The following is a 144,179-nucleotide window of genomic DNA, read 5'->3' on the forward strand; positions in this document are numbered from 1 at the left end:
GATTATTTGCCATTGTTGAGGAATGGCTCAAAACGTTCAGGGGGAACGAATTTGGTTGTTTGTCATTAATGTTGGTATCTTCGTTAGTTTTGCTCTCCTTTGTCACTTCTGAAAGCTCTTTTTCCAGTGAGTTCTGAATTGTGTGAGCTCTGAGTTTAATAACTTCACTTCTAGAAATAGCTGTGTAACCAGTCACAAAATGTCTCCACTGGCCCAAGCTCTCTCCTTAGCACTCCAAAAAGCAGTTACGGGTTATCTGCAATCTCAGGAATTTGGATTTTGAAAGAGAGGAAAATTTTACCTGCTTGCAATGAAGCAACCGTGTAAATTCAAAATTTATCCGCGTAAAATAAAACTGAATATGTCAATCAAAAAAATCAAATATGCGTAAAACAAACCCGCGTAAAACAAAGGCTTATTGTATTCTAAAATAAAACACTTTCTAACCACATTTATAAAGTACTACTAACAAAAACGTCTAAACTAGATGGAAAAGGTTTTAACCCAATTTTTTACTTTCTTCTATTATATATCTATTATATAGAAAAAAAGTATTAGATTCGTGTAAATTTTCGAATTTCGAAGGATTCGAACGTTTTGAGGTGCGCTAAGTCCATTTCGGCCATTTTTGCAAAATGTCTGTCTGTCTGTGCGTGTCCGTATGTGTGTGACCGTTTTTTTGTGGCCACTCTACAGCAAAAACTACCGCATGAAATTGAAAGAAAATTTGGTACACGTGTGTCCCGATGTGAACTTGTGCCCATTGGTTTTTGGCGCGAATTCGTCCAAGGCGGGGAGAGCAATCAAAAGTTTCTTGAGTTATACGTGCCTGCTATTCCCCAGGAAGTAACTGGCGGAAAGAATCAAAATTTGGTCCATATGTGTCCCCTAACAGGTACAGGTGCTAATTCAATTTTGGTGTGAATAGCTCAAGCGGGGGCTGAGCTATAGAACGTTTTTTCTCGTCACTTGTGACGGCTATATCTCCAAAAATAATGATCGGAAACGAACTAAAATTTATCGACAAGTAGCCTATAGAGGGTACAAGTGTTGATTCTATTTTGGTGTCAATAGCTTAAAAAGGGGGTGGTGGTGCAATCAAACGCTCTTTCTTTTTCATTGTGAGTGCTATATCTCAAGAAGTAATACTATTTTCTGAATGAAATTTGGAATAAGTTTGAACCTATATGTAAATAGGCGTTGGTTCAATTTTATTGCCAATCGCTCCAAGAGGAGCTGATTTTTTTTTTTTTTTTTTGTGCGAATAAAAATAGCTTTATTAATCCTTACTAATATCATAAATGTGAAAGTGACTTTGTTTGTTACCTTTTCACGCCTTAACTATCCAACCGATCATCACGAAATTTTGTTTTCACGTTGTCATGGGTGCCGGGTGAACATAGGGTATCTTTCATTTTGAAAAAAAAAAATAAATAAAATCTATGGTTTTTATTTCAGTTTTAAAGAAAATCATAAATTTGCGAATATCTCATCGAAAAAAAGTCATATTTGTTCGATTTGTTGTTAAAGCCCTCAAAAAAACTACAAGAGGTAATCGTCACCCGAAGTTTAAAAGATAATTGTAACACCCCCTAATTTGTAATTTTAACTTGATCTCATAATCCAAAACGAGTCTTATCTTGATTTTTGGGCTTATATTGTAAAGCGGTTTCGCCAAGATAGGAAGAAGTATTTTCATAGTACGAGTATAAAACGAAGCTTTTCTTGAGTTTTTGCATTGCAACGTGTTTTCGCCAAGACACGTGGTCATTTTCACAACAAAATGAAATGTTTTGCTTAAAATAAGTGCATGAATAATTTTTTTAGAATTAAATTCAAGAGTCCTTCTCAAACTATTTTCGGCTCCAACTCCTTAATCTGTGTGCATTAGATGTAATATAATTTAGTATTGAATCACAATCATCCTGAAAATAAAAAATGCCCCCCCCCCCAAAAACAAAAAACCAGCTGCATAGGTTTATCTTGCTCCATATGAATAATTATGGACTGGAGTTTCTTCAATTGACCAGAACAGCCCTTCCGTTTCAACGTTTTAAAGAAGGGAAGCTGTTGACTTGATGTTTATGGTATATCAACATCTTTTGCTTCTTGGTCCTAACGTATTGCTCGGCTAACTCTGAACTTTGTGGAACTTGCGGAAAGATTTCAAAAACAATTTTCCTCTTGGCAATTTTTCCAATTGCCTCCAAAGAATACTAATGTTTCACGGTCTTGTTGATGCATGAAAAAATGATCATTTTCCAAAATTTGCCAACTATAGTCTCAATCAACCAAATTAAATTCCCAGAAATGCAAGAAAAAAATTCAAAACTTTTGATTGGTTTCAAATGGACAAGCTTAACATTTTCGATATAATGTAAAGTAATCCGGTTAATAAATAAAGCAAGCTAGTAAATATATCCTCCCCCCCGGCCTCTGCCACTGTCAGAAAAAAAGTTCATTTTTGTCAATAACCTTAATAAGAGTAGACATCCCCCTTTTTTAAAAAAATTATACCAGAATATATGCAAATATTCTACGCATTATCATTAACTTGGCAAGTTTCCGTTGAATGTGTGGTATTATCAAATAACAGTAGGTTTGAAGGATTATTTTCCTTTTTAACGCAGCGTTAAATCATATTTAATTGCAAAAACGGACCTAAAATGGCATTTTTTATTTATTTAGTGTCAGTCAGAGTTACGATAACGAGGTCTTGACGAAAAATTCGAATGTCTTGACGCTCCAGCCTTTTCAAAGGTTGCATTAAAATGGTAAAAAAACTGCCAAACCAATTAAGGTAAAAATATTATTAAATTCGATATTAAAGTGAAAGATAATCTGTCAAATAAATAAAACAAGACGTTCAAAACCCATAAAAAATCAATTAAAATGTACATTACTTGGCGGATGCCAAGTCCATTTTATATCTCCAGTCTCGCCAAGTGAGCACTTTAATGTATTGTTGAATTATTTTAAATTTTTATGAAACGCTTAATGATCATCTGCGATTTTGAGGGTTAATGATGCTAATTGGAATTTGAATCGATTGACAAAATCTACATCAACGCGATCGAAGCCGCGGGTAAAAGCTAATACAACAATAAGAAAGATAAATCGCAATAGACTGCTGTCTGCGTATTTCGCGTGATTTTAATTATTGGGAAGTAATCGGAAATTATATCTCATTGATTTAAAATTTTTAACTGTTGCCATCTTATGTTTGTTAACAAATAAAATATCTAATGAATTCAAGCAAGGCTTTAAAAATAACCTTAAATTTTCGCTCTTTGCTTTGCTTTTGCGAAAATTTGGAAATTGGGACGGTCGTCAAGATTTTGTATGCGTATTTTTTTTTCCAGCGAATATTTATTTTTCTTCAAGCATAGGGAGGGATCAGAATTCATAAGAAAGTTATAGAAGAAAGTTTTGTGATGACCACTACATACTAGTTATATGAGGGTGGGCAGAAAGTAAAAAAAAAAAAAAAAACTTTAACACGTTTGAAAATCGAAAAAGTAAACAACTAAATCTTGCTGGAAAAATACTTCGAACATTTTATGTTTAGCCCTGCTCCTCTTCTTATTTTGGTTTTTTAAATACAAGTTAGCATCGCAATGCTGAGAAAATTTGTTTTTTGACTCAAAAACTACCGATGGGTGATGCTTGCACGAGAAATTACGATGGAAATTTGCAAATGAGAATAACATGCGCTTCTAACAAATGCACAACCATAGTAATAAAACTATAAAACGATTGTCTTAGTAATACAAGTTTACATTTAAAATTTCACCCAAAGGCGCTCGTTCTATGGAACTAATCGGCAACTGTTTTCTTTCCCCATGTTAAAAGAATTTTCGTAACTTTTGCGATGGTTAGGCAGATGATACAAGATTACATCTGAATTAAGCAGTAAGTTACCGCGCCTAAGCCGGGGTGAACGCGCCTAAGCCGGGGTGAAGGCAGAACTACATGCAATATACCGACAGCCCGGTTATCACATTCAGAGACTACAGTTTCGTCGTTGTTTGGACTTATCAGTCTGGAACATCGAATGACCGAGCTGGAGGCAGATGTCATCTCACTGAAACTGAGAGTGTACAAGTAAAATTTATCTCACCAGCCAGAGTCCGCAGACATGATGCGGTTCAACTCGTAAATTGAAGGCAAAGCTGAAAACTTTGCCTTCAATGACGCTTCCTTTCTTACTTGATTTGTTAGTCAAGATTTTCGACATCTACATAATTGGAAGATCCAAATGTCACGGATGCTTTCATCGCTATCGAGACTGCTTCTAGAGAAATGGGCCTTAGCATTAATGCTGACAAAACCAAATATATGGAAATAAACCATAAATCATTTACATGAAACACACCGTCAGCTCAGTCAATTCCAGTCGAGGACTGCAGTTTCGTGCTTATTAGCACTCATCAGCCCGGCATAGGATTAACTGAGCTGGAGGTGGAAAACCTCTTAAGGAAGCCAAGAGTGCCCAACAAACTGGTAGCTATTATAGAATTAGCACTGACCAGACGAGTGACCAAAACAATGGTTCGGTTCAACTCGAATATTGCAGACAAGGCAGGTATATTCATTCAATGAATATTCGTCAAATGAACATAAATCATTTGATTCTACCCCATTCTTTGTTAATGGCTACTCATTTGAATCCGTTGAGGAGTTTAAATATCTTGGAAGTGTCATCTCTATAAACAATGATATTAGCGTTGAAATCAATTGCCGCCTGGCTATGGTAAACAAATGACACTTGTGTTTGAAAAGCCAATTAAAAAGTAAACTTCTTCGCCAAAGTACACAAATAAAAGTATACAAGACCCTTTTAAGACCAGTTAAACTGGTCCTTACTTATGGAAGTGAGTGTTCGGCTTTAACTAAAGCAGAAGAAGATAGATTGATGGTTTTTGAGAGGAAAACTTTGAGAATTTTTGGTGCTGTCCAGAAAAACAACAGATGACGCACTCTCTATAATTTTGAGATATTTAAAAAATTCTACAAATAGCCATATATTATCCTGTTTATTAAAGCCAATCGCATCAGATGACTGGGGCACCTCTTAAGACTAGGTAGTAGGGACCCAACCCATAAAGTCACTTTCACAATTCCAGATGGTGCAACGCAAAAGGGGCCTCCCACCAACCAGACTTGCCGAAAAAGACTTAAAAACTGTTGGCCTCAGTAGATGGAGGTACTCTGTTTCTAATAGGGTGGGATGGAGGAAACTGATTGAGACGGTATTGGCCTGCCCTAGGCTGTGGTACCGAAAAAGAAGAAGTCAAGATTTTCTGAGCATTCATAATTACAAACTTTTGAGTTGTGTCACTACCCTTCTTGAGATGCGTTTAGTTCCAAACATTAATTCAAAAACAAGTGGGAAAACATAAGAAACTGTTTGAAACATTGAGAAGAGATAAAATGGAGGGATGGAAGACTTTCATCCATGAAACCAAGACCCCAAATCACGTGATAGATTTTAAAGTAAAGCATTGGAAGAAATCAGGTTTCTTTCGTTTGTTTCACGCAAAATGTGCCAACCATTCGTCGTTGTTGAGTCACGCGACTTGGGGTCTATAGGTCAGCTTTTGCTTTGCTAATAATTGGACTTGCTCTCTCCATTTTAATTTCTGCTCTAAGGTTTGAAGCAAATAAAGAACACATTATTTTGTATTCAAATAGAAATTTTATTAATAAGATTTGTTTCAATAACAAAGAATGTAGCAGCAGGTTAATATTTTATAGCTATTTTCAAATCTATTAAGTCTACAGCACTTTTTAGTGTATGATACATACTGATCTTAAAATCCTGATGTGTAAATTTAATTAATGCTATGGAGTTAAGGAAAGACACTGGCATAAAAATAACTTGGAATCAAAACAAAGAAGAATAAATCAATTTACAAAGATAGTTTCCTAATCATGTAGTTAAATTTAAAAAAAGAAATCTTATTCTTAGAAGGAGGTTGAAAAAGATATTTTAACACAGTTAGTTGAAATCAAATTAACAGCACGTTTCATTAAAAATGCGTGATACATACGTATGCTGTGTTTTTGTTCCAACCGAAAAAAAATAATTTGAAAGCAGAATCACAATTGCACTCATTTTTCAACATCAAGTTTTTTTCAAATCTTGGAAAATCAAATTACGTTCTTTTGAAGCATAATTAAAAAAAAAAGGGGGGGGGGATAATTTTTAGCTTCGAGATTAATGTGTGGCTGAAACCATAAAAACGTTTAGTTTTTATTATTATGCATATTAGTTTGCATCATCATAGAAGACAAGTCAACCTAAGATGGTCTAAGACCTTCATCAGTGCCTTTCTCCTTTTTGTACTCTTACTGACTTTGGTTTGCCATTTTTTGAGTACTTTAAATCTTCTTCCATATCATTAAAGCATTTAGGACTCTTTATACTGCGAAGTATAAAAGAAGGGATTTGGCTTTACATTAACTTTTCTTTGCATGACAAATCTATATTTGAACAATCAAAGTTCTGCTTTCAATTTACAGAAATAAATTTATTCTTTTCATCAACAAGTCAACTCTTGGCGTGATTTTTTTATTTTAAACAGACAATGGTCATGAAACTATAGTCATGTTCAGTTGTGATGAAAATAAATATAACGAAAACATCAGTTTTCCATACAACTGTTTAGAATATGTTTAGTTAAGAGAGGAAAAAAAAAAACTTTCGCAGAGATCAGATTTTTTTTTTCATTTTGTCCACGTACGAATCGTTTAATTTAATTTCAATTTTATATCTATTTTATTGGAAAATATGTGCTTTCTTTTTCATTGTGTCCATATTCGAATATCGGCTATTCTTTTAAAGAAAAGTAAATTAGTTTCTTAAATATACTTAATGATTTAAAAGAAAAAGTAAAGTATGAAAACTACATTTTTGTAATATATTGAAATAATGTTCTTTACGAATGACTGAAAAATTACGAAAATGCCTAGCAGCTAGAAAAGATAAGAATTATATTTTATGTTTAATACTATTTTTTACATCGCATGCTGAGGAAAAAGGCAGCTCATCAGGTGAAATACCTCTTCATGGTTTCGAAAAGAAAATACTTTCGATATTATTAGAGTTATAGTGAGGGCTTCGATAAAAAATGAATCATGTACTTTTCAATAATTATGCTGCCTAATACCGAAGCATGTTAGTGCGTATGAATGCAATTATCCACTAATAGACAATTTGTATACATATAGTTTGTTACAATTACAAATTAATCAACACTCTTAATAGTCACCATAATGTAATTGAAGATTATCACAGTTTTCTGTTAGACCGCATAAGCACAAAATATTTTCTTCTTTATTGCTCATTTGATCACGCCAAGAACAACTTTTGTCTCATTTTTGGAAAACATTAAAATATTGAAAATAAAAGTATCATAACAACGACAAAATGTTGAATAATGTGTAAAAGTGTTTTTTTTTTATTTTGCCCCGGGTCTTTAGACTATGTTTTTATTTATTTCTTGCACTATAAAAGAAAGATCACGTAAACATATAAAAACAGAGATAAAATGCACGGAAAAGTTTTAGCCAATTAAATAGTTAATTTCACAAATGTTCTAAATAAACGCTTTTCCTAGGGTGGTTAAAAAAAAAAAAACTTATTCTCAGTTAGAGTCCACGACACCCCCTTTTTTTTAGACTTAGTAATACTTTTATGCTGTAAAAGTTTTAGCGTCTTACTCAAATTTTAAGAGGGTGCTCAATGATTCCTCAATTTAACATTAGCTGCAGCACAGAAAATGTCACAAATTCAGAAACATTTAATTCCCCCAGCTGCTTTTTTTGTAAATATTTTATTGCAATGTATATATGCATATTACTCGTATATATTACAATATGTAGCTTTGTTTTTTCAGTTCAATATATTTTTTAAGCTCCCTCCCCATACTTATGAAATTTGGGGGAGGGGGTTGAACACCCTCTTTCAGTTGAAGTACGGAGCTAAAATTCTTCCAGTATATTACTATCCACAAGTCTAAAAATATTAAGAGGTGTCCTGTTATCTTGGAGAAACTTTTTTTACGTGTATTTTTGAACCACCCTAGGCTTTTTCTCCCTTAAGTCACCACATTTGATTAAACCCTTACCAGGGTATGTACGCTGGTGACATGTAGGGTCTAAATAAATAAATAAAATCAAGACTCGATAAATTTTTAGTCATCTACATCTGTTTGAACCCTCTCGGGCATAAGTAAGATATGTAACCTGGAGAACTAAATAAATAAGGTCTTAATACTTTTTAAATCATTCACTGCTAAAATATAGGTACTTTTTAGCTTGTCCAAAAATGTTCAAAGAGTTTCGAACTATTTTTAGTTAATTACTTAACTCTTCACCATATTTTGTGAACGGAATCCTAACACTTGCCACACGTCGCAAGTCATTGCAGAGCATTAAACTTTAGCTGTGACTCTGCTCAAACTCTGGCTGACCCTTTACAGAACTTTGAAAATCAGCAAATAAATTTGAACATGATTTCAACATAGTTTACATTATTTTCAAGTATCAGAAAAAAATGCTGTAATGAAAGAAAATAAATGAGAACATTTTCAAAAACTTTTATCACTCTCTTTTTACATTTCAGTAAGAGATAGCGCGCATTTATCACCAACAAAAATGGACAACACGAACTATAAGATCATTTCTATGTACATACATTTATTTACAAAAGGAAAGAAGAAGAAATGAGTTATATAATAATGTGCTATTTATAAGTGTACTGAATGGTATTAACAGTGAAGTAGTAGTGAACAATACATTTTCAGCTCTTTAAAAATATAACTGAATATACGGTTTAATTAACGAGATACGTAGATAGAGTATTGATTTAATACAAGGAAACCATGTGTGTGCTGACAAAAAGCATACTGAAATGACATTTTATTGCAAGAAAATAAGTAATGTCTGTACTATTGAAATTTGAAGTTATGTCTGTATCTATTTCCGTTGAATAGTCACCTTAAAATGGGTTCTTTGTAGGTGACGTCATCACCGTAACGTGAGGGTGTTAAACTTTACAATATGTAAAGTACCACAGCCGCTAGTTTAGGGGTTCTATTCCAGAAAAAATCGGTAGCATTCCGCTATCGATAGACGTCTTAACTCCTCCCCCCTCCTCCTCGCCTCCGTTTGCGGATTTTTTACCCAGCGACGACGGTTTGAGGAAGGAGTTATGACGTCACCTCGAAGTGGAATGATTTCGTGCTGGTACCAGAATAAGCCTATTGATTTGAAAAAAAATTATTCATTTGAGGCGATTAATTTTTTAACAAAATATTATAAATCAATAAAGTTCAGCGATTCAAGAAAAATTCACATTCATTGTAACGATTTGCCAACAATCACATGATCTTCTTAATCTAAGTTTATAATTATCATTTCGAACTCTATTTACTTTTCTCGTTAGGTGTTATGCGTCGCTGAGCATACAATAGTCATACAAAATTGCCAAAAATTAATGCAACTACTGAGCAGCTATTTTACGACTATTTTATTTGTTTGTGTAAAGCTAGTTTCTACTAAGGAACTAATTTATAATGTAAACGAGGAAGACTTCGGAAGATTCTGAAATTTTAATATATTTTTTTTTCATTTACGATAGATTTCGAGAGAGACAGAGAGATAATTAAACCATGACAACAACATTTGAAATTTCAAGTCAATAAAGTGTCATACTGACCATAACGATCCTGGAAAATCCCGTAATACTAAATGCCTTTCGCATTTGCCTCAAAAAGTGATTTCCAGTACAGAGGATAGTGCTACTTAGCGGCAATGCAACGATGGTGTTGCTATGACGATGGGTTCGAACAATTCAAATCGTTTTAATCTCTAAGTTTAAATTTATAAACTAACCAATTGTTAAATTCTCTTGAGTTCATTTTTGATCTATGTTAAAGCGAGAAAGCGATAGGCATTTAGTATTACGGGTGCGTTGACCCGGTTCCAATCACTATATTGTATCCAAATACTTCAAGAACGCAACTGCTAATTATTTCCTTCCACTATTTTAGCATACTCTATGACACGTGCTGCTATTTGTAAAATTTGTATTTACAGAAACACAACGATTGAAATATAGAATTGTGTTTGATCAAACATCTGTAATTTACATATCACTTTCAGAAAATATCAGAGTGTATCAATCGATTTTAGTTACACTTTCTGAGCATTGTTCATCTCTTCCCTTTAATTTCATTTTCAACCTTAAATTCTCTGAGACACACATACACACAATGCTTACTTACAATACTTAATTACAATATTTATAACTATATAATATATACAATTTTGTTGCAAAGAGAAGGGTTACATTTCTGTACTCGTCCGTTGTAGGGTATGTTCGAATAGAGTAACTGGTTATCCGATGACTATTAGAGCTACTGGATCATGAACACATCCTATGGACATTCACCATGACCTCATCAAATCAACCGCTTGGTGCTACAGGATGCTCTATTGAAACATTCCCATAGTTACTAATAGTGCATTTTTTAAAAAAATCTTTGCGAATATTTTTTCATTTTATTTATTAATACCATATCTGTTCACTAGTATAAAAATGGCTTCTTAGGTGACACTGTACGCTAATTTGACTGCATAATGAGCTTTTAAATGAAACAAGCTATTGTACAAGGTAAAAACTTCATTTAATGAAGATTTCAGTAAAATAATTCGTCAACTAAAAACAAAAGAACTTTACTGCACAAAATAGTAAATATTCTGACAGATAAATTATTATAAAGTCATTAAAAAACAATAAAAGATACATTATAACGTGAAATTAAAGTATGAGGAGCAAATTAGATAGCGGCGACTTAAAGAATATTCTTTTTTACCAAGTTTGAAAGTAAATACGTCGCCCAGCGTTGTTAAAACGATTATTGTATCTATAACGGGAAAAGGACTATTTTTGATCGCTCATTTTCTGCAGTTGAGCAAGTTTAGTTTCTGATTCCGTGATTCCTCTTCTTAATTAGGAGTATTTTCTTACTACTTGCTTGTTTTTATGTAATAAGCAATTATGGTTTTAACTCTTGAGTGTTGTTTTTGTTTCAATTATGTACATGATTTTTCTTTATGCTGATATCTTTAAACTATTGTTATATAGACGGACTTCTTATTCTTTTTGTCGAAATTGATGACTTAGAGCTATTTTGAACTTTGGGTTTCATGAAATGATGCGCAATTGTTCAATTCAATGCACGGATAGACATTTTTTGGAGAAATGGTTGAAAAAAGTTTGTTTTCGTTTGCCTTAAGCAAACGTACCAAGTTCTTTCGAAAGCAATAAGTTCTCTTTAAGACTCAAGGAAGAGATAAAAAGCAAATGTGCGAAATACCACCAATCGTTCAGGCAATTATTATGTATTCCAGAAAAGAACAATAGAGGTACTAATGAATAGAATATATTAACTGTTCACATATAAAGACGAAGTGTGTAACGAGTGCCGATATAATTTCTAAGGTTTAGCTTTAAAAGTTCATTAAATGGTTGTCATTGTTAAAAATTTTCAAAGTTATTTTATCATCTACACTGTTCAAAATCATCTGCTTAGAAATGAAAACATTTATCGTCTCATATTTTCCAAGCAGTTTTGACTTAGTAGTAAGTAAATGTCAAACTTAAATTCAAGTAAGCAGACCATTTCAAAAATAACGCATGCGCAGAAAGGAAAGCTGGAGTTGAATTTCTCAATGTTTCTTAATACAGACTTCTCAATGTTGTGAAAAATATTTTTAGCTCCCAGTTTGAAGATTAATTGAGTGTATTTATAAAGTGTATCGGCTTCAGTTCGATCACGGTCCGTCCAGACCGTTTAAGCACTCAAAGGGAGCAAGAAAGTCCACGGACTACTTAGCTCTTCAAGAATTACAGGCGAGCAAAATACCATACTCACGAATGGTACAACATGTGCTAATTTTTGAGACATTCGTATTCTCAAACCAATTCGACATGTTCTCATTTTTGAAACTGTCCTATTCCCAAAAATGATGCCGTCTGTGCTTATTTCTGAGTAGAGCGGTGTTTCAAAAATGAGAACATGGGGAATCGATTTTGAGAAGAGGCTATATTATGTATTGGGTGATTTATGTTCCTAACAGCTACACAATAAAACAAAAATTTACTATGAAATTGCAGCTTTCAATGCCGATTTATTGTTTAATCTGTAGCTTTTCCTAAGTTTCCTTTACTTTATTATTTTTTGCTGAAAAAATTCTTATTCTTCTACTCACCATTCACCATGTCAGTAGATCAACGTGATATGTAGATGCTGTTTAGACTCATAAGCAAAATCTTTTTTGAAACCGTCATTTATGTTACATGCTACTCCAATGAAAAAGTATTTTATTGTTTACCAAAGAACTTCAAATACATTCCAGTCAACTAGCACTTTTTTTTATCGTTTTTGATAGTGTATGTAAAGTTGTGATACGAATATGATTTTTAGTTCTTTTTTACTGATGAGTAAAAAAAAATATTTTGGTGTTTTCATTTGTTCATAAAATTATTATGATTTGATCTTAAAAAAAACATGAAGTGGCAATCATGTTAAAATGCATTAAGAAACAAAGAAAACCTTTAAATAATCTAAAAAAAAAGTATCATTTTTATTTGTATCTACTTGTATTTCAAGTTAATAATTTCCTCAATTATGTTTGTTTTTTAATACTAAGATAGAAATTTGAGAATTAAACTTCAAATACATCGAAAATGGCTTAAAACATTGAATACTCTTCTTTATTGCATTCTGTACAAGGAAGATTTGGATATCGGGTGTTTTTTCTCATGCAACAAAAACAAAATGCATGGTTTGAAGAGCGAGTTCTTACACAAGTACAATTGTTCAGTTAAAATTAGCATCCTAGCCAAGGATACTAGCAGCAACTGGAGTCCGAATAATGTTGCTTATATAATACACTGATAATGTATTCTCCTAAGGACTTGCACGCGATAACTGTGCTCAAATATTTACAAGAAATATATAATAATTAGTTTAAGTGGCATTTAGGCAAGAGTTTTATATATCACCAGATAGTAATGAATTTAGCTGAAGTAAGTTAAAGCGTAAAAATGGGGGCGTTGAAAAGTCAACTTGATTGTTACACGAGCTTTCGCTTGTTTAGTTGAACCTGTACAGATGAATGTATGATGTGCGATGTAATAGTGATCAGAACGTTTCCCGTATGCTACTGTAGGAAAAGCAAAATTTCGTTTCTTTTCCTTTCCACTTCCGATGAATTAAATTAAAAAATAATTAAAAATAAAATAAAAAAAGGTTTACGAAGCTTTCTTTTGAAATTTAGCAAAAAAGTATTTCTTATATTTACTAATTAAAACAAATAACCAGTTCAGAATATTTTTCTTATGAACTAAATTTAACAGAGGAATGCTGTGCGTACTGTAACAAGACTTTGTAATGGTAAAAAATGTTAGTGATTTCTGTTAGTAATGTTGAAATCATGGAAGTAAAAGCGTTGTTTTTACCTTTTTTTTTCAGCATTATTTATTTTTGCAAATGAAACGTAAGAAATAAAGTTTTTAAAAATAATAATTTATCTAAAATGTGGGAATGGGGCTTTCATACGACTTGAAGAATGTTCTACACATTTATCACTTACATACAGGATGTTCCCGTTTACCCTACAAATACCTCTATTTTCACAACTGTTAGTCTTAGATGCACACTTCCAATCGAAAAATATTCGAACTCAGATGACGAGACACGATATTGATAGTTGGAAGGAAAAAATAAAATGAGTCAAGCAATACAAAATTTGCCTTTTTATACGGGCTCTAAGTCCTCTAACTTACATTTAGGGAAATCTCCATTGAAAAATATAAGAAAAAAAACTTGACATTTAAGTCACCAAAACTTAAGGAGATATTCGAGTTCAAAGTTTTAAGTTACTATGCAAAATATGAAATTGGAACTTGTCATCCTTTCAAAAGAACGACATGTTGTCGAAGTAAAAATACAAAATATTTATATTTTTCATTGCTATTCAAAATTAAAGCAAGTGTTATGCCTTGATACGTATGTTTTTCGATGGAGATTATTTCCGTAAATATAAGTCAGTCGACCTAGGGCTCATGTAAAAAGCTAAAGTTTGCATTTACTCGTTTTAGTTTTCGATTCAATTTTTCAGTACCTTAATTCCGCATGTGATTTTGAACATTTTTGCATTTGGAAGCATGCATCTAGGACTAACATGGTTGCAAAAATAGAGACTTTCAGGTTAAACAAGAATTCCCCGTATAGTTAATACTTATGAGTAGCATTGGAAAGGAAAACATTGAGTTAATTCTGTTAACACACTTTTATACATGATTTGATTTGAGTAGAAAGTACGAAAAAAGAAAAAAAAAAAAAAACGAAAAGAAGTTATTATTTCTTACTCGTAAGAGTGCCTTGAATACTCGAAACCCAATTTTCACAGTGTAACAATTATTTTCTGCAAGTTGTTGTTTGCGATATTGTCTGTTAAATGATGAATGTTGCACAAATTAAGAAAATAAATTCATTTTTCCGTTCACACTGTTGGGTATTCCGAAAATTTTTAAAAACTATATTTACGATACGACACTGTAATATAATTCGTACTGTACTGTACAGTAACGAATACAACGTGACATTTGCATATTCCACTTTGTTGGATCTCGTTACAAATCTATGATAAATTATTTTTTCAATATGCAACGTACTTTAGAATCCTCAACAAGTTGAATCCGTGTGGTGCGTGCTCTAGTGACTTAATTTTTTATTGAACAGACGATTTTTGCCGTCTTTCATCCCCTAAGTCTAGTTCAATCTAATTGTATAGAATACCGTGGTTTTAACACGACATTATATTCATTTATTCGTTTTCAATTAGCTATACGAATCAACAGCTTCCACCGAACTAAGAATGTTATCCTATTTTTTTTAAGGAAAAAACTGTGCATATGTTTTTGTGTTACTCGCAACTTACATTTCATTCTTACTATCAACAACTCATTCTTAATATTTGAAAATCATCCAGAAAATCTATTGTTATTGGTAATCACGGCATTCATAAGCTAATTCCAAATTCATTCCAATATCACCCGATGAACGTGCATACTTCAACTTGTTCCATGCACAATAACCACAAAATATGATTTATCGGAGCACATTTTTTTTTAAGGCATAGGTTACATTTCTAAAGTCTCACTTTTTACAGAGAAATAAACCCTTCAAAAAAACGAATTTAAATTATTTTGAAACTTTTACAAATGTTAAATCATTGCAATTTTTAGTGTTAGGAAGGGAAGCTTTAAAACTACCATTTTGTTAACTCCGAAACTTACATGTATTAAGTACTTAATAATGTAAAAATGTTACACTTATTGGGCTTTATTTTCAGAAAGATAGTCTTGTGTGTACTAATACTCTTAGAAACAAAACATTTGCTTGACTTGCTGACATAGGCAGGATTAGGGTTTCCAATCCCTCGCCGATTTCAGTCCCGCGGGATTTCGGGATTGTAAGGAGCTAGTCCCGCGAGATCCCGAAATTGACTTTATTCTTCTAAAAATAGAAAAAGTTGTGTTTTTAGGAAGGAATGCTTTTGTTACTTGAATTAGTAGTTTTTTTAAAATCCCGTACACAAGTGAAGAACACAAAGTCAAATTCCAATGAGTAATTATTGATTGGTACGCAAAAGTATGCCCTAAATAGGTTCAATGCATCTTAACAAAACATCGCTACTGCAGGATGAGAAAGGATTTTTGCTCAAAAAATAATGCGCTTGAAGAAAACATGTGCTGTGACTGCACTTTTGCAAAATATCACCATATTCTTCATCATCTTTTGAAATAGATTTTTCTACTCTTATGCTTGTTTTTTTTCCTCAAGAACTGCAAATTCCGGATAAAAACGATGGCGATGTAAATTTTTCTGTATCCAGTTTAAATTGCATTACGAATACCATTGTTGTTTCATAAACGTTGGCCAATGAATCAGTAAATATGGTTCATTACTGCAAGGGGGTGAGTGCTACTTGGTTTCACCAAGTCATAGGCTCAGTAAAAGTTTTTGGATAATTTCGCTAATTTTACCTCTCACTTTAAAGAGACATTCAAAAACTTGAGCAACTTAATTTACTGCACGCTCATGCGAGTCATTCTATGTTTCATACAAGTTTCTGTCGCCTCTTTTGGAGTCATGTCGAATTTGCAAATAATAGCAGGTTTTACATTGCTTTCTTCCTTGTAGAAAAATATTGTGCACTTTAAGTTAAAGGTTTTGAGTGTATACTTTAAGCGTAGAGAAGTTCTCCAATATTGCATTGAGGATACCACATTGCATTTGAGGATTTTTCAATCAATCTATTTTTTCTAAAGCGTAATTTTCTGGAATTAAATTACAGTGATGGGATTTTGAAAATGTTTTTAAATTATACGCATTTTCTCAATAGCTGAAACGTGTGAAAACTAAATCCTCGAATGAGAATACCAATTCAACCTCAGAAAAATTATTTCAATTTTTATTGTGTTCTTAAATGGTAAATCCACCGTTTATCATATGAAACACAAAAGTTTTCATGCTATTCTTGCAGATATAAGAAGAAAGTTTTTCAAGCTTTAGATGAAGCTTGTGAAAATAGTCATTTTATAAGCGGCAAAAGTTGGAAAACGTTTACATGAAAAAAAATTGCGGGATTGAAAATCCCGCGGGATTTGGGATCGGAATTTTGGGATTGGAAACCCTAGGCATGACTTAGCATACAAAAACATTCATTTTAAACTTAAATCATGGAGGAATAAATATTTATGAGTTTAGAGTCTGCATGAAATTAATATCAAATATCAACACATTAGGGCCATATTGACCTTAGAATACTGTCGTATAATCAATCAATTGGTGTAAATTTAGAACTGTGTCGTCAACAGAATGTTTATAAGTGATATAAGGTACAATGACATAGTTCTTGACTTTAAAAAGCCATTTTGGCTCGAGATCGTTTGGCCGCACTGCCCTTACATTGGATTGTGTCTCACTAGACTGAGCGTGGGGGCCCCCAAGGCATGAAGGAAGAGAAGTGAAGTGAAGTAAGCACTTTCATAAGTAACTATCTGCCATTCGTCGCTTCCGTCGACTTATCTTGTGCTTTGAAACATGTGTATTCTAAAAAGTCTTCCATAGTCTGGTGCAGGTGCATTTTTACATTCACTAAAGAGTTCTTTTCGTCAGGATAAATCTAAAAAAACAAAAGATGTCTGGGCTCAAATAATATTTTTGGGCAAAATACAATATTTTACGAGCTAGTATTACTGATACAGAGAGTGTAGAGTTACAAAATGGAAGAATAGTGCTAGTAATTAATATCAGTAGTTTTGAGCTAGTTATAAGATTTGATGAAAAATAATTAGTTAAAAAATTCTATGTTGCTATCAGCTGAAAATAAGTTCGTAACCTATTTTTTAAAAAAATCAATCGTATCGTTTTAAAAGTGATAGATCTCTCTTATAATTAGAATAAAATACTTTTTAAGTGAGAAAATGATAACACAGCACAGTAACACATTTGGTGACCCAATTGTTACATGTATAGTGAGATATTCACCAAAAGGTCTACTACGGTTAAGGGCCATCAATTAATTACGTAAGAGTCCCGAAGGGTAGGGAGATGGAAAATCTCTGCATACCCTTACTTTGCGGGGTGTGGTGTCAAACCTATTATTATGTAATATCTTTCAAGTCGATGTTTATTATAAATCGCACGGTTAAGTGGCAGGGTTCATAACTTCATTTGCGACTGGAAGGTAAAAAACACATTAGAATTAGCTGTTTTTAGCTTGTTTTGCAAAGAATGAATAGAAGAAAATACTATAATAAAAGCATCGCACTATGTATGATGTTTTATTTTAATTAATATCGCATCACAAAAAAAAAAAAAATCAGAAAAAAAATTATTTAGTCCAGATTTTAACTTTCTTAATAAATATTTCTTTAGACGAAAAGGTTTTTAAAAATAATTTAATAATAGTGAGTTTAATAACGGTTGAAGTGATATAAGATACGTTATTTTATTATTTTGAAAAACGAAATAGAATCTTACGTAAGAATAGAGGGGAAGGGTTTAAAAAATGCTACATATCCTTACATGGGAGTAGGTGGAGTCAAAAATTGCCGAAATCATTCTTACGTAATTTATGAACGGCTCCTTATAGAGACGTGAAAGTGGATGGAAAATATTATTGTAGCATGTACAATTATTTAAGTTTTAAATATTTATTGGAAAGTGATTTGTCTAAGAAAATTGGACAGACAAGTTAGAAAAAGAATTAGCACAAGCACAAAAATGTTTCTAAAAAAATTACCATACGTTCACTTTTTTTAAATCATAAGAAACAATTAGAAGATGGAGCACGCTTTAAGAGAACAACCGGGAACAACTCATTAAAGTAACTCAAAGTCAAAAAAAAAAAAAAAAAAAAAAAAAATCTCGACGTAAGGTATTTAATACACATACATTTTTTTTTTTGAAAGATTTCTACGGAGCATTTTCTTGAAAACGATACGCTTTTCTCTACCAAAGTTGAAAAACAGAGAGTAAATAACCATCAAGTATTACTACACACACATAATTACTGCAAAAATAACGTCCTGAAAGAAATGGTTTATTTATCATGCCAATTTTGCTGCGACAATAAAAAAAAAGGAAATTTGTTTAAGATAAAATAACTTTAGAAAATATGGTCTAAACGTAGTATGAATGAAACAAAAAAAGGATTTAGTTTTGACAGATTTAGATTTTTTTTTTTTGTGAATTTATTGCGTTACGACCACAACTCAGTAGAACAATTAAAACTCGATAACAAAAAACAAAGAGGTCACGTAATCCTTTTTTTAAAATTCATTCTTTCATTTTAGTTTTGTACAGTAGTGCAATTAGAGTTAGCTCAGCTGTACAACCAATCCATATTTATAACAATAAATACCGTCAACATCGAAAATTCAAGTTGTGAAGTTTCTGTAAATTTTCTAGTTATCCCTGAACACAATAACATATAAAACGCATAAAAACTGGAAAATTCACAAAATAAATAGAGAATACAATGGTTATTTCTTTTAATCAGAACATTTGGTACCCGCTTTGCTTTGTTTTTACGTATTTTCTTTGAAGACAAGTTGTTTTTTCAAATTTAAATTTTTAATGCATGTTAGAAATTTTTGTGATTTAAAATCTTCTTTCTTGTAAATGGTTTCTCTCGTTATAATATCATTGTGTGTTACTATAAGCTCATTGTGGGGGCATGGTACAACAATACCAGTTATTTCGATTTACTAACCTGTGTTCTGAACAAAACTCCAGCGTTCGTTAGGGCTTTTATTAGCATCATGGAGTGCTGTAGATGAACATCATCTGGAAAAAACGTGAACATATTTATATATTAGCATGTAAGTTACCAATCCAAGCTGGAGCTAACGCAGAACTACAGGCATATACTGAGAACCTATGGGGTTGATTCCTTTAGTCAAAAGTACTACATTAAGACACTAAAGTTAATAGAATGAGCAAAAAAAAAAAAAAAAAAAAAAATAATAATAATAAATAAATAAAATAACATGGAGATCCAGAAAATATTTTCATCTTTCCAACAGTTATTCTTAATTAATTTTTTAAAATGTCACATTTTTCAAACAAGGCGTGGTCTTTATGAAGTTAAAAATGATGTATTTTGGCGCTACTCCACTGGTACTCTGAATGTTTACGCTTGCTGTCTACCGCGTTTCTAGGTTATGATAACTCAGAAGCGAATTAAATATTGCCATCTACGCTTGCTATTAATCATATCGTTGCCACTACATATGAGTAGAGAAGCAAATTAAATATTGTGCTCTGCGCTAATGGCAACAGTGAATGGCAGGCCATTTTTGATGTCATGCGCAGAAGCGTAAAAAGCAAAAGTGAGTCTGCGCACCAATTTAAATAATTTTTTAAACATAGTAAACTTTATCAATTTTTTTAAAAAAGTGGTCAAATCCTTTGTTGATAAGCATGCTCTTTCAGAAAAAAAAAAAAAAAAAAAAAAAAAAAAAAAAAAACCTTTTAAATTTCGGAAACGACCCCATTACGGCCTCCAGATACTACAATCTCATTCTCATAAGTGGTTATGAATTTGGATTGATGTTATCTGCTGGAGACAGATGTTCTTTCATTGAAATCATCAGCTTCATACGTTTACGCATCTTGACCGTTTACTTCAGAAAATCTATGAAATAAGCAAAAGCAATCAAGACTGAGCGCATAAGCGAGCATTTTGACACCATCGAAACAGTTAAGTAACCACTATCCACCCTCCCCCCCAAAAAAAGGAGATACTGGATTTTCTCTCTTCAAACATTAATGATAGAAAAGTGCGTCATCATATTCAAGCTTCTGGCGGGATGTCTCTTCTTCTATATAAAATAAACACCGTATAGTTATCTATTTTACTTTATTTATTGAATAAGATTTATTTAGCCCGAAAGAGTAAACATATCTGAGGATCATTTCAGTTTTAATGAGGACAGGTACCGGTCCTTAGAAGCTCAGGTTTAGAATCCTTGATCTTGTGAACGTAATTTATTTTCATTTTTTTCCCCTAATCATAAAATTTTATTGCTGCGAGTACTCATCGTTTTTATTTTCTTGCAAACAAATACGTTTTTTACAAAAATATTTAGCTTAAATAAATATTTTTTAAACATATTTATTCAATAATTTCCTTTCAAGAACACCTGAAGTAAAGGCACACTCCTAACAGTGCTGTTGATTTTAGGACGAACCGTTTCTATATCTCTCTTTAAGTTAGATATTAGCATATTAATTACTTGTTTGTTCTACATTAAACAAAATACCTTGGTCAAGAAATAAATCAATAAATTTTAGAATTTCAAAATATGTTACCATCAGCAGTTCCGTGTATTAATAGGAACTTTTTCCCTCGAATGTGCTCTGCTTTTATTGAAACATCTGATTTTTCATATCCAATGTAATTGTCCTCGGGTTTTGGACTTTGCATGTATCTTTCTGAATATACTGAATCTGCACAAAAGAAAGGAATTTATACAATAATTAAGGCAAGGAAAAGTTGATCAAAATTTAAAACAGATGAAATCATTAAAACACATATTAAGCACACTTGTATTTTCCTTGTCTTTGCACAGTATTATAAACATGGTTAGATAATTATTTTTAAAAAAGGGTGTTTCTGACGTAAAACTTTGTGAGGTCATTGTACCAGGGAATCAAAAGCAGAAAGTAAAAACAGGTTTACCAGAACAACTACTAGACTACTGAAATTTGTCATTTATTTCTTCCCCGAATGAATTTTATTGCAGCCATGTACCCAAAACAATTTTTTTTCTTAAATCTTTTACACATATTAAGCACATTTATATTTTCCTTGTCTTTGCACGGTATTTTAAACATGGTTAGATAACTGTTTTTTAAAAAGAGTTTTTCTGACGTAAAATTTTGTGAGGCCATTGTACTAGGCAATCAAAAGCAGAAATTAAAAACTGGATTTACCAGAATAACAACTAGACTATTGAAATATGTCATTCATTTCTTTCCCGAATGAATTCTCTTGTAGCCATGTACCATAAAATGTATTTTTTTAATCGTTTACACATATTAAGCACATTTATAATTTTCTTGTCTTTGCACGGTAGTATAAACATGGTTAGATAATTATTTTTTAAAAAGGGTTTTTCTGACGTAAAACTTTGTGAGGTCATTGTACCAAGGAATCAATAGCAGAAAATAAAAACTGGTTTTACCAAAATAACTACTAAACTACTGAAATAACAGGTGGGCTGAGAAGTTCGTAGGCTGACATATGGAGGACGTGAATAGATCCATGATATTTTTAGTTAGTACCAACTTTCAAAAGATATACTTATTAATTTCACAGTTGTTGGACATCTGGTTTGTGAGATACAGCGTTGAAAGTGAAGCAACTTTCGTCATTATGTAAAAAATGAGTAATAAAGAATTTCGTGTGGTAATGAAGCAATGCTTTTTGGCGAAAAAAATACCGTTAAAGCTAAGGTTTGGCTTTATATACATTATTTGGACTCTGAATAAGGTAACTCAACCGTTGAAAACTGGTTTGCTACATTTAAACGGGATGAAATAAACGTCTCAGATGATGCACGCAGTGAACGCCCCAAAGAGGCTGTTACCGACGAAAACATCAAAACAGTCCACAAAATAATTTTAAATGATCGCAAAGTGAAGTTGATTGAGATAGTCAAGACCTTTAAGATATCAAAGAAACGTATTGGGCATGTCTTGCATGAATATTTTGACTTTCGAAAGCTAAGTGTAAAGTGGTTGCCGCGCGTGCTCACGATCGACCAAAAGCCACAACGTTTTGATGATTCGGAACAGTGTTTATCAATATTCAACCGGAATAAATCGAATTTTTTCGTCGATATATTACTATAGATGAAACATGACTCCATCACTACACTCCAGAGTCCAATCGACAGTCGGCCGAATGAACTGAATGCAATGAATCGAATCCAAAGCGTGGAAAGATGCAACAGTCGGGTGGCAAGGTCATGGCATCAGTATTCTGGAATGCACACGGTATTATATTAACCCATTCTTTGCCCCGGCCGATACAGGATCGGCCGTGCAGTTTGTGTTAAAACTGCTCCGGCCGATTCAGGCTCGTCGCAAGAAAGTGCTGCCTTCGACGATCCTGTGTCGTCACGGCGTTTCTAGCAGTTTTTGCCTCTGCCGAATATGTGTCGGCGATCCTTCCAGGGGCAGAACCCTGTTATTGCGCTTCTCTGTTGGGTTCTGGTGCTTTTACGGGAGCGGTAATCAAGCTCTTTTCCTTAGACAAAAGGGATGTAACTTACAGTATTTCACGAAATTTGTTGTAAATTATTTTATTTTACTAAGATATTAACCTTTCAGTTACTCTTAGATTGGACACGTATAATGCTTCAAATAATCAGGCATTATGTTTTTATCTTTTCGTGGAAGCTTTGTTTCTTAGCATTCTGGCATTCGAACTCCTGATGAACAAGTGTGAAAATATTTCCTTACACATTTACCGATATTTCTATGCCTCAATAAAGCAAAGAAACAGAAATATTTTTTTCTTGTTATCAAAAATCCACCTTCTTACCCAAGCAACCTTCGTTAAATTGTTCATAATCCTCAAATTTTATAATTTATTTTACACACTATTATTTTTTTAATTTTCTTACACAACTTAATTTTGTGCGAGTATGTTTTTTATTATTATTATAATGTGTTTACTACGCTTTTTAGTTATTTGTATACTATTATTATTTTTTAATATTTATTCATTTTTAAATCATGATATTTTCAAACTTAAATTATAACGTTTTATATGCGCGGCACCCTTTGATGGATTTTTAGTGATACAGTTTTGAATATTTTTAATTTCACAAACAAAAATTATGACGACCGCATTGATTATACATAATAGTTGACCCCTATGCAAAACATAAAATATATACTACAGTACAAATGAAATGATAATATCTTGAGTTCTTTTCGCTTTACTCATACAAAACGAAACATTCCTTTTCTCCCTTTCTTTTTCAGATTTTATTTATTGTTTTAAAATAGCTCCAATGTTTTAATTGCACCTTCTTTTATGAGATTTAAAAAATAGAAATAAAACATTTGATTTCTTTTCAATAATCAAATTGCCTTAATTAGTAAATAACCCTATGAAACTAACTAAAATGTATCCAAGTATGTTTAAAAAAAACAATCCGACTCGATTTCAAGCAAAATTTTCTTTTTTTTCTTCTGAAGACATGTTCCCAAGTACAAGCAGTAAAGCTTGCTTTGAAATTCCTTTCTGATTCAAACTGTTTTGTTGTACGAAAATAATGCGGAAGGGTTGACCACAAGACACCAAGTGGGGAGGGAATCCGCCCAGGCCGATTCCTCTCTCAGCTGGGGGCTTTTAGTTGCATGCACAAAGGTATCCTTTAGGGAAATAGGGGATTAGCCGCAAGTTTTAATCTTTTGTAAGCATTTATCTTTAAAATACTTCCCACGCTTGAGCAACTGATATCTGGACACTCAGAAGGGATTTAAAAGTCATCGGAATTAGGATAAAAGAACCGACCAGTCTCTGTGTGTATAGGTCGTTTTGAAGGGTCACAATGTATCAAAAGACACCGAAGAATACTTTTTATCCTCTTAGAAAATCATTTCCACAGTTATTAAAGCGTTTTGTCCATTCAACAGGTCCAACTCACAGGTTGTATCGATCAGTCAATTGTTTGAAGAATGCTTTGTTGAGCCGTTTTGAAAGATAGATCATCTTACATTTAACAGTTCTTAAGATTTCTTAAGTGTATAAAAAGAAAAAAAAATGATATACTGAGGTAAAAGCAAATAATAATAATAATAATAATAATAATTGAATAAAATAATTAGTGTTATAAAAAGAATTGCTTTTTGTCCTATCCTCTATTGTTTATTTTCCCGTTATGTACTGTGTAAATTTAAGGAATATTTCAGCACATATTAGCAACCTTGTATTTTATTGCACTATTTAATTCAGGGCCAAAAAAGTAATAAAGCGAAGCGATTTTCGAATGCAAACTGAACAGCAAAAACAACATTAAAATCCCGATAGCAAAATGGGGAAAAAAGTGCTATTGCAACGTAGCAAAAAGCAACTCCGTTCGTTATCTGCGGCATACGCGTTAAGGAGTTTCGGGTTGATTATGGAATGGGTTAATAGATTACCCCGAAAATTGTCATACCATCAACATAATCTATTATATAAGGTTGTTGGAGCGTTTAAACGATGAAATCACGAAACAACGGCCTGATCTGAAGAAGAAAAAGTTCTGTTTCATCAAGGGAAACAAGACAATGCACCATATCACAAATCAATGAAAACTATGGCAAAATTGCATGAATTGGGCTACGAATTGCGTTCCCAACCACTGTATTCTCCAGATCTAGCCCCCAGAGACTTTTTCCTCTTTGCAGACCTCAAAAGTGCTCGCTGGAAAGAAATTAAGCACTTCTGCAGAGGGAATAGCCGAAACTAAGGCTAAAGAGAAATCGTACAGTAATACTGATACTGAAAAACTGCATGAACGCTTTAATCGCTATATCGCCCTCGAAGGCAACTATATTAAATAATATAATAGAATTTTACTAAAAAAATATGTTTTACTATGCTAGCCAACAAACATTTCAACCCAACTCTTATGTCATTCATTTCTTTCTCGAATGAATTCTATTGCAACCATGTACCAGAAAATGTAATTTTTTTTTATCGTTTACGAACCCAAACAAAATGCATTTTTCTCCGATTTCTTTCCAGAAAGAATTCTGTTGAAACAATTTTCTAGAACAGTGCTCTAAAAATTGTCTGTTAATTAGTACGTTTGAAAGAAAAACATTCATTTAACGGAAGAACTAAATAGCTAATCCGTTTTGTTTCGAGGAGAAAAATTTTCAAGTCCCCTGAGGGAAGCTTATTAGTGTGAAAAGTGATAGAGGTCCTTTGAAATCGTCAAAATGGTACCATATATAAGTCATTAAAGAAGATAAGACTTCTTTTTAATAATCGTCATTACTGGACGTGAAGAAGAAGTTTTATTTTGTTACATCCTCCACAATTTTTACATGTAATAACACATACATTAATAGACAGGTTTAACTAAAATATTTGCTCTAACCTACCGACTAAAATATCTAAAAATGTCAATTTTTCTCATTTTGTTTTAAGTAAGAAGGTAACGATACTAATAAGAAAAGACGCTGCAGAGGGTAAGTAAGAGAAAAAAGGAAAATGTTTTGTTTTTCTGAGCCGGAATCCAATCTGGTTGAGTTTGTTTTAGTTAAGATAGGCAAACACCCTAATTAAAAAAAATCGATTTTGAGATTTTAGGAAATTTAGAAAGCCTCAATGTTTTTCTTCCTAAGTTAGCAATTATTTTTTTAAATCGGTGATCTATTAAGGAAACTAGAAGAAATTTACCAAACTGAAATGCACTGTTTATAACTGAAATTTACTCATTCTTTCTTGATTTTCTCATAACCACGTTTTCAAAGTTTTTATTTACGACAACAGCTCCAGCGAAAAAGTTATTTATTCTAAAGATTTGAAACTTTTCAGGAATGGTAGTTGAACATATCACTATGACATAAAACGTCAAAAAGTTAATATTCATGCAATATGTGGTTTTGTAATAATGATCAAGTAAACTTAAAGGGTAAAAAGCACGTTTATGTTGGGAAATTTTCAAACATTTACCCATAAAACCTAATTTTAGTTAATTATTTCCAAACTGGAGGGTCATCTTGGATCGCTTTGGTATCAAACGAAGAGATCGACACAAAGTTTTAAAAATTATGAAAAAGTGAATGCATTGGAAGTGTTAAGGAAATGGTAGTTTTTTGCAAAAAATATGGCATTAAACAAATTATAGGAAATTATTTTCTCAACAAATGAGTAGTTAAAATGTGTTATTTGTGTCGTGTTTAATAATCGTTAAAAGTTTTAGAAAAGTTCAATGAATATTGAATTAAAAAAATATTTAGGGTGTTCGCCTAAATTAAAGGCAGCTTTAAGAACAATTAAAAATTAAATAACAGAAAAAAAAGTGTATTCTTACTTGTAACTGAATAGAAAAGCAAACAGATATGCCTTATTGTTCGACACAAATGTATTTCAAGAAACAACGGAAACCATTTCATTACGACTTTTTTTTTAAAAAAAAAGATTTGAGCGTTTTTAAAAATAAGAATAATGCTAAATCTATTCCTGAACACATAGCACATGGGATGTGTTCTGAAAAAATTTCTGTTGAGTTAAATTTTTAAGTTGTTTAGAGTAAAATAGACATATTGGTTTCAAAACGATAGTTAACATAGTGGTTTCAAAACGATGGTTACAGGGTTCAGCAAAAAAACTCCAACAAGCAATTTTTCATGTAACTTTACTGAACGTAAATAATTATCATAACACAACAAATAATAAGAGTAGATCTTTAGCAATAAATAAACTTAACTGGCTTCAAACGGGCCTCGTTTTGTAGCAATGCAGGCTTATTGAAAATTTCAGCCATGGGCCGCAAGTCTTACCTTCGATGTATCCTATTCATACTGAAGAAATTTCTTTAGAGTCCAAACTCTTGTGTGGTTTAGGGCAGACTTAAGAAACTAAAATAGTCTATGCACTGCCATCTATGGGATAGAGGTCTAGAGAGGAAGGTGTCCACTCTACAGACGATATCATGCCAGGAGAATGCTCCTCACACCTTTCTTGTCGTTTTGGCCATGTGAGTGGTATGGAGTCTCATTGAAACGTCCAGTCTAGGTAGCTAAAGTGCTAATTGGTCCACGGAAGTACAGCAGCTTCTAATATCCCCCGCTGGTACACTTTTTGATTCATTTTAACGCCCTCATCCACAAAAACCAGAAATTTTTCGCCGCTTGCGCAAATTGCGCCACAGACTAAGATCAGCTTCAGATTTTGGCGGTGTTCAACATTTGCTGAAGTACTTGGAGTTTCTACAGACCAAATCCTATCGTTATAGGATTTATGAGCTGGTTTGAGGGTAAAAAAACTGCTCATCAGTGAAAGGAATCTCTGCCATCGCTGACTTGTGGCCCGTCTGAAACGTTTTTGGCGTTTTTAGAGTCACCCTAGTTTGTTTACTGCAATGAAAGGCGGAACTTGTTGGAAGATGTAACGCTTTTTTCCAAACTCTAGTTTTGCCATAAGCCGCCTTGATGGTCACGTATTCCCATTTTATGAGCGACTTACCTCATGTATCCCGCGAATTTCATTGAACTTTCTTTTCGATGGCCTTACGATTAACGCAAGCGTTCACTCTATGTTTTTGTACACTTCCTGAAAGATACTACTTACCGAGGCACATTCAGCAAACAAACCGTCGTTTTTCTTGCTAAAACAACTTTAAAATAGCAGATGTTTTGCTTGACATTGGGGGATAGTCAAAAACAATAAATAACTTAGGAGAAATATTAAAAATTTCATTTCAATAAAAGTGATTACGAAAAAGAAAAAAAAATCATTGGAAAGATATTAGGCTAGTTCTATACAATGATGCAAACTTTGTCAAAAAAAATTTTTCCGCTCCCTGTATGTTTCATCTACCGCATCAGTTTTTTTTCTCTACACCTTATTGAACTGAGACTTTTTTCCACGGTGGAGTGTGCATAACAGGAAACTCTACTGCTCTCCTTGCGGCCGACATAAACATTTTAAAAATGAATTAAAGAGTTCTTCTTCCTAAATAGTTAGTATTACTTACAACAAAATTGAAATTATTTAATTGTTTAAGTAAAAAAATTCGTTTTTCAGTAAGGAATGTAAAATAGTTCTGTGTTCATTAGTAACACAAAAAGGTAATTTTTTTTGTAAGGTGAATACAATCTATGCATTAGTTATTTAGTAAAAAAAAATATGTCTCATATTTTTGTAAAATGTTATGTATTTCGTGGATAGGTCATTTGAGCACTAAGTAGCTTAAAAACGTAACAGAATATACTAAACCTGAGATCAGTTTTAGACTCAACGGCCATAAGTTACTCAAAAACAAGTCACTGGTCTAAGAGAGCTATAAAAAAGAGCAATGACAGTAGGTAACGTTAGTTGAAGCAAATATGCAATCAAAATGCTGTCCATAGTGGATAAAGCCCGTTTAGTTAAACTGTATTATAAGAATTATGGATAAATAAAAAGCTATAGCGTCATCTGTTGGTCGAAAATGGTACTTTTTTCGTTTTGTTGCCATCTTAAACCCGGCTTCTTTTCGATTCGTTCAGTGCAAAACGCCTCTTTTTATTTCCATTCGTTTTAGAATAATTTATTTTTAAAGTTGGTCCTGACTTTTGGATCACCCTGTACACCAAACTCAACGTTAATCTGAAAATTTTTGTCTTCTTTGTGTAGAAATGCTTCAATTTTGAGAAAAAGTAGTGTTACACATTGAATGCTTAACTAAACGATTAATATTTCTTTTAGAAAGAGCGAATTTTAAAAGCAATAAGATCTTAATTTTAATAAAAGATATTGAAATTTTGGATGTACCGTTTTTCCATTCTTTCTCATAATTTCTCTCTTTTTAAAAGAATTCACGCGAGAATATTTTTTACAGCTGAGGCTGGGAATATAACCGAAAACATGCGCAAATACGCGATCATGATTTTTTTAAATTCTCTTTTATCTTTTTCCTTTCAATATATCTAATTATTGTTTAACACTTACCATAATATAGCCAGTTAGTGATGGGTGCAACAGAAATTCCACAAGAAAATGTTTCATCTGGCGTGGCGAGGGCTGAAACTGACATATAGCCTCCATATGACCAACCCCACAGAGCGACCTTTTCTCCGTCAACGTAGAGTTTGTTTAAAACCAAGTAGCTAAAAAATATACATATTTTTATGAAAAGTGCATTCTTTTTTAATGAATAAACGAAAGCATTAAGGAATTCAAGTGAGATATCAGAAATTATAGAAAAGTTGTGTGAAGAAAGATTGAATCTTGGCACTGAAATTACAACCTTTAAACCTTGAGGTGTATCATCAGTTGCGACGTACGCAGCATGTATGTAATGATTCGTTTTTCAGTAAGATGTTCACTGACTCCATTTGCGTATGGTTGACGCAAACCTTTTCAACTTTAATAAACAACGTTGATAAATCACAAATTGATTGCAGATCGATTGCAAATTGATTGCACCTCGGATAACTTTACATTCAGAAGCTCACACTTTGCATTGAGAAACAGATTCTTGAAATCCCGAAATACGTGTTTGCAACTATATTTACTATATTCAGTAAGTTGCCGCCCTATAGCCAAGGCTAAGGCAGAAAATGCCTTAAAATAAGGCAGAATTTTCTGCCTTAGCCCCGGCTATAGGGCGGTAACTTACTGAATATACCTGCCTTGCCTGCAATATTCGAGTTGAACCGAACCATTGTTTCGGTCACTCGTCTGGTCAGTGCTAATTCTATATTAGCTACCAGTTACCTCTTGGCTTCCATAAGAGGTTTTCCACCTCCAGCTCAGTTAGTCCTATGCCGGGCTGATGAGTGCTAATAAGCACGAAACTGCAGTCCTCGGCTGGAACTGACTGAGCTGGCGGTGTATTTCATTTATATATTTACTAATTTGTGCTTTTACGTTGTTTAGTAATTATTTATTTTGTTTTATAAAACTTCCGTACAAAACTTTAGTGTTCACAGTCAGTCAACCTACGACGGCGAAGCAAATCATTAGTACATACAGCAAGCATCGTAATACATGGATACGCAGCAATCTTATAGCATAAAAAAGGAAAAGCGAAGGACTGATCGATTTGGGTTAAACCACTCCGAAGAATCCAAGCTGCTGATACGTATATGAACTGGTTGACCAAACCCTAGGAGAAAATTCTGGCTCCTTACGAGCACTTAGAGAAGAAAATTCTATCTACTCTAGCGGCACTAGGCATTAGAATACCAGGTCACGGCTCTTGGCATGTTTAAAAAAAATCTAATTTGGAATGAAGAGGAAGGGGAATTTTTTCCCCGTGGGCCCGTAGTTGTACCTCAACGGGGTACTACTATGAACCACCTCATTTTAACCTCAGAAATACATCGAAAACTTGATCTGGCCCATTGTTGTCGGAGGCTACAATTTGCCCTCTGCTCGAAAATGCATAAAGAATTTTCTTAGTCTATCATTTATCTTTTTTTTCAATTTTTTAAGGTTTAATCATAACTTGTTGTCTTGAGTGATTAATAAAGTTTATCGTGGTAAATGTAGTTAACGTTCTTTATTATCTGCCTAGGTTTTGACGTAGAAACATTTGAAAACCAAAAAAAAAAAAAATCTGACCAACTAAAGGCTAGGTAACTATACTTAGGTCTCAGAAAATACGTAGGTCTGACAAGTTTTAAACGAGATCAACAAAACCTTTGAAAACTGAAACGTAAAATCATGTTTCACATTCCAAATCTCATCAAAATAGATATTTTTTAAAAATTATCTCAGTTTATATTTGGCCCGGATTTCAGTCAGCACCATCTGCAAAAACTTGTGAATACAGGCAATAGAGCGAGCCCCAAACTCTCTTCTGTCTTTCTTTGACATTATTTACAATAAGAAACACAAAATATGACGAAAGCATCCTTACATAGGATAAAATAAAGCTTCACGCCACTAAAACCGCGAAAAATAGTGGCCCAATGTTGTGCCCCAACATTCCCATTTCCGATAAAGGTTGAGAGTTTGTAAAAACTGTGAAATATTTTAAGTCAACAAGCGGCCTAGTTCATAACTGACCAAATAGTAAAGCAATTCTGAACTTACCAGATCTTGGAAAACAGTATAAGTTGTCTGCAGGAGACTGTTGGCTCTTCCACGAGTGAATCGAATAACGCATTAAGAACGACAAAGTTATCTAAGGTATACAACAACAATGGCAGTCTCTGATATAGGGTCTTTAGCTACCTAAATGTTTATACTACCGGTTAAATTTTTTTGGAGTTCTTAAATTCGAAAAAGGGGCCACTAGAGGGCAAAATCATCACAATGGTAACAGTGGCCCATTGTTGCCCCCTTGGCACAAAGTTGTACCATTTTATGGTAGTCATAGTGGAAATTTCTACCGCTATTGTTCATGTACGGAAATCATTGACAGCTGGACTTAATCGATGAAGTTATGAGACTTATGAATTTAAGATAATCACTTCTTCATTATGAAGTTTGCTCTTTTCATATATCTGACAGCATCGGATATTTCCCAAACCGACTTCTTTTACAGACTTCAAAAAGGTACAACAGTCTTTTAAGTTTTGAGTTTTTGTCACTGCTTCCTACTTCAATTTGTTCTCTGAAATCCTCTTACACCCAGCTTCTTAAACTTGGATGCGTTTTATCGTATCACTAGAAAAGGTTTTAGTTCAAAAGATGTAGCAAAAACATGACGTATTCTCTGTCAAAAAGAGCCATAGTCAACATCTAAAAACAAAAATTTACTACTTTCAAAAAGTTTCGCACTCATACTTAGCGGTAGAATATTTGGCTCAGATTCAGAAAAAGAATTGAGTTATAATACCAGCCATGAAGTCATTTCCTTGAGAAAACAAGAAATGCGACAAGGCACATCCAAGTTCAAGAAGAGTTGGAAAGGACTTCTGAAAGCGAAGCAGAATTAACACTGCCAAAAGTTCAAAGCCTAAAACAACAAATCTACCCCAATAGAGTGACGTAGATGACTTTAAGCTAGTTATTAACTTTAAGAAGTGATTTTTTCTAACTTGCATTAGTTTTATGTTTTCATATTATTCGTGCAACTGTCGATGCTTGACACATAGCATTAAACACTGGGATTCTATCCTGCTGATAGATAGGAAAATTAAGATAAGTGATATCGATCAGATTTTTTTTTAATCTTTTAGTTTATATTGCTACAAAAGCCTATTTTTTTTTCAGTTTTCTAAACTGTTATTTTATTTCTTTATTTGTAAAATACAAGTTTCAAAAAATCTCAATTTTCACGAACCTGGCTACGGCAAGTTGGTCTTCAACTTCGACATTTCCAAGCTGTCGGAACGTTTCATGTATCCTTTTGTCACCTTGGAAACCACTGCCTCTTCCATCTATATGAGCATATATGTAATTTTTGTGACTGGCAAGGTAACTACCCCAATGAATCTGGAACTTTTCTGTCACTAGTTGGGTACCAGGGCTTCCACAACTGCAAGAAAATAACTCATATTGCGACTATAAAGACAATAAAAATATTTTATAGAAGTAGATCCAGTATTTTATACATACCATTTATACTTCTTTGTTGGAATTAGCTTATTTGTATAGACTTAATAGCAAAAATAACTGATTATTGCATACAGCGCAAACAATACACTTGATATGCACTTAAGCAAATGTTTTGAATTCCTACATTTATAGTTCGAAATCGCTTGATGGTTATATTTGTCATTAAATAATTCATTGTTTATTATTATGCTTTAGTAAATAAACTTGCTGCTCTTAAAAAAAGGTATAATTCGTCTAACTATTGTTGGAAAGTTAAAAATGGAGAAGGCAGCGGACGTGAGAGCAAATTAAGACTTACTCTGTTGGGGCTTTAGCGGGCTATTTGGTGCGAGCTTTCAGTTAATTTTTTTTTTGTCTTTTCAGTGATTTGAATGTGCACTAAAATTTGTTTTCCCAAGCTTAATAATAATAACAATCATTGTCTTATTTTCAACCGGTTTCAAGTGGAACCGTCCGAAGACGAATTCAAGCAATCTTGAAGTGAACTTTATCGATTTAGTCAGGCAATTGGGAATTAAGTTAAGCATTAACTTATTCAATACCTACAGTTAAAAAATAACTAAAATAAATAGAAATATAAAAAAACCGCCACTCTCTAAGTTGCTAAGCCCGCCTCCCCCCCTGTCTTGAAACAACATCAAATTAAAACGCATCTATAACACTGTGTTTTGCATTTTTGTTCCTTAAATTGTGACTTTTTTTAAGTCCTAAAAGGTAAACTATAGCTAATGTCACAACTTGGCAGGTTTGGTATATGTTTGTTCTGACTGATAGAGCTGCGCCAGTCAAAAAACTCAACAGTGACCAAACAATTTCATCACTCACGAATTTGATTTGTGCTCTACTCTTAAGATTTCAAAAAGGTATAAAATGTGCACGCAATTCTAAGCAACTGGAATTTGTTTTTCGGTAACTTTGGTCTAAATGCTAAATCACGTTAGCCTTAAACAGCATGAATTTAAATGTGACTTACGTCTTCGTCCTGCCAATGTGCAACTATTTTTAACTGGTATAAGCACACCGCATGCACAATTTATAATTTTTATAATCATTTTGGACGAACGTGGAAATTATGCTTAATTCGACTTAGTGCTTTTCTGGTTTTAGAATACTAACCGGGAATAGTAAAATAACAGTCAAATAACGTAAGCGCACTGTTTTGAATGTTACAAATGCAAAGGAACGTAGTGGCTATAACTGATGACTACAAAATAATAATAAGAAAGAAAAATAAAACAAACAAATGAGTAAACAAAATAAAATGAATAAATATAAGTTTAATCTTCTTTTTTTTTTAAGTGAAAAAAAAAATGTTTTAAATTATTTTTGGAAAACTGTCTTTGAGTCGGAAAAGTTCCAGTTCAAGCTATACTAGATTTTGTGTAGTACTAGTTAAGTTTTAGAGGAAAAAAGTAATGTGATACGGTTTTACTTAAAAAAAGTCTGTTAAGTTTCTGTATGAAATCTGAAAGTATTCGCTACATTACCAGTAAACTATTTGCAAATATTTGCAATTTTAACTTAATAAAATCACTGACTTAACATAATTAAATATTTGAATGAAAAAAGAAACGTCCATAATTTGGTATATTTTTAGTATACTAATATTTAGTATATATAAGTATTTAAATTTATCTTAAGACACTTTTAACAACATGCAAAACGTTTCAAAAACTAAAAAAGAATCACTTTTCAAGGTACATTAACAGTTAGTATTAGGTGTACACTTTAGCATTCTATGTAATAGAATTGATACTCACACATGAACTATTAACGGATATTTAATTATTTCGTTTTCACGTAAAGGCGGAGGCAAGTACAAGCGAACACTGGCTTCTGTAAGAAAAAAAAAAGAAACAATTCATGTATAAGATATCGATAATTATTTTAAAACTAAAACTTACAGAAATATTATTTTGATGAAATGGAAAATGTTGTTGATTAAGAGGACGAAACATCACTTACCATACCCTCCTTTTAAAGGCACTTTGAAAGTCTCGATTTGAGGTAGGGCTCTGTTATCTAAGGCTTCAACTAAATCGCTGTTAGTGTCTAAAACTTCAACTAAATATAATAGAGAAACAATTATTACTTTTAGAAAGTTTGACGATGAAAATGTTTTTTACAAATCATTAGGAAGCAATTTAAATCAGTAACTTATGTTACTTAAAAGAACTCAAGTTATTTATAAAAAAAATACGAGGATGTATTTTTGGCAAAGTAAGAGTTGGGATTGTTTGAAGTTAAAATGTCGCGTCCAAAATGTTGCCGCTTTTTCAACATTCACTCCTTAGCAAGTGGCAATTGCCTAATCTGGTCTGTTTTTGAAACGGCCTTGGAACATTTTTTTTAATTCTACGCCTGTTTGCGGCATTTCTGCCATTAATCGACGAGCAGCCCAATAAAATGAAGTAGTATAAAAATGTGAATACAATTTAGCGTATCTAAAGTTTTTGTTTAATGCCTTTAAAATAACGGCGCTATTCCTAAGTTGATCACCGTCTATGTCACCCTCGCGACACAGAGGCAACAGAGTGAATCCTTTACTCCAATTCTGTGCAGATGTTTTTGAAAATAGTCATGTCCAGTGATTGCACGAAAACAAGCCACTCCAACAAACCGAGGAAATGAGTTGGGGATTTTATTACTTTTGTCAAGCGGGAATTCCACTTTTTACCCAGAGATGCTTCACTATATGAAGAAACGATGTTATTTTTCAGTTTTTTATAATTAATTCGTTTAATATTACGCAGAGGCAGAGGAGAATCTAGTTGGGTCATAGGAGATCTAGCCTTTGTAAGTTGATCTGCCTGCTCATTTCCCAAACTGTTGCAATGATTCTAAATCCATTAGAACACAACGCGCCCTGAAATATGTTCTATATACACTTACACTACCTTGGGCAGGTAAAGGAAAAAAAACTGCAAATTTTTCATGTTTCATTTCGTTTTTCATTCTATCATCTATTGTATGCTAGCTTTCTTGTACAAGCTTGCTTATTTGGTTGCCACTAAAATTAAAAAAAAAAAAATAAATAAATAAACGCGAAAAAATGTCTATAGTTCCAACATTTCCCTATTATTAGTATTAAATTCAAAACGCACTACTTCAAATATCTCGAAAACTTATTTTTGAAGATACTGCCATTTACCTGCCCGCGACAGTATACGATAGATACTTAGCTTCGTTATGGATTAGCGCGATGTTTATAACGACGACGTTTGGAAAAGAGATTTTTCTACAGTGGTCATTTAGAATGATAACTCGGCGTTTTTTAAGGACGCAATGTTTAGACTAAAGACCAAATACGTAAGTAATAATACCCAACCATAGAAAGTTTGGTACAGAATCTAGGATATTGTTAAGATACAGAAAATAAACAAAAAATACTGTAATCGTAATCTTTGTACACTCACTGAGCTGATTGGTGAGAGTTTCTCTTAGTTCTACGCGGGGTACGTTGGGACCTAAGCACTCCAGTACAAAATAGTGCGCGTCGTGGCTGAATAAGGCATTAAAGTACAGGCAGTTCTCGTCCAGATCACAGGTAAGGCATTTTTGTTTTCGTGGCTGTGATGAAGCGAGATCCGTCACTGAATACAAGTGCCTCTCTTCCGGTTTGCCGAGCAGAGTCGTCATGTAATATCTGCAAAGATACAACTTTCATATAATTATAATAAGGGAATTGTATGCTGAATGCAACTTAATGGGAAAAAGTAACAAATTATGAACTTTGAAAGCGCTTGTTTGTCATCCTGATCACACAATTTCTTGCAATTATTGGATTGAAAGAATGACGTCGTTTCCAAAATTTCAAAAACATTTTTTTCTGAAAGAGCATGCTTAAAAACATAGAATCTGACCATATTTTCAATAATTTCTTTAAGTTTAATATTAAAAAAAAAAATACTTAAATCGGAACTCTTTCATCGTTTAACGCTTTTGCTGATGACATCACAAATGATGAAATGCCATTCAGTGTTGCCATTCACGGTCCAAAATATTTAATTCCCATCTTTACTCACGTGTATTGGCAACGATATGGTTGATAGCAAGCGCAGAGCGCAATTGTAATTCGCTTCTTGATTATCATAACGTGGAAATGCGGTAGAAAGATGCACCATAGTGCAGCATTTGTGACGTCATAAAGGTCACGCCTTGTTTGAAGAATCGGACATTTTAAAAAATTAATTAAAAAATAACTGTTGAGAAAATGAAAGTATTTTCTGAGTCCATGTTATTTTGTTGCTTATTCTATCAATTTCGGTGACAAAAAGTACTACTTTTGACTGAAGGAAACAACCCCATTGTTAACTTACAGTGAAATCAGTTCATTAAACATAGTGTGTTTTGAAGGATCTTTTTTGTCTTTACAGTTGACAATTTGTGCATTATTTCAATTTTTTTGTGAACAGCTTAAAGTTATCGAAACACCAGAAGTTTACATTAAATCTTTAAGGTCAATAAGATAGCTGAATAAATTAGCTATAGCTAGCTATAAGAATATTCTAATTAAAACAGACATTGAAATAGCGAGTTCAGAATGAAGTTTTTTTTATTCTTATGATTAATAATTAACATATTAATAATTGTATTAATTATTTTGCAGAATTTGAATAAAAAGTTTTGTAAACTTTAGCGTATTCAGATTAATTCAAGTTAATTCCGAACGATTTATATGTCTTTATACTATTAATTTTCTAAGTTTCAAATGACCAGTAGAATTTTTAAGTCTTAAAAAAATAAGTGCATAATTTAAATTTAACTAAACTATACAAAATAAGAGCAGTTACACAGTATGGAAAAGTAGTGTGGAGTGTTCTGAAGTGTTATTATTATACAAATCTGATGTTGCTATCTCAAATAAACGAAGTTGTCAGAACAGTAGAGAGTCAAGTCCAATACCAGGAATTTAGATTAATTCCTTTTCAAACTCTTGTAAACATTTTTACAATTTTTTGCCTTTTTTACATGATCTTCAATATAAAATTAAAATAAAAGTTCGACTGTGACTATGTACATAATATGCAACTTTGATCTAAACAATAAAAATAACCGACGTTGGGTAAAGATTTCTGATTTGAACTACTATTGTCTTGCTCCTTATACGCTTATGCTTAATAGCAAAGTACATAATTATCTCTGGTTAAGGGAAAAAAAAAACTTACTGAACTCCTCTTTCACGTTTAATTTTAAAAGCAGAATAATAACATAAAAATGCACTAATTACAAAAAGAAATATATAAAAAGGTAAAAATACGCTACTTTTTAGGCTTTGCAGAAATAAAAAAAAAAATGTGCCACAACTTCGCAAGAATGCAAAAGAAAAAAGCATAGAGATGAAACAAAACTTAACAAAATCTATGAAAAAAAAGTAACAACAAACAACTCAAAATAAATAACTTTTGCTTAACCAAGAACAGAAGTATGGGATCGTGGGATAATGGGTAAGTCATGCGAATGATTGCATCAGAGAGCTCACACAGCATGCTCCTCTTCTAGATAGGCCAAGATGGCGGTAGTGTCGTAGCTGCCGTGGGTCAGGAAGTCCTTGCGTGCAGTCTGCGTAAAAAACAATCACATTCTGTAAGCTCCATTATGTAAAAGGCACTCAATAAAAATAAATACATACACAGTCGAACTCCAACTGTCCGAACTCCCATTATCCGAATCGCTTTCCGAATTGCGATTCGCAAAATAATGATTCTTTCTTGACGCTATTCCCTCCACGAAACTAAACAGTTTACTTTGCAATGACTTTTCTTTGAAGAACGGTGTGCGCATGCTGTACAAATATACAGCATTTGTAAGAACACCGAACGGATTAAAAGCTCGCTTTCATTAAAAATAGCTTCCATTTCCAGCTAGCCCATTTAATAGTTAGTTAAAATGAACCCTTTTATTCGGAGAAAATCGAATTATCCGAATAGGATTTGGTCTCAATTGATTCAGATGATTGGAGTTCTACTGTACATCATTATAATCAAGAAATTAAATACTTATTTTATTTCATATTTTTTAGTGCAAATCAAGCTGATGAAAAAGTCTTTAGGATTAAAATTTTTTAAAAATATTTTATAATAGTTGTATGTTAAAAATAAATTTCCTTTCACTCCTTGGCAAAAAGTTGGACTCCCCACAAGAATTGACTTCAAACGATTTGTGATTTTTATATCCGTAGCTCTGTATACAGATGGTTATGAAAATAATGGAAACACAAGTGAATAAAAGTGGCATATCTGGCTGCGTTTCGTAAGCATTAAAAAATTATTTTTTCTCAAAGTTTTTTTTTTTTTAAATTAAGATACTGTTTCAGAGGTATTTAGAAGTTTTTTGTTTCCAAATAATTGAAAACTTTGACTTTTTATTTTACCAAGTTTTTAAGAACTCACTAGGAATAGAATGTTAGGATTACATACACTTAATCTCACCAGTTACGTAACAAAAAATCTCACTAATAAAGCATAAAAAATAAATAAATAAATGAACAAAAATAAAAAAGCTGTATCATTTTTACAACCTTATTTTAATTATTAGATTACTTATTTTTATGATAGTTTTTTGATAGCTTGAGAGACATTGGAAGGAACATTAATGTGAATCATTTCTTTCCCTGAAATCTACTGAGAGTAACCCTCTAGACGTGTTAGAGCTAAAATAACTCTTTTTTCCTTACTTACGTTAAAATCAAATGAAGCAATATGTCGGAATCTTCCCGCTTTTCCGTCGGCTACGGGCAACCGCAGGAAGTAGTAGCGCTTGTTGTTAGAAAACACCGGAGCTTCGTACATGTCGACCCAGCCATAGCTCGTATCCTCTTGCATGTGCTGTGGAGAGAAATGAACAAATGCTATAAAACTGTGCTTCCGGGGCTTGGCCCCCTTCTTGCCACCTACGGCAGGAAAAAACTTGTAAAACTAAGATTTTAGAGTAAAATTGACTTAAATCTCAGAATACACTACGATTAAAAGTTATAAGGCAAGCTTTACTTCACAAAGTAAATAATCAATTGCGAATGCATGCTTATGTGACGCAAAAAAGAAATTTCCGTTTTCTTTTTTTCTTTTTTGTCGTTTTCAAAACCCGATAAAACGACGCATTTGTTTTCAAAATATAATCTGCTACGTTTTAGATTTAATCAACATCTTAAATATTTTAAAATGTTGAAAATTTTTTAATGATGAAAAAGTTTAATAATTTTATTTAACGTTAAATAAAACTAATTTCAGCTACCTTTCAGAATTTTTTTTAAATAACCTAATGGTTTAAAATACCTCATCATTATTTTAGAAATGTATTTTTCGAATCATTTGTCTGTTGAAATTTTATTAAACGTAAAAGACTTAAAAAGAAAAAAAAAAAAAAAAAGGGAAAAAAAACTTACGGAAGAATAGATAGCTGTTATTTCCGAGGAAAATGATTTTAAAATCAAACAAAGAAAGTTTAGATGAAACAAAATAAAAGCATGATTAGTCTGCGGAAAAGGATTCGTCCACTCCCATCATTTTGTGTTTTAAAAAACTGATAAATGATAAGATAATACGAGCAGTGATGCTCGCATCAATTTTTCTGAGGATATACTCCCAGTAATCCATTATGCACAATATGTCTATTAGTCCAGTCAATAGATACATTTTACCTTACAAAAAATGGGGTCAAAGATTTTTTTTTAATTTGTTCATATTGATGCCGACATGGGAAAACCAAGTTATCCAACACGAAAGATCCCGGGAGAACTTTTGGGGACTGAAAAACCTCAAAAATTTATGACTTTTTTTGTTTTTTCCAAAATATCTCCGAAATGGTTCAACTTAGGAAAAAATATCAAATACAAAGTTTAAAGAACATTAAATTTCCTACAACTTTCGTATTTACAACTTTTTTGTAGCACAAATAACAATCTTGCTACAGCTCTTTGGAAATAGCCTCAGCAGTTTTCCTCCACTCCGCAAAAAAAAAAGCATTTTTACCGAAAACAAGGCATCACAATTATTAGAACTCGAATAGAAACTTTAGTTTCAGAGAGTTTATCGACAGTTTGAGTTTCCTGCTCCTTCCCCACTGCTCATGGACTAACATTTCCGGTCTGACAGGGGTAGTCTTCATCAGACTCCAATAACAGGTGATATATTGCAGTTTATAACTGGACTACACATTATATGCATTCATTTGAGGCATATATTTCGTACATTCTTGTCTAATTATTACAAAGATGCGATCTTTAAATATTAATGTGAAGGAATTAATATTAGGCAGCTAATAAGCAAACAATCAACACAATCATGCATCCTATATTGATACAATAATAATAATAAAGCCTCCCCCCACCACTCATGAATTAATATTTCGGATCTGATATAGGTAGTCTTCATCAGACTCCAATATAATTTGATTTATATTTCAATTTTTAATTTAATTACATAATCTACACAGTTATTTAAAGCACATAATTCGTACCATCTTTTCTAACTATTACAAGCGAAAATGCGATAGTTGAATATAAATGTGAATTAATAAATATTAGGGTGCTAATAAGGAAACAATAGACACAATAATGCACAAATGAAGGTACAATAGTAATGCGTAATGAACACTTTGAAAATATTCAGCAGAAACTGACTTTTTAAGGCATGAAAAACCCAAAAGAATTACCTTTCAAAATGAAAATCCAACTGTAGAAGTTTAATACGTACATCTAAAGTACAGGGAAATTCACTCAACCTTAAAGCAAATAGAGAAAAGACAACAAAATACGTTGTTTATCTTCTTCGAAGCCGTTTTGAAGACCCAGGTTCTCCTTGTTCAGAATCTGTAGGAGGTAGAAAGAATCTGTGGTCCTTGAATTTTTCATCTCCTTGTTGCTGTGATTCCAAAAGCTCCTGGAACAAATCATCTTCTGCAGTCACATCCAAAGATGAAATTTGTGCAGCATTTTCATACTTTATGCCACTGCAGTGTTTGCATTTCAAACGCACCTTCCAACAAGAACAGGCTCTAGTACAATTTTTCTTGCAGGTACAATAAGGTACAATCTTCAAAAGAGTCTGAGGAGCTGAATCTCTTTTCAAGCCTACAGGCAATAGACCTTGCATTCTGTGTTCCCAACCCCATTTCCCTATATCAATTATGTTGCCCAACCAACTTAGAATTTGCTGGTAGCCCCAATATGAATGATAACGTCCAGCGTTTTTTCTTTTTTTTGCACTCTGGAGGTAGCCCTGCAAGATTTACTTTGGCTCTGTATACTGGTTTTATAAAAAGATTAAATCGCAAAGTATCCAAAGATAGGTTAAAATACCTTACGTTACTTGTGTACAATATTTTCAAAATATTTTCTCCAGCTGCAGCTACAGCATCATGATGACTGATTGGATCTATAAATACTTCAATAGCTTCCGAAATTTCAGGAATTTTTTTGACTATGTTGCACTACTTAATTTTGCCTTGGCCAAAGATTGCCGATGTCGTATCACACCCGCTAAACGCATAGTTAAAAAGAATACTGCTGGGGTCAAACTTAAAGGATTTAGTGGGGAAAAAAAACAAATCACAAGTATTCCCTCTTCCAGGTTTTAAAAAGAACAAGTTGCTGAAAGGCTATCCTAAAGCTGTCATCAACACCAACAGATCCATATCCTCGCCTGCTGTAACAATCTTTTCAATTTCCTTCACCTTTGAAAGAACAGTAAGTAAGTGGGTATCTTCTTGAGCCTGCCTTGCTTCAATGTCACCCTCTTCGAAATACGTCTTAAGAAGTTGGATAAGACGATTCTTGTTGTTATAATTTGCCAGAAATCTTTCTTGAGGAATTTAGCTCACCAAGTTAGGTTAAACCATTACTTTAAGTGAAGAGATTGATTGCTCATTGATATAGCATTTGTGACAGGCAGTGTGAATTGTCATTTCTTTTAAGTCCTTCAAAAATCACTGATATTCCTCAGTTTGACGTTTTGCACTGCATCTCTGAAGATTTTCTATTCCCTTCTCCTTCACAATCCTTATTTCGCCTTCATTCAAACTGATTTTGCAAATAAAAAAAACATCTTGGTCAGGCGTAATTATTTCTACAAACTAATTTCTGTATTACAAAAAAAAATTGTAATACAGAACACACAGAAAACATTCTCTTGCTCGAACTCTGAAATGACCAATACGCGTAAATATTGAGTCGATATATCGCATTTGGAGGAAAAAAAGGATAGGATGGGGGTTTTGTTTTTGTTAAAGGGAACAGAGGCTGATTTACCTTCAGCTGCGAAAGACAAATCATTTCCAAGGTCAGGCAGCCGGCGTTTCTTTTTTCCTCCGTTATCCGATGCGCCTTTACGCACTTTGCTGTGGGGTTCAGAAAAAGTGTGACTTTCAAGAAGTTGTAACTCGCTTGCTTTTATGCTACAAAAATGTTGTAATGACAAAAGTTGAAGGAAATTTAATCTTCTTCAATATTTATATTCAAAGTTTTTCTCTAATTTTAACCATTTTTGAGATATTTTGGAAATACCACAAAAAGTCACAAATTTTTGGGGGTTTTCGGCCCCCAAAACTTCTCCCGAGTTCTTTCGTGTTGGATAACTTGGTTTTTTCATATTGGCACTAGTATATACAAATTAAAAAAAAAAATCTTTGACCCCATTTTTTGTAAGGCAAGCCCGTTTTTTTCTACCTATTGACTGGACTATATGCGATCACATACATAATGTATCCAGAAATTTTTCAGTGTTTTATTCAGGGGACGAAGGGTGATAAAATTCCGAGTTTTCCAGGGAGAAAAAAAATGGTAAAATTATAGTTTCACATTTTTCTTATGTTTCGAAAATTATTTTTAATTAATCAACCATTGTACTCACTATTCCTTTTGATTGATTAAAAAATGTGGTTAACATAAATGTATTACTTTTGCTTTAGGAAAATTTTAAAATGCGATGATAGAATCTGAATTATAAATAAGAATTTTTGAAGCTTGAGGATATAAAACATATGTCTAAAGAAAAAATAGCTGTTAGCGAAACTCTAGGCAAAATAAGTCGAAAATTAAACATAGAAAGTAAAGATGAAACAAAATAAAAGCATGAATCAGTCTACGGAGTATGATTCTCTTGAGTAATGAGATAATATGTGAACATAGTTTGAAAAAAAAAAAAAAAAACTAAACTTAAAAGTAGAAGCCCTACTTAAAAGGGAAACAAAAATAGCGAAAAAAAAACTTACGAAAAAAATCAATAGCTATTAGCAAAAAATTAATATTTCCGGGGAAAATAATTGTGAAATAAAACAAATAAAGTAAAGATGAAGAAAAATAAAAGCATGAAAATCAGTGTGCGGAGAGTGATTATTTTACTCCACTCGTTATGTGCTTCACAAAACTGATGAATAATAATTTAATACGTGAACATTGTTTGAAAAAAAAATCCTAAATAAGTAACTTATGTTTTTAAATATCCATATTTTCAAATTGTTTCAATATGAAATAGTATTAGAACTTTAATTTACCTTGTGACACATCCATCCACTATCTGCGATGTTACAAATGCTGACGATGGAAGAATTTTGTGCTCTTCGAAGCCACATAGCAAGCAGACGATTTTCATCAATCCACTGTACTTCTGTTAGATAATAATCCCTAAGTTTGACAAGTGAAAAAAAAATCAAATTTAAAAAGTAATCCAGTCACAATAATTATTATTTGCGTCAACACTCAGGTTAAATTCGAAACAATAACAACTACCTGATTAAAGTTAAGAATTATACACCAAAAGTTAGTCAGTAGTCCCCAAAAATCGCAGGTTGATCAAATTAGTTTGCTTATGTGCATTTCGACAATAGTTTCGTTTTGAGAAGAAGAGGAAAATATTTAGAAATATATTTAGTCATTCTGCCTCAAAACCTACTTTTTCCAAGCATCAAAAAAAAAAAAAAAAAAAAAAAGCCGTAGACAAAATGCTTTAGAATTGAATAAATAGTACATTTGCTAAAAATCATAATCCCTTTTTAAAAACACGCAATGACTAAAAGTTTGAGCAAACCACAATGAAATTGTGCAATGTACGTTTTCTATATTAAGGCTTCCAAAGTTTATTTTAAGTTTCGGGGGTTTTTCACAAAGGCAAACATTTTCCATTTCAATTTGTGTTAAAAACATTGCAGCAAATAGTGTAAAATCGCTTTAACATATGATATAATTGATGTCAAAAACCCAGTAAAAATTGTTCTCTGAACTCATCATTAACTTAGAATCTATCCTGACTCTGCAAGTGCTAGTTATTGTTTCGATTAAAAGTCACGACTAAAAACATTGCGAGTAAGATAAAAAAAAATTAGCATATACTCTAAAGAAACTTACTGATCTTTTATTTCTGGAGGTGGCATCACTTCTTCTGTTACTGGTAGTGACTGGCTAAAATCTGCAACCCACAAGCTAGCTTTGGGATTCACAGTTCCTGGCTGTTAATGAAGAAGATACTATTGTTTTTTTATTTCAATAACTGTTTTTGAAATGAACAAAAAGAAAATTTTAATTAATTTCTCGTTTCTTGATTATAGAGAGTTCTGATTATATGGTTTTCTTACGCAAGCTTCGCCTATCCCTCGAGAAAAATTCGCTTTTGTAAAAGGTAGATGATACGATGAGATGCTTGAACCTTTTCAGGAGTTTTATTTTAGCAGCATATTTGTATGATGTTTTTTTTCCGTTGTTGATCAAAGCTTGAGTGAAAAAACGTCGTTAGTTTGCTAAAGCTTGGACAAGGAGAGATGGTCCGTACACTAGCAGTAGAAACAGACCACTTCATTTTTCAATAGAATCAGAGGTAAATCGAGACTTTACTGCTTGCACTTTCTCGTTGATTCTACCCATTACAAAATGAAGTAGTCCGTTTTTGCTTCCAGTTCACACACCATCTCTTCATGGTCAAGCTTTGCTTTTCATAACTAGTTCCCATCTGTTTATTTTACCTTTCATCCCTATCTTGATGAAATCAAAACAAATCTGAGCTATGCACAAAAACTAGTGTGGTTTTTATTAATGAAACTCCATCATCTGCCGGTTTTGTAAAAAAAAAATAAGACTCGTGTTTTTTGAAGATTTCATCGAATCTTGCTAAGTGCTTTAAGAGCCAGTTTACATTCTTAGTTCAATATGTCTACATCTATTTATCAAAAACTTGAACCAGCTCTCTCCTATTTAAAAAGCGCAATTACTGACTTACTAAATGTTTAACCTGAAGTTTTTACTTTAATTACGAGATGGGCTACTAATCACAGTCACCATGAGCCGAAATTTAGTACTAATAGCCTGCAATCTTAAATGAATTAAGAAGAAAGAACACACTTTTCATATGCTTTAGATCAACCTACATTTATAGAGACTACAATTCCATACATTTCAGGAAGTTGTGTAGGAACATAACTCAAATAGAAAATAAAAATTATTGTTCAACCTTCATTGAACACGAAATACATGTTCCCGTCTTGCAGATAAAGTTGAGAATCTAACAAATGTCTGCTATCCAACTTTATCCGAAAACCATTTTTATCCGAGATTCTTTAAGAACGAAATTGCTTTTCAAATTTATCATACATTGGGTTTAAATATCGGTGGAAAAGTATAGATTTGAGATTTCAAAATTATATGCAATTTACTTTGTTTTCGAGATTATTGAAGTTTTTATTGATTATCGCCTTTTTAGAAAAGTCTTTATCAGAGGAAAAGACTGAAAAAGGAAAGAGATATTTTCAAAGAAGATTTCCTTACGAGAAGAAAAAGAAAATAATTTTTGAGCAAATACACTCTGTTGGAGGAAAAAAAACAACCATTCCGGATACGAAAAGTGGTACGATCAGTATTGCGCAAAAAAAGTTTGCTTACCGAAACGTAAGCGAAAGTTGTTTTTTTTTTTTTTTTTTTTAAATTAAAACCTGCTCATTCATCAAGATTTGCAATATAGTTGCATAAAATCACTTTGCGTTATTATTACTTTCAAAATAGACACTAAAGAATTCCGAACTATTTATTGGTTACTAATAAGTGATTCGAGTAAAAATAATCCAAAATAAGTTAACTAAATAAGTAGTAACAACCCTTTTCTTCAAGCGCTGTGACTGGCTTACGTATTTTAAAATAAAGTTATTCATTAAATGGTTGTAAAAGGTTTCTAAAATTACCCATTTAAGTACTTGATTTATATATAAACAGAGACAATATCTACTTAGTGTTCGGAAAATTAGAAACACCCAACTAATAACGTGTTGGTCCACCTTTAGCTTTGATAACAGCCGCTATTCTTCGTGGCATGGACTCCAAAAGTTGCTGATAACACTGCGGAGGAATGTCAGCCCATGCCAACATAATTGCAGCTCTCAGTTTAGTCAGAGTGGATGGTTGCATTTCAAGCTGAGAACTGATCTTTTGACTTCGTCCCACAAATGCTCTATATGATTTAAATCAGGGGACTGAGCAGGTCAGAGAAGCAGATGAAACTTAGATTGATGTTTCAATGATGATGACGGTTTCATGGAATCCTGCTGAAAGTATCCATCTCCATCACAGAACATTTTAGCCATAAATGAGTGCACGTGATCAGCAACTACGAAGAGGTACTCGGTGCTGTTCATAGATGTGTCCACAGATATCAAAAGATCCAGTGTAGACCAGGAAAACATTCCACCGCCATTATTCCACCACCACCAGCGTGAAGAATTTTCATTTGGCAGAGGGGTCCATGAACTCGTGCTTTTTACGCCATACTCTGACCCTGCCATCAGCCTGATGGAGCAGGAAACGGGATTCATGGTTCCAAGTCACTCTTTTCCAGTCTTCAAGTGACCAATTTTGACGTTTCTGGTCCCACAGGAGGCGTCGCTTCCGGTTGGTCTGTGAAACCAAAGGCACTTGTTCAGGGCTCCGGCTTCTAAAGACCATCCTTTGCAACGTACGTCGTGTTATGCGTTGGGATATGTTTTGCGATGCACCTGCATTGAATGTCGTTGTAATTTGCCGTGTTGTTGCTCTTTGGTTGCTGTGGACGATGCGTGCCACTCGTCTTTTATCTCTACGGTTCAGCAGCCTTTTATGAACTGAGCAGCCCTTAAGGGCTGGAAGTTTTTGCGCTTAATTGCCACTCTCGAAACACCCAAGATATTGTTAGACGTAAAAACCCTAAAAGCATGGTCGTTTCCGAAATGCTGGCACCGGCTCTTCTCGCACCGACGATCATGCCTCTCGTTTAAGTATCTGTCTTACCCATTGCCCTTGGAATTTCGAGAGCAATGGGTAAGACAAAAGTTTCGTGCTAACTGCATAGTCTGAACTTTCCATCGTGCCGTCACCCTACGTCACTGGCGGATTGGTTTACTTTCGCACCATTGGTTGTCTCTAATTTTTTGGCCACTGAGTGTAGTTCGTTTTGAAGAGAAATCAGGATTTTCAAACAGTATAAAAGTTTTTTTTTGAAATAGTATTCTTATACGGCGTACCGTCTTGTACAATTCAACCCTGCAAGGGCAGACTTTGCGTAGATGAGGAAAGGGAAAATTAAAAAATGTAGTTACTGCCTACCAGCAAAATAGCGGATGTTAATTTTAGAAGCTATGAAACCAGCTCTAGCAGCTGCACAAGACCATACTTGACGAGGCATGAAGTCATTTAATTTTCTGATGTCTTATTTTTGAAAGCTAATCGGCCAGATTGGTGGCGTTTCAAGACACATGTAATAAAGCTCATTCTAATACTTATCTGATAGAAACAACAGTTGAACGTTTTTTGAATAAAGTTCAAAAAATACGAAATTGTACAATGAAATTAATATAATCTTAAAAAAAAGATAAGGAAGTTTTAAAAAAAAAACCTTCCATTCCGTTTTTTTTTTTTTTTTTGATTAATGTAGCACTAACGCATAAATAATTTAACGTTGAGTATACAATTGCAATTCAATCAAGTTTAAGATGGAAAGCGGTATATATTTTTTAATCGAGCGATATAGTAATATCTTACAAATAATGTTTATATTTGATCAAATGCTATTTAGAAAAATCGAAACTTTGAATGTGAAAGACATTATTCCTTTTTAGATCTGTTGAAATATGCATGGTTTTAAATCTATTGTAATACTTATTATACAATAAGACCTACCTTAGGATACCTGAGCCTGATTGTCTGTGGGTATACATTCGTACTGTCTTCATAAGAACCATACCAAGGATAAGTCATGACATCAACTTGAGTGTCGTTGAACACGGCATACGCAAGCTTTGAACCGTCTGGGCACCACCACAGAGCTTTATTACTGTGGAACACTTCAGCTACAGAAAATAGTGTCCTGAGTATAATAGCACATATGAGAGATAACAAAATAGATAGTAGAACAATGGTAGTTTTTTTTTGCGTATGTGTTTAACGTTTATTAAAATTTCACTGTATGTTTAATACAGTCTGTCTTGAACCATCCTATCAGCAGCACACTGATGAGATAGAAGGGAGGACCTCCCAAAAAGTTTTTAATTTAGTAAACTTTGCTTGACGATTCGGAAGATTTGGAGACAGTTGTGTAATAATGCTATTAATTGTTTGTTTTTAATATTTTATGGTATTTTGAATGATGTCCCAATGTCTCTTTTCATTAGGTGTTGGTATGTGCATTTGGTATGTCGGTATGTGCAGATTGAGAGTCCCCGATTACAAAACATTCAACTCGGAGAGCTCTTGCACTGTTAATGTTCCTGAGATTTTACGGTAAAAAGTACTGCCAACTATGTTGTTCGTATTTTTTAATATCCAATAGTAAATCCAATTCTACTGCAAAATTATCCGGTAAGGAAAAACAAGAACGCTGCGACTAGTTTTCTGAACCAAAAGGAGGAAGTCAAGCCCCGGGAATCGAACCTACATTTCTTTGTTCCGAGTTGACTATCTTAACTACTACACTGAATTACTTCCGTCCGTAAATCATGTGGTATACCAATTGGCACTGCAATTGTTTGCCTTTCACTGTACAATTTACTCTAAAATTTTCTCTGTAACGTAAACTCTCTATTTTATAGTAAAATTTACCTTAAAATCTTCCCGAATTTTAACAGTGTGTTTCTTTTCTTTTTAAAAGCCGAGATGTCTTGAAAAAACGATTAGTCCTAGCATTTTTCATCAATTTTTATACTTTGTGTAGATTTTTTTGAAATTTGTGTGTTTGCGTGTGTGTGTGTGTGTTTTTTTTTTTTTTGATGTATAAAAATATTCGTCTTATAATATACGGTTCGTTTGGTATTTTCTTCTCGACATGAATTGGCAAATTATTGCTTGCTCGAGAGACATCCGCGTGAAATTAACAAATTTCTTCTTGAAAAGTATTGAAGAGGGCACGAGGAGTGCGATAAAAATGAAGACCGGCACAGGGGCAAAATTCAACATCACCTTTCTGTTTTTTTTTTTTTTTCCCAAGAGGTGCATTTTCACGGCATAAACACTGTCTTATCTTTTGTAGCTGTAGAGCAAAATGTGGTCCTCAACATTCTACTTTCTTAATTACTGTAAAAGCAGGGAAGACCGGAGTACGATTACGCAGTGCCTTTTTTCAAAACGAATTATAATTGGAGAGCCAATATTCATAACAGATTGATGCTACTCCTTAGCAAATATCCTCACAAGTTTTTGAGCATCAGTCGATTTTCGGTGCAGGGCGGTAATTCCAAGCTCGTCAGCTTGCGAGATCGAGATTTTCGCTCACGTGATCGGTTGCGACGTAGAAATGTCACAAAGTAGCATTACTCGAACTTAGCTTGTGTAGTTCGAGTAGATTAGAATACTACTTTGTGACATTTCTATGTCACAACCGATCACGTGAGCGAAAATCTCGATCTCGCAAGTTGACGAGCTTGGAATGACCGCCCAGCATGCAGAAAGAATAATCTGTTTTTTACCAAGTCGAGTAAACTTTGAGTTGAAAGTTTTGAAGCTTATTGGGAATCCTCACATAAATAATAGCCGATGTTTGAGTAACCCGCGTGTTTCAACAATGAAACTTGAGCTACGGCAAGATAATTTGATAATTCGCAACTCTAGAGCTCAAATACGCTACCTTGCGGAGATTAACAATACTAAAGAAAAATGCAAAACATTTCATTCCACGTGTTTTCTTTGGGGTAAATTACAGGCTTCAGACAGTTTATGATGTAATGTAATTTCAGAAGAATAGAAAAGAAAGCTTCCCACAAACACGACGAAAAATTACTGTCATTCACTAAGCGTCAAAGCAAGTTATAAGTTGCGGCGTGTGTTTGTTTTACCTTTTTCGTCCGCCATTAGACAGTGGCTGCAGCGCTCCTTATAGTTTATTGGAGTTGCGAATATGATTTGGTAATGTTTAACATGCAGGGAAAGGCTTTATTGTGACAAGGCTGAATTCGATCCGGCAACTTAACTGTTTTACTGGTAAGTCTGTGTCATTTCAGGGGAATGAAGAAACGAAAAAGCGGTCAACTTTGAACGCTATCTACTGGAATTTAAGGTTAATCCACTAGAGTTAGGGTTAAAATTTCAACTTTTAAAAAAACATCAAACAGGCAATTGCTTCGTTGAAATGTAGAAGAAGAGAAGCAATTTTCACCCGTTATACCTTGACGCGCAACTTTCTAGTAAATATTACTTAGTTAAAAAAAGAACAAATGTATAAAAATTAGCAGAATTTTATCTTTTTTTGAGAATTGTATTTGTATGAACTGAAATGTTATTAAATATTTTTGCACGTTAAAAATAAATCCAAACTTGAAGGCGGGGCAAGTTTACGCGTTTACGTCTGAGCATCTTTACGCACGTTCTTACTGTGTTTTACTTCTCAAAGTGAACTGACGGTTTTTTTTTTTGGCTCCGATCTGTCTCAAAACGTTTTAGTATTTTCAGGCTATTTAGTTCTGAAAATCACCATTTAATTTTTAATTGAGTTCCAAACTCGTATCTATAGCTTACAATCATGTAGTGCTGTCTTCATGTCCGTTCAGCTTTTACTTTATACAATATTCCGCCTGGAATAAATTTGCTTTATTTCAACTATGGTAAGTCGTTATTTTCAAAAAACTAACAGAACCACGTTAAGTGTCCAAATAAATATGCGTAAACGTGCCCCGTGTCTGGGGTACGTTTAATGCAACCGACTTGGACTTAACGGTTAAGAACTGAGCAACAACCGAATGTACCAATTTTGACTCCATTAACTGCTTAATAAAATTGCGATGTGAAAAAGTTCCTAAGTTAGAACATGAAATTTAGAAAATTCATTGAAAAAAATCCGCTTAAACGTGCCCCGGTTTACCCTACTTATTTTCGCGATCCGTAGTTTTCGCGAAAATGGAGATAGCGGTTATTTCGCGATCCGAAAAGATCGCGAAGTTTATAAAAACAAAACCAAAGTTGATTGCATACATAGAGTTGGAATATTTCACGAGACTTAAACTCTTACGATTAGAACGGACTAGGAAAAACTAAATCCTGGTGAAAATAAGTGCTTTTACAGTACTTGAAAATAGCTAGCTAAAAGCTTTAATGGTATACGTTCTCTGTTAAAGATAAAATTAAAAGGTTTGGATAAAAATAGGGTAACCAACCAGTAAAGGAACGGCTCATATTAAAAAAAAAAAAAAGGTTTCGAAAGAAAATGAGCAATCTAGAACACAAGAAAAAATAATAATCACTAGAAACAACAATACTGAAAGTAAATGGAATAAGAAAAATGCAAGATTAAAAAACTTCTAAAATAAAATAATCGAAACATGCTATAAATAGGTAACAGCGAAATAACTAATTTCGAATAGCTTATGGAAATGCATAACCTCTTCCACCGCAAAAAGCAGCTGATAGCACGAGATTAGAAAAGAACCTCTATTAAAGATTCCAGTAAGTAAATTCGAGCTTTGCGATTAAGTCTCATCCCATTTACTTAAGTGAGCGAAAATCCCCCTTTGAACAAATTACTAACATTATAGGGAAGAAATTAAGAGTAATAGTAAGGAGTAAAGTCATTACAGATTGCTGTTGGGGCTTCGGGCATTGAATATGTTGCTATTGATTTGAAGTACTCCAAGTTGAGATAATGTCGAATTAAATCAAGTCTATCATTTCAGAGTGAATGAAGGTGATTAGGAGTCTAGGATTCGAATTTCAAACTAATTTAAATTGTGGAAAGTATGGACAGCTAACGATAAAGAAAGTGCTTCAATTAAATTTTAGACGACCTAATCATTTTTTCAAGTTTTTCACTATTCGCAAAGTTGTCGAAACGTCGTGTACACTTTATGCGTAATATAGGGAAATGAAATTTCCAATAGGAAATCCTTAGTTCAAAGTTTTACTATCAGGGTGAGGAAGGATCGCACAATGAAAAAATCAGTCTAGGGACGAAAAAGCATAGAAAGAACAAATTCTTAATTTTTTGAGCAATCATGATTGCTAATTGTTTTTACTTGACCATCCGTGATGTTTGGTTCCTTTTTCAACTCCCCCCCCCCCCCGTCTTCTGCAGGCGCTACTCCTCCCGGTAGCCGCTTCTTCTGGTCGGTGGCGTCCATTCCCACACACACGCACGCTCATTCACATACACACTCACACTCACTCCCGCATCTTTACACACATACACACTCACATACATACACTCCAGCACCTTTACACACATACACACACGCCAACGTGCATACAGACAGGTTTACGCACACACACAACTGTACACGCGTAACCGCCCAAGAAAAGGGACAGGAGCCGTTTCTAGAAACAAGTGAGTTGGGTAGTAACCAATAAGTAGGGTCCTGTCGCAACTCGTAATTGCGAAAAACATTATTTGAATTAGAAATTTCAGAATTCAAATTAATTTTTTTTTTACTTTCATGCTAAATGCACCCAATAAGGAAGCATAGAGATTTACTTAAAACTCTTATTATGTGATCATAGTCATGATAGCTGCTACTAAAGTTGAAAGTTGTTTGAGATGTTAGCTGCGCCTAGTAGTCATAAAAGCATGTAAAATCTTTTGGATAGTGATGCCGTAAAATTCTGGGGAGAAGTTTTAACCTTAGAGCAGGAAATAAAATGGAGGGAGGAAGTTCAATCATTGACTTAGCAAAAGCTCCCAAGCCACGTGACTCAACAACGACGAATGGTTGGCTCGTTTTGAGCTAAACAAGCGAACGAAAACTGATTTCTTCTAATTTTTTGCTTTAAAATCGATCGCGTGACTTGGGGAACTGGTTTCATGAATGAAAGTCTTCACTCCCTCCATTTTATCTCTTCTCAACGATTTTAACTATTCCAAGAACATATTGATGTTTGAAATCAAACAAAAACTTGATTTCAAATTAGAATACTTGAAGCCTTTCAAAATCTATTTTGAAAATATTTTTAATTTTTATTTATTTTTTATTTTTTGCAGTTTAGACAGACCATCAAAGACATCATTTCTGATTAGGTGGTGATTAGTGGTTAGGTTTTGATTAGTGGTGGTAATGACGTGTTAGAACTTATATTGAGCCTGTACATAAATAAACATTATTTAGTACTCTTAAATTCCTGAAATTTTGTTCTTCAGACTGAAAGAAATTAACTGATAATAATAATAAAACTTATGTAATAGATTTTTAAAATTTTGCTAGGAACCTAACACAAGAAATGACACCTTTTTAGAGAATTTTACACATATTAATGTCTCTGTAAATTAACCACTTGTTCAAGTTGGGCACTAAAATTCTGCACTGCAGGTAATAAGCAATAAACTTACGTACGTTTTACTGTAATTACATTGTTTCGATTACAGATTTAATATAAAATGTTTTGGTAGCAATTTCATGTGTAAAAGCTATTAAAACCTTATAAATGCCATACAGTAACACGATATAAAAACCAAACTACTTAAATAAGCGTACCTTCATATACCCAGTCTGGTAGACCGTTGAATATAACCCCTTCTTCCCCAGACTGGGTCAACGCTGTTGGCTTGATTCCGTCCCCATATGATGGCAGAAAATATATATTATTTCTGTACACATAGGCCTAGAGAATAACAAAACAAGTTGAATTAGTTACAAAACGCTGTGGGTATAGAAAAAAAATTGTATGCAGTAAACGAGTCATAGAAGCATTAAAAAAGTTTATCCCGACTTTATTACTACATTAGAAACCCTGTCAGCATAGGTTGAAGAAAGTAAGTCGATCGTGCTTATAACGAGCACCGATTTAAAAAGAGCCAGGATTTAACGAGGTGATCAGAAAATATTTGGTTGTTACAAAAATGTATGAAAGATGCTTAAAACTGTAGATGATGACGGAGTGTACTTTGAATGCTATATTTCTAGAAAACAATGCATTAGGGAAGAGTTTTGTATCTTGGGACACTTTTCATATTTTACTTTTCAACGTCAATGTTTTAAATCAAATTTAAAATCTGAAATAGTCACATTAATAATCACATTAAAATACCCAAATTTATTTATCTGCAAATTTTTATTACTATTTTTTTAAATTCAGACAGTTTGAGAAAAAAATATTGTCAGTCATTTAAAGTGAGAGTTCCAAGCTGTTCCAAGTTACAACATCCTATTGTACCTTGGGACACATCCTGTTGTACCAAGGAAATGATTCATGATTCAGGAAACAGCCATATACTTGAACCAATGTTGCACCAAAAAAAAATCGTAGTAATGAATTAAATTATAAATAATGAATTATAAGTAATAAATTTATGATTTATTATCTAAATTTAAATTTGCTTAAAAGATTACATAAGATTAGAACTTTGTTCCATTTTTCTAAACACATCTTAATTATTAAGAACCATGCATATGTTTTACCTTGGAAGGTGTCCTAAGGCACAATATGTTCGGCTGTCCCGAGGTACAATCACCACGTGGTTTAACAAAAACCAAATTAGTGGTTGATCTAGATGCACTATCATTATTTTCTCTTAATCTAAATATTTAAAGTACTTTTCTTTTATACCAAAAAAAAAAAAAAAAAAAAATCAGTTGATTAATTTTTCAAATACAAAGACAGAAAAGGAAATAAAAATGAAGAAAATATTTACTTTTCTTTCTCTCACAAAATCATCAATTTAACTCTTTTGATGCTGATTGTTACCATGGCACTATTTAGTGGTGAATATTTCTATTAGAGATTTCAAAAAACGTGACTGCTAAAAATAGATTTTTAGAAACTAGCAGTGTTCCAAAGTGCAACACTCTGTTACTAAAGTAATAAAGTAAGAAGTTTATTAAAAAACTTAAGCCAGCCTTGTAGATCGTTGGTTTTTTAAGAAGGGTTCAATGAGTTTAACTATATCATTAACTTAGTAGTGACAATAACTATTTTACTCATTTATCGTTGTTTAAGAATTCGTTCAATAAATTTTGTCGATAAAATGGCCACGCGAACTCATTTCGTTGATATATCGTTGGCATTTTTTAACTTTAATTACACAGAGGAGACATGAAAATAGCATTAAATTACCAATTAACTCATATTTCATTATTTGAAGGATGACGTTTTTTCTTGTTCCCAGTAAATGAAGTCTAATGATTACTCTAATCACTTGTTATATACTAAGACAACGCAATTGTGTTCGACTAATTACATTGTTATGCAACCAACTTTCTTTAGATTAATTACGCTTCTTAATTAATGAATATTTTGCATCATTATGATGCTAATCCCATGTTATAGATAAATTAGTTTTTCTTCTTTATTTTAAGTAATTTCGGTTTAAAAAACGTGTGCGCACATAAAAGAATAGCATTAAATACTTTTTTTTTGTTAGCAATACTGCTTGTTGTTCTTTGTAATTTTTCATCGATTAGAAAAAAAATTGATAATATATTTTAAGCAAGAAACGCGTAACTTCTATCAAAATAAAATTTTTGCATCCAACATTTTAAATCAGAAGCGAACAAATTTGCGGTACCTATTTCAAGGCTTCAATGATACATGGAAGGTTACGGAAGCTCAGTTACAGTTCTTCTTTTCAAATTAAATTAATGTATTGTTAGGTGTGATGTTAAGTTAATGTATTAAATGGGGTTTTATGGCCAATCACGCATGAAAATTTTCTGAAGACTACAGTGCTTTAGTACTCCTTTGATTTGAAATAGATTATAAGTTTAGGCAAGCTACTGAAAAACAGGAAATGAACTAGGAGTAGTTTGAAACATTTCTAAGAAATATATAGGGTGCTCCGTTTTAACCTGCGAGACCTCTATTTTTGCAACCGTTATTCATTGATGCATACTTCCAATTGCAAAAATGTTTAAAATCAGATTCAGAGTTAAGATATTGAAAGTTTGAAGCAAAACTGAAAATGAATCAAAATATACAAAATTAAACACCTTTATGCAGGCCCTAGGTTATATTTAGAGAAATAATCTCTATAGGAAACTATTACTGGCACAAAAAACTTGACATTTGTGCTACCAAAACTCAAACAGTTATTCCAGTTCAAAGTTTTAAGGGACCATACAGAAGACGAGATTGGAACTTATCGCCCTTTCAGAAAAATGACATGTTGTAGAAGTAAAAAATAAAATAAATAATGTATATATATTTTCCATTGCTATTCAAAAACAAAAGCAAGTGTTATGAAATGATACGCAAAAGAACACTACAAAACCTCAATGAATTTGAAAAGCCATTCTATTCACACACATAGTTTAAAACCATTGTTAACTGCTGCATTTCCCCCCAAAAGTTGTTATTTACGGCGAGTATAAAGTGGTGTAAGTCACAAAATGCTGCGTTTCATATCTCAGTGAATATTGGTCGTACTAATTTCAAGCTTTTTGTGCAGGAATGATTTTTAATGGAGATTATTTCCTTTAATATAAGTTAGGGGATCTTGGACCCGTATAAAAAAGCCAAACTTAGTATTTTTTGATTAATTTTTATTTTTGCATCAAACCTTCAATTTCTAAAATTTCAATAACTTTCAAAAGTCTTCAAGCTTTCAATATCTAGATTATCCCTGCATCTGATTTTGAACATTTTTGCAATTGGAAGTATGAATCTAAGACTAGCGGTTGCGAAAATAGAGGTCTTGCAGGTTAAAACGGAACACCCTGTGTACATATTTGTTCTCTGTACAGCTGTTCAAAGGAGTAGTATATGTAGCAGGCTTAAGAATTACCTCATATAACTTTGCTAAGTACTTTTTATAAGGCTGCGTAATTCCTGGTTATACATTTCGCGAAACATCTTCAATGGTCTAAAGATTTCTGCAGATCCTTAGATCAATAACACCGCAAAATAATCCATAACACTGTAAAACATTCTCCTATAGGGCTCTAAATAAATATAAGCAAACCATTTTTTTTTCAGTCGACAAATGTGTTTGTTATGACCCCAAAATACAAGAAATCAATTTTTTTTGTACAGGAGAACACGGGGCAAGTTGATGATATGGAACTTAGGCAACCTCTATTTATTTATTGGCAAGAAAACAAGTGAGAGACCAAATAAAATCGTTAGTTCATCCAATGTTTACTGTTTTATGACCCAGAATTCTAATTGTATAACATGGTCTCATCAGCTTAAAGTAAGTCTCATTTTTTTGTCAATCCTCATACATATAATAGCCAATGATCGAGTAACGCTCCCGACGTCATCAACAATGTAACTCGTGCCGCAGAATGATTATTTGATAGTAATTTTTGGTAATGTTTAGCATGCAGGGAAAGGCTTTGTTTTGACAATGCTGAACTGGATCCGGTAACTTAACTGTTTCACTGCTAAGATTGTGTAATTTCAGGGGAATGAAGAAACGAAAAAGTGGTCAACAATGAACTCTATCTACTGAAGTTTTGGGTTCATCCACTGGAGTTAGGGTTAAAGGTTCAACTATCAAAATATCCTTAAACATGCAATTGCTTCGTTCAAATGTAGAAGTAATTTTCACCCGTTATATAGTGACGGGCTATTTTCTAGTTGTTTTAAATAATGTTCAACTTAGTTTATTCATACAGTGTGGCGTATGGTTGCTTGAAGCTCAATCTAGTTAAGTATAATGCAAGTTTTTTTAAATTTGTGCCGCAAGGGATCAAGATGGCGAACTCGGCATGTTTTGTAAAGAAAATTATACAGCCATGGTAACATTTCCAGAGCACATCAAAGCATGGAAGCTTTCATTTTTTCGGATCACTAAAAACTTTTTCATGTTATGCCCTTGTGTTACATTTAAATGAACCAGTTGTGGAAAACCACATCTCTTAATTCCTTAGTATTGTTTACTGCTATGTTTTTTATTTGATAGTGCGCAAAAATAATAAATATGCATGCTAAATGCTTCATTATTACAAATATATTTTTTCCCAATTTTTTACGTGAAAGCGGTATCTTGCCCAGTATGAGGGGCAAGACAACGAATAATTTCATTAACCAAAAATTATTCTACCTGTCATGAAATTTTAAATCATTTTCAAGTAAATCACATAATTTCATAAAGTGGGATTCGACTCAAGAATTTCAGATAACAAAGCATCAGTTGACTTTATTTTGCGCTTGTGAAAAATGAAAAACTGTTAAAGTCATCATCTAGGTCCGTGTTCCCCTGTTTGTGTTTATAAACGCTAAAAATATAACATAATTTCTTTTCCTTTTGAATTTTACGTCCTAGATACCAAATAATAATTTTAGAGAAGTTATGCATCTTTTGCACGTTTTGCGAATGACAAAGAATTATATTTATGAAAAGAAAAATGAAACCACCTTTGTTTGTGATGTTTCTCTGAAATCAATAAAGTAAATGTATGAGTTCAACATTTAATTAAAGTGAGGAATTCCTGATCCATTTAAAAGGCTACACTGTAACAAAAATCCGAAAATTCACAGATAATTTCCAGGTAACAATCCAGGAGTTCATTGGTTTCTACCAACTCCCTATGAAAAACAAATATATTTGCGAAAATATTTCCTTCATTGATACCAATAGCATGAAAGCAGGATCCTTATATGATTAAAGAAAAAAAAAACAACGTAAATAAAGCACAAATTTTGCAGAAAACACAGCACAAAGCTATTTCAAGGCTACAATGGAACCTCTTCATCAGTCTTGTGACCTGAATTCGTATTGGTTGGCCCTCTTTGGAAAAAAAAATACCGGTGTCTATGGGGTTGTTGTCAGTTCTTTTGCGACTTTCGGTTGTGTTGGTGAGCTTTCTGCGCTAATGAAGAGGCTCTATTGTAGCCTTATATAGCTATATGCTGTATTTTCTTCAAAATTTTTGCTTTATTTACGTTGGTTTTTTTCACTTTAATCATATTGTAGTACAAGGCTTATATAATAATTTTTCATTCAGGATTCTAATAGTTGTAAAAAAATATTTTTAGCTACCAGATGTACTCTTTCTTTTTAATAAGTGTTTCACCGAACAAGTTTGTTAGGTTCCTTCCAAATAGACTAAGCGCTAAATTTCTTACTCATTAGTTGCCTTTCATTCTATCATTTGAACTTGATTTACTTTGGAGGATTTTGATTGATTGATTGCCTTCTCAAGCAGAGTTTGAAAGGAAAGTTGTTGATGCTCTTTGTTGAGGTGTTTGAAATAAAAGATAGCATAGCGGTTCTTTGTTAAGAGATGTGAAAAATTACTCTTAAAAAAAATCTTGCAAACAATGCTACGTATTTTTGTTACAAAACATGTTTCTTTTTTTTTTCAAAAATCCTAATAAACTGAAAGTCGTCTCATAGATGAATTTGTTTTTAGTTTATTACTCATATTACCCGGAACATCCCAAATTTTCGATTTTCCGGATTGTATTTGGTCAAAGTTCGTTCGTGAAAACATGGTAGTATAAAAAAAAATATTTGAAAGGGCACATTTATCGTTGGAGAGGGGTTGTTTTTTTTTACACACATCAGTTTTAACACTAAAATTACGGAAGGAGTAATTTTGACTTAAGCAAACTTTTTTTTTTGCTAACTGCTTTTCTGTATTCTCATAAAAAGCTTAGTCCTTCTGTGACTTTTTCTAAATAATCTTGTTGTGTATAATATAACGTTTTCAAGTAGATTGCATTTTTTTAAACCCAAACTTAAAGGTTGATACCTAAAAGTGTAGGCTGGTGTTATTTTGACCCTTTTGAGACAAAAATAAATAAGAATACATTTACTGATGCTGGAACAGAGAACCAATTCAAAAATACCTCTTAAAAAATAACATTGAAAGAATATGAAGCATTCATAATGTTTTGCACGTAAAAAGGAGCTTTAGCTGCTAGTTCTGAAATGCAACTGAAACAGCTCTGGTTTTTTTGAGGTCATTTTAAGTTTTATTTTAATAATTTATTATACATTCATAAAACATCTACATATTTTAAGTAAACTGCATTTATTTTAAATATGTTTATTTTAAACTATTTTTTTCATATATATACTATTCTGTGGGGAATATCTATATGTGGGGTATTTCTAGGTATACGAAGACAGCCGTTATTCTAGGGTTAAGCATTATTTCAAAGCTAGTCAAATATAAAAATCTATTATTAAATAAAGTTAAATCAAAAGTTCCTTACCATCTGGCTCCCTTTACTTCCCCACGTAACGTATTGAAAAACGGCATTGGGCATATCAGGCAAAAAAGGCTGCATTTGCCTACATAATAAAAGAAGAAAGATTTAAGACTCAAAGGAAAAAACGCAATATATCTTCGACAAACAAAAAGGAAGATGATTTCTTTTTTGCCGTCTCACACATAAAGATGGAATTACGTAGGATAATGGAAAAATTTAGTTTTCTTTCTAAAGAGGAAGGTAAACTTTGGATTTCAGCGAATTTTTCTCTTCTCTGATATTGAATTTCAAGTAATAACTTAATATTTCTTCTTACTTATTAAATATAAATTTGCAAATTTATTAAATTTTTTCTTCGAAGGAAGAAACTGGCAAATACACGTCATAATAAACAAGTCCAAATTAGTATTTTAATTTTCTTGAATAAAGAACTTTGAATTAAATTTATTTTTCTTATATTTCATCATGCTTACAGCACTTCTTCGCCTTAAGGGGGTCCGGGACACAAAAATCCTCAAATTTTGCATTTTTTTTTTATAATTTGAAACATTGCTCCGTTTTTTTCTGCTTAAGAGGACGTTTGAATCTTGTTTCTACCTTAAATAGAACGAAAATTATAGTTATTTTTGTTGCATGCATCTAACGACTGTGTACATAACTTTAAAACTTTAAACGCGTTTTTCTCCATGATGCAATTTTTCCCGATTTCTTGCGTTTAAACTCTTATAAGTCAGGAACCGATAGAGATAAAGCAATGAAACTTGGAGCATATCTTTTTCAAGCAATTTACTTTAATTTTTATTCGGCGAATTTGAAAAAAATGTTTACTGCAAAAATTATGATTTTTTAAAAAAAAAGTATCATCGAAATTTTCGAAATTTTTCTTCAAATATTTTTTATTTTTTATTGAATCAATATTTTTAAAATCGCCGAATAAAAATTAAAGCCTAGATATTTGTGCATACTTTTTTGAAAAAAAATTGAAAATTGACCAACAATATTTTGAGTTATAGCAATTTAAAGCAACCCCATTTTTTTGAAAAAAACTAATTAAATTTAAATAAAAAAATATTTTTTTTTCATATTTATGTTATGATTTTGCTTATTAAATAAATGATGAATCAGTTCAAAAAATTTCAGAACTCTAAAGTACATAATAAAAAAATTTTCAAAATGTGTCCCGGACCCCCTTAATTCAGAAAAAAAAAGAATTATCTTTCTTTTACTGCTCTACGTATATTTAGTGAAAGTCAAAGGAGTATGTGCTAAGCAACACAGATTTCAAGCAGTAACAAGAATGTTGCTCATCTTTATGTGGTGCGAACAAGTTATAAGGCATCCATTTTTTTCCACTGAAGTGTAAATGTGTAGAAAGATTTAAATGCTTTTAAAATTGTTCGTCTTTGGAAACATTTCGTCTTTCGTTAGATCGAAACCAGCACTATGCTATTGACGGCGTGAATGCAATGACTGTTCGATTGCACCACCCCCTTTTGAGCTATTTTTGCCAAAATCGAATCAGCCCTTGTACCCACTAACGTCTACCTGTCGATCAAATTTTGTTTGAATCAAACAAAATTGTTCAATTCTTTTCGAGATACAGCAGTCACAATTATCTAGAAAAAACGTTTGATTGCTCAACCCCCTTCGAGCTATTTATCCTCTAGGGTAAACATATAGACTAAATTTTGTTTGATTCTACCCATTACTTCCTGGGATATTGCGTATGAAGGAGAAAACGTTTGATTGCTTCTCCCCCTTGAAGGAATTTTCGCCAAAAACTATTGGACACCAATTCACATGGTGGTATATATGTGTATCAAAATTCGCTCAATTTCATGCAGTAATTTTTGTTCTAGAACGGTTACAAAAAACTGGTCACACACACATTTTTCAAAAATGGTCAAAATGGACTCAGCCCACTTCAAAACGTGCAAATCCATCAAAATTCAAAAAATTTCATGAATCTATTACTTTTCCTCTGTATATTAGATATAGAAGAGGGAAAAGGTGGTGAAGTTAAGTTTACAAGATCAACATGTATTCATTCGTTTCCCGGAGGTTGTGGTTCGATTTCCAAACGTGGCCTGAGTGTTATTTCCTTCTCTTTGTAGAATAAATTCCACTCCGACGCACAGTGGAGCGAAAACGCCAAAAAGCGCTATAAAAAGTCTTTAATCCTCTCTCGCTTGTTTGTTTACACAGGCATGTTATTATGGAGTTTTTTCGATTTGGTTGGACCCAGGGTCCAAAGTTCGCAGGTTTACGCAGCTAACTCCTTTTCAGGGTCTTTCAGCAGACCATTTAGGAACAACTAATATTAATTTCTAAGAGGATATTTTTTTTGTAGAGTGTTTTCAAAAAAATAACTTTGAATTCCCAAGTTTTCGGTGCTGATCAAAACCGATTTCCGGTTTGAGAATTCGATTACTCATTTTTTTCATCCTATTACTATCGTTGGACATGAAATAAATTAAATATACTCGCCTTTATTAAGAAAAAAAAATATCGACTGCCTTAAAGCAATTTTTGTAAATTCCCACACTCATGGTTCTTCAACTTTCTAAAGGATCCCTTCAACTTTGTAGTGGACGAAGGGCTCTAAAATTCCAGTTCTGATTGCTTAAGAGGTAGGCAGGCCTGTGCAAATTTATTAATCCTCCATTGGTCTAATATAGGAAAAACCCATTTATAAGCGCTTTTTGGCGTTTTCGCTCCACTGTGTAACGTGTGTTACATTTAAGACGTATAGTACTCACTGTCGGGCTCAAAAAACAGCCCGTATTGAAACGAAAAAAAAGTGAGAAATGTAGTGAAAACATAAGGAACGTTAACAATGTTAACAGGACGTTAAAAGAAGGTAGCAGTCGCTGCTTCCGATAGCCTGATTTGTGATCTCGCAGCTTAAATAGCCGTGCGTCCGCCATCTTGGGGTTAAGTGATACTTCGCTCTATGTCTGTTATGATGAAAGACATAGAAGAAAGCATCATTTAGTCGCAAAATGGAGGACGTGTCTCTACTTATTCTACGATTAAGGGCTTTAGTCAAGGCTACTTCTGTTCATCTATGAATTCGCAGTTCTAGAATTTGTGATACCTTTTTCGCATGTCTCAATAAATTGGTGGTGAATTTTGTTCGGTTTTTCACACTGAAGCGGAGAAAAATAATGTTTACACGTTGTTTATGTAAACTAAACTTTGACACTTAAGGTATATGGAACATTGTTCCTGGCAAGGATCAAGATATTATTTACATGATATATGGTATAGTGTCGTATTTTATGTTACTACAAGCGATATTTTTCTTGAAAGTTTTGACAGAATTTGGATCTTTTGAATTTTATTTCAGAAAAAATGGAAACCTTATAACTTGAACGCACCCATTAAGGGGGTCCGGGACACAAAAATCCTCAAATTTTGCAATTTTTTTTTTATAATTTGAAAAATTGCTCCGTTTTTTTCTGCTTAAGAGGACGTTTGAATCTTGTTTCTACCTTAAATAGAACGAAAGTTATAGTTATTTTTGTTGCATGCATCTAACGAATGTGTACATAACTTTGAAACTTTAAACGCGTTTTTTTCCATGATGCAATTTTTCCCGATTTCTTGCATTCAAGCTCTTATAAGTCAGGAACCGATAGAGATAAAGTAATGAAACTTGGAGCATATCTTTTTCAAGCAATTTACTTTAATTTTTATTCGGCGAATTTGAAAAAAACGTTTACTGCAAAAATTATGATTTTTTTAAAAAAAAGTATCTTCGAATTTTTCGAAATTTTTCTTCAAATATTTTTTATTTTTTATTGAATCAATATTTTTAAAATCGCCGAATAAAAATTAAAGCTTAGATATTTGTGCATACTTTTTTGAAAAAAAATTGAAAATTGACCAACAATATTTTGAGTTATAGCAATTTAAAGCAACCCCATTTTTTTGAAAAAAACTAATTAAATTTAAATAAAAAAAATTTTTTTTTCATATTTATGTTATGATTTTGCTTATTAAATAAATGATGAATCAGTTCAAAAAATTTCAAAACTCTAAAGTACATAATAAAAATTTTTTCAAAACGTGTCCCGGACCCCCTTAATATACAAACGCAAATACGTAGTCAATAAAATGCTACTGTGGAATGTCACATCATAATCGCGGGCTGAATGCTATAACTCAATTATTTTTCATATTGCTTTCAGGAAAAATGATAGTCGAGAAATGCTGCAATAGGATGTCACATCAAAATCGCGGAATGAATACTTCAACTAGTTACTACAATTCAGTTACTTTTCACACAGCTTCTAGGAAAACTTAATAAAATAATGTTTTTTCACGACTCTTGGAGAATGTGAATGTTGGTTTTAAATGTTATTAAACTTTCATTTATAAATTTTATATCATTATAAGTGTTATGTCTTCTTTTGAACAAAAAATCAACAAAAATGAAGCATTTTATTTTCCCAAATTAGTCGTCAGCTATAGTTGCGGCAAATATAGCCTGACAGCGTTGTGAAGTCTTTGTAGATCCTAATTACAGCATTATGAAGCTGCCAGGTAAGGTTTGCCTCAACTATAGTTTAAATATTCAGTCCACGATGTGACCTTCCTATTAGCATGTTTTTTGTTCGCAAGTTTGCATTATTATTATGACTATGCAAACTATTTTTACAAAAACATAGAAATTCAACAAATGACGAAATTCAATATTTAGATGACTTTACATTTCTTGAAAAACTAATAAATAAATAAACTTAAGATTTTTTTCTGATTCTAATTTATTGACGAGCTATGAAAGTAATTAGTACATTTAAAAAATATTTTTATCGATATTTAAAAAACTATTTAAAAACATATTTTTTATCGACCAAGCAAAAAAACAGCAAAGTAAGAGATAAGCAAACAGTATGGTCAAATGGCGTCTGAATCAAATAGTTCACTTAAAAACATTTTCGGCCGAACTAATACATCTTTAAAATAGCGGAAAAAGCATGAAGAGAACAAAACGTGTTTCGTAAGTGCACTAGAATCAGAAGCATTACGTACTGAGAACTAAAACAATGCGATACCAATCATAATGCTCTCCATAGAAATACTTACTCGGTTTCAACAATGAAAACTTTGTACTTCGCGGTGAAAGAATGTTTAAATACCTGAAAAAATAAATTAATTTATTCTTGTCAAAATATTTTTTTTCTTTAGTCATAGATATAACTTTCAATCAGTCGGAAATAAAGCAAATAACAATCAACATAAAATAAAATACACATTATAAAGCAAAATAATCAACAATATTACTATTATGATGTGCTTCATTAAAATAAATTTTTATTGTGCATGCCACTTCATGGCTTAAAATTGAGCATCCACATGATTTAACTCGAAATTTAAAAAGAAAATTTAAAGCTAAGCATTAAATAAGGCTGATTTAGTTCAAAATTAACTCATACGCAATTTATTTTACTTGTAAATGGTTAGAAAATACTACTTTAAAAAATGACTAAAATAAAGTTGTACCCCAAACATTTTTCAAAATAAAAACAAAATATATTTTTTGAAAAATTAGTTGAAAAATTGTGTAAAGTTGTTTTTTGTTGCTCCTGTAAAATTAAAAAAAAAAAAGGATTAGGTTGGTTTTAATACCAAATCCTTTGTATCTATATATTGATCTAATCGACTAAGTTGAATTATATTTTGATTTTAGTTAACATTTAACATATTCGCAACATTTAACCCTATCTCGACATTACTGTTTCACCTTGTACTTTTATTAAACCAAAATGTAGTTCCGATGATGGAAACAAATTATAACCACCTATCCTAGAAACAGATACAAACGATCCTCCCTCAGTCATTAATTATCTGATGTTACTTTACTCGCAAAATACATTTTAGTTTTGCCAGCCAAGCATCGTTGATGAAATTAGCAGAGAGAATTAATTTAGAATTCTAATATCTAGAATAAATCTTTGAGGTGAACAATAAGTCAAAAGTTACAACATACACTTCATTAATCTGTTGGTATAGTTAGAATGAATAATGCTGTGTTACTATTTCTGTTAAAAGAAAGTAATGCTGTAAAGTCAAAAGTTTTGTTTTCTTTTATTCTTTTTTAATATTGTAAATTGGAAGCTGACAAAGTCTTCTTAACGAAAAGTGAGTCTCTCTTGTGTGTGTGTTTTGTTTCAAGCGTTCGTAAGTTTATTTTTATGTTTTTAAATACGGGTTATGAACTAACGTGTTATTTTGTACTGGTTTTGCAGTAAGTATCATGACACAATGAAGTTTGTGTCATGTTTTTAAACTAGGTTACTTATTTAAAAACATTTTAGCTTTGTTCTGATCTCATTGTTAAAATTCTTTAATGGCAGGAATCCAAAGTAAATTTAAAAAAAAAATCAATCAGACATGATTGATATTTTCTTAATTTGACAGTTTAAAAGGATTTTTTATTTTTTGCAGGATAAGCATTTCAAAGCGTCATATTCAGAGAAATATCGACTAAAACCATTTTGGTTATATCACGGGTTGGTGACCTGAGGCTAGTAATTTGCTTGTGGCCTAACTGTAACCATGTTTGCGTGTTTTGAAGAGTTTCATACTTCAATACGTAGATGGAGGGGGGGGGGGCGTGGTAGCCCGATCGGTAGAGTGTCGGATTCGGGGCCGGAGAGTCCTGGGTTCGAACCTCGATGATCGAAGACCCACCGTCGTCATTAAAGGGGACTGGGCGACGTTAAATATGCTCGTGGTCTCAATGTCCTCCAAGTGAAACGATACCTCTGGGGGTGCTAGTACTAGGTAGCTATTAGCTCCTGGGCTAGTTCTAAATTCTCATTAACTGTTCGATCCGGTGATGGTGCTGCCATCTATCGGTATATAAAATAATGGAGGCAAGGCACTTAGTATGCAGTCCTCGACATAAATACAGTTGTAGTCAATTGTGACTCTGAATACGTAGATGGGGAAGATCACCAGAAATATCGCCATAGACAAATTTGTTTAATAATCTTACGCATACAGCAAATTGCGCAGCAGTTAGCATACATGTACTTTCAGACCATAAAATCGGGACCCCCGGACATTTCTGCACATGGCTGAAAATAGTTTTTTTTTTTTTTTTTTTAATGAGGTTGAAAATCATTGAGTTTTTTTTTTCTTAGTTTTTGAATTCAAATGAAAATATATTTTGTTAAAATCCAAATTGTACAAGTGGTATTTAAAGGAGCATGCCCATTGCACTGACAAAGCTAGAATGTATTTAAAATACGTCTAGTATAATGAAAAGTTTTGATCTACAACAGTGGCGGCAAGTTAGGAAGCGAGGGGACCGCCCCCGCACTTTTTTCCTCATCAAAGATTGCCTGAACTTTAAGATTTTAATTTGTAAAAAAATTTGGGGAGATCACCCGAGCATCATCAACAACAGATTAAAATTGTAATTTTTAGATTTCGGTTTCGAAAACTTTCCAGGGGACAACAAGCAAAACATGCTTCCTCCTTCTTGTAAATTCAAAGATGGCCTAAGTTTGTGTTATTTAGGTTCCAATTTCGGAGTTTGTTTTTCTAGGAAGAGAACCCAGTTGCTTTACGCTTCTTACATCAGTAAAAATATGTAAAAATGCGTTTTTAAGACTCCAATTACGGAAGAAATTCGGGGATATGCCTCCGAATTTTAATTTGAAGTCACAAAAGAAAGCCTTTATGAGTTCCGAAGGAAAACCTCTGAACTCATTCTATCCTCATTAAGTCATTCAAAGATGTCCTGAAATAGCGGTTTTGAATCGATTCAACTTTGCGAAATTTTCGGGAGCGAACTCCATTAAGACTTGCCCTCAGTTTGTTAAAATGCCCTAAATTGCCTTTTTAGGACACCAGTTTTGGGATTTTTTTCGGGAAGTTACCTTATTTACATCACCAAAGACAGCCTAAACGTTTCTTCTACTACTTCAGCTTCGAAAATTTTTCGGGGGTCGCCGAAATATAGCCACAAGTGAAATCTTCAGCTTCTAAAAATCCCCTCCCCCCTACACCTATAATCTCCAATCGCCGCCATTGACTTACAAACTAACTACTATAGCTATTTAAAAATAAAGTATTTAATTAATTCTCAACCAGTACTTACCTGTTCATGATCATGGGATATAAGAACATATTTGCGATCGGGCGATATGCTAAAGGACTGTATATTGAGCGGTTTCTGAAAAGAAAAAAAAATACAAAAGTGTTACACATCAACGGAATAATTAACGAGTTTGTACATGGTTTAATATTCAAATCAAATTTTTATCTCTCTTACCAGTCAAGGTTGTCCCATTACTGAAATCGGACTCACGTTAGGGTCAAGGAAACTACCCTCATTTGCAATGTGATTTGACATTAAAAAGTACTATTTTATTGGAATTTAAGAGGAGATCTAAGCAAACTTTCTGTTTTTTAGAATGCTTGACTTTTACTTTTTTTTGCCTTTTGACTGCGAAGTGTATTCTAAGTAATGTCGTTACCTCATTCATTTCAATTAATCAAGGGATGAAATCCGTCCCCCTTTTAGAAGGAAAAAACTAGTTTGAAAACTTTTTGAGGTTTATGACCATAATATAAAGCAATAGACAAACTTGGGAAGAGAGAAAGATTTTTAAGCAAAATTATCATTATATACCTTGTAATAGTAATATATTATCAAAATCGTTGTCTTTAACTTTTGGACATATTATTTGTAGTACTGAGTATTAAAGATTGTAATGGTAAACAACTAAATAAAACATCTGTTTTAAAATTGTAAAATGATGAATGTCGAAAAAAATACGTAGAACGTAATTACAACAAAGCAATGATTACAGCTAAAATTGCTATTCCAGATGTGCAAAATAGATAAATAAATTATAGGTAATTATATTTCTTCACAGTGACTCTTATTTTAATCGGAATATATTAGGATTACATTTCTTTCGACCCATAAAAACATTTTTAAAAAGATATCATTAAAATTTTTTTTGATTCCGATTCTATATCAATCATTCTCGAAATGTTTCTTATTGTTGAACTGTGCTACTTGACTGCGTCTGTTTAGCAAGTCGCAGTCATGTCCATAAGTACGACATGACAAGCGCCTTGAGTAACTTGAAAGTCTAAAACGTGAAAACGGGCATTCAAGGTGTATTTTAGCCGGGTACGGAAAAAAATACTTATCTTCTTTAAAATGTGCTCATTTTACGATAAAGGCTTTGCAACCAGGGTTTTTTTTATATTTTTTTTTATTTTTAATGTTGTGTAAATCATTGATTGGGCATGGTATCAATAATGATATTTCTGTTTTGAATATTTTTTCAAACTTCGATGTTTGCTGTAATAAATCGATTTTTCAATGAAAGGCTATTAGCTGGTTACAGTTAGCAGCACTGTTTATAGTAAAACAACTAATAATCGCTAAAAGAACCTAGAAGCATTTCAGTCTCACAAAGTCGACACCAAATAAATTTATAATTTTCTTATAATAAAAACATTAAGCTTTTGGACATTTTGTAACTTTTTTAGGTCTATACGCATATTCTAAAGAATGTAATACCTTTGCAAGCTGCATTTTGTAGAAAACGTGCTTAAAAAAACCTAGTCTACATGAAGGTATCAAAGGTGTTACTACAAGTCTAGGGACTGCAGTACCAGTATAGCGGTATACTGAATACCGGTATTTCGCACAATTTTGCAATTTCGCAATTGCGGTACTTGCTGGGGTAAAATACCGGTATTTTCGGTATAAATTGAAAGTAATAAATAGTTTCAATTAAAGAACTTTCAACTTAAACTATAAGTAGACATTTAATAAGTTAAGTGTACATTTCTTTTTCCATGATACAGGACGAAAATCAATCTTTTGATGTAAAAATTTGGTTTTAAAAGCACTAACTAATAGAATATCATCTTTAGAAGATGGTAAGATGAATTTCATTTTCGTGAGCTTTTGTGCACTATGTTTTCAGGTTTTCCTTTTCCCTGATCACTCACTTTTCCTTTTGTGAAAGTTAATTTCGAGTGGAATTAATTTTGAATGCATTTGTTCTAGTAACATTTTATTCTAACCATCAATTGCAGTAATGCTTTTTTTCTTAATTTTTTGTCTTAACTATACAAAATTGCAAAAAAAAAATTTTCTTGATAGAAAAACAAATGGTAATTTGTTGTCACCGGTATTGGCTTGTTGTCCTGTCTCACTATTTGGCTTTATACTTTCCAAGATAATATTTAGAAATTATATAGTGTCTTAAAAAATTCATAGAGGTAAAGCATAATCAGTTAAAACATATTTTCAGATGTTTTTAATAATTATAATTGTAAATAATTTCTAAAAAAAAAGCTAAAATGAATAAGAGAAACTAACTAGATCAAATTCAGTCAAGTATATCTTAAACTTGAAACCAAAGCAGACACAAATTTCTCTTGCTCAAGAGAAAATGATGTTACTATTTGAAAATATCGTCTCTCGGAAAAAAATTACAACTAGCTATAAATTAAAAAAAAGTAATTATTATAATAATATACACAATAAGGGAGACACGGACACACACCTAAAAGGATTTATCCAAAAATAACACGTAAGAGACCGAATTATTTGAAGGTTAAGGACTTTTAGACAATTGGAGGATGTGTATCGCACATTATTAAAATACCACCGACCTGCATGATTTCAGAAAATTATTTTCAACTGTAGCAAATATGAGCACTAAAATGTGTCCCAGGCTTAGAGACGATCCAATAAATGCATTATGTTGATTATTATCATAAATAATACAATTTTTGTACAAAATCATAAAATGTGACATCAAAACAATATATTTTCATGATTTTTTTGAGAAATTTCAAATACCGCTATTAATACCGGTATTCCGGTATCAGGTCTCAAAAATACCGAATATCGGTATTGAATTTTTGATCCGGTATTGCAATGCCTATACAAAAGTCTAATGATCAATGACATACACTATACAGCATAAGAAAAATGACGGACCGAGTTTAAAAAGTCATACTTTTGAAATTTCTGCATTTATTACGAAAAGTGATACGTTATTGTAAAGAGAAATGTACCAAGTTTCTTTTACAGTTAACAAAGTTCGATGTGTGAGTCTTTTGTTACACGGTAAAAGTGACATCTGAAATTCAATGGGGTTTTTTCCTTCAGTCAAAAGTACTACTTTTAGTCACTGAAATTGATAGAATAAGCAAAAAATAAAAGACCCAGAAAATATTTTTATTTTCCCAACAATTGTTTTTTAATTAATTTTTTTAAATGTCCGATTTTTCAAACAAGGCGTGGTCTTGATGACGTCACAAATAATGCATTTTGGCGCTTCTTTCTACCACGGTTCCACGATATGATAATCAACAAGCGAATTAAAATTGAGCTCTACGCTTGAGATCAACCATATCGTTGCCAATACACGTGAGTAAAGATGCGAATTAAATATTTTGTTCTGTGAATGGCAACACCGAATGCCATTTCATCATTTGTGATGTCATCGGGCTGAAACATAAACAATGAAAGCGCACCGATTTAAGTATTTTTTTAAAAATATTAAACTTAAACAATTATTTAAAAAAATGGCCAGATCCCATGTTTTAAAGCATGCTCTTTCAAAAAAAAAAAAACTTTTAAAATTTCGGAAACGACCCCAGTTGTTTCACAAGTCATGGATTATCTTTTTGCGGTTTTACGTCAAAAACTGTTTATCTATTCCCGATGCCGAAAACACGACAAACTCCAACAACGCATTTTTGTAGCATTATGGAACCATCGAAAATATGATAATCCAAAATTTGTGGAACTAACAGGAGTGCGAGTCGATGTCGAGCAATTAAAGGCTTCAAATTGAGCATTTATAATTGAACCTTTTTCGCAATGTACTCACACATTGCGCATTTGTGTAATTGAACTATGTAGGAAGAAATGCTTGGTGAACTTTTTTTATGCAGGGCAAAGGAGTCTCAGTCGGAAATCGAAGGTTTGAAATTCCTCGAGTCGGAGTAGGTCATTTTCACTCTAAATTTGCAACTCTGCCAGTACTTTTGGAGACGTCGTTGTAGTAATTTTAGGGTAAAGGAATTGGAGTTGAAAGCTCTCAATCTCCTGTACAAACTTCAAGAACTTACCAACCACGATTCTTTCAAACAGAAAAAAAAGTACATTTTTGATAAAGGCTTCATTTTATCTTTTAAATAAATATTTACGTTCTCAAACGTTTTCGTGCTATTTGTATTAATGATGAGATAATTAAAAAGTTTCGGAACGCTCTAATGCCAGCCATATCCACACTCTCACAGTTATTCCTCTCATCAGCATAATGTTATGCGCTCCAGAAGTGAATCAATATTGCAGCTGCCATCTTTTCATTAATCTCAGCGATGCAGAAGCTTATGGCGTCGTAATGCCAATAGTTAAATTTAATGTAACCCCAGTTTTCTCGTTACGAGGAAAAGATTTATCTATTCAGCAATGAGTTGATATTTTTGAGGAAAAAAAATGTTACTTGTTTCATATTTTATTTCCTTTTATTTGTGTATTTATTCTATGATTTTTTCGTTATTCCATCTGTTAAGAAAGAATTTTTCATTAAAAATTTAAAAATCAGAGCTACTAAACTTTGTTAGTGACAAAAACAATACCAAGATTGAAACTTTAAAACCATTTTAGAAGCATGTCTTCTTTACTTATAATAAAGCTCGATGTCTGGATCTCTGTGACGCGCATATTACCTAGAGAGTTTGGCAGATTTTCATGAAATTTGGCACTAAATGTGCATTCCAAACAATTTTTCGAAAACTCGATTTTGTTCTTTTTTTATTCCAGTTTTAAGCCCATTTTTCACATTTATTTGAATGGGGGAGAAATGTTTCATTCACATTCTTAAGTTTTAGATCATTCGAAAGCTTGAAATTTTCTGCATTAGATGCAATTTATTCTAAGTTTCTACGAGCATGCGGAGGGCGGTAGGAATCGTTTAACAAATACAAACTCCAAGGTTTACCTTAAGCACGCAAAACGATTCAAAATGATTTAGCTCGAGAGTAAAATCAAAAATTAAACATAAATGGAATTTATTTTCGAAACGAAAAATAACTTTTGTATATGTTCCTATAGCTCGATGGTAACATACTCCATCGAGTAGTCTCTTCGTTTCAATACTTTTTCTTTATTTTGAACATTTTTAAAAACGCACTTATTCTTTCGATCCAGACCTTTTTATTTTATTCTAAAGGATTTAAATTGAAATATTTTAACTATAGAGAAAAAAATCGACTGCTTTTATTTTTCTTATTTCTATGCAATTACATTCAGTAAATTATTAAAATTCTGCTATTACGACGTTCTTTTTATAGTGTTTATTTTTGGAAAATTATCTTAAGTTGCATTTTAAGCAAAGAAGGGAAACTTCCTTCCCTTTTTAAAATATTTGTAAGACAGGCTTCTGTTCAGCTACATGCTAAGTTTTTAAATCTGCCAAAAATATGAAAAGGTGTTGGGGAAAAAAAACGCATAGTAGACGTTAACTGTAAATATACAGGCGAACCAAGTGACATTTTAATATTCTATTACGGGAAAAGCCGTGCAGAGATACCGCTAGTATATCATACAATGAAATACAATTACTTTACTTGTTCAGAAATCGAAATTGCCAGCAGTTTGAGAGCTTAAATCATTGAGCCTTTTCAATTTGCCTGTCATCCCATTACCAATCACGCGAAAGTTCCCCACAAATTACATCGTCAGCATGAACATGTTTTTTTCAAGTGATAACAATATTTAAAATGTATGTGTAAGTATTCACTGGCAATTTTTTTTAAGAGATATCATCAGCAATTAAAATGCTACAAATATGAGATCTAGCTAGGAACACTTTCGATCAAGTCTCCTTTCGAACAAAATCAGAAGTATCAATATTGGTTCATCCGTGTAAAAACTCCGATGCCACAAACAGACACTGAGTAACGCAAACACGTTAAAACTTATCTCCTTCCTTCCTTCGTCGGAGGTTTGAAATAATAATATTTAGTAGAGTAAAACGGTATAGATTTCGTCATAGTAGGTTACGTTATTAATCTATTGTGAAATAGTATAGGTTTTTGTTTTTAAACTAAGATTCACACAGTACTAAGTCCAAATTTGGGAATAATCGGGAATTCGCCGTGCCAAAGTTTTGCAATTTTCCGAATTTCTGAGCCTAACTATTTTATATTATATTCCTTTTACATTTTCTAAAAAGGTAAAAGAAAGCTAACGACATATTTGGGTGTCAATATTAAATTGGGTTGACTCACTACCTTACTTAAAGAATAAATGTACTATGGCAATAAAATAAAGAGAAAATGCAACACAGTCAAAATAGTAATATGTCCACCTCAAAGTATATCACAATAAAGGAGACTAGTATTTAAAGATCTTTGTGAAAAAAAAAAATATATATAAAATGACAAGTAAGCTAAGCTTTCTCATGCTCTTAGTCTGAGATTGAGAAAAGTAGGGTTTTCACACACAGCAGTTTTAAATAATTCATAAAATAAGTTAATGGTGCAAACTTCCAAGTTTTTTTTATTATCATTTTGTTTCTATAACGGTTTTTAATTTCCGTTTCAACCGTTTAAAAATCGCTTTACATAAAGAGATAGCATCTAAGAATCACTTTCCTTTATTCGAAGAAAACAGCTTTTTTCTTAAACTAAAAAACTCCATTTATATAAAAAAAAAAACCTTACCTAATTCAACAAGTAAACCATTTGTCATCACCCTTCTACTAGTAGTACAAAACTCCAAACAGCTTTCATTTAAATAATAAGAAGTAGTTAATGCATAACCGCATCATAAGATTATACCCTATTTGACCATTCACAACATTCCCCTACTCACGAAATATCTACAAGCAAGCATAACGAAAAGGAAAGTTATCATTATAACATTGGATCGAAATACTCATACATTGCAGCTTAGTTGATAAAACAAAATTGAAAGGGAAGATAAGTGGAAATGCACTGCCCTTCAGAGAGAGTTTTTCAATTTTCCGTTCATGGCGAAAATTGTTATTCATATTTCAAATATCTTCTCCCCCTGCTTTCTACTTGAATTTACATTAAAAGGAAGATGCATGATGGGCTCTAAAAGCATTCTAACAAAATTTGGTAATAAAAGTGTACGTGCAAAAGCTTTTTCTTCTGCGATATTTTTTTTCTTTCGAGTTCTTTTGTGAGGCATTTCGTTCACCATGAGGAATTAAAGGAAACTATATTTAAGTTATTTTTTTGTAGTAAAAACTACAATTCGAAATTTTAACGCAAACTTAATTTTAAGCCATTTACACGTACATTTACTTACAAAATCTTCTACAGAACTATATATGCAGTGAAATTTTCACGGATACACGGTTTGACGCGCAAAAAGTGTTCAAAACTGTAATAGATTTGCTGACCAAAACTCTTTATGATAGAGTGGAACAAAAAAATTTCAGTGCTTCTTAAAGCTAACGCCAGGCATTCTTCATATTATCTTTTGTGCTAGATTTGGCTACAAATGTTAGAACTGGGAAGCTTCAACTAATTCGGCAATGTCGTCAAATGACTAAAGCTTCAATATGAAAACACAGTTGACACCAAGACTTTTTTAACGGTACGCTACCAAAGGATATTAATTCATTCGGGATAACGTTGCAAAAACTATTCAGAAATTGGTTGAGAGTTGTATTTCGGTTAACGAAAACTTAGTTGGACTGATATTCTTGCTTTGCTGAAACGTTTTGTCAACATACTTTGCACTGCAGCTAAGATTGATCAACTCTACTAGTAGGTTAGCATTTAAACTATCACATAACGGCTACATATAGCTCTAAAGGAAATGATCAGCTGGTCAGTATTTCTACTTACTACACGTCTATTAAACACTGTCTCTCTTTCTCACTCCCTCTTTGAATACTGGCTAATTGCTTCAGTCAAATAGAATGTCAGCGACTATGGACGCAGAAAAAAAAACACCCGTTTTTTTTTGGGGGGGGGGGTGATGAAATCACATATTTTAAATTACAATCATCTTAAAATTTTAAGCTCTAAATCCCCTCTGAATTTCCATTTTCTCAAAGCAGTTAATGTGTTCGTTTCTAACCACTGTTACATTCTGCTTTACTTATCACTTGTCCTTTACTGCTGTAGTTCATTTGCATTTTTTGACGCGTTCGTTAATATTATTCCGTGTAACTTGAGTGGGGTAGTAACAAATATTTGGACCTCCTGCCTTCTATCGTACGCTGCTGTTCAAATACGCTGCTTTCTATTGCAAAAACTATCTCGAAAATTGCCTTTTGGCTTTTCTCTCGATATTTTGTCTTTTTTTTTCACTTCTATAACAGCCCTATTAACTACCATCCGTGTAATTTGTTTTTTACAGTTATATGGCAGATGTAGGCAACTTTATATTCACTATCCAAAAAGTTTTTAAAAAAGGATTAATATAGTAGCTGAAATTGAGAGGGCATTATTCCTCTTTTATCTACAGTTCATTAAAATATTTTTTATTGTTTTTCCTAAGGATATTTTGGAATACCATTGACTTACCCCTCTTTAATATTTTGTCGAGTTTTTTAAACAATAAATAAGTTATCCGATGTATTGGATGAAAGATGCATGTGTATATGTAGGCGTTTCAACAAGACGTAGGCGTCAAGTAACAAGAGCTGTAACGGATGTGCAGCTTATTTGTATGAATAAAAATTACGCTGAAGATAGCGAAGATGATCTGAGCTTTCAAACGGTGCCGGTGGTTGTAGCTGGTGTCCACCAGTCCACCAACTGAACAAAATGTCAGTAAGAAGATGGCTGCGTTGACGGAAACATGTCGCGTCAACGAAACAAGAAGTGTGATAAGGTTTATCTGTTGGAAGGTATTGCACCACCCTCCTTACAGTCCCGTCCTCACACCAAGTGATTTGGACCTTAAAAGAATCATTTGGAAGGTAAGCAGTTCATAACCGATGCTGTGTTTCAGCAAGCCATCTTGATGTGGTTTCACATTGTTGAAGTTGACTTCTTCCCCACCGGACCTCCAAGTGTTTTTTTAACGGTCCAAAGAGGTGGAAATCATTTGGTGCGAGGTCGGGACTGCAAGGAGGGTGGTTCAATGTCTTTTTATGCAACATTGGTGGGACATGTTTCCCTAAACGCATCTATCTTCTAACTGATATTTTATACTTTTAGTGGACACCCAGCTCCATCCACTGGCACTGTTTGAAAGCTCTGATCATCATCGCTACCTTCAGCGTGATTTTCAATCATGCCGAATCAGTACATCCATCAAAGCTCGTGTTACCTTACTTTTTGAAACACCCTCGTACAGATCCATATCCATGGATTTTACTAAAATTTGAATTTGCGTATGCTACATAATGCAGTAGATATAAGTATTTATTTTATACGCACAGCTGAAAAAAAAAACTCCTTAAAGTTTGAGACAAATGCACAAGACAGAAAAGTAACAAAGTATTACGGATCTGAGTTTCGACTTTATGAAAGGCATCAGCGAAGAATATGCATGGAAAGAGCTTAATCTGAGGGAAATAAAATATAAAATGTAGAAAAATATCTGCAAAGAAACATGACATCTTCTTGCCTGATCATGACAGCAAAAGTTTTTATTTATATTTCTCGTCTGTGCTAAAGTTATTGTCAGATTCAAATGTCATAAGAATAAGAATAGGGAAGCGTAAGAGTAAAATTTATGACGTTTCTTTTCTCCAGACTTTTGTCACCTTTTCTTAAAGTAAAAATAGAAAGTTTAATCTCTTATGTTGATTTATTTCTGCTTTTCCAGTGTGCAAAATTAAATAAATAGACACATTTTTCACACTACTGGTAAAGTTTTGATTATTAAAGTTTTGTGTAGTTGATTAAGGGAAACAATCAATCAATATGCTGGATCCTCTCTTTTGAAAAAACAGATGACAATATCGAACAGGATAAATGTGACACGTGATCAAGATAATTACAGTTATTATCATTTGAAGATTCGAGATTTAAAATAATTTCCTTATTTATATAAAAGGATTTTAGGTTTAATTTTTCTAAAAAGTTCTCAATGTTTGTAAAAGTTTTTCCCAAACAGATAATTGAAAGTAACTAAAAGGCAAATCATTGTAAGCAATTTATTGAGTTTCTTAAATAAACTAACAAAACTATTAATATTATTGAATTTTTACTAGTAATTTTTTAAAGTATATTTTTATTTCCTTAGAGTGAAATGAACCTAAGTAGCGAATGAAACTGCCTGTTAATAGTTTTGTAAATGCATTTAAGTAAAAGTAATTTTTTTAAATTAAATGTTGCTGTATAACTAAATTTAAAAGTGTGAACCATATTATAGTTTTACGCACATATAATATTTGGAGATTCCTAACTTTTTGCACGTCGCGACCCTTCTTATTTAAATTAAATAGCCCGTAAACAGGGTGCCCGTTCAAGTCCGATGACCCTCCTAATTTTTGAACCGCAAGAGTTATAAAAGTGAGGCCTAAGTATAGTAGTCATGTGCTACATATACAAACTGCTTTCAGCACCACTTGGTGGAAAAACTCCGAATTAGTGTTCTTATTGCAGAAATGATTCTAGATACGTGAAAATTTTTCTTCAAATGAATTTCAAATGTATTCAGCATCATCAAATTTCGAAAGAAAAGACATCTTCTGCACAGTAGTCCTCATATACAGGGATTGCAATACTGGTATACCGAATACCGATATTTTGAACAATTTTGCAATTTCGTAATACCAGTATTTGCTGAGGAAAATATCGGTATTTTCGGTATTAGCTGAAAATAATGAATAGTGTTAATTCAAAAAATTTCAATTTAACTTATTAAATATCTACTTATATTTTAAATGTACATTCATTTTCCCATGTTACAGAACAGAAATCTATCTATTGATGTAAAAATTTAGCTTCAAAAGTATGAACTAGTAGAATATCATTAAACAAAAGTATTTTGTGTAAATTGTATTGATTTTTTACATTTCCCTGATCGCTCATTTTCCCTTTTGGGAAAATTAATTTCGAGTGTAATTTTTAATGCCCCCCACCCCATTTGTCCGATGAACAATTAATTCAAAACCACCAATTGCAGGAATGCTTTATGATTTTGTTTCTTAAATATTTGTCTCAACTGTACTAAATTTTGACAAAAACTGTTTTTGTTAGCATTACACATGGCAATTTGTTGACACCAGTAATGGTTTGTTGTGGAGTCTCACTATTTGGCTTCATACTTGGCAAGATAATATTTAGAAATTATATATTGCCTTGAAAATTTGCGTAGAGGAAAAGCATAAATATGTTCCATGAATTCAAAGATATTTTCAAATATTTAAATAGTTATAATTGAAAAGAATTTTAAAAAGAAAGCTAAAACTAAAACAAATAAGAGAAACCAACAAGATCAAATTTAGTCAAAGTTATCGTAAATTTCAAACCAAAGGACTAATAAAAAGTAAACAAAAACCATCCTGCTCAAGAGAAAATGATGTTAATATTGCTAAAGTATTGTCTCTCGAAAAGAAGCTAAAACGAGCTTTAAGTTTAAAAACAATAAAAATAATAATAATACACACAATTCCAAAGAAACACACACACACACACATAAGTCGTTTATACAAAAATAACATGCAACTGATCAAATTACTTGATGATACAAGAATTCTAAACAATTAGAGGAGGTGTATCACGCATTTTTAACAGTACCACCAACCTGCATGAATTCAGAAAGAGTAGTTTCAACTGTAGGAAAGTTGAGCACTAAAATGAGTTCCGGGGTTAGAGACAATGCAAGAGATGCATTTTGTTTTTTACCGGTATTGATTTTTTATTATGACATTTGTTTCTTCATTTTATATTTGTTCACAATACGTTTTCATAATAATACAATTTTTGTACAAAATTTTGAAATGTGACAACGAAACAATATGTTTTCAAGCAATTTTTGAGAAATTTCAAATACCGGTATTTCGGTATCACGTTTTAAAAATACCGAATACCGGTATTGAATTTTTGGTCTGGTATTACAATATCTGCTCATATATATATATATATATATATATATATATATATATATATAATTGCCAATGATCGAGTAATGCGTGTGTTTCAACAATGAAACACGCGCCACGGCATAACAGTTCGATAAGATGTTTTCGTAATGTTTAACATGCTTGACAGGGAAAAGCTTTATTGTGACAAGGCTGAACTCGACTGTTTTACTGTAACTTAATTGTTTTGCAGTTAATACTCATTTCAGCGGAATGAAGAAACGAAACTGGTATGTTGTGGCCATCACGAAACTTTTTTCTACATCTTTCGTGTAATTATAATCCCTCCCCATGCTTGACAAAGAAGCAATATTCCCAGGGAAAACATAATTACACACGCCAAAACTTAACCACCATCCCAATTCCCGATTTATCTTAAAAGCAAAGCAAAGAATGAAAATTGATAATTATTTTAAAAAGCCTTGCTTAAAATAATTACAATCATTTATTTGTTAACAAACACAAGATGGCAACAGATAAAAAGTTTAAATCATCGCGATTTTCTCATAGACTAATAATAAGAGTAGACCGAGCTTCCCCAGACTTGCTGATGAAACAATTGGTTCATGGATACATCATGTGACTGGTGGGAGGCTTGGCGAAAACTTTGGCAGCATAGTTGCTAGATGGCAACATTATCTATAGTTTGGCACTCGACATGTATTTTAAGACGTGATGTGATTTCATTATAATTTTTTTCCAGGTGCAGAGATTGAACTGTTTTTCTTTTAGCTATGCATAATTTTGATATTAATAATTAGTTTTTGGTCACAGTTTTCAGTAACTTTTTTTTTTCATTTGGAAATGCTACGTCAGCGTTGGCGTGAACGTAATGGCGTAAACGTTTTGCGTTAACGCAAAAATGTAATAATCGGTATCTTAAATTGAAATCGTAGATAAAAATCTTACCGTTTGCCGATTCTCTTTGGGCGCTTGCATCTTTAATTGCTTAGAGGGTTATTGAAATTGACTAAAGAAAATGCACAATACTATCTAAACGAAAAACTCACTATATTAACAAAATATTTACAACTTAGAATAACAAATTTACAAATCAGACTCCATAAAAGATCATTCTTCGTGTATTCCATCAATTCTATTTATTTTATTTCTCGCAGGCGTTAGGATATCCACCAGTCACATGGTTTGGTTTATGAGCATCAAAAGGGTTGCCATAACTCGATCTATTCTTAGCATTATAGACAAATTAAGCTGGTTTCCGACGAGTGCAGTTTTATTTAACGTAAACAAATTAATTTACTAAAAGTAACACATGAAGCAATAAATTATCAATGTAATAGGAACTTAGCGACGTCTTTTTAGACGTAAAGTTTAAAAAGGATGTGCGCGTTTATTAATAAAATTAGCCACAATCATCACCGCCACACAGGTTAGTCAAAATTATTTTATTTTTATTTTTTATGTAATAGTTATAAAACTGCGTAATATTATATATTTTAAAATTGGGACTAAAGTTAAACCTCATAAAAATGTTTCACGACCCCATTTAGGGTCAGGATTCATAGGTTGAGAACCCCTGATTAAGATTTAACACCTGTAAAGCACACTTTATCTTAAAAAAGATGATTCAGTTGTTAATTGAAAAAAAAAAACCCTAAACATATATTATATAATCTGCAAATAAAAAACTTTGTTACTACGTTTCTTATGTATTTAAATTTGCGTAAAATTACAATTATGAACGTAAAACTAATAGCAGTGACAATACATTTTCTAAAACTTTGAAAACAAAAAAATATATGATAGAATTATTATTATTATTATTTTCGAAGACCGCCTGTATGTGCGATCCAGCTTTTTTATATTTGCTACTTTTGCCGAATAATTGAAGCCATAAAAAAGAAGATAGAATCACGAAGTAAATCCTTGTGACTAACTTTGTTAAAAGGTTGTTTGGACATGTCATTAAAGAAGAACTTTTCTCGTCCAATAAGCATTATAAGAGATCGATAATAAGCATCAGTTTCACCTCCAATGCTATTCTCTCCTTCGACTAAGATAAAAATCAAGTGAAATTAGACGTCTGATCCTTTTGTGTAACGTTCTTTTACACTGACTATGCGTTCTTCGTTTTTTCTTCTTCTCTTTCTATCCTTTATTAATTGCACTTGTCTTCACCTTTTACTAGAGTTGTAGTTTCTGTATTCGTTAATAATACAGTGGCTTAACTATTAGTAACTACACTAAGCGTAACGAGCATAAAAATTATTATAGCTAGCGTAAACAAAATCTATTGTTCCTGAATCAGTAAAAAATCTTTTAAAGTATCTGAACAGTTTGATAACTCTTGATAGGGATATATCCATAACCATTTCCATGGCAGGGTAATAAGAGGTTTAAGGCAATATTGCATTACACTTTTTAGCAGGTTTTGTTTTTAAGGCCTCAAAAGATGTGAATGCTTTTGAAAAACGACGAAAAAAAACCCCAATGTTTCTTTTCGCATTCTTGATCGTAAGGGGGTAACGTGTTAGTGATAAAAGCTAAATGGAAACATATTTATAGATATTTTGCACAGCAAGTACTAAAGGTAGTTTGAAATATACTTTCATTATATGTTAGTCAAAAGAAAACTACAAAGATAATGCACCGAGAACCCTGCGATTCAATAATCAGTTTCTTGAAATGGTATTAGTATAAAAAAAGCAGTTTACGAAATTACGTTATTTATTGATACTGCTCGGTTATGTAGAAAGTCGTATAGTAAAGAAAAATATACAAAAATTTTGTCGCTTGGAGGGTTAATTTTTAAAATTAATTTGTTAAAAAAATGTAGCTGATCTACACAAATGTTTTGGATGAGAAAATTAGCAACCTCTGTGTACTTTATGGTTCATTGCTATTTTGCTCAAATTTTTGGATATAAATCCGTAGCGACATCTAAATGGTGAATGAATGCATTGAAATGAAATAGAGGATACTGGTGATCGTCAGTAGTTCTACGGTTAAAAAATGTCAAGCCTTCAATGATTAATCATTTTTAATGTTGCTATAAAAACGAATATCTACCATGGGAAAGATGATGCAAAGGATGTTCAAGATTTATGTTAGTTCGCAAGGATTACTATCTGCACGCGGAAGCCCTGCTTTTTGGGTGGATTCATTTCTTTACGTATGGTTGATTGCTGTTGAGGTAGCCTGTTTTCAAGACAAATGCATAAAACAACTTCTAATTCTGGATGACTAGCAATACGCTTGCCGTTGACATCATATTACGAACGGACTCGTTTACTAAGGAATATGGTTCACATTTAATAGAATTTACAACAATGAATCACGATCTCAGCAAAACAAAGATTCCAGACGAATAAGGATCTGATAAAAGCCAGGAATCTAATACCACGAGGGTAATATTTGCGTAAAGCATAAAGGTACAACAGTGGTTTGATGGTTTCGTAAGACGGGTTTGGATTGTACAGCCAGACGTGTTCTCCAGCGTATTTGTTTTCTAGATGTCTTCTTGTTGCAATGTACATAGTGATGAACTCTTCGGCAGATATACTCGTCTAGTCTTGTGTCTTAATATAATTTTATTACAGGACAATCTATTAGTACATCTATTTTGTGTTGTAGGAAACTGAGTCACAGTTCGAAGAGATTGATATTCAAGATCCTTAAAGCAACCGAATGTTATATGGGTACTACTATAGTAGACGTCTTCTAGTCTCGGTCTGATCTTTCGAAACTTCAATAAGTTAAAAAGTCTTTTTCAAAATTGGAGAACATTTTTCAGAGATATTTTCAATGAAATATCTTGTGAAATATTTATCTTCCCAAAAGGCTTTTCGATCATTGTTGCAGAAACATTGTAGTTAAAAGTTATGATAAATCTTTAACGCTTTATCTTTTTCCCCTTTGCAAATTCATTAAAACTCATTAAAACTTCTTCTAAACTGTATACATTATTTCAAAATTTGTGCATACCGTTTTTAAGATTACTCGTATGCAACGTTTTAAGACACAACTGTGCAACACGAGTCTGCAGACATATGTGTAATGGCTGCAAAATAATAATTTTGAATCTAAAAAGTTGCGATTGAATAAGGTGGTAAATAATCTAAATAGAACCACATTTTTTTCTATGCTTTGAAACATGCAATGTTTCATCCGCTTCAACATGTGTCATTTTTGCACTCTTTTGCTTAGGATTCTAAATAATCTCGCTCTAAAAGCAAAATTAACGCTTTTTACTTAACTAAGATTTTTTTAATTTATAGATTATTTTCTAAATCATTACCTCTTTAAATAGTTTTTAATTAATTCCGTATGTCAGCAGAGCATTCGGCAATAATTACGTCAGCCGTTTGGAATATTTGTTTCATAACCTTATCATTGAAATTTAAAAAAAAAAAAAATGAAAACTACCAGGATTTCGAAAACAAAGGAGTTCCGATGACGAGGAGTTCCCCATTAGCATAAAAATACACCAGCAAAAGGTGACATATTCTGCTTATTGTTTTATCAAAATGGCATTTTTTCCTCATTTCAGATTTTATTGCGGATATTTCCTCGCTTGGCAACTTCACTGCAATAAACACCGCAAAGAATCAATATATTTTTTTTTTTTTTTGCATCAGAAATGGCTGCTAAATTGTTCATGACAGAATGAAATAAAAGCAGAAAAATGGCGCCGCGGGAAACTTTATGAAGAGGAGGTATTATCGAAGAGATGCATACGGACGCTTCATTTATAAAGGAGTAAACGCGGGGAAAAGATGAAGCCGTTGAAGATGTTTCTTTTATACCCCCCACAAAATGTTCACGCTTCTTCGTAATGGTGAAAGTTTTCTTGATGCGTTTCCTCGCGCGGTAGTTTTATCGCTGGCATACGACATCATAAGCACCTCAATGACGAGTGGAAAGTAAAATTTATAGCAAAAATTCTCAACCATTCTCACATTAGGACGTTTCTGAGAAACTGAGACGTGCAAGAAATATCGATTTCGGACATTTTTGTACATGTTTTATCCAAATTCTGTCGAAGTGTTTGAGAAATTAACACCATAAATAAAAACTTTTGTTACCACTACATATATTTCAAAGTATCTTCACCAAAAAATGAAAGGCACTGTTAATTAGCGCCTTAATTGTTGTTTATTGTAAATTTCTTGTGTCAATGGTTGGGAGAGAAATTTATTTTTAATGTGAAACACATATCATTCATCCAAATTTTACAGATTTTGTAGCAATGTTCAGGAAGAAAATGTTTATCTTAAATTAATCTTGGTATTGAATCAAAATGCTGTCAATAATAAAGATACATTGATGGGTGATGTTGAGTAATGATAAGTAATGTATTCATATTTTTTATGAAAATTCCTGTCATTATGATTCTATAGTTCATAAAAGCAACTAGTATGAATAGTTTGAGGCCCACAAAGCACTTTGAGGTGCATTATAACAGTTTTTTTGTTTGTTACTTTGTTTTTTTTTTATGATGAGCTAACACGTAAAATAATTCAACAAACAAAAAAATTTAAAGCTATTTAGACAGTTACTAATATTAAAGGAAAAATTTAAACAAAGATACATTATTGTCTTTTCAACATGTTACTCTTAACTTGTCAATGAACTAATGTAAAGGGGTTCGATCTTTTAAATATATATATATATATATATATATATATATATATATATATATATATATATATATATATATATATATATATATATATATATATATATATTATTTCAAATGGCTGGCAGCAAGAAAAGGTTACAAAGAACAAAATAGCAAAAACAAACACAATACACAGAACAAGGAACAATATAGGAACAATAGAGTGAAATATTTAGCTGCCGATACGCTCTCTTGCTTCCCAATAACGGTCACACAGGCTACGTCTGGAAAGCTGGGTGCAAGTGTGCAGGTGACGAATGTCCATTTCTTCGTTTGAATTGCAAAGGGGACAATTGGGACTATTGACAATCCTCAAGCGGTAAAGGTGTTTTGGTAAACAGTCATGTTCAGTTAAAAGTCGAAACAAAGCTACTGACTCTGCTCTTGGTGCTGAAGGTACAAAATCACGGTTTATAAACCATACTTTGTGATTACTTCTAGCTTTCAGGTCTTGCCAAAATAAAACTCTTCATTTTTTCCTCATATATAACTTTATTGCATTGTATGTGACTGGCTCATTTGGTAGTTGAACAATAGTACATCCCCTCTTGGCCAGAGCATCAGCTATCTCGTTTCCTCTAATCCCACAGTGTGCAGGGATCCACTGCAACACCACTTTTATATTCTGCTTCACCAGATCGTTAATGAAACTGCGACATTCAGAAATTTCCTGCGATTTGCAGCTCTTTATCGATGCTATCGCCTCAATAGCCGCTTGAGAACCCGATAGAACGACACATCCCTTAAGTTTTAAACCACGGTATTTCAACTGATCTAGAGCCAGGTGTATAGCCTTTACCTCTCCATCGAATGCAGAGGCATATTTACCAACAGGAATAGAAAAAGAAAAGTGCTCACTGTAGACGCCAGCACCTGCATTTATATGGTCTGCTACTCTTGACCCATCGGTATATATATGTATCCATTCACTTTCGGGGTATTTAGTGTAGATCGTCTCCAGAGCAATTGTCCTGAGAACTACTTGATCGGTCTCACTCTTTAAAACAGGCTGTATCAAATTTAAATCATAATTCACTGGTTCATATTCGCATGGGTTTGTTGGTAAAGGGAGCGACTGTAGGTTAGAATTGATGTCAATATATATATATATATATATATATATATATATATATATATATATATATATATATATATATATATATATATATATATATATATATATATATATATACGTCGTAATAAATTGAAACTATATGTTCAAAAACAAGTTTGTTCCTGAGATTTTATAATTATTCAAATTTTACTTCTCATTCCTAAAAGAAAACTTAAACCTTTTTGAATTTTAATCAACGAGATTTCTTTTGTGTATATTGTGGATGTGATACTGCAACTATTACCCGCTTAATAGTCAAAATAAGTTAAATAATTGATAATAATAATGTAAAAATAAGAAATTAAAAAAAAGAAAGAAACTCTTGCAATAAAAGTTCAAGTTACGAATTTTTAACACAAAAGCTTTACATAAAAATATTCAATGGTATATTTTTTAATCGTTCATAAACAAGTAAAATAGTGTATCAATTATCAGTTTCAAAAAATAAATCAATTATGTTTCGTAAATGTAGCAGAAGTGGAAAAATAAATAGCCCCGTTTAGTAGGCGTCCGTCTCTAAATCATTACTTTTGCATTAGCACAACTTCTTGAACCTAGAACAAGAGCTTAAAATCACTAGTGACATTTCTCTGCAATTTTTATGCGTTCTGAAATTGCGTAAAAATTATATAGATTTCTGTAAAAATAAAACTTGTTTTTGCATTGTATTCCAAAAGGAAACAACTACTAAGGATAAATGGCCAGATTTAGTGATATGTCGTTCTCTAGTCTTGCAATGCATTCCAATATTCCCGCACTGATACTATTTTTCAAAGTTGAAAAATTGCAAAACAATGAACACATTCAGTAGTCATCCATTTCATAATTGTGTATATATGAGTGTTATTGAATCTTTTTGTATTATGTTACAAAAACAATCGCCGCACTCAATAGCCGCATGAAGAACTTTATCGTGTTTGAAAAGTCTAGGAGTGTTGTCAATTTTCTGCATATTTTTATGTACTGAGATAGTTTTATAAAGAGAAATGCGTTATTTATTAAACACTATCTAACAAAAAACATGGTAGTAAAAAAATAAAGAGGGCTCAAAGCTCACTTAAAATGAACATAAAATGAATAATGCATTACTTTTACTAAGCGTGGACAGATATTGCTTCAATCTGAACTACCTTTTAATAGAGTGTTTTTTTTCTAGTAGTAACATAAAATGCATTGTTTATGATTGTTTTGCAGCTCAGATGAAGCTTTGTTAATAAGAAGAACGTAAAATAAAATGCTTACCAAAGTAACATTATTAACAATGATTGTTTTTTCGTGTGTCTTGGCATTGTAAATCACAATGGCACCATCAGGATCACGGAAGGTCACTTCAACATCTGAAAGTAAAATAAAATATAGAAGTTCATCACGATGGTTATAATAAAAATATTTTATGACTTCGGATGCATAATAAAAATTAACATAAGTTTTTCAAAAAAATAGTTTCTCACTTGCTTTCTTTTTCAGCTTCGTTTTCGCTAAAACTTGTAAAACGTTCCTAGCGTCCGAAGTTGAAAAAAAAGTGCAACAGCAAGTTTTAAGTTAAAGTTCAATGTGCTTCTAAAGTATTGCACAAAAAAGAAAATTTATTAAAAAAAGAGGTTTTAAACAAAAATCTTATATTTTTTATTTTTTATTAAGACCATTTTTCCAATCAAGTTTTTTCCCATTAAAACAATATTAACTAAAGTAATGTAGGTGGCACTAATATCGAAAACAAAAACGACGTCTATGAGAGAAATAAAAACAACTCAGTGCATTTTTTTTATCTGTGGGGTTTTGCCAATGAAAAAGTGTTTTTACTCACTTGTCCTCAATATTACCTCATTAAAGGACATAATACCTGTAATACTAGTTGTGATATAAGCTACAACAAATATATTAGTTATAATACTTGACAACAAGGTAGCGGTGGGAGGGTTTTGAGAGTCAGCCCTCCAGGACTCTTGGTTATAACACATATTGTCAATTCTTTTATGACAGTTCAAACTCATGGAAGAAATGTTATGACCAAACTGTCACTTCTGAGAAGATGAGTTCGGGCTGCGTAACTGCCTGGCGCAAAGTTGAATATCGTCTAAATCTTCTCAGAACTGTGAAAGATGCTCTCATAAAAGTCTCTAAATTGAAAAAGGTGCTCGCATCAAAGTCTCAGTACGACAAAAGTTACGCACGTATAAGTTTAATAAATTTTGACGCTAAACGTGACGTTGCGAAAAAAGTTTTTCAGGTAAGAATTTAAATTTTTTAAAAGTAATTTTTCTAAATCAGTGCAAGACCTTACAATATCTTGTATTCTTTGATGTATTTTATTATTTTCTTCTACACTTAACATACATAAAGTAAAATAAAACATATTCATATCTAAGACTGCGTGTATGCAATTACAACGAAGTTCGATCAAATATGATTTCTACCAATAGAAATAAACCTTGGCCAAACAGCATGCTTTAAAAAGGCACTAAAATGTTTTTTAATTGAAATACAAGAAGCATAAAGTGAGAGCTTAAGTTTCAATCGAAAATGTGCGCAAATGTTATGGAACAATAATGGAGTCGTTTCCAAAATTTTAAAAGTATTTTTTCCTGAAAGAGCATGCTTAAAAATATAGAATCTCTGACCATTTTTAAAATAATTTCTTTAAGTTTAATTTTTTTTTAAATTACTTAAATCGGTGCTCTTTTATCGTTTAAGCTTCTGCCGATGACATCACAAATGATGCAATGTCATTCAGTAAGGCCCCTATATATACGAGCCGACGCATCAGCTTAAAATTAGCCATTTTGAATCGGAGCGCGTGTTTGCGTGGTTGTCTTTCCGTTGAGTAATCGCGTTTGGTGATTGTTCACTGTGAACAATTATTAGCGGCATGTGAATTGTTTGTTAAATAAAATATTATTTTCGGCAAATTTGGTGAAATCCGAAACTTTGCTGTGGTAAACCTAACAGTGCAAAACGATTCAAAATGGCTAAACTTAAGCTGATGCGTCGGCCTATCCAAGGCTTTACTTGATACGCGTCTTATCAGGCTCAGTCATTTCAATAAAAGTTGTTGTATGAAACCAATCAATCAAACAAAAAACCTGGTCAGACTCCAGTGACATCTGGTGGATTTTGTGGCAACTTTTTACTATATAAACAACCATGGCCCCACTGAATACTTAACGGCCGTGGCAATCGCTGAAACTCATGGCAACAAAGAGGGCGCCACTGGCTACCCCTGTTTTTGTTTCCACTTGGCGTGATTGTGAGCGTTGGCGCTTTGGCATCTGTGAATACGTGATTTCTCGACTTATTATCGGGCGTACGTCATTTGACGAAAATTTTAATTTCAAAAGAAGGAATGAAGAGAAAAAGTGCTGAATAAACATTGTATTACAAAGGTGAAGAGCATTTCTTATTGTTATTTTAATATCATATCAAAAATTACGTGTAATAAAAAATTTTAACTAAACACAGAAAACATATGATTTTTTTTAATATTAATGCGTAATTCTTAATATATTTTTAAAACTTTTTTTTTTTTTTTGAAAGCTTTGCAAATAATTTTCAATTTTTTTATTGAAAATCCCCTGGGGTTTCCTTTTTGGATACAACAGTTCTAAGATTGATGATATATGGCAGACAGCCCTCATTTCTAATTTTACATGCTCATTTACATGCGAATTTTTTCTGCTCAATAAATTACATCGAAAAAAAAAAAACACGCTCCGCAATCTGTAAATACATTCATTTTTAAAAACTTGAGAGGATCATTCATTGCCCCTTTTGACCCTGATGGGGATTAGAGGGGGGGGGGGGGGTATAGGAATTTACGTTAACAATTGCCATTCTTTTCACTCGTAATGTAGTGTATATTTTATAACGAATAGAATCTAATTAAAAACGTACGAACAGGCCCGACATTTAAAAATTCGCGGGGGGGGGAGCAAAGGTTTTGTATAGGGGAAAAAACAACAAAATACGAGCAAAATGTCTAATTTTAGTATGTTTGTAAAATTTAGGGGTGTCATAATTGCCTCCTCCCCACCGTGATATCCCCACTTGACAGGCCTGGTTAGGAATATTCTTTTTCAAATGAAGAAGAACAATAGAAAAGTTAAAAATATGATGGCAATTTAAGAAAATGAACCATTAACATAATTTTAAAAACGTTTAAAATCAGAGTGTGACTAATACATGGTTCTACGACGGGTCCGTGGTTCTCGCACCCATATTGTACGGACACCAAAATAATGTCATTTATCTATTTCCCCTTCCATTTTTAGCACATCTCATGTTATAATAACTTTAGTGTAGATTTTAGTAGTATATTAGTGCACAATACGCATAGAGATGCACAAACGCTTAGTGCACAAGAGCTATTTCGAAAAAGTGCAGATTTTTTTTCTTACAAAAGGAAATTCATAGCACAATCAAAAAATAGATAAAAATAACATGGAGCTAGAAAAAACTTTCATTTTCCCGAAGCTTAGTTTTTAATTAATTTTTTTAAATGTCCGATTTTGAAAATAAGGCGTGGTCTTTATGGCGTCACAAATGATGTACTTTGGCGCATCTGTCTACCGCGTTTCTACGTTATGATGATCAAGAAGCGAGTTACATATTGCACTCTACGCTTACTATCAATCATATAGTTGCCAACACTTGTGAGTAAAGAAACTAATTGAATATTGTACTCTGTGAGTGGCATCAGTGAATGGCATTTCATCATTTGTGATGTCATCGGCAGAAGCGTAAACAATAAAAGCGCACCGATTAATGCATTTTTTTTTTTAATATTAAACTTCGTCAAGTTGTTTTAAAAAATGATCAGATCCTATGATTTTAAAAATGTTCTTTCAAAAAAAAAAAAAAAAAAAAAAAAAAAACCCTTAAAATTTCGGAAACGACCCTGTTGCTTCACACGCTTTGAGCATTAAATATATATATATATATATATATATATATATATATATATATATATATATATATATATATATATATATATATATATATATATATATATATATATATATATATATATATATATATATATATATATATATATATATATATATATATATAAACCCAATCCTCTTTTTATGCGGTGAATAGGGAGCGCATAAAAAAATCGTGTAAAAAAAAATGCTTGAAACTTCACCAGTAGCTTTAAAAAGTTTTCGCAACTGAGTTAAAAAATATTTTTTTTATGCAGTGGATAGGGACTGCATAAAAAAAGTCTCACGTAGAAAATACCCAAAATATTATATTTAAACGAAATCAAAATAAACGAAGCGATGATAATTTTGCCGACTCCCGAGAAATTTTTGGAAAGTCACAGTGACTTCCCATCGGATGCCCCTGTCGACCCTTGATGATACTACCAAGCACTCGTTTGATAAATAATTTTCGCTCGTTTTATAAATAATTTTTATAAACTACACAAAAAAAAAGTCCGCACAAAAACAGGTTTGGGTGTACACACACACATCGGAAGGCGCACAGACCGGAGAGCGTTCACTTTAGCTCAGGTTCTATCCCCACCCCCACGCTCCCACCTTACCTATAGCATCCCAGGTGCTATTACTTCAATATATTTTTCAATTGTTATAAAGTGTTCACGCAGTAAATAATTTTTATGATAAAGGTCAGATTCGGCCATAAAATATTTATCTTTCTTACGGCCTCGTATTACCTATTCTAAAAAAACAACAGTCATATTATGACGGGTGCAAATTTCTTGGTCATTTCCATTTCATTCCATTTGTAGAAACAAGAAACCCAACGAGTAGGATCCTATCGCAATTCATGATCGTGAATAACTTAATTCGAACTCATCAAGCAGCCAAAATTCAAATTATTATTATTTTTTAAAATTTATTTTTAACATTTAACAAATACATGCAATAGGGAAAGAGACTCCTCAAATATCTACACATGAATTTGTGAAACTAATTTAAAAAAAAAAAATGGGGAACAGATTATTTTACAAAATATCAACACTGTTGATATTTTGTAAAATCCTAGCAGGGGAGAGTTCCGTACAAAATTTATTTTGTCCGTGCAAAAGCAAAACAATGATATGATTTTTTTTTACTTGCCATTTCTATGATATTTTTAGACATACATTCGATTTGCGATAGCTCGAATGTAAAAAGACCGACGGAAAACTTCGACTTATCGAAAGTTTGACTTAACGATAGTTTTGGTTTTTGATATTTTAATATTAAAAACCATCGAATACTTTAATTAATACGTACATATAACAGACAAAATTACAGAACTTAAGTTTTTTAGCACAATATGAACAAGATAAATAAATACCTTTGTGCTGAATAGTAAAGTCAGACCAAACAACGTAAGTAGAAGCACAAATTTGTAAGTTACAGCAGACACGTGTTTCGGCGTTACAGGGAACGCCTTTTTCATTGCAAAAAATAATGAGCATATGGATGAAAAGACATCCGACAAAAGCCAAAAAAAGCTTTTGTCGGATGTCTTTTCATCCATTGCTCATTATTTTTTGCATTGAAAAAGGCGTTCCCTGTAACGCCGAAACACGTGTCTGCTGTAACTTACAAATTTGTGCTTCTACTTACGTTGTTTGGTCTGACTTTACAATATGAACAGTTTAATCAAATGTATTGATAGAAAAAAATCAAAAGCATGCTGGAATAGCTGATTCTACTTCAGGAAATGTGCACATCTTCATTCGTTTCAAATTCGGATTGCAAGTGAAGGTGAAATAATTATTCTCCCATAGTCACTTCTTTTTTTTTTCTTTTTCTTTTTTTCGTTCTTTCGAAATAATTTCGAGTAATTTTGGAAAAACTTCGAGTTGAAAGAAGTTAACTTCGAGTTATTCAGAATAATTAGAATGGAATTAAAGACTAAGTTGTCAAGACTTGATAAAAATTTCGAGTTATAATAATATTCGATTTATCGGACTTCGAAGTATCGCAAATTTACTGTATACTTTTAAGAAAATTAAAATATTTAGCGATGTAAAATCCTGTAAACATTGAATTCGTCATAAAAAACTATTTTCTACACTTTAAGCATGAATGAGAAAGGAGCTTTGAACTAGAAACTTTGCAGGAAATTTGATCGCCAAGTTTGGCGAAAATTAGGATATGAATTTTCTGTTAGAAAAATAAAATACACACACACAGTAAACCGTCAAGTATCCGCAGGAATCTAAGATCTGCTTACAAATTTTTGTAATCTTGTTCTAATAGTATAGCATTAGGAGCAACTCTAAATATCTAGCATTTCTTAAAATAAAAAAAAAATGGGGGGGGGGGGGAGGGGCGGGTAATTTTCCGTGATAGGTAAATAGCGGAGCATTTTTTTAATCTGGCGATTAGTTTCAATTTTATTTATTGTCGGGGACTATTTCAAGTTACATATGAAGTATTTATTTGGCGATACCATAAACTATTTTGTCTTTTTCAAAGACTTGTAAGCGAAGCGATAAGCCCTAGAAACAAGATCTAAAAGTCCATTAAAATAAAAAATAATCCTCTGAATAATTATGTTTCTCCATTAAGCGTAAAATAATCCATCAAATGATACACAAGCTATAAATGAACATGTAAAATTAAATTAAAAGAAATTGCCTAACCAACTTTAGATCCACCATTTACGCATTAAATAATCAGCTAAATAACTTTACTAATTCGATTCGAATTGGTTTTTACGGTATATTTCTGAGCATCTTGCGAAATATTGATGTTTGTTACATGTTCCATTTATTAATTAAAATAAACAAGCTTTGAAACTTGTCGTTGATTGGTGGATGCAACCGTGGCTTGTGGCGCCTCCTTGCGGTCAGAATGGGCAAATATGAAGTTTTCCATCTAGTGTGGCCATGCTCAAGTGCAGAAATAGTTGCCCCGGTTTAACACAAGAAAGTCAAAAATTGTCAAGGCCTGGTAAGCGCCAGCGCATTCAGTGGGGCCATGAAACAACATATAAGATTATTCTTAAAGAGAATAGTTATTCAAAAATTGAGTTCAAAAGTATTTGAGTTCATTTAAAAGCGGTTTTTTTCTTCCTGAGGAAAAGTGTTTGAAAAGATATTTTAGGCAAAAAGTGAAAAAATATAAAACTTTGTTTTCAAGAAAAATTAAGTTTGGAAACAAAATCAGATGAATATAAGCTGAGGAAGACAAATCAATGTAAATTCCGTGTATGAAAAAATTTTGTGATTAATTATTCCAACTTTTCGCAATAAAAATTTTCAAAATTATTTGAGTAATGTAACTGCAAACCTTCAATAAATATAAATAGGAGTGAGCATTTATTGCAATTTATACATTGAATAACAATTTGAAACGAGCTTAAACAGCAGAATATTTTTTGGCTTTATTATGCAAAAATTAATTACATATGCTTCATCAAGCACAACTGATAAATATATTTATCAGTTAAAACAGAAAACAAATGAAAGTAACGTTTATTACTCATAATTATTACTAACCCAGGCAACGTCGGATATTTTTGTTAGTTGATAAATATGTTTATGGAAACATTCAAAGAGCTTTTAGTATTTTTTTTCTTATACTCTAAAGTTTAATTCATAATTAGTTATTTTTTAAAATCATATTCTGCCAAATGGTGAATGGCTCAATTTGATATCTTTAGTTTTTTTACAACAAGAACTATTAAAATGCACAAAAAATGCATAGAGATACAATTTTTCTAAAGAAAAGTAAGTAGAAAACATATCAAATACAAATTTTGCCATAAAACTGATCGTTAGTATCGATCATTATAAATTACAATTTATATCACAAAAAAGTACGTTGTATGTTAAAAAACAAGAAATTTAAATCATTTAAAAGTACATTGAAACAATAATGAATTCACCCGGAAAAACATGCCAATAAAAATTTCAAAAAAGGAAAACATGGCAGCTTTTCATTCAAAGATTTTTATAAATCTATACATTCCAGCCTTTAAAAAAATAATAATAAAAATTTCTTCCTTTTTTTTTCTTGAACAAAACGTTTGCTTGTTGAAAAAATAAAGAAATAAAAATAATAATAACAGTTAAAAAAGTAAAAACAAGCCTGTTAAAAAGGTAAACTGTATTCCAATGTTTACGCATTTGTAAGGAAATTTAAAGGGGAGAAACTTCGCCACATAAATACATTATCGCACAAAGAAACATAAAAAGTTCCACAAATTTTTAAATTATTTGTTAAAGATCAAATTAAAAAAAAGCCATTAACTAGCATAAAAAGTTACATTAAAATGAAAAAAAAATAAATAAAAAAATGGAAAATTAAATTAAGCTATTTCGTAATCTGCCAAATCAAAACTAAACAGTATTAGGAAGCAACCATGGTACTGTTAAACAATAAAAGTTCCATCAAAGTATCAAAAGAACAAACATTGGCGACAGCAATTTTAGCAATAGAAAAAGTTTTCGCCAATTTCACATGTTCCGCGACTCGATAATTCCCCCATGATTTTAATGTGAATATTAAATGGCAAGAAATATAATGCTATCAAATTTTGTGACGCCAAAGAATTACATATATGTGCATCACGATGCATTTCAACTCTTGGAGATTATTTTTCTTTTTATTTGTTGTCCCCGTATTCGGTTTTTTGGTTTCAATAAAGTGAAGCTTTTATTGTTGTCAAATATAGTTTGTTCAGCGGATTTTTTTTTCTATTTTACTGAAACTTTTAGTGTCGTTTCGTGGGTGGTTTCATTTACTGAGAGGATTATTGAAACTTTTAATAAATATATATGTAATAAAATTATATGTAATAAAACTTTAAATGCTTTCGATTATCGAATTTATTTATTTTTCGAAATAGTATGTTATTTTGTTTTTTTCGCGGATTTTTAATCAAAACAAAGTAAAATAATTTGCTAAATAAAAAACGAAATGTTAAAATAATATGAGAAATCTCGTAAAAATATTTCGCTAAATCAATTTCAAGTCTCCGTTATTATGCGACATAATCAGCAGAATAAATTAACCTTGTCATAAGTAAAAATTGAAAGTGTAAATTTTGTAAAATTAGAAAAAGAAGCAAACATACGACAATGTAAGCCTTATTTTTTAATTTTCGCCGACGATGATGTAAGAGCAATTTTTCTGTTTTCGCCAAATAAAAGTAAAGGGAAAATTCATCAAGCTGAGCGACGTACCTGTAACTAAATAATATCAAAAGAGCAAATATGTATTACAATCTTACCGATATTGTGAAAATAAAACAATTACTGTCGAAATCTTGACGATTGCGCCATTAAATACCACCTTTAAATATGCAGTAAAATACTATATAATTTATAAACAACAAGGTTTCCTTCTCAGACTTTTTTTTTTTTTTTTAAATTTAAAGGAAGAGTAATGTTCGAACCCTTCTCGATATCAACTCACATTAAACGTCTCAAAAAATTTATACGTAATCCCTGGGGCCGACTTACTAAAAGTGAGACCAAGGCTCAAAATGCTTTGGAGTTCCCTGTGCTTCGGGGATGCATTTTACCAGAAGTGAACGCCAATGAGAAATAGTTGAATACTGAGTTGGGACCAGTTTTACCTGAGAAGGGAATTTATTTTACTTGAGAAACAGACCAGGTACGCCGTTCCGGCATCAATTCACCTGTACTACACATCGGATAACCATATCAATGAAATTTTACGTTAAAGATTGAAAAAACATCACTTTTTACAGCAGAAATAATACGTCAACTAATGTAAACAAATGATTTCCCCCGGTTACACTACAGCGCCATCTTACGGGCAAGGCGGCGCCTTTGATCTTTTGAGAAATGTCTGAGCCTGATAAGACACGCATCGAGTGAAGCCTTGGTCTATCTATATAACAGGTCTACCATTCAGTGTTGCAATTCCGGTCCAAAATATTTAATTCGCATCTTTACTTACGTGTATTGGCAATGATATGGTTACTAGCAAGCGTAGAGCGCAATTGTAATTCGCTTCTTGATTATCAAAACGTGGAAATGAGGCAGAAATAAGATGCGCCATAGTGCATCATTTGTGACGTCATAAATGACCTCCCCTTTTTGAAGAATCGGACATTTTAAAAACTTAATTAAAAAATAACTGCTGGGAAAATAAAAGTATTTTCTGAGTCCATGTTATTTTTTTTTTTTTTTGCTTATTCTATCAATTTCAGTGACAAAAAGTACTACTTTTGACTGAAGGAAACAACCCCATTGAACTCAATCAAATTGAACTCATTCCTTCGCATTGACTTCTGTTTCATTGTAAAAGTAGCAAAATTATAGATTTTTTTAATGAAAATATGCCATAAGATCTGATGGATAATGATTTACATTGAACATATTCAAGCGTATCACGCGACGGCCGGCGTCAAGAGTGGCAAACTCAAAATTAAAAAAAGCATTGGTGAAAATCCAATATACTAGATTTAAAGACCATGGTGGCCTGACTAGTACGGTGTTAGACTTTTAACTAGGCTGGGTTTCAATGGCAGGCTGTTTTAGAACCTCCGTTATACCTAATGGTGACTGGGGCGCATTGAACGTGACGTACTTACCAAGTACTCCAAGTTCCTATTCCTAATCAAAGGCTGCAAGGGTGTTGGATCAGAGAAGACTCGACTCCCCGACTAAATCAATAAACACAGCTAACTTCAGAGCCCCAAAGAACCGGTTAAACTACGTGGTAAAAACGAAGAACCGTGCAATATAGTCTGCTACTTCAGGTAGATTTATTTTTCAAGTTCGACAAAAGCGCAAAGTCACTTAGGATGTTATATTTACTGGTAAATTTTTTAAATTGCAAATTTATAGCATAGAGTTGAAATTTAAGAAACTTTCTTTTTAATTATGAAGTGTCATTGATGTCTCACTATTGATTACATCGTTTATATCCCACAATGCAAAAAATGCATAAGCTTTTACGAATTTTGTGACAAGAAAAAGCAGTAAATGTAGAGTTTAATTTAAGAATTACTTTATGTTTTCAAATTTTTAAGAAGAGGTAATATTTTTGCTCTTAAGCGAGTTACTACAGGGTGCAAAATGTCATGACTGTTAAGATTTAAAACAAAATAATGCTTCTGAATGAACTTGAATCGAAGAGAAAAGTAGCATTGTTCATAAAAACAACTTTTTTAACTATATACATACCAGATATCCAAGATCCATTGAATAACCTAGGTTCGTATTCTCCATTAATAATTTCTTCTAACGTAAATCTTGGATTTTTTACTCTTGGCTCTTCAGGACCTAAAAGAGAACGAAAGAGAAATTTTACTCAATACACATTCAAAATTATTTTGCACATAATGAAATATATGGGAAGATATCTTTTGCAAATGTCATAACGTCAAATCATAGCCTCGTGGCATATGCTAGACTTGATTTGGTAGATTAGAACAAAAGTTTCCTAACATATGTTAAATTTTAAGCGGAAACTATGAACCGGCTTCATCGCAAAATAATGCTTTATCTGTAGAAATCTCAAAAAAAGAGAGTAATTTGCATATTGAAGCGAAAAAGTTGTACACTTATTACAAAAGGCAAAATTGTTCTATGAGAGCAAGTGAGTCTAAGAGAAATGAAATCGAAAATTTCTCGGAAATTGAGGTGAATTTCAGTACGTCTCGAAGAACCATTAAAAGTCTGAGAAACGTTCCCTCTCTCTTCGCAATAAGAATATCTTAAAACAGAACTTTAAAATCGAAAGAAGCAGCCATAGAGACTTGTTAATTTCAGTTGATGCAATTGTAAAAAAAATAAAATCATAGTAATTTGCATTAATTATTTTTGAAACCTTTTGGAAGTGAAAAACGAAACAAAATTTTACTAGTTAACTCATTGAACCATAAAATTCTGAAAGTGTAAAGTGGGAAAAAAGTGAGTTCTCTGAAGTTAGGGTTTATTACACGAGTGTTGCCATCCTTTTAAATTAAGCAATTGCGGGAAAAATTTTAGCAACATTAACTAAATAAATAAAGTTTGTGATGAAATAAAAGTATTTCTCTGTGTGGAATAATATGTCTTAGACAAGAATTTGGTGAAATCTATTTAACCCAATATATTTAGTATTAATATGTTTATACGATTAAACTGTGTGACAAAATTTTACCTTTATTCTCTAACATTGAATGAGATAGCTAATTTATGTCAAGTCGGGCCTGCCAAACATGAATATATAAACAAAATTTTTGTTACACGTACCATTTCAAAGTTATGTCAAATTTAATTTCCAGAAATGGCTAAAAACTGAAATATTTAAATCAAATCTAAACATGTTTATTTACTTATATTTTGCATATTGATGCGGACATAGTAATATGATATGCCTATTACATACATACATTGTGAGGAGAGATAGCATAGGTTTTATCATTGAGTACAAAAAAAGCCACATTTTATAAAAGAAAACGAGGAAATATTAACTTTTCCTTTCGCGGATAGTGAAATCCTCTTGAGTTAGAAACCAACAGTAATTTCCGAACATTTTTTCCATTTCATTTTCCTTTAGTCCAGTCAATAGATACATTTTACCTTGCAAAAAATGGGGTCAAAGATTTTATTTTTTTAATTTGTACATATTGATGCCGACATGGAAAAACCAAGTTATCCAACACGAAAGACCCCGGGAGAACTTTTGGGGGCCGAAAAACCACAAAAATTTATGACTTTTTTTGTTTTTTCCAAAATATCTCCGAAATGGTTCAACTTAGAAAAAAGTTTTAAATGTAAAGTTTAAAGAACATAAAATTTCCTACAACTTTTGTATTTACAACTTTTTTGTAGCACAAATAACAAGCTTGCTATAGCTCTTTGAAAATAGGCAGTTTTCCTCCACTCCAAAAAAAAAAGCCTTCACACTGACAGCAAGGCGTCATAATTATTAGAACTTGAATAGAAACTTTAATTTCAGAGAGTTTATCGGCAATTAGATTAGTTTGAGTTTCTTGCTCCCCCCCCCCGCTGGACACAGTAGCAATTCTGGCTGACAGATTAGTTCCCATTAGGCTCCAAAAACAAACGATGTATTATGAAACTGAAATACATATATACGCATTCATTTAAAGCACATACGACGATACAATAATAATTTTTAAAAAAAACCTTCCCCACTGCTCACGAACTAACTTTTCTGATCTGACAGAGGTAGTCTTCATCAGACTCCAATAATAGATGATATATTGTTGTTTTTAACTGAATTACACAATATACACATTCATTTGAGGGATATAATTCGTACATTCTAGATTAATTATTGCAAACAAAGATGCGATTTTTAAATATTAATGTGAAGGAATGAATATTAGGCAGCTAATAAGCAAACAATCAGCACAGTCATGCATCCTATGCTCTGATACAATAATAATAATAAACCCTCCCCCACCGCTCTCGAACTAATGTTTCTAGTCTGACAGAGATAGTCTTCAGTCAGACTCCAATAACATATGATTTATATTGCAGTTTGTAATTGAATTACATAATCTTCTCATTCATTTAAAGCACATAATTCGTACCATCTATTCTGTTACAAGCGAAAATGCAATATTCGAATATAAATGTGAATGAATAAATATTAGGGTGATAATAAGCAAACAATAGACATAAAAATGAATAAATAAAGGTACAATAGTAATACGTAATAAACACTTTGAAAAAATTCTGCAGAAACTGACTTTTTGAGGTATGAAAAACCCAAAAGAATTACCTTACAAATTGAAAATCCAACTGTAGAAGATTAATACATACATCTAAATTACAGAGAGATTCATTCGACCTTAAAGCAAATAGAGAAATGACAACAAAATACACTGTTTATCTTCTTCGAAGCCGTTTTGAAGGTCCAGGTTCTCCCGGTTCAGAATCTGTAGGGGGTAGAAAGAAGCTGTGGTCCTTTAATTGTTCATCTCCTTGTTGCGGTAATTCCAAAAGCTCCTGGAACAAATCATCTTCTTCAGCAGTCTCATCCAAAGATGAAATTTCTGCAACATTTTCACAATTTGTGCCACTGCAGTGTTTGCACGTGCTGGAGCATTTTAAACCTGCCTTGTAACAAGAACAGACTCCAGTACAATTTTTCTTGCAGGTACAAGGTACAATCTTTAAAAGATTCTGAGTAACTGAATCTCTTTTCGCGTCAACATGCCTTAGACCTTGCGTCCTGCGTTCCCAACCCCATTTCTCTGGATCAATTATGTTGCCCAACCAACTTTGAATTTGGTGGTAGAACCGATATGAGTGATAACGTCCAGCATCCCCCTCCCTCCCCGCACGTTAGAGGTAGCCCTGCAAGATTTATCTTAACCCTGTATACTAGTTTTATAAAAAGATTAAATTGCAAAGTATCCAAAGATAGGTTCAAATACTTTACGTCACCTGTGTATAATATTTGCAAAATGTTTTCTCCAGCTGCAGCTAAGGAAGGCATCATGATGACAGATTGGGTCCATAAATTCTTCAATAGCTTCCTTAATTTCAGGAGGTTTTTTTTTTTGACTATTTTGTACAACTTAATTTTGCCTTGGCCAAAGATTGCCGAAGTCGCATCACACCCACTAAACGCATGGATGAAAAGAATATTGCTGGGGTCAAACTCAAAAGATTTAGTGGGGAAAGAAACAAATCACAAGCATTCCCTCTTCCAGGTTTTAAAAAGAACAAGTTGCTGAAAGCATGTCCTAAATCTGTCATTAGTCCTCTTGCCCACTATAACAACCTTTTCAATTTCTTTTGCCTTTGAAAGAGCAGTAAGTGAGTGAGTCGGCATCATCTTGAGTCTGCCTGACTTCAATGCCACATTCTCCGAAATATGTCTCAAGAAGTAGAATAAGACAATTCTTTTTGTTATAATTTGCCAGAAATCTTTCTTGAGGAATTTAGTTAACATGTAAGGTTCAATCATTACTTCAAGGGAAGAGATTGATTGCTCATTGATATAGCATTTGTGACAAGAGAGGGAAACTCGAAGTGATGATTCAAGAAATGTATAGTTCAATGACATTCTGCACCTCATCGTTTCATATTTTTGCAACAAGTTTTGCTCCAAAAACTTAGCGTTTTCAGTTTTATGACTGAGTAAAAATCCTCGAATTATCTCTTTTTGATATGACCAAGTCACTATAGTTCTTTTTGGGTGAGATTTTTGGTCAATGTCATTGTTCCTCTTAAGCTTTCCTATTTGTGCGCCGACGAAAATGCCTTCTTTTAATTTAGTATCACTCAATTTGGGAAAAATTCTTTTCAAACACAAAAATCCTTTGCCACTTTTATGTATAGCTTTGACAAAATTTTTCGTGAAACCAAGTTTTAAATGTTGGGACAGAAGAATCATTTTGTTGCGGAATAAGAGATAAATTTAAAAAATGAGTGTAGCCACTTCAGAAACTAACAGCAGTTCTAATTGAAATAAATATTATGTTAAACAATAACGGTTGCAGATGGTATTTATCACTAAATCCTATACTAACAAGCTGTTTTATACTTCACATTATTGAAATAAATGTGAAATTAAATTATTTTTGTCACATTATAAGCGAGGGTGCACGAAAATGTTGTAGATGCTGTAACAAAAAAAAAAAAAAAAAAAAAAAAAAAAAGAAAAAAGTGTAGTGTTAGACACCCATATCATTTCGCATTTTTGGTTACTATTAAATAAATAATTCTTTAAACGTGATAGTATTCATGTTAGAAAAATCGTATCACACATTGGTATTAAAAAAAGAAAAGCTTTCTTTAATGAACATACTTTTTACTTCCTTTTACAAAAAAGGAAGTATTGTATTCGCGAAAAAAAATTTCACCCAAAAATCGGCCTTAATTTCCATTTTGCTCACCCCCGAATGAATGTTGAGTTTTTTTTTTCAACCCGACCACACGTGGATATGTGCCTAGGAACGTACAGACACCCGAAATACCCATTTTGACGATCCCCGAGTTAATTGCAACGAGTTTTCTCGTGACGTCTGTATGTACGTATGTATGTGCGTATGTGTGTATGTATGTCGCATACCGCAAGAACGGAGTCTCTTAGAAAGTTGAAATTTGATACGTAGACTTCAAGTGGGGTCTAGTTTTGCACCTTCCTTTTTGGTTGCATTCGGATGCTCCAAAGGGGGTCTTTTGCCCTTTTTTTTGGGGGGGGGGGAATCATTGTTAATTTCGATGTAAACTTAAGTGGTGTTATAATTTGGCTGACACTTGGCGATATATAGCTAGTCTTTTGGTCGCCAATTTGGCGAAAAATTTGGTGATTTTTTTTTTTTTAAATCTGGTTTCAATTTGGCCACTGTTAGTGATATTTAGAGAGTAAACTATTGAATCACATTAAAATTACCAGGAAAAGGAATTCATGTAAGTCACACATCAGCTCGTTTTTTTTTTTTTTTTTTTTTTTTTTTCCATTCTAAAAGCTAAAACATTTTAACCAATGTTTTATTTCAATAATCATACATTTTAAAAACCATTTAAAAACAAAGCAATAAAAGAAAGAAAAAGAGCGTCTCGAGATTTGGAGTCAAGATAGAAAAAACTATATTTCTCATTGTTTTGTTGATTTACGTTCAGTGCGACATTGCATAAGAATGCAGTTATAACATGTAAAAGGAAATTATTACGCAAAATTTACATTAAAGCTCATTTGGTGTTTAAAAATTCGAAATGTTATGTATGGTAATACTAACAGATTTGCAGTTTTTAAGTAAAACTAATTTCATTCAAATAAAAATAAAAAAAATATGTTAAAAAAATTTCGATTTTTGTTTTTTTATAAAATGAAAAAAAAAGGGGTGTAACAAATTTTAAATGATGAACCCTCTTGAAACTTTCAAGTGACTTTTCTCTACATACAGTGGCTCCCAAAAGTATTCGTACACTTTGAAATATTTTAGTAAAACCAAAATAACGCGAAACTGAATTCGGATATGAAGTCCAATACATTTTTACATCATTCATCCCTATATAATTCTTAATATACCACAGTAGTTTTTTAAAAATATCTTTTTTTTAAATGGGTCAAAAAACGAAGAGATAGAGAAATATTAAGCCACAAAAAGTCTTCGTACGCTCAAATATTTTCGAAAAAAATTCATGATAAAAATTATCATAGGGCATTTTTTTTTATTAATTTTGCATTGTTTTGCCCTTTAATTCATTGGGAATTTTTTTTGTTTATTTATTCCCTAATATTTTCCTTACTATTTTTAAATGGCTAGTATTCGCAAAAAACAACAAACACCACTTGAAATTTACATTTTTTGCTCACAGTAGCTGTAAATTGGTTTGAAATGTCTCTAAATTAGTTAATTTATTCCATTCTATAGTATAGTGCTTGATAAAATGATTTAAAGAAAATAATAGGACCGAAAACAAGGGAAGAAAAGGTCAACCGGCAAAGTTAAAAAAGCGTGATCGGATATTTACAGTTAAAAAAAATGTGAAAAATGCGCATTTAAATGCTGTAAATGTTTCTGCAAAGTTTAATGAAAAATTGTACATTTAATTTTCACCTAAAATCTTTCGACAAATACTTAGATTAGCTGGATTAAATGGGACCCCTACCCGCAGAAATGTTCGTGTTCGTGCGAAAAGCAGAAAGTTTACGTTTTTCGTTGCAAAATGTATGATAAATAAACTCCAAAACGTTTTGGAATAACGTCTTACTTACAGATGAAAATAAATTCAACATTTTTAGTTAAATTATTGTATAATTGTAAATATGATAAAAAATGAGGAACTTAATCTTAAGAACTTAGTTGGATCAGTTAATCAGGAAGGTAAAGGCGTTCTTGTGCGAGGGTGCATATCGGCATCAGGATTTTGTAGTTTAGAATTTTTTGATGAGCTAATGAATCATGCTGTTCATTTAAATATCTTAAGAAACAATTTTAAACTCTTAACAGAAAATTTCGTTATCGGAAATAACTTTTATTTTTTTATCAAGATAACGATAAGAAGCACTCGGTTTACAACCTATTGCGTTTAGTGCCTTCAAAATTGTCCTTCAGTTTCGAAAATATCCCCTCAACCTCCAGATTTGAACTTCATGTAACAAATTTAGAGATTATGAAAATACGCCTTTGAAACGAAAAGAGAAATAGAAACAGTAAGACTCGAAGGCGGGTTGAACTTACTCAGAAATGACACAGAAAAAAAAACACACACACACACACATTGAAATGTATTACCAGACGTTTAAAAAGTGTTGTTGATATTGCATGATATTCTACTAAATAATAAATAACTTAAAAAAAACTAGATTATTCAATAATATATAGACATTTTTTAAAGTGTACGAAGACTTTTGTGAGATAAAATTTCCGGCACTTTTTGGTTTTTGATTTTTAAAAAAATTATATTTTATTAAAATTTTTCGTACAGTTTTGTTAAAAATTGATCATAGATCTTATAATTAAATACTTATTCCGAAACATTAATTCTAACCAATGGATAGGGGTCTATTTCATTAAAAGTCGTAGGTGTACGAACACTTTTGAGAAGACACTGTAGTATAAAATAAAGTCTCTAAAAAGTGTCTGTGTGTTTGAACTCTCAAAATTCGAGAACTACCCGGCCGATTTCGCTGAAATTTTCAGTTTGTTCTATTAAGTCCTGAAAAGGTTTGCAGACCGGTTCGAAAAAAAATAGATGAATTGTTCTTCTTTTATTCCAATTTAGGTACAATTTTCGCATAAATTTCCGAATTACGCAATTTGTCTCAACGCTCCAACTAAATTACGCAGGAGTTATTTTGCGCATTTCAATCGAACTTTTTTAGGCTTAGTTGAAATTTAGGCACTACTTTCGTCATTAAATCCGTCAATGAAAAGTGAAGGAATCGACCCACAGTTTTTTTTTTTTTTTTTGATACCATTGGAAAGAGCTCTTTTTTTTTTACTTCAGACCTAAAGTCGGAAGTTTAATCCTCTATCTCAATTAGAAAAAAGTTACAAGTGAATTAAATGAAGTTGAAAAATCTGCTCTCTAATCGAGTTTTTAACCATTTTATTTTGTGTTTCCACGGTGACACTTTTTCAATTCATCTTTCTCATTTTATCTTAATTTCTTGAAAGTATTTTAATATCTGTCGTCATTGTTTGGGAAGGGAAGTTTTGCATGATGTTTTTGGTTTTCTTTCATTTAAGCCTAGTTATTGAATATACTTCGCTTGACATAATAGTTATTTTCGAGATATACCGGGCAAAGCCGGGTAACGCAACTAGTTGTTATATAATATACATAACTCCAATTATCCACATACGCGGAAAACAAATGTTTAACAGTCAAGGGATTAGGGGGACTAATTTCTACTTTAAGTAATGATAGCATTCTTAAATAGAATGTAAGCATCATAAAATACAGAAAATTAAGTGAAACTCAAGCAAATATCATAAAAATACTTTGTAAGCAGACGTTATACACAAGAAACATTACATAAAATTCATAAAAAATATGTATACGTCCATCTAACGACTAAGAAAAGTAGGAAGGCTAAATAAAACTCTTTTTGATTGTACGACTGCATAGAAAGTAACAAACATATAGTCCAGCGAAAAGAGTAATAAGCTCATAGTTTGTACAAATGTCTCCAAATAAAGTAAATAGATTTCATTTTTCAAATTCAAATTGTATCAATAAATTCTAAGTGATGCATAGAATTTAATATCTTCTTTTCAATACTTTTTTGCTGCATTCAGCCTCAGAAATCCATATTTTTTTAACTACTGAATGTCAACACATAAAAGGTATTCTATAACAGACACGTGACAGCAGTATTCTTGAGTGCAAACTATAAAAAGATGGATCGCGCACTCGATCACTATAGTCCGAGAGCACTTTGACGTTGAAGGTGATGGATATAGTTCAGTACTATTATACATTTTCCGATATGGAAGGGTCCGGACGAGTTTGGTCCTTATTCGATTGTTGAAAGAGGAGATTTTATTCAAGTAGATAGAATGAAATAAAGAATAAAAAAGTTCTCTCGGATTTTTTTCCTATAGAAAAATGAAGGAAAAAAATTTCTAAATAAAAACTAAATAGAAAGACAATAAGGTAGTTCCACGGGTAACTGACTGATTTTTACAAAGTTAAACAATTCGTATTTTGTAACATTAGCCTCAAAACATTCGTTATTAAAAATATTTTCGTCCTAGTTTATTAGCTTAAGATCGTATTTGAATTTCGTCAATGTATTTTGATGGTTTAAACAGTTAAAAACATGGTAATTGACTGACATCAATGAACTTGATACTTGTCAGTGAGTTACCTCGATTTTACTTTTTTATGTCGCCTAATATTTTGGTAACTTAATTATTCTATTAAATTCATCTTTAAACCAGGATAAAACTTTCAAAAAACGTTTATTTTTTGCTGAATTTTACAAAAACTTGTTGGTTTTGCTTTGTGAAGCAAAAGATCTATTGACCGGAGATTTTCGGAGGGCTGTGTGTGACTTTCGGTTTCTGTGTGTGTGCGTGTGTTTCGGCGGGTTTTAACCGCCTTTCCAAATTTCACCCTAGTAATTTTCACTTGTTCCCTAAGTTAAAGGAACATTTGGGTGACCAACGCTTCCGGAGCAATGACAAAATCAAGGAAGGTATGAAGAGCTTCCTCAGTGGGTTGGCGCTGCAGTTTTACGACATTGACATACAGAAATAGAAGCATCAGATACAAAAGTGAGTACAAAAAAAAATCGGAGTACATAAAAAAGAAAGATCAAAGGTTCTTACTAACGGTGCAAATTTCTATGAGAAGAAACCGGGTTGTTCATTTGTAAAACTGTCGAGAACCATAATTATGGACCCACCCTCGAACATATAAAAATGCTTGCACATGAAACTCAATGGAGTAAACTGAAGTAAAATATCAACTGACAAAAATGTTACAACTTTAGAACTGTATAAAGCTAAGAAGAAAATCTTCTTGAAAAGTGCTGCTTATTTTAGCCATAAAAATATATTAAACAATAACAAAAACGGGTGAAAACATCTGTATAAGATGTTATTTTATTTTGTGAGGCAGTTATACAGACAAAAATAAAATTGAAACACGGAAACCGAACATGACAGAAGAAATAATATTTATCAAGAAAGTGCGAATTCTACTTCACCAAGGAATGTACTCTAAATTGAAGATGAGGCGGAAAGGAGAGTCATAAATAATTCAGCAATCCCGTGACAAACACTAATTTCGTTGCTAAAAATTCAATTCATTTAAGTCTGAAAAGTCAGACCTTTTTTTTCTTTAACTCAGTTTACAAGAAATGAAGTTCAGTATCCAAAAAAAAGAAAAGAAAAGAAAAAAAAAAACACTAAAGCACCCATCTCCCTTATTTTATATTTTTGATGGTCTATCCAGCTGGAAATCTTGGCTAAAATCTGATACCAATTAGTTTTAAAAGCCATTTGAAGTTTTCTATGCTTTGTCAGCCAAATCATGTGATATCTACCGGGGAGAGGTTTGGAGGAATCAAATTTATCATCGGTTCAAAGCGTCTTCTCTGTATCAAAACTAATTGAAAATAACTTTGATCAAATTGATTCTTTTGATGAAATAATTTCAAATTTTAACATTTATTACCAAGAAATGTCATTTGTTTTTTATTTACGTTCAGCGTTGTTGTTTGAGCTCGCAGAGTTATTATGGAAAACAGATTTGATTTTACGCAAAGTTTTTATTTTTAAAATTTAGTTGAATATTTCGACATCAAATTGCGTAAACCATCATATAAGATAGACTTGCGAGAAATATGAAGGTAGCTGGAACGGATTATCTGCTTTTATACCAAAATAAAATATGGAAAGTTCTACTTTATTGGTCTTGTAAATACAGCAGTTTAAAACTCTTGTTTCATTCTAGTTTGCTACATCTACTGGGCAAGCAACAAATAATTTTTCAGATTTTCCGCGGTATAAATGCAACCCCAATCCTCACAACTGTTGTCTATTGATGCATCAAATTATACAATCCAATATTACAGTATGTTTGGAAGATTGCTATTTTCTTACATACGAAAATACGTTCAATCGTGCTAAGTTTTATTGTATTTTTTCTTAAAAGTAATTCGCATTATTAGATCCCTACATGGTTAATTATTTTCTGCTACAAGTCATTATAAACGCTAAATGTTTATTTCTGAAACTTAGTGTCCGTGGAATACTTCAGTTTCAAACCCAAGTGGCCTTTGAATAAAGAAACAAAAGCTTTGTTGTTAATAAATCTAAAGAAAAAGCACATGATCGGCGTTCTTGTAGCTAAGCGTTTGTTTTTGACCACAAAATGTAATTTTGGGCTGAACCTCATTAGTGGTAATTACCACTAATCTGATTAAGTTAAAGATGTTACTAAAGCAATTCCTTTACGTTTGTCAAAACTCATAACGGACACAAAACATAAACATGATCTCATTATATCAGGGACCACTTTTATGATTTATATAAAAACAAAATAAAGGAGAATTAGTAATTTGTATTTCTCAATCAGAGTTTCTCCACCATGAATTAGTGGTCAAAAAGTGTAAATAATACGAATAAAACACGCCGTCTTATATAACATTTCGTTCATCGACAGATTCCTTGTTTGCTGCATGTTCCATGCTAACTAAAAATAAGTGGACAAAAATAAGGAAGGGATATGCTCACCCGGCGAGAGCAGGACCACGGAGGTGATGATGAGGGAACAGACGGTTGCAATGACGAGTAAGGCTATACAAATACCTCTCCAGTTTCGTTGCTCTTCTTCTTCGGAGCCCAAGTCCTGTAACAAAAACAATAAAAATATTTGAAATATTTATAAAGGATTGGAAATAAGAGATGTATTTCAAAAATACCTAATGCAATCTACATTACTAGGACGAGTCCATCAGAGAGGAAGCAAACCTAGGAGAGTTTGCGCATAAATCTTTACTAATAATAAAGCTGAAAGTCTCGCTATCTGGCGGCACAAATTCGGCACAAAGTTAGTTTGTAGCATGGGATTGTGCACCTCGAAGCGATTTTTCGAAAATTCGATGTGGTTCTTTTTCTAAAGCAATTTTAAGAACAAAACTATCATAAGATGAACGAGTAAATTACGAAATTATCATAACGTGGAACCGTAACATGGGCACAAGCCAATTGGCGAGATACGAAATTATCATAACGTGGAACCGTAACTTGGGTACAAGCCAATTGGCGAGAAAATTCACCATACATTATTTGTAAATATAGAGGCGAACCAAAAGACCTTTAAATTTTTCTTTTACGGGCAAAGCCGTGCGGGTACCACTAGTCAACAATATAGTTTAAAACACTCTAGTTATCAATGTTTTTTAAAGCAATTCATGAATAATTCTAACATCATTTGAGGCAGTGAGAAGCAGAAAGCGTGTAAGTGCCAAAACTAAAAATTTGAATGTAACTAGTATACATGGTAGCGGTAGCTGAACCTGTTTTCTGTCTCGGGGCAAGATATAGTACTAATAGCCCTGATAGGTGCAGCTATACAGCATGATTTAAAAAATATTTCAATGAAAGCTTATCTATGCAAGCTATTCAAAACCTGAAAATGTCTACTTACATCACTTTGGTTCTCTCCTAAGCATGAAACCACATCATAAGGTACTAATGACTACAATCGAAAGACTAACGTAAAACATGTATCTAGACGCATAAGTTATTTCCCTTGTGTCCCCTGTTATCGAAATATAAGGTCTTAAAGTCTGCCGGAATTTCACGAAAGGTTGCCAAGTTTAGCCAGTTTTAGTTATTAATAAAGACATCTTCCAAAGGATTTGTAGATAGATGCAGATGGTGGAATTGCGCAATCGGTTTCTCGCAAACTCCTTAATTATGACTCAAGAACTTAGACAAGAACAAGAACTTACCGAAAAATACCGCAGTTTCTTCATTAGTGTTCGTATTATTTAGTCATCTATCTATCTTTCTATCTATCGAAACGAAGCACAATGACGAAAATGCGTCTTTCTATTGAAATTAACTACTTGTACAGCAAATACATACATCATTAAATTCGTACAGGTGCTATGCCGAAGGACGCCTTTCTCTGTTTTATTGTAAACCCTTAACTTTGCATATAGGACGAGAAACGCGATGGGGTCTTCCCAAGCCCTTCTCCTGTTAGTGAGATTCCTCAGAATGACCAGTCTAATGGGAAGTTGAATTATTGGATTATGCTCAATACATCTGTTAACGTATCATCTTTTTTTTTCTTAATTTTGTTTTTCATCTAACGTGAAACTCTTCGTTTACATCTAACTAAAACAATATTCTTAGTGAAATAATCAAAATCTAAGTAAATTAGTATGTTTTTTTGTATTAATATTCAAACTGCTGTTTCCTTATAACAATTGAGTAATAAAAACAGGAATAGACCGGTTATTTTTAACGAAAGATTTTAAAGGTTTTTAATTTATAGCAGTAAATATTTTCTCAGTGTGATTGTTGCTCATATGTTCTTTGTTGTTAACAGTGTCCTACAATCTAGTCTAATTCACATATTTTATAAATAACTTCTCTTTCTATTAAAATTCTGGCATTTTGCATAGCTGCCTATTTTACATTTAAAAAAAAAAGGTGAATTGTTTAAACTACCGTAAAGGTCTGTTGGTTTTACAAATTTAATACTAGCAATGTCAATTGAATCCATCTGAAAAACATTTGCAGAATTCTTTTAGTCATAGTTTAAACATATAATTCATCAGTTTTTCATTTTTTTACCCGTTGCTTTAGTTTATGTGTAGTATTTTGTGCATATATTGTCTTATTGAGCGATAGATTTGAATTACACAATAAAGCTGTTGATTAAATTCAAACAATTAAGAATATTTTGCATTTCCCTTTAACAAAACAGAAGTACAATTAAGCAAAATATATTAGAGAAAAACTTTTATTTTTTATAGCAGGAAGAAAAAGCTTTTAACAATTTAATTCTGAAACAGTTTAGAATAAAGACGAAAGTTTTTTTTTTTCAAAGCTATGTGATTAAAAGCTTTCAGCGCACAAATATTTGTGCAAGGAAATAAGACTTTTTTTTCTTTTAAGTTAATGCCCTCTCGAAAATTCAAGAAACAAAATAAAAATTCACAACTCTCTTTATACAGAGTTAAAGAACACTTTTAAGTTCTTTGTTTGAAACAAAACTTTTCCCTCACCACAGAGAACATTGTTCTCGGCAAATAAATTCGATTAGTGGACGCCATAATGGAACGCAAAAGCAGAGCACGACAAAGGAGAACCGCCATATTTGTTAAAGTAAAGTGATTAGCTTCGGCTCTGGAAAAGCAGTGATATTTAATGTTTCAGCGTTGGCAACGCAGAATTGTTCGTATGAAAGTAGAACAAAGTTTATCAGTCATGAAAATTTCAAGCTTTTGTTAGTGCCTTCGCATTCGTGTCTAGTTGCTTTAACACAAAGAGTGCTTCCACGATCATAGTAGAGGAGCTAATTCTCTTCACTTCGCTTCAGCGATTAAATTTATCCATTGCCTGTTGAATCCATGAGAAGTATTTTGTTTGTTTCAGCTTCCGCTGTAGAAAATATCAAGTTAGAAGATCAGAAACGTTGAAAGCGAGGCTTTCTGAAATCTATTGCTGATGGTTTGCGTGACAAAGAATGAAGATGTTTCGTAAAATATTTGAGAAATTGAAAGTATGATTTGCAGATTTTGTTTAAGAAGCACATGAATGAGAATTCGTACTTCTATATTACAGGTAGTTTTAAATCCTAACAAAGCCTTAAAAAAAAAAAAAAACCCTCTGTATATATGTAAAAGTTAAATTCTGACATTTTGAATTCAAATTATGTTTTTCGCAATCACGAGTTGCGACAGGACTCTACTCATTGAAGGCTATTGTTTCTATAAACAGCTCCTGTCCTCCCAAGCCTGCCCCTCCTTCTGGGCGAATACGTGTGTGCGTGTAGACGTGTGTAAGAAGTGTGCATATGTGTGCATGTAGAACATGGACGCCACCGCCCAAGAGGAGGACAATGCTGCTTAGTGGTGGCCTAGGACCAGAGGAGCAGCTCCTGCATGGGCCGGTGGATGGTGATGCTGCAAAGGCCCCTGGTTCATTTTGAAAAAAGAACCGGACATCAAGGACGTTCAAATAAAAACAATAAGCAATCGTGATTGCTCAAAAAAGTAATCACCTCACCCTCAACTGTAACAAAAAAATTTTTTCATAAAATTTTTATATCCATGTTGTAAATTTTCTATATAAATTTCATTATAAAAAAGACATTGAAGAGCAGTTTTTAAAGCACAACTAAAAAATATGCCTTAATGACGAATTCTGATAAATCGGATTCTATTAAAATGCTCTTTTTTATTTGAAAGGAAAGGTATAATTTGTTTCATAGTTTGACAAATGGAACAAACTTTAAAATTTACTGAAGGAAAATGGGGATGTTTCCATCAGTCAAAAGTGCTACTTTTAGTCACTGATGCAGATAGAATGAGCAAGAAAATAAAACTTGGAGAGAGAAAAACTTTTATTTTCAAAGCGTTTAATTTTTAAACAATTTTTTTAAATGTCCGATTTTTCAAATAAAGCGCGGTCTTTAGCCGTCACAAGAGATGAACTTTGGCGCGATATTCCACTGGTGCAAGCTGTCTACCGCGTTTCCATATTATAATAAGTAAGAAGCGAATTAAATATTACGCTTTACGCTTGCTTATCAGTCATATCGTTGCCAGTACATGTGAGTAAAGAAGCGAATTAAATATTACGCGCTGCACTAATGGCCTCAGTGAATGGCATTTCATCACTTGTGATGTCATGTGCAAAAGCGTAGAACATGAAATTGAGTCTGCGCGTCAATAAAAATAATTAAAAAAAATATTTAACTTTGTCAAATTATTTAAAAAATGGTCAAATACTGTATTCTAAGCATGCGTTTTAAGAACAAAATACTTTTAAAATTTCGAAAACAACCGCATTACGCTTTTTATCATTGTCTTTAAAAATAAATGAATAAATACAAATCGTTGGTTTGGCGTTTATAAAACTAGTTTTAAATGTTGCTTTTTTAAAATGTATCAGACACAATGTAGTTTTCTGTTGCAAAAAACCATTAAATAAAGTAAATAAAAAAAATTAAAAATACTGCCGTGGCGTGAGCTTGTAGAGGGCAGTATCTGCTGAAATTACCTTTTGAGATATTTTAAGAAACGAGTTTTAGATTCCATACTATCAATCGGAAGATGTTTGAATTTGACGTTTTTCTTTTGCTTAACATTCAGCGAAAACAAATAAAAAGCTGGTAAAATAAAGCAAAAGTACAACAGATGACAAAAGTGCAAAAGAAAGAAATAATAATTAAACATTTGCATTTTGTCCTTTACCTTCCTACGGCAGAATAAATGATCAAAAGCCAGGAAAAGTGTTTACTGCAATATTATAGAGATCAGCAGAATGATAAAAGGAAGAAATATAGCCGATGAAGGTTTTGAATTTTGAAATTTTTTTTCTCGTTATATTTTCCTTTTTCTTTTTTCAACTCCAAAAGGAAAGAAAACAGAATATTTCAATTTTCATATCCCAGATTATAAAAAGTTCAAAGATGAAACAAAAGTACATAAAGTATTGATTTCGATAGAAGAAGAACGAGACGAACAACATGGTTGGAATAAAAATGTTTCTAAATGGTCCACGTGTGAGAGAAATATGTTCTGGTAAAATGGCGATAAAGAAATGGGGTAAGTTTCTTCTTTTTTACCGGTACGCCATTTTCCTGATGGAGTTCTCGGCACGATTTCCCGTTTTATGGTTATATCTAAGTAGGTTAAGCAGTCTTATTATTACATGTGCGGAGAAAGAGCTATTGTTGGAATCCTCCGGAACGCCGACATGAGAAATTGTATCGAAAAATTTGTTCGAAGTATAACTGATAAAGCTTTAGGAAGTTTTCTAAGCAAGAACACATTTATCTTCACGCAGTGGTGAATGATATATTTTTATTTTTCAAATACACATAAATAAGCTTATCTGTTTGCAGATGTATAATAAAAAGAATAATTCAATGAATATTCTTTATGCATATAGTTTCTCTCCACGTCTGCAAAGCTTAAAAAAAGCGGACCTGATAGGAATTAGTCTGTCTAGCTCTTCTTAGAAATTATTGTTTGCGTATATATATATTAAGAATATTCGCGATTTATTTGAGTACCGTTTCATTTTGGGTAAATGTTTTGCATAAGTTCCTGCAAACTCTGTACTTACTGCCATGTTGAAAGACATTAACTAGCACGGATACAAAAAGTAATTTCCTTGATGAGGTTAAAGGAAATGCCAAATGCATCTACGTGCAATGGCCGATGGTATGAAAAGGAAAGCATAATTATGACTAATGTCTTACAATAGTTTTACGTAGGCCAATTAGAAAGTTAGTTGCACTTATTCATAAATATGTTTCATATAAGACAATTTTGATGAAACTCTGTGGCAACACTTCAGACATGTACCTTTATCGTGTGACGTAGGCTCCCCCAAGGCAAGTTTAGTTTTTCAAGGTAATCAGTCACAACCATGTCTCGACAGCTGCAAGTAGCGTCCAAATTCGAAATGCGTGCAGTGATTCGATTTTAAGGGAACAAGGTGCAAATGCCTAAACTTTATGGGCATTAGCATGAATTGTATGGTGAAAATGCAATGTCACGTTAAGCTATCGTGAAATAATGCAACATGGTTGAGAATAGACGTACAGATATTGACGACACTGAGCTCAAGGGAAGACCAAGTTTAGGTGGGAAGCGTGGGATCACCCTCCCTGGCCACCTAAACCTTTCACCTCGTGGCTTCGATGTTTTTGGTCCCATGAAACAAGAACTTTCAAAGCGACGATGCTATTCGGATGACGAAATGAAAGCGCTGCAACCCGACGATGGTTATCGGACATTGGACGGGATTGCTTCGCAGAAGGCATTGAAAAAATTGTACCACACCTCGGCAAATGCTTAAATAACGGGATGGCTATGTTAAAAAGTAGATTTTGAATGGAACTTTAACATAATAATAAAGTTATTGTAAAATTTCAATCCTTTTTTTGTTTTCTTGAGCAGTGCAACTAACTTTCTGACTGATCCTCGTATATCATGACGAACGGACAAGAAAATGGTTTTACGGGAAACGTCAGGTGCTTTGTTGTTACCATGGAAAATTCTTTACTAAAAAGATATGCCCGTTTTTTCCCCTAAGTAACTATTGCTTGTTTATATGTTATCTTCCTCTTTTAAGGCTAACTAACTATACCCGAACGGCTTTGCTCGTGCAATAAGGTAAGGAAAAAAAAAACGTTATTTGGACAAATGTAACTTTCCCTTCCCATTCCTAAATAAAAAGAAAGATTTTGTTTCGTTGATTAAAATGTGCACACCTAATTTTACCTAAGCTCCAAGAAGTTATGAAAAAATCCTAATGTATCGATGACAACTGTTTTTTAAAACTCCCTTTTTCAAAAAATAAATCATTTGATTTAAATACGCTTAAAATCATTGAAAACCATCGAAGTCTAGCGTTTAAAGTCGGAAAAAAATAAAATAACTTGTAATTATCTAATCCGAAAGAAACTACCAGTAAAAAAAAATCACACAAAAAGTAAAATATGAAAATAATATTTCCTCGCCCAGATTTTTCAAACAAAAAGTTTGTCAAAATCATACATTTCCCCCCCCCCCCAAAAAAAATCTTAGGGGGAAGGAGTTGTGGAGCAGTCAGACCGACAGACACACATTTTCCCACCTCAAAACCCTACTTTCCAATTTTTATTTTGTCGATATTTGTTTAACCGTTAACTTTATTTGAAATTTATTTTCTTTTTAGCGATATGTTTAAGAGACACTAAGCATTTTTTCATGCTATTTTTTCCTCTCTTTATTTTTACCGAAAAGTAGGTATAACAAATAAAATTATTTTAAACATTTTGTTCACTGGAGTGGTAACGTACATGCGTTTAGTGAACTACGCATAAACGTAAAACTGAACAAAAAGTTTTATAGCAGAAGAAAAATATCTGAATGTAAATAAATATTAGTCCTGATATTAATAACGAAGAACTATAAAAAAAAATCTTGGATAAAAATCAGAGATTTTTGATTGGTGAAGAAAAGCAAATTTCAAAATGATGTAGGGATATGTTATTACAAGATAAAATAGAGCATAACAATTTCAAGGAGGTTGGGCGAGATCTTGACAAAACTCATTTATATATCAGGAAACGACATAATAGCATTCATACCAGATGACATTTGCAGAGATGTCGTTCTTACGATGCAAAATGATTTTGTATTATTGTATCATAATGATTCGACTGACCTAAAAAGAGACAGCTTTGCAATGGAAACAAGAATTAGGGATATATTCATAGATGGAAAATTATTCTCCAGATGTTTCAGATTGTTAACATTTTTGAATACAGCGTCGATTTAACAAAAAGAATCTGGTAGGTCAACTAGTAAGAATTAAAATTTTAGATTTCATCTTCTAGGACTGGAAATAATCGTTCAATAAATGATTTTTGTTGAACAAAATAGATGCATCACGAAACTTTTGAATAACATCAACCTTAAATATTCCATAAGCTTATTTTTTTCTACATTTTCCGCTTATTATTTCTACTTTCTTTACTTTCTGTTTTTTTTTCGAAATTTTTACTCTCCAGTGATGAAACAAAAATTCCAACATTGCGCACGAGAAGTGAAAAGTAAAACAAAAAGGAATAACAAAGTAGTTGGTTATATACAATTAGAAGTTTGGTTTTCCTAATAGTAGGGAACAGAAAATATATAAAGAATTATTTCTCAGAACAGATAACTTTTCGACGATTTTATTAAAAATTAATATTATTATCAATGAAGTACTTGTCCTCGTTTTACAAACTTTTGTTGTCGAGTGCGCTAACAACTAACCCCTGATCAACAAAAATCAATTGGTTTAAAACCAAAATTTTAGATGTCATTTTAGATATGAGTCAAATGTCTTAGAATTTGTCGGAATAAAAGGAAATCAGATGGTGCGCGAGTCTGAAGCAAGATAGTGAAATTCACCACAATATGCAAAACGAAGCCTCGGAAAATTAATGAATTTCGGTGGCTAACGCAATCATTATACTCACCCGACAGTGTATCCACCGATTTTGCTTTATTCCGGCCACTAGCGGCAAAAAGCAGGAAAATGTGACTAATATACAAAATGCAATCGCGAGATTTGTTTCTTCGAAATCAGTTGATTTTTAGCAATCAAGAAATCAAAATGTGTACAAACCATTACAGTGGCGGCGGATGGGCCTTAAAAGTGATGGGGAGGGGGAGGGCAAAAGAAAAAAGACCAACTAAAGACCATGGAAACTTTAGCGTCAGCAAAAAAAAAAAAAAAAAGAATAAATTAGGTTCAAAATTTTGTTGGGGTTCGTTTTGAGAGAAGATAAGTGGAAATTGTTGTAAAGTAACTTAACTCACATTTGTTTTAAGATTTTGATGAATTATGTACACAATGTCTTTCCCCGAAGTAACACTTAGACATGAATTAGACTCACATCATTTACTATGAAGTATTTTGAGACGTCACGAACACTTGAAAATGATTTCATTAAACAAGTATGGCCTGTTTAAGTAAAACAATTAATTTAATAATATGTAAACAATGGATACATAAACTAAAAGTTACCGCTTGTGCTAAAAAATGTTTCATAAACATGAATACAAAGTAAAAAAAAATAATTGTGCTCTAAAAATTTTGACACTTCTGTTTTTTTAATATATATATATATATATATATATATATATATATATATATATATATATATATATATATATATATATATATATATATATATATATATATATATATATATATATATATATATATAAATATAATTTTCGGTTTTGATTTCTGATTTGGAAAATAAAATAAATACACTAACCACAAAAAGGGTTTGTTCAGTCGCTTCCACCACTTGATCGCCGGCACTACTACATTGCTAAAAGTAGTAGATTACAAAGGAAATTACGTCATTGATTTATCCCTTTCCGCTACCTCCCTTCCAAGCCACAGACTGAGCTTTCGCTTCCTTATTTCTCCTGGCCGAGATATTTCCAGGCTAGAGCGAATCAAGTTCAGGGATAAAAATTAAAAATTAAAAAATAAATACGTATGTTGTACAAATACCTTTATTTATATTTTTTTTTGAAAAAAATAGGCGTTTTATGATTATTTAAGAAATATAAAAATATAGGGGCTAAAGAAAAAGCAATATTACTTTCCGGTCACCTGTATGTCTGACATAGAATCATCAGGTCATGAGTTTTAATCTCTAAATAAAGTGTTACAATCAAGACTTGAAATAAGGAAAATGAGGTGAAAAAGGTGATACGCTGTTCAAGTTTTAGTCCCAATGTTACATTTTAAGAAGTCATATTTCTCAGTTATGACGCGATGTAGAACAGTCAACGAGTTGTCGTAGAGAAGTTATCTAGTTTTCTACTGTTTATAATGCTAGGCTGATTCAACCTTTTATTTACTGATTCGTGTGACCAAAAATATTTTTTATAATGGAATAAAAAGTATTTCATTAGAAAAATATTAACTTTTTCCCTTTGCCGCATGAAAAAAGTGAAAATTTTTCACTTTTTTTTGAAACGCAAATTTACTACCAAAAATGCGTCAATGCAAGTTTTATTATAAAATACGTTGTACCTTCTTTATGCACTGTAAGTTTCAAAACAAATTTCTAATTTGAAGAATTTTCCATTTTAAAAAAGCTCAGTCATCTTAACTATATCACTTTGCACCCTTACCCCATTCCCCTACTATGAGGTTACTTTTTTGTGTGATGTGTTGTTTGTTGTTGCATATTTTTTTTTAAATCTTTATTTTTTTAAATAAACTGAAAATTTTCTAATTATTGTTGTTTTTAACTAAATACGAGGTTTAGTTATAATTCAACAACAAAAAAAAATCAGGCATTTTTAAAAAAAGGGAAAAAAAGAACGAAATAGCTGTTTTGAGTGCAAAACGTTGAAATAAAAATTCATACCTAAGACAATGCCCGTCTTCTTTAGACACATTGAAAAATATGTACTTATATTTACAGCGCAACATTTGTTCTGTGGAAAAATTCACTCTACCCTCGAAGCTTCTGCTTCCTAACTATTACTAAACAAAGCAAGGCAACGCGAAAAAAATAGTTAAGTTTTTTTCGTGCTATTAGGTTATAGCCCTGCCTCCAGTGCATTTGCTCTGCTATAATTGATTTCGTGTTCGCTTAAACAGAATACACCTTAGGCTGTAGCAATTGTTAGGTCTTGTACAACATCAGAGCAATAGGAATTGATGTAAACATTAATCTTTTTATTCTTATACGAGTGTTTTAGAAAAAGTCCCAATACATAGAGAAAAATAAAATATCTCCGGCAGAAATAAATCATATAACGTATTTTGTTACTTTGAAAAGAGGTTCGAATAATAAATCAGATTGAATACTTTGGAACATTGTGTGCAATTGTTATTAAACGATATTTATTATTACGAATTAAGTGAAAATTTAGTTAAGTAAACGTTTTGTGCAGATAATAATTAAAAATATTTTGCTCAGTTGGTTAAGAGATGTGAAATAATATGTGATTAAATACATTTGGAGGTAGAACTAGCATTAAATTAATATTAAAAAAAAAATCGACCCTACAACTGACCATATATTAGGATGAATTTCGTAGGTCACAAAAAATATACAATTTTATAAAATTTATTTATTTTTCTATAATTTATATTTTGGTTATAAATTTAAATGTCTTATGATAAAGTTAAATGTCTTGATAAGCTTAGCAACAACATTTGACTCTGCAAGTTGCGTCGCCTGAGATGTTGATAAGTAGTTTTTAAGATGAATGGTTCATTAGTTCAGTTTGGAAAATATTGAGTGTGAGATGCAACCGACTGCATGGGCGTAAGATTTTTAGACATGATAACAGAAGTTGTTGTGCGCTCGCATAATTTTCAAATAAAAATTACCCGTGCATGCGTTGTCTATAGTGTCTATGTGGTAATTAAAAGTTTATTTGTTCATTTATTTATTTGCTTAAACTATGTTCCTCGTTAAAATAATAAAAGTACAGCATTTATAAACTAAGTTCCTTAAAAATAGAATTGAACAGAAAAAAACTTCAGAATGAAAAAGGAAAAAAAAAATACAACAACTAAAATTTACTAGTCGCAAAATCAGAATCAAGAAGGAAAATTGAAATTCCTTTTGAGAAGCTTTTCTTGCATACTAAAATTGGATGCAAGTATTTTGTTTCTTAACAAATAAAAGAAAACAATTTTAAATTAATCTCGTTGCTTTTACCGAATGTCTTTGCATCCAAAAGTTAAAAATTTTGCATTGAAAAAGCGGCTCCATGAAACCCCGAAACATATGTATGCAGTAATCTGTAAATTTGCGCTATAAAACGTTGGTTTTTTTCCTGATCTTTATGGGTACAAAACTATTTAGTTATTTTATTAACTAGAGATTGAAGCTAATTACATCAGATAGATGCAATTTTGTTATTGCTATTAATTTATGAATTCGATTTTTATTTTTTTTATTCATTTTTGATTTTACATAAATTTTTTTTAAAATTACTACTGAAAATGAGTTTTTTCAACATTTCAATACTTTTCTTAAATAAGAGAACTTTAAAGGCTGCAAAATATTTATTTCAATAGTTTTGAGGACTGATTTTGATTATTGCAATCTGCAAATAGTACAGGGAGATTTTAAATACAGGTTTTTGAATACCCCAGTATAGGCTTCTAAAATATGTCTCGCGCAAAAAATAAAGTTGGGGGATATGGGGAAATGAAATAGCTAAGATAACTTACTTTTTTCAAAATGATAAAACTAAATTTGTTCTGAAAATTATGGAACATAATGATAGAGCAATGTATTTTACAATTAAACTTGCATTGTATCATTATTTTTTATTTTTAGCAGTAAGTTTGTGCCCCCCCCCCCCCAAAAAAAAAGGTGGAAAATTTTTTGGGGCAAAGTGATTTTTTTTTTCTATTGATATATTTTCTATTCGATTATTTAAGATATATTGATAAAATAAATAAACAAAGAAAATAATAGATGAATTAATGCAAAAATAAACGACCACATAAATAAATAGATGTGTTAATATATGAGAAAAATAAATGGTTGAATAAAATAGTGAGTGAATGAACAAATAAGGGAATTATTAAACGAAGGAAGGGTTAATAAACTAATTAATAAATGAATACGCAATTTATTTGATAAAAGACTGAACGAGTGACTGAAATGAATTATTTCACTTTTTCCTGCATGCACTTCACTAACTATACAAAGCATTTTAAATACAGATAAGCTTAATACTATGCAACAAAATATTGCATTGAGTATTTGTAGGTCTCAATTAATATTTCAAATATTAATAACAAAATTTTATTCGGTACGGTTAATTTATTTAATATTTTTGTTGTGAGAATTAACTGTGAACCAAAATAATTTGCAACAACGTATGTGGGAGTTGTTCGTAAATAAATGTTTTGAAAAAAGAAGGCTGAGCGGAAGCGCAATAATGCCTTTTAATTTTAGATTAAAAGCCAATGTTGGTTAAGCTGGAACATTATTTCTTGAACAATTAAATAGCTTAAATCACATTATTTACTAATCAGTGTTAAAATAGTAGAAAATAGTTAAAAATTGTGATGAATAACTGAAAAAATTTGTGCAATACATATTTCAATAACAGCGATTTTTTACCAGAATAAAAAAATTAGTATGTACTATTTCTGACATATTTGATAAACAAAACTTAAAGGAGTAAATAAAACAATGACTAAATGCCAAAATAAATTAGTGATGTTTTTATAATAGGAAATCTATTTGAAAATTTTAAGCTTTACTAGCTAATCAAACGTAGTTAACTTATTTTATGCACCAAATAAGATAAATGATATATCATTACAATTACATTTTACTTAAATAGCAATAACAATAATTTTGATGTTGCTGTAACTTTTTTATTTACTCAATAATATCATTCTAAGATACTTAAATTTACTCCAAGCAAAATCACCCTAAATGACTTACCAGAGCCTAGAATTTATTACATTTCGAAAATTTATTTTTTAAAAGTAGTAAAGAAGATAATGGTGCATTCAGATTACAGAGTAAAGTCAAATTTTTAAATGTAAATGATAAGTAGTTTGGAAGTGTTTATGGGAATAATTACTTTTCCCCAATTTGGTTATGAAGTAATTATTTTAGTTTCAAAATATTTTATTATCTCTAAGAATAATTTGTTTAGTAAAACATGTAAAGTTTGAACGCATCTTCTATAGCTAAATAATGCTCCCCACCGTCCCAAAAATAATACTCGTATGTCGCTACATTTAGGTTAAACATTTTGTCACAAAACAATTATTTTATTTGAGAGCTTTGCTCTAAATATTGAAATTGCTAATTCTATGATTTTATTAAAAAAATTTCTTTTAGGTAGTTCAAGGGTGAGCGATTAATAGTATTTGTTACTCATCATTCCTTTCTTAACGCAGTACCAAAGTTGTTAAAAACCAATAATCGGAAAAAAAACATGTATCTTCCAGCTCAGAGCTTCCGAAACTGAAGTTCGCTAATCCTTTATTAGGGGGTCCAAGGCAAACTTCGAAGAAAATTTGTTTGAAAAACATTAAGTGATATTCAAATAATTCTTTTGCGTTTTAAAACCAGAATTTTCACCTTCGAAGTATGGAGTTGTCCTTTGAGCACAAATTCCCGATATCTCGAGTAACAATACTGCAAGATCATGCATAGGTGATCGAGCCATTTTTTGGTTGAACCAACCCCGCAGTCAGTCCTCAGGTGAACATAAATGTTTCATAGACATAACTTCAGACTGCACATTGAATTGTATCTTCTATGATCCTTACACCTATTTCTGACATTGTATGGAAAAAAAACCGCTCTTTGCAAAAGCAACGCGTGTTCTATTTGCCACAACCTACTTATACAAATCCGGATTTATAACCTATGCAGCCACCAAAACTGAAGTGTGAATCCTGAATCTGATATTCGACTCCAGCTATTAAAATTAAACCCAATGTGTTAAAACTGTGACAGCTAAAATAATTCTGTTTTTCCCATTAATTCGAAGTTCCATTTTGAATATTAATCCATGTGATATCTACTGATTTCTGTCTGTCCAATTTGGTTTTTGTACGCATAATTGGTAAATAAAGTTAAGCAATTTAAACTAATTACCTAGTCTTTTAAAAATAGTTTCCCTAAAACTAGTGCTGCTTAATTTAATTAAATTTATTTAACTAGACACTAAACATAAATACACACTCTGTAGAGAGGGGTCCGCCCTGAAAATTGACACATGAAAGCGGCCCGCTCTCTATAAAAGTTGGGAGAACATGATCTAGCTAACAAATTGTGAATTTATTAGAAAACAAACTTAGAGATATTTCTAACACAAGGGTAGTAGAATACTCATAAAAAGGGGCGGATTTAAGAGAGTGAGAAATCCAGATTTTTAAAACTAACTTGTTACTGATTTAAGATAATGATTCTAGGTAAGTAAATGTAGTTAATTGACAGCATAGCACCCTGAAATATCTAAAAATTGTTCAATCAAAATCAAAAAGTCTTTAATTTTAACAACTAGCACAAAAGTTTCAAGTAATTTAGATTAGAGGTACATTGGTCTTGGTGAAAAATAACACCGTGTCACTGCGCCGGAGGTACATTTAAACAATGTTAATGAAGCTCAAATATTGGGAAAAGTTTGCATGCACATATTTTTTTGGTAATAGGAACCTTTTTCAATGCAGAGAAGAAGCGTTAAGGAATGAAGAACAACCAATATTTGTTTGTGCTACATTACCTCTGTTTTTATAAATTTCTGTTGATATCTTTCACTGATGCATGAAAAAATGTGTAGGTTTGTGTGCATGTATGTACACAATAAATTTAGTGCTGGGAAACGAAAAAAAAACAAAAACAAGATAATACATTTCAGAACAAAATGTAATCTAATAACTAACTTTAGACATATTTTATGGATATTCTGAAAAATGATATCCTTAAATAAACCTTTCCCCCCTTCCCTTTTTTTAACCCAAAAGATTGGAGACTCAAAGCAGCGGCGATTTTTATGATACTTTATCGGAAAAATTATTTCTTTCATCTTCCTGTTTTTATGAGCCAAAAGAAATAAATAATATTGGGATTTTCAAAGCGGAATATTAAACTCTGGTTCTCCAGTCATTCAAATAATCATGCTATAAAAATAAATGGGGATAAAATGTTTTTAATTTTTTTTTATTTAGATATAAAATCCTTTCTTGAAGGCAAAGACATTAACTCAAGAAACACTTAATGTTTCATTTTATAGCTTGAAACATTACAATTGGTCTTCATATTCCCGACTGGAAATCGATACCGAAAGTGTTTTTAAACAAATGCCATTAAAATACTCAAGGAATTAAAAAGAATGGCTCGCTATTCTGGAGTTATATTTGCGTAAAACACTCTATCCCCAGGTAATGTTCAGCCATCTGACTTTATTGCCTTTAATATATTAACAATTCGGTGGGCAGAAAAGTTATGAAGAAGGTATGGCTTAAATACGTTTACTTTGTGTGAAACACTTCAGCATAAAAAATTGCACAGATAATAATATATGCTAATTCAGAACAAAAAATATAACAATGGTACAAAACATTCCTGACTTTAATCCAATGCAGCAAAAATTTTGAAGATCTAAAGTGCTCTTTTAAGACAGTTCACATAACAATAGCGCATAAAGAATTTCTGCATTTTTCCAGTATGAAATGAAAATATTAAATAAACAAATGAATTAAATAAATTAAGTTTATTCAGCTTACGCACAGAATCTATTTGAAGCATCATATTTATAACCAGTACCAGATTTAAACTCAAATAAATTCTTTATACTTAAAAGGACAATTGCAAAAAATATACTTCGTCTCAAATTTATTGCCATGCGTGCAGACAAAGTTAAAATTATGCATTAACATGAAGTTTTTTCAGTGGAATAACGGAATTGACGATGTATTTGTACACCTCTGAGTGATACGGGATCCAAGTCGCAGAGAAGCAATGACTAAACAAGAAAACCTATAAATTGGACTAAGGTAAATATACAAACTACTGTACACTGTAAATATTGTATTTTCAATTCAAGAGAATGAAATATAAAACTGCATCAGTCTAAAAATATTAAGTCTAATATGTAACATGCACTATTTTATTTATAATACATATCAGATGAATAAAAAACTTCGAGCGTGATGGTTCAGGTTAATCTTCACCTACCACACTTGATTCACCGGTTGGAAGAAAGTACTGATCTTTTGTTGTCATCGTTCAGTGGTTATTTTTTGAATAATTAGTTGGCGGAGATGTCTCAACTATTCGTACCAGGTACGGCTTTACTTCTGTTGTCTTCATTGTATTTTATCACAGTATGTACATCTAAATGAAAGACCGGATTAAGAGCAAAGTTCGATCTAATAGGATGCGGATTAGTGAGAATATACTGTGCTATCAGTAAGAATTGAGGTGGAATGAGTAACCATATTATACTTTAACTTGTAAGATTTTCAAAGATGCCCTTGCGTAACTTGTTAAGTTTCAGTCATAAACCGTCGCATGCAGAGAAATTGCAAATGTGACGTCAGGTGCACTTCACCCCCCTAATCTTGTAAGCAAATAGCTACGTCTGCATTACTCCATTTGTATATAATAAGTCAAACTAGATTGCTGTTGTAATATGACGCAGAATTGGATGCTCAATAGTGTCCTTTACGCGTTCATCGATCTGTACATCTCGTACAAAGCGTGTTAATACATTGCAGTGTGCATTGGATAGCTTTGGTGTACTACAGAGAGCAGCATTATAATACTGGGCTACAATAAAACATTACATGTTTTTGTAAGTCAGCCAAAGGTAGCCACAATAAAGCTTTAATGCTTTTTTTATAATTTGGCTGTATTTTAATGAAGGGTTTTAGAGCTATCTGTAACACATAAACCACATAACAATCAGAATTGTTTTTTTTTTCTGGTAAGATGGAATTTAACTACGAGAATTTTTATAATACAGCTTCAAAATTATAGCTTTGAAAAGAGGAAAAAAATTTACTCTTCATAAATTTGAAATAAGTCTCCTAATATGTGTAAAATAAACTCTCAAAATGAATACTTTTTGGAATTAGATAAAAGTTAAAACAATTATCATACACATTTAAAGATTTAAAAAAAAAATGAGGAAAAACAAAACGAGTAAAATATTACAACCTGTTTAATTTGTTGACCCAATTCTTCCTTTAAAATTATAAAAAATGTTATAAATATGAAGCTTTTTTTAAAAAAAGCAATGGGAATAAATATTTTACGTGTTAAAGTCGCTTTTTCTTGGCACAGAAGTCGAGGTTGGCAGAAGCAGCTTGGAGACAAAGACTGGCAAAATGCCATGATTTTTAGCTTTCTTCTTACTCGACGAGTTTTCGTTTTCTTCCTCACCACTGCTTTCCAGAGTAGTGTATTTTCCTTCTTTTAGTGTTCAACAAGTTAGCTATCAGTTCTTAGAAAAAAAAAAAAAAAAACTAATTCCTACTATGATTTTTACTGTTTTCTTCCCTTCTAGTCTATATGCCATGATATTTAGAGGTTCCTGTGGTGCACGCTGCTACTTCCTTTCAGAAAAAAATAATCTGTAGGAAAATATTAAAAGATGCATGATGAAAAGAACTTTAGTTTTTCAACAAGTGGTAAATTTCACAATAACTACCCAACATTTTTATTACAGCTTCATTTTTTTTCTCTCCTAACGTATGCGCTTAGGTATGTAGAAATAGTAGTACTGCTGTTCATAAATGTATCAGCAGCGATACTAACATACAGTCGAACTATCAGAACGAGTGCAAAGGGACCGCGATATTTGCTCGTTATAACGAAGTGCTCGCAAAAAACGAGTTCTTGAAATATTCAAAACATTCAGAATAGTTGCTTTTTTTTTTAAAATCTTCGTACAGCACCAAAGAAGTTGGAAACTTTGCGTTGAACTGTCTGAATGTCTCTTACACACACAAACTTACATAATTTTTAAATATTTCTTAATTCTACGAGTTAAAAATAGTGTTGTCATCGCTTGTTTTCAGGATTTATGATTTAGAACTAACTTCGGTTGACTTAAAAATGTTAAATAAAATTTACCAAAAGGGAATGAGCTGAGCTAGAAGTAAAAAGAAATTTTACGAGTCGCAAAAATATTGCTCGCTTTAAGCGGGGTTTGCTCGTTGAAAGCGATTTGTGCTCCCAAAGACTTAACATTGTACCGACCAAGTATTTCAGATTTCCTCGAAATATCTGGGTTCTCATTAAATCAGGGCTTGTAAGAAAATTCTACTGTATTTACTGGAGAAAATTCGGAATCAAGCCTGCGGAAAACTTGTTTGAAATAATTCATTGAAATTACTTTTTTTTTTAAATATAATATTTCCGCCTCAGAGCAGCAGTAAAATATCTAACCCATAGAACAACGATAAGAAATGATATTGTTAATTTCAGGCGTCAGAATGTTGTTACAAAATTTGCAAACGTTAAGTTCTAATCTCATATTTTCAATCTATATACTTCTAATTTTGCGTAAAAGCGCAATACACAGAAACTAATTATAACCTATTACAATTTTATACCATATAATAAATTAAATGTAGAGCATTTAACACAATACATTTATTACATTATCTTTTTGCTGAAATTTGTTATTTATCTATACACGTCCATGTTAAGAAATAATTTGAACTCACATTTTTAAAAAGAAAAATATGTGAGCAAAGATTTGAAAATTACAGAAAAACAAATGTTAGGCGTAACATAGTCACTTCTTTAAAGATATCTTTGTTGGCTGTCCACCGAAATTTGAAGAGTGTTACAAATGTGCTACAATTCATTTATGGAAATTTTGTTCAACTATCTTTTTTAAATACTTTTTAAAGGAAACCAATACTTTATGAGGTTTAGTACAGGCTTTGTTTCCAAAATAGACCATACTTAGAAATCTAAAACGTTCAAGTCAATGGAGTAAGTTGATCATTTTTATATTGCAATAAATTAAGGAGTACCTTTTGCTTTGAAATATATAAATTTTACTTATAACTGCATTTTATAGACATAAATGCAGCTCTCTCTTTTCCTGAAAGTATAATTAACTTCTCACCTGTCGTTTATTTCATTACTTATTTTATTTTTCTTCATCAGTTATGTGTATATCGCATAGTAACTTTTCACTCAACTTTACGTCTACTCTGAGAATCTTTGAGAAAACATTTACACAAGTATCAATAACTTGCTATGAAATGAAGAGCTATTTTTAGTCTTACGGGCAGTAAGTTACAGCTAGAAGGAAATGGAAAGGTTTATTTCTTTCCAGTGTCTTAGTTTGTTTCATTATCCTAACCAAGGACTAAAATCTTGAAAAATGTAACTTGAAGCATTTATCTTTATAGACGTGCTGCTGAAAATTACCAATTTTAGTGGAGTTATTCTATGAGTTTCTAGACTAATAAAAAAAATTTTCAGCAAGCATATACAATGCTAATCGATCTTAATATACTTATAAAAAATGTTCAGAGAACATCTTTGGAACAAAAATTCAAAATCTATCATTTCTAAAAGGAATAAAAACACTTAAAAAAGAAAAACTTTTGAAATGCATTCTAAATGTTATAGTTTTATGCTTTAAAAAAAGTAAATTACAGATGCAGTTTTCTTCATTGCTTTGAAACTAAGAGGATGTATAATGTTTTTCTGATTTTTTCGCTACGTATAAAATTTTAAATTTAGATTCATGATCTGTAATAGAAAGGTTTTAATTATTAATAACAATTATTGAAACTTCTAATTTTTTACCTCAGAATGATTCAGAATACGTTTGAGGGAACTCACATAAAGTATAGTTTGAAAGTATTTCGTAAAAGAAAAGAACCCATAAAAAAAAGGATTAACGAAAATGCCAATTATTTAATTTATTTATTAAATTTATTCGGAGATGTCCGCCTAAATGCTGCAAAAAAAAAAAAAAAAAGCATTCGTAACTCGAAACTAATTCAATTTAACTACTTCTTGTGTTGCTTCTTTTCCCCCAGTTCGAATAGAGCGAAACTGCTTGTAAATTATCCGTACATTTCGTCTTACACCTCTATTGCAGTTTATGAAGTATAACAACATTTCTTTCATATTATATTACTTTGGCATTTATATTCGTCTTTGGGTGCAATAAAAATGCTTAATTTGTTTCTAAGCAAAGATATTTTACAAATTTAATACATCTGATTAAAAATATGCTAGACATTTATAATAAAAAAATCAGTCAGGTGGTTTGTTACGGTTACACTTTAGAGCAGGGATTCCCAAACTGGATGCCACAAAGAGCCCATGGTAACGATAACCCGCATATGATAGAACTAAACTGGGGTGTAGTGAGAATATTCTAATTCTTCAAAGGGTGCGGCGAATTGGTAAAGTTTGGGGACCTCTGTTTCAGATAAAAACATTTTCCGTTGAATTGGTAATTGTAATGATAATAAGATTAACAGTGCCGCTAAATATCTGTATAAAAAAAACAGATCTCTCTAAAGCCAAATTAGAAAGCTTTCAATGTTTTCAAATAAACAACCTGTCATGATAAAGATTAAGCAAATTAAAGAGTATTTATTTATTTTTTTAACAACAACATAGTCAATGAGTAAAAACAACAACATTTTACTATGTTTGAACTAAGTTAATGAATTCCGAAATTCGTGAAGAAAAAGAGTACCACGTTCTCGGTATAAAATAGTTTGTCACATGAATTTTGATTAGCCAAAAAATTCATAACTTCAAAAAATCTGTTCGGTTAATAAAACCAATATTGCTAAAAAAATGAAGATGGTTATTGGAAAATATACACTTATTTGATACATAACATTTTATTCTAAATGTCAGCAGAAATCGTTTCAAACATAAATTATTAATATAAAACGATACTTATTTTCTTTTTCCTTAATTCAGAGGTTTGATTTATTACGACATCCAATGGAATAGACTTTAATGATGTTGTTATACGCAGACGATATAAAGAAAAATGACGCTTCAAAATATCTTTTGCATCGATGAATGCATTTTTTTTTAAAGGAAATGTTTCAAGAACGTCAATTTTTTTCATATTTTCTCGTAATGCATTTCTTCTTTGTACTTAATATGAATGAGACAAAAATGAAGAAATATGCTTAGGTACACGAATTTAGAACAGATTTTAACTCGATGTCTTCTGAAATTTGGAGCAAAAACTGATTTATCACGACACCTGACAATTGACACACGACAATTGACTCGTGGGGTTAAATTAGTTTTACACAACACGCTGGTGTTTTACATCCTTTTACTTATAGCTTTTCTTTATACGACGCTAGCTTCCATTACTCTTAATAAATCTCTCTCTTTTTAATGATTTTATTTTATAATCTTTTGCTATAACATGCAGTTACTTAGCATTCTATTTCATTTTGCGGTTTTCACTTTAGTTTAAGCTATACTTCAAACAAATAATAATTTTAACTTTTTCGTGTTTTTATCAAAAAAAAAAAAAAAAAACCTTGAGTATTTTGAAAATTTTGATTCTAAGAACACTTTCAAAAATTAAATTTATTGCAAACTGAGTCATGCTACCTTTTGTGTTTTTATATGCTGCAATTTTATTCAGAAATATTTAATTCAAACGACTTTTTACTTTTATTTTATGAGCCTTAGTGGTGTTAGGGCGTAATTCGGCTGAGTAAAGTGCTTATCTTTGATTAAATAACATTTGTTTATAGCGTCCATGTTTGAATTTTTGAATCTTACACAATAAATGTTAATCCATTAATTACAGTAACTTTTATAATCAAGAACGGAAAACGGAAGTTTGATAATGGAAGAGTCAGTATGAATTGAATTTAGATGCAATCAAAAGAATTCCTTTTATAATTTCAGATAAAATTTTGGGTATTACCCCGAAATTATTCAAAATGTGTGGAAAAAATAAAACTACAAAGAGTTCAAACGGATTGTAACATACTTTAAGAATATTGAATGAACAGAAACAGCAGATACTGTTACACCCAAGGCCTAATCAGGATCTCCAAAATAGCTTTGTTAATGCTTGATAAAGATAGAGCACAGTATTTCAGATAAGAGGAACTTTCCTAATGGATGAAATACTCGCATATAAATTTGTAATTAATAATATGTATAGAGTAGACCGGAGCACGTTTACGCAGTGCCCTTTTTTCAAAACGAATTATAATTGGAGATCTAACAGTCATAACACAGACTGATGCTGCTCCCTAGCAAATATTCTCACAAGTTTTTGAGCATTAGTCGAGCTTCGATCTAGCATGCAGAAAGAATAATATGTTTTTTACCAAGTTGAGTAAATTTTGTGTTGAACGTTTTGAAGCTCATTGTGAATAAATAATACTTAGTTAAGAAAGAACAAATGTATAAAATGTAGCAGAATTTTATCATTTTTTTTTGAGATTTGTAGTTGTATGAACTGAAATGTTATTAAATTTTTATGCACGTTAAAAATAAATCCAAACTTTGTGACGGGGCAAGTTTACGCGTTGAACGTCGGAGCACCTTTATACTCACGTACTTACTGTGTCTTACTTAAACCAGCCACCGATAATTTTTTCGCTCCAAACTGTCTCAAACACTTTTAGCATTTTCCAGCTATTTAGTTTTGAAAATTACCATTTAATTTTTTATTCAATTACACATTCGTATTTTATAGCTTACAATCATATAGGGCTGTCTATGTCTTCATTCCCCTTCAGCTTTAACTTTATACACTATTCAATCTGCAATAAATTTGCTTTATTTTAGCGATGGTCAGATATTATGTTCAAAACACTAACAGAACTACGTTAGGTGTCAAAATAAATATGCGTAAACGTGCTTCGTGTCCGGGACAAATTTACGCAACCGACTTGGTCTCAAAAATATTTTTTTAACGGTTAAAAACATAAGCTGAGAAACAACTGAATATACCAATTTTGACTCCAATAAGTCCTTCATAAAACCGTAATGTATAAAATTCCCTAAGGTAAAGCATAAAAATTAGAAAATTTATTAAAAAAATTCTCGTAAACGTAACCCAGTCTACCCTACAGTATTAGTATTTGTGTCATTTTTAAGGCAAAAAGAATTAGGAAAATACATTTTGTTCTACATATGAAAGCTTCAGTGCTTTAAGTTCCAAATCCTCACACTAATCTGGAAGCCATTTATTATATATTTTTTCATATCTATCGAGCAAATCGAACATGAGGAATCCTTATAAGGAGCAATATCTGTCATCGTCACTTCACTTTAAGAACATACTGCCTTTTCTCCTGAAGCAAAAATGTTATATCATCTCCATCTTTATGTAAATGGTTTTCTACTGCAAAAGTAAGATGCCGCTTTAGGCAATACTTCTGACGATACTCGAATAAGATACTTTAAATATGGTGAGCAATAAACCTTCGCAAAAATTAATATTTGATACAGTTTAATTTGAATTTTCAGTCTTCATTTTTACTTTCTTCTATATCTAATATATAGAAGAAAGTATTGGATTCGTGCAAATTTTCGAATTTCGACGGATTCGAATGTTTTGAGGTGTGCTGAGTCCATTTCGACCATTTTCGGAAAATGTCTGTGTGTGTGTGTGTGTGTGTGTATGTGTGTGTCTGTGTGTGTGTGTCACGTATGTGTGTGACCAGTTTTTTGTGGCCGCTCTACAACAAAAACTATCTCATAAAATTGAACGAAATTTCGTACACATATGTGCCCCTATGTGAACTAGTGCCCATTGGTTTTTGTCGCGAATTCCTCCAAGGGGGCTGCAGCAATGAGACGTTTTTTGAGTTTTGCGTGACTGCTATTCCCCAAGAAGTAAATGTCGGAATCAAACAAAATTTGGTTCATATATTGCCTCTTACATGTACAGGTGCTGATTCAATTTTTGTATCTAGCTCAAACGGGGGTTGAGCTATAGAACGTTCTTTGTCGTCAATTGTGACTGCTGTATCTCAAGAAATAACGAACGGAATCAAACAAAAATTTATCGACAAGTAGCCCTTAGAGGGTATAAGAGCCGATTCTATTTTGGCGTCAATAGCTGAAAAGGGGGTGGAGCAATCGAACGTTCTGTGTTTTCCATTCTGAGTGCCATATCTCAAGAAGTAATGCTAAGTTCTGGATGAAATTTGGAATAAATATCAATCCATATGTAAACAAATGTTGACTCAATTTTGGCGCCAATGGCTCCATGGGGGGCTGATTTTTTTGTGTGAATTAAATAGCTTCATAATTGCAACAATAAGAAAAGTAAATCGTTATAAACTGTCGTCAGCGTAATTCGCGTGATTTTAATTGTTGGAAAATGACAAGAAAATCGCGATGATTTGAACCATAGACCAATAACAAGACTTATTATTAGTCTATCATTTTAACTTTTTAACTGTTGTCATCTTGTGTTTGTTAACAAATAAATGTTTGTAATTATTTTAAGCAATTCTTTTAAAATAATTTTCATTCTTTGCTTTGCTTTTGAGATAAATCGGGAATTCAGAACGTCGTTAAGTTTTGTCGTGGGTAGTTTTGTTTTTATTGGGAATATTGCTACCTCGTCAGGAATGGGGAGGGTTTATAATTATACGAAAGATATAGAAGAAAGTTTCGTGATGGCCACAACATACTAGTTTTGCATTGTATCATCAATGGCAGGATGAGAATAATTTGCAAAAATTAATTATTTTTATACTTTAATCAATTAGGGCCATTAATGCGGAAAAAATTCTACTAGTGTCACATTGAGCGAAATTAACAATGCTACAGAAGTAATTAATAGAATGAATATTTAAAACATATGGGTACCTCAAAATTGCCGTTTTTCTATAAAGATTTAGCTTGAAAGTAATTTACAAAGTGGTATTCTTCCATTTTTATTTAATACATAAAGTTTTAAAATTTAATTATTGTGTCACATAAAAATAGATTTTAACTTCATATTCGTTATTTGCACATCTATACAATTGTTTGCTCACGTTAACATAAATGTTAATTAAGATCGAACTAACTATATTTCGAAATAACTATATTTCTCGATTGAGCATGAAATATGAAAAATTTGTATGTTTGATAGTTATATATTCATAAGGATTAAACTAAATTCTGAAACGAGCACATCAATACCTCAGATTAACTATAAGGTGTCTAATAGCAGTAAGATTTTTTGCTCTTATCCTACAGTTATCCTGCTGTATCGATATGCAATATTTATCATTCACTTTTTTTTCCTTCATATATATTTTTAAAGTTTCACTTAAAATCGATTTTTTTCAAAAATTAGAAGTGCTCGTCTACCTTAACATTTAACCTTCTACTTTTTACAGACAATCCAAATTGAAATTGCTACGTTTTGAAAAGCTCCTTTTGGTGTTATTCAAAACTGTAAGTGTTGTGCTTCATAACAATTGCATATAAACCGACTAAAAGGTCTGCTTGTTTTTTTTTTTTTATATTTCTTTCCTTTTTATCTTTATTTATTTATTTTTTTTTTTTTGTGTGTGTGTTTGCGCATTCTGTGATACTGTACAAAGTTAGAAGCTTTATTTTGCATTTTTTCTTAAAAATAATACATAAAATGCGATTTGTCTGAAAGTAAGTATTAAAAATTTTAGTAGATAACTAACGCTTTGATATGTTTTGACTGTTTGTACATACAAAATAGAATAGCTCTTAAAAATTCAATAAATAAGCCAATAGTTCTTGAGTTTAATTACATTTAAAGTCTAAGATTTCGTTTTTAAAAATTTGCATCGCTGGCTTGCAATTAAATTTACAATCTTAATTCTCCCAGATGCGTTATAAACAACAAATTGATTTCAGTAATGAATAAATTTATGAACCTAGTTTGTTCAGAGATCGTTGTACGAGATAAACTAATATAGGATGCCAAGGCGAGTAAAGCAAAACAAAGGTATTTACTCAATTTAACTGCTACTAAAACGCTTAATTGGATCTCAGGTACTGCTGCCAAAACATTTTTAAATAATCCAGATCGAGAAATTAATATTTGGAACACGAAGCTTTTCAGGTTAATTTCTCACGATCGAAAAATATCCTGCCTTATATCTTCTTCGAGCTTCTATTAAGAAACAACTGCATTTGGGAAAATTGAGAATCAATATGCTGTTTACCTGGGAAGTTATTCTTGCTGTAATATCGCGAATTAGGCGTTGGTTAAATCGAATTGCATTTTCAAATGGCATGACAGGAATTAGTTCTGTAATTTTATTCCGTTTTAGGCTGCTTCAAATAATCATTTAGGACGAAAATAATCCCTTTCCGCATGAACTACTTTTCTAAATTTGTAAATTGAGTTATTGAGGTGATACATGGGAATGTTTGTCTTCAGTCAGAATTATGAAATACTTAACCAAACATGTTTATATTTATTACAGAGTGTACAATGGTAAATAGACCAAATTTCAAGTTTGTAGGCAAAAAAGTTAAAACAAATAAGAGACGTTCAATATTCCGGACTAATACTTTTGATATTAATATTTCAGATAAAAAAACGATGAAATACTGAACAAACTTCATTGTAAAATGTTCTCCAAATAATAATGAAACGTAATATAAGAGTTTGAAATGATTAATAAAAAATTATAATTTTCTTTTAAAAAATCAGAAAAATAACCCTTTGTCTTTGCGACGAAAATCCATGGTTAGAAAAATGAGCCCCTCTCTATCTCCCAATCTCCGTATGTTAGTGTTGTCAATCCCAAAAGCGAAAAATTCTTTCACAGATAAACATAAGCAGAATGTAAAGTGTCAACTTAAAAAAAAATCAAGCAACTTTAGCAATTATTAAATGATTAGCAGCTGTTTAAAACTCATGTCCAAATAGCGTCTTGTAACGTTTGTAAAAAAAATTTATAACTCAACTTTTCAACGAAAAAAGGAAAGAAATAACCCTAAATGTTAGAAAAATGAAAGCATGTGGAATTTTAAAAGTTTCTTATAAAGTAAAAATGTTTATCGTTGGTTTTAAAAAGGAAAGTTTCTGCAACAAAAGGTGTTCTCAGGATCCCACTCAACCTTCAAGCTACCTGAGGAGTCTGCATAAGTAGTCCCCGAGGTTTCAAGTAGCCATTCACCAGAAACATCGTAGATATAATTAAAGATATATTAATGTTGTTTTGACCTGATCAGAATACAACGCTTAATATTCAGTCAGCGTGTTGGAGATGCATGAAAATGGGAATGTTTTCATCACGTGCAACCTTGCCGTTTAAACAAAAATCTTTCGGTTTTGTCTTGAATTTAAAATTTCAGGTCGAAGTAAAGTCTTCTAAGGCGTATTTTAGAAATCGAATAATTTATTTTCTATAAACTATTCGCAGAGTCGGTTTTGTCTTGAATTAAGAATTGCACGCAGAAGCAATTTAGGTATTCCAAGGCGTATTTTATAATTCGAATAGTTTATTTTGTATAATAACAAATAATACCGGTTGAGATATGTTTCCTTTATTTCGGCGTTTTTGTTAAACAATTTATTATTGATATTTTTATGTAATAAAATTTTATTATTAAATATTTTTTAAGTTTCTGCAATGATTTGATTGGTTTCAAAACACATTTCTATTTCATCATATCACCGTAATAAGTGGCCAGACTTTTCTTTTGAAGCTCAAAATTACTTTACGATTATGAAAGATTTTCTCTTCCGTTTAAAAGACATTTTTCGTCATCAGATCAATTTCATGTGTGTATGACTGTCAATATAAAAGTAACTTATATACAACTACTAGAAAGTCGCCCGTCAAGGCATGACGGGTGAAAATTGTTTCTACTTTTGAACGAAACCATTGCCTGTTTGGTCAACTTTTTATAGTTGCATTCACTGTAAAAAAAATTCCGAAACGTTACTGAGTATTTCCGGATCACGTTTCGCGATTTCAATGGTTTTTCTCCACTTCCTGGAAATATCAAGTATCATTGTCAAAAAATATCCTGAATTGCTACAAGTTGTCCGAATGCAGACTTCTCTCTGTCGTAAAAAAATATGTTTAGCTACTAGTTTAAAGATTAACTAAGAGCATTTATAAGGCGTATCGTCTTCAGTTCGCTTTCGGCATGTCCATACCGATTGAACTCCCAAAGGGCGCGAATCAGTGTGGATTTCGTAGCTTTGCCAGAATTGCAATCAAGGGAGATGCTTGATACGTACCTGCAATTCCGTCTTAGCTTTGGCTATGTTTGTTATACTGCTTTTGGAACTGTCTTAATAGCTCAGGAAGGTGCCCAGCTGTTATATTATCCCTATCAAAGATTACACTGAAATTCTAGAGACACGACTGGCTTTAAACGGAAAGATTTCAGGATTTTTCAGGAAGGTTACTGGATTTTAGCCGAAAACGTTCCTGGTGTTTGCGAGATATGTTACTGGCAGAAATTGGGCTCATCAGCTGCCTATTAATTTCCAGGAACGTTTGTGAATCGTTTTTACAGTGTTGCAGATCTAACTCCAGTGGATTAATCCTAAACTCCAGTAGGTAGCATTCATTGTCGACCATTTTTTTTCGTTTCTTCATTCCCCTGAAATGACACAGTTTTACCAGTTAAACTGTTAAGAAATTACCATGCCGTTGCGCGAGTTTCATTGTTGATACACGCGGGTTACTCGATCATCGGCTGTTATTTATATGAGGATTGTTTCTATTTAAAATCATAATTACACTGTAAAAAAAAACTGTAAATTTTGAAGAAGTTATCCGTATTTTTTACAGAAAAAAACTGTTCGTAATAAAATACAGGATTTCTCTGTTTTTTTGAATCTGTAACCGATTATAAGCGTTAACTGTTACCATCGCCTCACCGCGTACTTTGTTTTTCTTCGAAATTTCGCCCGCCTGTTTGGATTTTGGTTCTCGTGCTCGAGTTTTTTGATCTTATATTTATTTAAAGCGAGTAAGTCTTAAATCTTTGCAACTTCCATTTCATTGCATCCTAATCAATATTTTATTATTATGTTTTTTTGTCATCTGTTACAAAGGCATATTCGGAAATTTACCTTTGTATACATGTATTTCGTAGTAGTATAGTAAATATTGAAATGTATTTATAAAAGTATAGTTTCATTTTTTAATCTTCATAAAATAATAAATCAGCTTGAATAAATAATAAAAATACGGAAGATTTCTGTAAAATAAACGGAAGAAAACTGGCGTCCTGGCTGACAGTTTTTTTCCGTAAATTTTACAGATTTTTTTTACAGTGTAGCTGAACTAACAGTTTGTAATATGAACACCAGCTTACAAAACATTTTGCTACGCAACTGCATTTTATCTATTATTTACAAACATTGAATAAATTATTGCGTTTGGATTTTAAAATTTTCTTTTTGGTGTTAATGCAAAAGAGAAAAACAATTATTTAACTCAGCACCGCAATTGGAAAAAGAGACTTTATATCATGTATTTATTACAATTACTCTTTTACAAACAATATTTAATTTATCACCCATTTTTGGTCAAAACATAAACCTATCCTCAAATGCAAATGCGCGCTCTTGATCTAAAATCCAAAATGAATAAAGTATGAATGTTATTTCAATGGAGAGGGACATATTTTGCTCTAACTCTTAAAGTATATTACTTCTTAGAGGAACTTCATGACTCTCAATAATTTTTAAAAATCCGATACTTGATAGATTTTGAGCACTTTTTGAACAATGCCAATTTATTCTTAAACATATGCAAACTAATTCTGGATGTTTGATTGATCCTGTTGCTAATTCTTATCCATAAGTTTTTTTTGTGACTTTTTTTTTTCTTTCAATCTCCCCCCCCTGTTTCCTTTTGAAAATGAATATAAATGGAATACATCAGCCAAGTTTATCCTCTTAAAGCAGTTAAGTAGCGGAGTTAACACTACCTTTCAAAAGTAGTTTGTAATAGCTACATTTAAAAAAAAGTAGCTGTAGTTGTTGTTGTTAACTATATTTGTAATAAACTACTTGTAGTTCGCTACAAAAAATATCGTTTTTTCCTATCACTATTATAAGCACTTCCTTGTACACTGATGCACTTGAAAAAAAATGCACACCACCGATTTGCTTATAGACTTGCTTATTTATGAGCTAGATGTCTGATTTGCTACGCAAATAATTAAAAATTTACCTTGATTACAAATTTCGTACTAGAGATACCTGGATTATTGATGCCATTTAGAAATATGAATGTTAATTATTACGAAGACCCCTGCATGTATCAATGGGGACTCGTTCCTGGAGAGTTATTTCAAAAAAACAACTTAAGGAAAACAATCCTTAAAATGTTGACTGTCCAGTAAATGCTTTTAAAATTTCTTTTAAGGAGTGTAACTTAAAGCTATTCGCACTTTTCCAATCACAGCTGACATTGATGAAAGATGTTTTAATGATTTGAAAATGCTGAAGCCATTTTTAAGAAATTAAAAGAGCAGTTTATATACAGCCCCTTTCGAAGTATCCCTCCGTTATTAAATATTCAATATTTTATCTCTTTCCGAAGATTCAAAACATGCCATTGATTTAGCTTAGATTAATGTTCCCTTCATATTTCTTCTTAATATCCGTAAAATCCATAAAGCCTTCTATTTTCTGGAAACATTTAAAGAGAAGTTGAACATTAGATTACGCGCATTATGCTAATTAATATGATTTAGACGAGGAATCGAGAAATCACGACATGTAATTTGCCTATTTGCTGGAAATATTGTCGGAAGGAAAATATTCTCTGTGAAAGCGAAATGTGTATTATTAAAATGAATTACTTGACAAGTATTATTTTCTGCATGTAACTGCCTGGTTAAAGATGTCTCGTTTTAAATGGGAATATTTTATTTTATTTAGTTGCATATTACTGGTTACCTTAGAGCTTTTCCTGCTGAGAAGCTAAAAAAAAGTGCTTTACACGTACTGAAAAGTATATAAATACACACTATAAAAACATATGTATATCTAGCTAAAAGTATTGTCACATTTTCAAAAATTCACAATTTTACGGACCTTTCGAGAAATGAGAGATCAATAGTTTTGTAACATTTGTCTCATAACATGTATGCTCCAGCTAACATTTTTCAAAAAAAAAAAAAAAAAAAAAAATCACCCGTGCATTAAGGGGACCAGCAACAAATTAAGGAAAGAAAAAAAAAAGATCATCCTTTATGGTAAATAGCTGGGAAAAGTTATTAATTTTAAGAATGAATTTACTCCCTATTCACAACTACCTTTTCACTTCTATAAAAAATATTAATTTAATTTGAAGTTTTTCGGCTCATAACCCTCAGTTCCGTCACCTCTTAACGATACTTCATATTTTTACAAATTTCATTGGAAATAAGAGACTAATTGTTCTGTAACCTTTTGTTGCATAAAAAAGGCATGCTTCTGCTTTACTTTCCAATGAAAATTATGCACCCATGCGTTTAGGGGACCAGCGAGAAATTCGTAAGAAAATAAAATCGTTTTGTAATTATCCTTCTTCGTAAATATCATGAAATGAGCGGAAAATTTCAGAAGTCAGTTTACTTACTGCAGAATAGTTTCATACAATTACGTGCCAATATTACTTATATCTACGAAGAAATATGCAATTCTTTAAAAAAAATGTTTTTTTTTTTCATGTTTTAGCCTAATCTCCCAGTAAAAGTCAGAGAAAGCAGAAAAAAAGCAAGAAAAAAAGCTTTATGCATCTGAAAAATATCACGAAAAACAAAAAAAAGTCAGAAATAAAGAAAATAATTAAATAAATATTGACAAATTAAAAATTAGAAAGTAGGGTATTGAGATGGGGGAAAATGTATGTCGGTCTGTCTGCCCC

General features: G+C 32.1%; 1 protein-coding gene across 1 annotated transcript; it reads right to left on the reverse strand.

The window, feature by feature from the left end:
* Positions 1-16,742: 16,742 nt before the first annotated feature.
* LOC129220080 (inactive dipeptidyl peptidase 10-like) lies at positions 16,743-117,437 on the reverse strand. Its single transcript, XM_054854418.1, has 22 exons — positions 117,432-117,437; positions 111,852-111,966; positions 100,369-100,467; positions 89,484-89,578; positions 87,927-88,136; positions 69,513-69,587; positions 66,488-66,540; positions 61,400-61,478; positions 54,772-54,898; positions 49,007-49,176; positions 45,221-45,321; positions 44,371-44,500; positions 39,561-39,707; positions 38,363-38,442; positions 36,297-36,526; positions 34,846-34,944; positions 34,641-34,716; positions 32,606-32,800; positions 29,320-29,477; positions 20,964-21,101; positions 19,363-19,436; positions 16,743-17,268 (listed from the first exon to the last, which is right to left on the reverse strand). Exons 1-22 carry the CDS (start codon positions 117,435-117,437, stop codon positions 17,140-17,142), a joined length of 2,586 nt encoding a protein of 861 aa, XP_054710393.1. The 3' UTR covers positions 16,743-17,139.
* Between the last annotated feature and the right edge of the window lie 26,742 nt (positions 117,438-144,179).

This window comes from Uloborus diversus, chromosome 4, assembly GCF_026930045.1.
Source record: "Uloborus diversus isolate 005 chromosome 4, Udiv.v.3.1, whole genome shotgun sequence".
Classification (NCBI taxonomy): Eukaryota; Metazoa; Arthropoda; class Arachnida; order Araneae; family Uloboridae; genus Uloborus; species Uloborus diversus.

Bases quoted from the DNA above. Each gene is read 5' to 3' on its own strand.
- LOC129220080 (XM_054854418.1), bottom strand. The intron at 69,588-87,926 runs GTAAAGGCTATA...TTTTCTTTTCAG, and splicing joins CCTCTGCATTCGATGGAGAG to AAACCGCTCAATATACAGTC. The intron at 44,501-45,220 runs GTAAGTTTCTTT...TGTCAAACTTAG, and splicing joins CCTCCAGAAATAAAAGATCA to GGATTATTATCTAACAGAAG.